The sequence below is a fragment of the Babylonia areolata genome, chromosome 33 (assembly GCF_041734735.1).
Source record: "Babylonia areolata isolate BAREFJ2019XMU chromosome 33, ASM4173473v1, whole genome shotgun sequence".
Lineage (NCBI taxonomy): Eukaryota > Metazoa > Mollusca > Gastropoda > Neogastropoda > Buccinidae > Babylonia > Babylonia areolata.
Window position 1 is genome coordinate 35,204 of NC_134908.1, and position 144,179 is coordinate 179,382.

Sequence of the window (144,179 nt, forward strand, 5' to 3'; positions counted from 1 at the left end):
TGACGGCCACAGTGACACATGACAATAACAAGATGACGGCCACAGAGAAACAGTGACACATGACAATAACAGGATGACGGCCACAGAGAAACAGTGACACATGACAATAACAGGATGACGGCCACAGAGGAACAGTGACACATGACAATAACAGGATGACGGCCACAGAGGAACAGTGACACATGACAATAACAGGGTGACGGCCACAGAGAAACAGGGAAACGTGACAATAACTGGATGACGGCCACAGAGGAACAGTGACACATGACAATAACAGGGTGACGGCCACAGAGAAACAGGGAAACGTGACAATAACAGGATGACGGCCACAGAGAAACAGTGACACATGGCAATAACAGGGTGACGGCCACAGAGAAACAGTGAAACGTGACAATAACAGAATGACGGACACAGAGAAACAGGGAAACGTGACAATAACAGGGTGACGGCCACAGAGAAACAGTGACACATGGCAATAACAGGGTGACGGCCACAGAGAAACAGTGAAACGTGACAATAACAGAATGACGGACACAGAGAAACAGGGAAACGTGACAATAACAGGGTGACGGCCACAGAGAAACAGTGAAACGTGACACTAATAGGATGACGGCCACAGAGAAACAGTGACACATGGCAATAACAGGGTGACGGCCACAGAGAAACAGTGACACATGGCAATAACAGGATGACGGCCACAGAGAAACAGTGACACATGGCAATAACAGGGTGACGGCCACAGAGAAACAGTGACACATGACAATAACAGGGTGACGGCCACAGAGAAACAGGGAAACGTGACACTAATAGGATGACGGCCACAGAGAAACAGGGAAACGTGACACTAATAGGATGACGGCCACAGAGGAAGAGCGAAGATATGCTAAACTGAAGAAACAAAGAGGGAGATAATACAAATGTGGAAAAAAATAAAATGAAATAAAATAAAATGCGAAATGTAATCATCAGTCTCATACAATGCAATAAGAATAGCGAAAGCAATATTCCATAGACAAATACACAGATCGCAACTTAGATTTACAATAATTGTGAGTGAAGCGACATGTTCGGCTCTGTATCTGACTAGTTGAGCCTGAACTGGGAACTGAGGGGTTAGCTGGAGCATAGCAATAGCAATGACATGGTGTAACAAAATAAAATACACAATAACTAGTTTGTCATTTTAGCACCCATTTGCCAGTAATACTGGAACTGGTTTTACAGGGAACAGATCTGTAAAGGGGAGGGGAGCTGGGTGGGAGAGAGGAAGGTTAGTGGGGGTGGGGGTGAATGCAGATTTGTAAAGGGTGAGGGAAGGGGGAAGGGAGGGAGGTTAGTGGGGGTGGGGGTGAATGCAGATTTGTAAAGGGGGAGGGAAGGGGGAAAGGGAGGGAGGTTAGTGGGGGTGAATGCAGATTTGTAAAGGGGAGGGAAGGGGGAAAGGGAGGGAGGTTAGTGGGGGTGGGGGTGAATGCAGATTTGTAAAGGGGAGGGAAGGAGGAAAGGGAGGGAGGTTAGTGGGGGTGAATGGTGCTGGCTCAGGGTGATGACTCGGATGATGTTCGTCCTTCGGAATCGAAGAGTCAGATGGAAGATCGGTTGTGGTTCCGTTGGTTGAGGTTTATCCGGGCCGTGGGGGCTCCGTCTCCGGCCCACAAGTGAGATGGGTACTGTTGTGGCAGTGAATGCTGCTCGGGCCTTGCGCACAGCACGCTCACCAAGGGGAGGGAAGGGAGGAGGGGAGGTAGGGGTAGGGTTGAATGGTGCTGGCTCAGAGTGGAACCCAGACTGGTTAAAAAAAAAAAAAAAAAGGGGGGGGGGTGAAGAAGGTGAGTGTTGGTTCTTTTTCTTTTTACACACCAAGGACTTCGACTCTTGCTTGTCACAACTTGTGAACAACCCGTTATATAATGATCACACACACACACACACACACACACACACACACACACACACACGATCCTCACGGGAGAAACAGGAGTGGTCCAGGGGAGACTATCCATATCATCCCGTGGATGCTAATGGTTCTCTCCCGTAGTCCACACAACATTTCCCAAGCCTGTGGCAAGCTCTCAAGGCCTGACAGTGCTTTGGGTCAACCATGTCCGCCTCATCTCCATTGCTTCTCTCTTTTTTCTTTTTCTTTTTTTTTCTTTTAGCAGATGTGCATTTTGTAAATGCACAGTCCACACGCTGTGAGACATCCTTGAAAGTGAAACTAGAACCGTGCGTTGCGTTATGTCAGTCTGCTGGTGCTGTTTACAGCTGTGATTTGCTTAGGTTGGTTCTGGATCTTGATCTGGTAGTGTACGTCGCAGACGCCACTTCTGGCGCCCTAGACGCGACGGAACTAGGAGGACGCATGTACCTTGCAGAAAAAATAGGCAGAGGCAGACCTGAAGAAAACTGTCTTCCCTGGGTTCAGACCATCAAGCCTCCCGAATCGGCCGGAAGGGTCCAGGCCCCACGTCCAGAAGCAAGACCCTATGTTGGTTTTCTTTGCTGGAACCCTTTTTAACAATGCCTTTCACAACATCTTGATACTGCAACTGAATAGTAATTCTTCAAGTCTAATAATAACATCATTGTCCATACGTGTAGCGTGGCCAAATTGCCACACCAAAACTTTGTTTACTTAGTGGCAGTTCTTTCCCCTGGATCTAAATTAAGCATTCGTCATGTGATTTTGTCTCAAGAGGGTCAGACGAGCAAGCGACATGGTGAGTTGAAACATGTTCCTGGCACTTATTTTGTGTTCACTGTCGACCAGTCATATTTAACCATCAAGGAAGATGATTGTGTGTGCTTTCGTTATCATATCTTTCTTTGTCGTCCAAGATTCAGTTTCACAGCGAGCTGCAACTAAACTGAGTGAAACTTGATTTCTTGTTTCGATTCCAGTCAGTTTCGTGTCGTGTAACTGTGGAAGCCGATGTTGGTCTATACATTAGTGTCTAAGGTCCGTATTAAGTTGACTAATTAATCAAAGAATCCTTGTCGTCGTTTTTAAGTAGCAAACTTATCAAGAGCGAATAAGACATGAGAATGCCACAAATGTTATGTAAACGACAGACTTGCGTCCAGACCGGAGTTTTCTTTTTTTCTTTTTCTTTTTAAAGCTGAGCCGGCTTGTTTTAAGTTCAAGTAGAAGCAGACGACACCAAAGCCGGGCAGTACATGTGCGACGTCCATAGCACGTTATCAGTTTGTTATCAGTGTCACGAGACGCATTAGGGAACCAGCATCTGTTATGAACAGATCACTGTTAGCTGAATTCAGAATTGCAGTCAAGATTAAGTACTCGTTCAATGCTAGGTCAAATATATGTCGGTACGCATGTAATTCGGTGCTTGTTGCGGATTGTTTGGATGTCCGAGTTGGAAGAAAGAGGTCAGATTGATAACTGTTGACTGACATTCTGTCCTGTATACTTTGCAGGCAGGAGTATAATGTTTACAGACTTGCATGCCGGACTTTAAACCCAGACCCCCCCTTCCCTCCTCCCACCCCCCAACCCACCCTCTCATATCCACTTCTCCTCAGAACGTGGTCTGATTCTACAACAAGTAGTTAAATAGATAAGTAAAAATGAATAAATTCAAAGTGCATTTGTTATGATCAATTCTGTTTTTGATATGTTTGTCTGTCCCCTAAAACTAACTCTCTCTCTGTCTCTGTGCCAGTCTCTCTGTCTCTGTGTTTCTCTCTCTCTATCTCTCTCTATCTGTCTCTGTGCATCTGTCTGCCTGTCTGTCTGTCTGTCTGTCTGTCTGTCTATCTGTCTCTCTCTCTCTCACACACACACACACACACACACACACACACACACACACACACACACACACACAAAGCACACACACATGTGCACACACACACATGTGCGCACACACACACACACACACACACACACACACACACACCACAAACTGTAAACAAAGCTCTCAGAAAAAAACATTTTTTTCTAGTAATAGTGTTAAAGCAGGTGGTATCACAACAGATGTTAACTCATATTGTGCTCCTGTTCTAAAGCAGGTGGTATCAAGATTAACAGATGTTAACTCATATCGAGGCTCCTGTTCTGAACTGTGCATGGATGAGTCACAACAGATGTGGGAAGTTGTATTGTGTTTTACACATGAATCCTGATACATGTACTCTCCTTGCTGAGGGGTAAAATAGTTGAATGAATTCAAACACTTGCTTCATTTAGAGCTGAGGCTTGTTCGTGTGATCAGATACCCTATCACATCTCTGGTGTAATAGATGCAGGAGCATGTGCATGTGTGTGGTGTGTGCAATGTGTGTGGCGTATGCAGGTGTGTGTCGTGTGCAAGTGTGTGGCGTGTGCAGGTGTGTGGCGTGTGCAAGTGTGTGGCGTGTGCAGGAGCATGTGCATGTGTGTGGTGTGTGCAATGTGTGTGGCATGTGCAGGTGTGTGGTGTGTGCAGGTGTGTGGAGTGTGCAGGCGTGTGGCGTGTGCAGGAGTGTGGCATGTGCAGGCGTGTGGCGTGTGCAGGAGTGTGGCATGTGCAGGTGTGTGATGTGTGCAGGTGTGTGGAGTGTGCAGGCGTGTGGTGTGTGCAATGTGTGTGGCATGTGCAGGCGTGTGGCGTGTGCAGGAGTGTGGCATGTGCAGGCGTGTGGCGTGTGCAGGAGTGTGGCATGTGCAGGTGTGTGATGTGTGCAGGTGTGTGGCATGTGCAGGTGTGTGGCATGTGCAGGAGTGTGGCATGTGCAGGTGTGTGGCGTGTGCAGGTGTGTGGCGTGTGCAGGTGTGTGGCATGTGCAGGCGTGTGGCATGTGCAGGAGTGTGGCATGTGCAGGTGTGTGGCATGTGCAGGAGTGTCTGACTGGTGCGTTCATATTTATCATGCTTGTAAACATATTGAGGTATTTTGTGTAAAGAGCATCTGATTTCGTATTTATCCTGCTGGTAAACATATTTAGGTATTTTGTGTAAAGAGCCTTGAGTTCATAGTTAATCCTGCTGGTAAAAAAATTGAGATATTTTGTGTAAAGAGCCTTCATATTTATTGGCTTGTAAACATATTGAGGTATTTTGTGTAAGAGCCTTGAGTAATATTAATTCAGCTGTAAACATGTAAACATATTTAGGTATTTTGTGAAAAGAGCCTTGACTTTATATTTATCCAGCTTGTAAACATATTGAGATATTTTGTGTAAAGAGCCCTGAGTTCATTTTAATTCAGCTGTAAACATATCAATTGACATATTTTACATCTCCCTTCTCTTCTTACTCAACTCTGGGAAGAGTCATTACTAAGAGAAACCATGAACCATTACAAGTCATTACTAAGAGAAATTATGAACCATTACAAATCATTGAACAGAAATACTATGAACCATTACAAGTCATTGAACAGAAATACTATGAACCATTACAAGTCATTGAACAGAAAAATAAAAAAAATTAAAAAAAACATTGCAGTCCATTGAACAGAGAAATTAAAAATCATTACAAGTCATTGAACAGAGCAATTATGAACCATTACAAATCATTGAACAGAGCAATTATGAACCATTACAAGTCATTGAACAGAGAAATTATGAACCATTACAGATCATTGAACAGAGAAATTATGAACCAGTACAAGTCATTGAACAGAGAAATTATGAACCAGTACAAATCATTGAACAGAGAAATTATGAACCATTACAAGTCATTGAACAGAGCAATTATGAACCATTACAAATCATTGAACAGAGAAATTATGAACCATTACAGATCATTGAACAGAGAAATTATGAACCAGTACAAGTCATTGAACAAAGAAATTATGAACCAGTACAAGTCATTGAACAGAGAAAGTATGAACCAGTACAAGTCATTGAACAGAGAAATTATGAACCAGTACAAGTCATTGAACAGAGAAATTATGAACCAGTACAAATCATTGAACAGAGAAATTATGAACCATTACAAGTCATTGAACAGAGCAATTATGAACCATTACAAATCATTGAACAGAGAAATTATGAACCATTACAGATCATTGAACAGAGAAATTATGAACCAGTACAAATCATTGAACAGAGAAATTATGAACCAGTACAAATCATTGAACAGAGCAGTTATGAACCATTACAAATCATTGAACAGAGAAATTATGAACCATTACAAGTCATTGAACAGAGAAATTATGAACCATTACAAGTCATTCAAGTTATTGAACAGAGAAATTAAAAACAGAATGAATCAGTGGAGAGTTGGCCAGGGCTAACACATTTACTTAGGAAGCCAGATAATCCGAGTGCTTTAGTTTGAACCCCACACTCGCCAAACTTTTCTCCCACTCCACTAGACCTTGAGTGGTGCTCTGAATGCTAGTCATTCAGATGAGATGATAAATGTTAGCATGTGTAAAAGACCCAAGGCCTGACTATGCGTGTTGGGTTACGCTGCTGGTCAGGCATCCACTTGGCAGATGTGGTGTAGTGTATATGGATTTGTCCAAACACAGTGACACCTCCTTGAGCTACTGAAACTGAAAAGAACCCATGGCAACAAAAGGGATCTCCCTTGCATTTAAAAAAAATAGGAAATCCACTTTCTTAGGAAAAATACTAAGTCACTTCCAGGCAGGGAAAATACAAGAAAAATAAAAGGTGATGCTTCACTCTAACAATGCGCTCTCCCAGGTGAGGGCAGCACATATTTCACAAAAAGAGATCTGTTGTGACGAAAGAGTCAGTACAATACAACACAACACAATACAACACAATACAATACAATCATTTAACCACCTGCCACATTAGAGCCCACAGGGGTTGTCACATGATTTTTAATCACAGGACAAAGGGTGATAAGCATTGTACAACATAACACAATACAACACAATACAATACAATCATTTAACCACCTGCCACATTAGAGCCTGCAGGGGTTGTCACATGATCTTTAATCACAGGACAAAGGGTGATAAGCAATCAGTGATTACTGAATCAGGGGTTAATTGCTGGAGGTGACAGCCCAGTTTCTGTCTTCCTGTGTCTGTGGGTGGAAGGTGTTGGTGTTTGTGTGGGAAATGTCTGTGTCTGATATGGATGTGTGTGTGTGTGTGTGCATGTGTGTGTGCACGTGTTTATGTGGTGTGAGTGTGTGTGTCTGTGGGTGGATGTAGTCAGTGGGTGTGTGGGAGATGTCTTTGTTTGATATGGATGTATGCATCTGTGTGTTTGTTTGTGTGTGTGTGCGTGCCCGCACGCGCGCGCGCGCGTGTGTGTGTGTGTGTGTGTTTGGTCTTACTTCTTTCCTTTCTCTCTCCTTTTCTCTGTCCCATAACTTGTCTACTCTCTCTCTCTCTCTCTCTCTCTCTCTCTCTCTCTCTCTGTGTATGTGTGTGTGTGTCCCTCTTTCTCTCTCGCGCTCATATTCTCAGTCTCTCTGTCTGTCTGCCTGTATGTCTCTGTCCCTCTCTTTCCCTCTCTGTGTTTGTATCTGTCTGTCTGTCTCTCCCTCCCTCTCCCTCCCTCCCTCTCTCTCTCTCTCCTCTCTCTCTGTCTCTTATCTCTGTCTCCTCTCTCTGTGTCTGTGTCTGTGTGTGTCTCTCTCTTCTTCTTTTTCTTCTTCTTCTTCTTCCGGATGATGCCCGGGGTCAACCAGTTGACCATTATCGGCATTTTGTGGTGGTGGGTTCCTGTTTTGTTTGTTTTTTTAAATCAAGTGGGGGTGAATCAGCGGATTGCCGCCGCCTTAACGAAGTTCTTAACGAAGGTGGCAAGAGTTGAGGCATCAACAGTCTCCTGGGGCAGGGCGTTCCAATAGCGGATTCTTTTTGGAAAGAAGGCATTCAGCCTGATGTCCGCTCTACGGGGGATTCTTCTTCTTCTTCTTCTGCTACTTCTTCTTCTTCTTCTTCTTCTTCTTCTGCTAGTTTTTCTTCTACTTTTTCTCCTTCTTCTTCCTCGTAAGCGACCACAGCAATCAATGTGATTATTCTGTCCCTTAATTGTAGAGGGGGACTCTGATCTAAAAAACAAAAAACAAACCAAAAAACAAAACCACAACCGTTAAGCACCCTCTCGCACTTTGACGGGTCTGCTTTGTGCTCGGCACTCTCTCAGTCACACACACACACACACACACACACACACACACACACACACACACACACACACACACACACACACACACACACACACACACACACACACACACACACTACTTCCGTATTGTGTGGATTTCCGTGTTTGTTTTTTTCCTCTCCAAAAGTCATTTTACTTTTTTCGAAATTCAGGCATGCATTTGACTGCGCGCGCGCGCGTGTGTGTGTGTGTGTGTGTGTGTGTTTTCCGTGTTTGTTTTTTTCTCTCCAAAAGTCATTTTACTTTTTTCGAAATTCAGGCATGCATTTGACTGCGCGCGCGCGCGCGCGCGCGTGTGTGTGTGTGCGCGCGCGCGCGCGCGCTATAGTGGCCAGTTTCTCAATCCTCCAAGCACCCAGGACAACGAACCACACCTTTCATCATCCGTCCTGTGTGTGGGTGTCTTTTTCAGCGTTCCTGGGCTGCTTCCACTTGACTGTACATGTACCTTGGTGCAGGAAGTTCACAGGCAGTGTACATATATATACACCTATACAATATCACCTTTTACATGTGGCACAGTTTTTACCCAGCCGTGTAGGCAGCCATACTCCGTTTTCAGGGGTGTCGGTTGTTTGAAGAGGCACGTCCTCCAAAAGAGATTGGGGGAGGCGGGGGAGGGGGAGAGACGTTTCAGACACTTTCACACTGACCAGTCTACAGCAAGGGGGTACAATTCTCATTGCAGGTGTCAAGAATAATGACTACATGAGGGAAGGAAACAAACTAAACAGTTGACAAAGCAACAATTGCCAATGAAACAATTCAAACACCAAGTTATTTAATGGTACACATGTGCCCGTCACGAGAGACAGACAGACCGACAGATAACGTGTGTCAGCGTTGACGATGAGTGGTGCAGTCTTGATCGTGGTTATCAGTGTTTGACAACTGCATCTGAGGTGATATTGTACAGGTGTACATAATTATATGTCCACTGCCTGTGAACTTCCTGCACCAAGGCGTGATCAGTGCTGTTGCCTGTATCTGAGGTGATATTGTGTGCATAATTTTATGTATGTACCCCGACATCTGAGGTGATATTGTGTGCATAATTTTATGTATGTACCCCGACATCTGAGGTGATATAGTGTGCATATATGTAGGTACCCCGACATCTGAGGTGATATTGTGTACATATATGTATGTAATCCGACATCTGAGGTGATATTGTGTACATATATGTATGTACCCCGACATCTGAGGTGATATTGTGTACATATATGTATGTACCCCGACATGTGAGGTGATATTGTGTACATATATGTGTGTAATCCGACATCTGAGGTGATATTGTGTGCATAATTTTATGTATGTACCCCGACATCTGAGGTGATATTGTGTACATATATGTATGTACCCCGACATGTGAGGTGATATTGTGTACATATATGTATGTACCCCGACATCTGAGGTGATATTGTGTACATATATGTATGTAATCCGACATCTGAGGTGATATTGTGTACATATATGTATGTACCCCGACATCTGAGGTGATATTGTGTACATATATGTATGTACCCCGACATCTGAGGTGATATTGTGTACATATATGTATGTAATCCGACATCTGAGGTGATATTGTGTACATATATGTATGTACCCCGACATGTGAGGTGATATTGTGTACATATATGTATGTACCCCGACATGTGAGGTGATATTGTGTACATATATGTATGTAATCCGACATCTGAGGTGATATTGTGTACATATATGTATGTACCCCCGACATCTGAGGTGATATTGTGTACATATATGTATGTACCCCGACATCTGAGGTGATATTGTGTACATATATGTATGTAATCCGACATCTGAGGTGATATTGTGTACATATATGTATGTACCCCGACATGTGAGGTGATATTGTGTACATATATGTATGTACCCCGACATCTGAGGTGATATAGTGTGCATATATGTAGGTACCCCGACATGTGAGGTGATATTGTGTACATATATGTATGTAATCCGACATCTGAGGTGATATTGTGTACATATATGTATGTACCCCGACATGTGAGGTGATATTGTGTACATATATGTATGTACCCCGACATGTGAGGTGATATTGTGTACATATATGTATGTACCCCGACATCTGAGGTGATATTGTGTACATATATGTATGTAATCCGACATCTGAGGTGATATTGTGTACATATATGTATGTACCCCGACATGTGAGGTGATATTGTGTACATATATGTATGTACCCCGACATGTGAGGTGATATTGTGTACATATATGTATGTAATCCGACATCTGAGGTGATATTGTGTACATATATGTATGTACCCCGACATCTGAGGTGATATTGTGTACATATATGTATGTACCCCGACATCTGAGGTGATATTGTGTACATATATGTATGTAATCCGACATCTGAGGTGATATTGTGTACATATATGTATGTACCCCGACATGTGAGGTGATATTGTGTACATATATGTATGTACCCCCGACATCTGAGGTGATATAGTGTGCATATATGTAGGTACCCCGACATGTGAGGTGATATTGTGTACATATATGTATGTAATCCGACATCTGAGGTGATATTGTGTACATATATGTATGTACCCCCGACATGTGAGGTGATATTGTGTACATATATGTATGTACCCCGACATGTGAGGTGATATTGTGTACATATATGTATGTACCCCGACATGTGAGGTGATATTGTGTACATATATGTATGTAATCCGACATCTGAGGTGATATTGTGTGCATATATGTATGTAATCCGACATCTGAGGTGATATTGTGTACATATATGTGTGTAATCCGACATGTGAGGTGATATTGTGTACATATATGTGTGTAATCCGACATGTGAGGTGATATTGTGTACATATATGTATGTACCCCGACATGTGAGGTGATATTGTGTACATATATGTATGTACCCCGACATGTGAGGTGATATTGTGTACATATATGTATGTACCCCGACATGTGAGGTGATATTGTGTACATATATGTATGTAATCCGACATCTGAGGTGATATTGTGTACATATATGTATGTAATCCGACATGTGAGGTGATATTGTGTACATATATGTATGTAATCCGACATCTGATGTTATAACATGTAGCCGAGGTGATATTATGTACACATATGTACCCCAATATCTGAGGTGATAATTATTATGTACATGTATGTACTCTGATAATTGTTATATACCTATGTATCTGAGGTGATATTGTATACTCGTACATATCTATATGTACGCCGATAACTGAGGTTATATGTATCTGAGGTGATATTATGTACATATCTATATGTGCTCCGATTGTAAACTTCCTGCAGCAAAACGTAATAAGCACTGATGCCTGTCGTCACCTTTGATACTCGCAGAAGGTGTTTCTCATTGGCTGACTGCATGGAATCCGCGCGCGGGCGTGCTAATGTGTTTGCGTATGTGTGTGCGCTTGGGTGCATGCATGTGATTGCGCAAGCGCGCGAGTACATTTACTGGGTAGCATTTGAGAAGTAGATGTATCTGTCTGTCCAGTATCAGTGATGTGTTGCCAGTGGCAACCTCTGGGACTGAATTCTGCACATTGCATGGCGTGGGGATTTTCTTCACTGTTTTTCTTCGTTGTTTAGACACCATTTTGAGACTGAAATAGCTGTGAGGATCAGTGAAAATCTAATACAAGTCGTTCAAAGTTCTGATGATGTAGGCTTACTGAAGTGATAACACCAGTCGTTGAAAGTTCTGATGATGTAGGCCTACTGAAAGATCTAACCAGTCGTTGAAAGTTTTGATGATGTAGGCCTTCTGAAAGATCTAACACCAGTCGTTGAAAGTTCTGATGATGTAGGCCTACTCAAGTGATACTCTATCCATGGTCAGCCATGACCGAAGGAGGCCTACTGAAGTGATAACACCAGTCGTTGAAAGTTCTGATGATGTAGGCCTTCTGAAAGATCTAACGCTAGTCGTTGAAAGTTCTGATGATGTAGGCCTTCTGAAAGATCTAACACCAGTAGTTGAAAGTTCTGATGATGCAGGCCTTCTGAAGTGATGACACCAGTCGTTGAAAGTTCTGATGATGCAGGCCTACTGAAGTGATAACACCAGTCGTTGAAAGTTCTGATGATGCAGGCCTACTGAAGTGATAACACCAGTCGTTGAAAGTTCTGATGATGTAGGCCTACTGAAGTGATGACACCAGTCGTTGAAAGTTCTGATGATGTAGGCCTACTGAAGTGATGACACCAGTCGTTGAAAGTTCTGATGATGTAGGCCTACTGAAAGATCTAACACCAGTCGTTGAAAGTTCTGATGATGTAGGCCTACTGAAGTGATGACACGCACCAAAAAACCTGCAGTCGTGGTTTGTTTTTTCTTTGTTTGTTTGTTTGTTTTTTGTTGTTTTTTGTCTTTGTTTTTGTTCCTTTGTTTTTATTGTTTTTTGATGGTGCAACATAAATAAAATGTGCTTGTGACTGAGTGTGTGTTTGTGTGTGTGTGTGTGTGTGTTTGAGAGTGTGTGTCTGTGTGATGGTGTGTGTGAGCATATGTGTATGTGTGCATGCGTGCCTACGTGTGTGTGTGTGTGTGTGTGTGTGTGTGTGTGTGTGTGTGTGTGTGTGTGTGTGTGTGTATTTGAAAGTGTGTGTCTGTGTGATGGTGTGTGTGAGCATATGTGTATGTGTGCATGCGTGCCTACGTGTGTGTGTGTGTGTGTGTTGTTGTTGTTGGTGGTGGTGGTGGTGGTGGTGGTGGTCACTTTAAATGGTATTATATGTTTGTTTGTGTGCATGCGTGTGCATATGTTTGAGTGTGAGAGAGAGAGGGGGGTGGGGTGGGGAGGGGAGAGAGAAAAGGAGACATGGATAAAAGCGAGTGAGCAGGAGGGTGATTAACATAGACAACGACATCTTGTGACTCACTGAAACTCTGTGTGTGTGAGAGAGAGAGAGAGAGAGATTTATTTTTTGGCGGGTGGGGGTGGGGGGTATATGTATGTTTGTATGTGTGTGTATCGGGGGAAATCCTTTGTTGTTCATCCATGTCTATGTATGCAGTAAAGAAACAAGTTTTGAATCAAGTCACATTAAAATCACCCGAGTTGTGAAAATGCTGATAATTAATGTCTGTCGGACACGTGATGTGCACTATAAAGACTTGTTTACTGCTGATGTTGATGTTGGCTGTTTGATTTTTTTCCTACGTACACACGCCAGCACGTGCAAGACAGAGAGAGAGAGAGAGAGAGAGAGAGAGCATATTCAGGCGTAGGTTCTCTGGAGTACATGGCATACATTACAAAATGGCTGATAACAATTAACTGATTGCTGGTTGGAAAAAAATGTCTTGTCTTGAAGTTGCCTTGGTTCAAGAGACAGGAAAGCGATTGCTTATGGGAAGAAAGTACGGCGAAATGACTGGTTTATGTACCGATGACCCGAGGGAAGAAAGTATGGCGTAATGACTGGTTTTGGTCTCAATACCTATGTACCGATGACCCGAGGGAAGAAAGTATGGCGGAATGACTGGTTCATGTACCGATGACCCGAGGGAAGAAAGTATGGCGTAATGACTGGTTTTGGTCTCAATACCTATGTACCGATGACCCGAGAGAAGAAAGTACGGCGAAATGACTGGTTTTGGTCTCAATACCTATGTACCGATGACCCGAGGGAAGAAAGTATGGCGAAATGACTGGTTTTGGTCTCAATACCTATGTACCGATGACCCGAGGGAAGAAAGTATGGCGAAATGACTGGTTTTGGTCTCAATACCTATGTACCGATGACCCGAAGGAAGAAAGTACGGCGAAATGACTGGTTTTGGTCTCAATACCTATGTACCGATGACCCGAGAGAAGAAAGTATGGCGGAATGACTGGTTTATGTACCGATTGCTTTTGGGAAGAAAGTATGGCGTAATGACTGGTTTTGGTCCAAATACCTGTGTACCGATGACCCAAGAGAAGAAAGTATGGTGGAATGACTGGTTTATGTACCGATTGCTTTTGGGAAGAAAGTATGGCGTAATGACTGGTTTTGGTCCAAATACCTGTGTACCGATGACCCAAGAGAAGAAAGTATGTCACAAAATGATCATGATTGGTTTTGGTCATAGTACCTCTGTACCAACGACACGAAGGAAGAAAGTATGTCACAAAATGATTGATTTGGGTCATAGTACCGACGACCCGAGGGAAGCTTCTGAAAGGAATTGTGAAATCTGGATGTGATTCACCCTGATTGTCTTTCTGAGTAACCATTGAATGTAACGTCAGCCAGGGATGGTGTATCAGTGTGACAGAGTAACCACTGACTGTAACGTCAGCCAGGGATGGTGTATCAGTGTGACAGAGTAACCACTGAATGTAACGTCAGCCAGGGATGGTATATCAGTGTGACAGGGTAACCCCTGAATGTAACGTCAGCCAGGGATGGTGTATCAGTGTGACAGAGTAACCACTGAATGTAACGTCAGCCAAGGATGGTATATCAGTGTGACAGAGTAACCACTGAATGTAACGTCAGCCAGGGATGGTGTATCAGTGTGACAGAGTAACCACTGAATGTAACGTCAGCCAGGGATGGTATATCAGTGTGACAGGGTAACCCCTGAATGTAACGTCAGCCAGGGATGGTGTATCAGTGTGACAGAGTAACCACTGACTGTAACATCAGCCGGGGATGGTGTATCAGTGTGACAGAGTAACCACTGAATGTAACGTCAGCCAGGGATGGTATATCAGTGTGACAGAGTAACCCCTGAATGTTACGTCAGCCAGGGATGGTGTATCAGTGTGATAGAGTGAGTTACGAATGCCTGTGACCAGAGAGGAGGAACGAGAAATATTATTTGTGTATTTAGAATACCTGTTATAACTGTAAAATTTAAAAAAAAAAGTGTGGGTGAATCGTGAGCTGTGCATGTTCGTGTGTGTGTGTGTGTGTGTGTATGCGCGCGCGCGCGCTATATGTATGTGCTGTAACTCCAGTCTGAATGTGCGATCCTCTGGATTGGATCAACCAAGAGCAACTGCATGGAGAGGATTATGATTTGTGACAGTCAAGACATTTATTCCTGGGTTTAAAAAACAAAATTTGAAATAACTTTTATCTGTGTGAAAAGAGTGTGCGTGAGTGGAGGAAAAACTTTTTTTTTCATTTTGTCTTAATAATTATAACTGGCTCAGGGGAAATTCCTTGTCTGTTTTCTGTTTGCTGAGAGAGTGAGAGACTGAAGACTGAAGTGAACTCGCTCTTTATTTCTTCCTTATCTTGTCTGTGTCATCACCCACTTAGTAACAATGAGACCCAGTTATCTTGTGGCTTTTTGATACAATTCTGTTTAGCCAAATTATCAACAGTTGCAACACAAAAAGTGTGTGAGACGCGAAATGTGGGTCACACGTTTTAACCCTGAGGATCTTTTTAGCCGACTGTTACTCCTTTTGGATGTGAGTGGTATGAAAACATAGTCAGGGCGAGCACTTGCAAGGTTTGGGGGGAAAGAGAATGAACGTGTTTACAGGTCACAGTGGACCAGTAATGTGTGGTCACAGAAAACGTCCAGAAGCCAAGGCCGCAGTGAGGAACACGTGCTTTTGGACAGACGTGAAAAGCAGACGTTTTTTGAGCAGGGACTGGAGAGGTGGGAGGGGGAGGAGAGTGGGGAAGACACAAAGCAATCCTTTAGCAGAATGAAAGAGAGAAAAAAAGAAGTAAAAAAACAACAAAAAACCACCAACACCCGACACCCTGGGCTTGTCATGTGATGCCTGAATGGACTGGGAGTCACGCGGTCCTCATTCACTGAGTTGAAAACCCCTTCCTCCCTCTCCCCCTCCCCACACACCACTTGTGTGTGCTGAACTTGGTGTGTGGACGAGCGTGGAGGAATTGGGTCCCATGATCTACCACACGTAATGCTGGGCAGGTGTCTGTCGCAGGGGATAGTCCAGGAAGAAAAGATGGGCATATTATTGGAGCAAACAGAAAGAAAGAGGAAACAGAAAAATTACACACAATAAAAGGACACGAGGTTTTCTTCATTCTCAGATACCTGTTTGGTTGTTCCACACGACTTTGTCACCTTTGTCAGCAACAACAGCAGTGGACGATATCACCTTTGCCAACAGCAGTGGACGATATCGCCTTTGTCAACAGCAGTGGACGATATCGCCTTTGTCAACAGTAGTGGACGGTATCACCTTTGTCAAACAGCAGTGGACGATATCACCTTTGTCAACAGCAGTGGACGATATCACCTTTGTCAACAGCAGTGGACGATATCGCCTTTGTCAACAAAAGCAGTGGACGATATCACCATTGTCAACAACGGCAGTGAATGATATCACCTATGTCAACAACAACAACAGTGGACGATATCACCTTTGTGTTCCACGAGCAGTTAAAGAGTGAAGCTGACAGCTGTCACAGTCATCTGAGGACCAGGACGATGTATTCCACGAGCGGAGGGATCTCGGAACCCGAGGTGGCCGTGCTGGCACGTGGTTATAACGCCGCTGTCGTGGTCACGGAACCCTGTATGGTGTGTAGTGTTCAGGGAACCCCGTGTAGTTGTCAAGGAACCCGTGTGGTGTGTGGTTGTCAGGGAACCCCATGTGGTGTGTGGTGGTCGGGGAACCCGTGTGGTGATCAGGGAACCCATTGTGGTGTGTGGTGGTCAGGGAACCCAGTGTGGTGGTCAGGGAACCCCATGTGGTGGTCAGGGAACCCCGTGTGGTGTGGTGTGTTCAGGGAACCCTGTGTGGTGGTCACGGAACCCCATGTGGTGGTCAGGGAACCCCGTGTGTTGTGTTGTGGTCAGGGAACCCTGTGTGGTGGTCAGGGAACCCGGTGTGGTGTGGTCAGGGAACCCTGTGTGGTGGTAAGGGAACCCCATGTGGTGGTCAGGGAACCCCGTGTGGTGTGTGGTGGTCAGGGAACCCAGTGTGGTGGTAAGGGAACCCTGTGTGGTGTGTGGTGGTCATGGAACCCAGTGTGGTGGTCAGGGAACCCCGTGTGGTGGTCAGGGAACCCCGTGTGGTGTGTGGTGGTCAGGGAACCCAGTGTGGTGGTCAGGGAACCCCATGTGGTGGTCAGGGAACCCCGTGTGGTGTGTGGTGGTCAAGGAACCCCGTGTGGTGGTCAGGGAACCCAGTATGGTGTGTGGTGGTCAGGGAACCCTGTGTGGTGTGTGGTTGTCAGGGAACCCAGGGTGGTGGCAAGGGAACCCTGTGTGGTGTGTGGTGGTCAGGGAACCCTGTGTGGTGTGTGGTTGTCAGGGAACCCAGTGTGGTGTATGGCAGTCAGGGAACCCATTGTGGTGGTCAGGGAACCCTGTATGGTGTGTGGTGGTCAGGGAACCCCGTGTGGTAGTCAGGGAACCCTGTGTGGTGTGTGGTTGTCAGGGAACCCAGTGTTGTGGTCAGGGAACCCTGTGTGGTGTGTGGTGGTCAGGGAACCCCGTGTGGTGATCAGGGAACCCTGTGTGGTGGTCAGGGAACCCCATGTGGTGTGGTGGTCAGGGAACCCCGTGTGGTGGTCAGGGAACCCAGTATGGTGTGTGGTGGTCAGGGAACCCTGTGTGGTGTATGGCAGTCAGGGAACCCCGTGTGGTGTGGGGAGGATGGATGGTGTGGTGTGGGGGGGAAGGATGGTGTGGTGTGGGGAGGATGGAGGAAGGATGGTGTGGTGTGGGGAGGATGGTGTGGTGTGGTGTGGTGTGGGGAGGATGGATGGTGTGGTGTGGGGAGGAAGGTGTGGTGTGGTGTGGGGAGGATGGAGGAAGGATGGTGTGGTGTGGTGTGGGGAGGAGGATGGTGTGGTGTGGGGAGGATGGAGGAAAGATGGTGTGGTGTGGGGGGGAAGGATGGTGTGAAGGATGGTGCGGTGTGGGGAGGATGGTGTGGTGTGGGGAGGAGGATGGTGTGGTGTGGGGAGGATGGAGGAAAGATGGTGTGGTGTGGGGGGGAAGGATGGTGTGAAGGATGGTGCGGTGTGGGGAGGATGGTGTGGTGTGGGGAGGAAGGATGGTGTGGTGTGGTGTGGTGTGGGGAGGATGGTGTGGTGTGGGGAGGAAGGATGGTGTGGTGTGGTGTGGGGAGGATGGATGGTGTGAAGGATGGTGTGGTGTGGTGTGGGGAGGATGGTGTGGTGTGGGGAGGAAGGATGGTGTGGTGTGGTGTGGGGAGGAAGGATGGTGTGGTGTGGGGGGGAAGGATGGTGTGGTGTGGGGGGGAAGGATGGTGTGGTGTGTTGTGGTGTGGGGAGGATGGAGGAAAGATGGTGTGGTGTGGGGAGGAAGGATGGTGTGAAGGATGGTGCGGTGTGGGGAGGATGGTGTGGTGTGGTGTGGGGAGGATGGATGGTGTGGTGTGGAGAGGAAGGTATGGTGTGGTGTGGGGAGGATGGAGGAAGGATGGTGTGGTGTGGTGTGGGGAGGAGGATGGTGTGGTGTGGTGTAGGGAGGAGGATGGTGTGGTGTGGGAAGGATTGTCCTAGAGAGGTGTACTGTTAACCATGTCGTCCATACATAGTATTGTCCTAGAGAGGTATATTGTTAGCCATGTTGTCCTTACATCGATGTTGCCCTAGAGAGGTGTACTGTCAGCCATGTTGTCCTAGAGAGGTGTACTGTTAGCCACGTTGTCCTAGAGAGGTGTACTGTTAGCCACTTTGTCCACACATCCATGTTGTCCTAGAGAGGTGTACTGTTAGCCACGTTGTCCACACATCCATGTTGTCCTAGAGAGGTGTACTGTTAGCCATGTTGTCCTAGAGAGGCGTACTGTTAGCCACGTTGTCCACACATCCATGTTGTCCTAGAGAGGTGTACTGTCAGCCATGTTGTCCACACATCCATGTTGTCCTAGAGAGGTGTACTGTTAGCCACGTTGTCCACACATCCATGTTGTCCTAGAGAGGTGTACTGTTAGCCACGTTGTCCACACATCCATGTTGTCCTAGAGGTGCGGGGAGGACGTGGGTCGTGGTCTAGTCAATGATCCAGGAGGGCGGAGCACCAGTCATGGAAATGATGGGATCGAACGCCGCTGTGACCGAGATAATTTCCCGCTCTGTGATGGGAATCAGTGTGGACAGATATGATTTCCCGCTCTGTGATGGGAATCAGTGTGGACAGAGATATTTCCCGCTCTGTGATGGGAATCAGTGTGGACAGATATGATTTCCCGCTCTGTGATGGGAATCAGTGTGGACAGAGATAATTCCCACTCTGTGATGGGAATCAGTGTGGACAGAGATAATTCCCACTCTGTGATGGGAATCAGTGTGGACAGAGATAATTTCCCGCTCTGTGATGGGAATCAGTGTGGACAGAGATAATTCCCACTCTGTGATGGGAATCAGTGTGGACAGAGATAATTTCCCACTCTGTGATGGGAATCGGTGTGGACAGGGGCTGATAGCAAACCAGTGGGAGGAGAGTGGGGGTGAGGAGGTGTCAGGGGTGTGGGTGAGGGGGGTTGCGGCAGGAGCGATAAGAGTGGTAGAGATACAGACGTTTCTTACATGCCAGTTTAATGGCGGTTGAAAGGGTGGTAGAGATACAGACGTTTCTTACATGCCAGTTTTATGACGGTTGAAAGAGTGGTAGAGATACAGACGTTTCTTACATGCCAGTTTAATGGCGGTTGAAAGGGCGTTTGGTCATGTGATTGTGGAGATGTCAGCTACCAATAAAATGTTTTAATGATGTGAATGGGGCGGGAGGGGGAGAGCGGGGACCGTGAGAGTTGTTCCAAGAGTTCACAGCGGTGTGGGAGTGTTCAGTTGTTCGTGTAGTTGGGGATGTGGTGGTGGTGTGGGGAGTGGTTCAAAACTCAAAACGGAGGATTTCGATTTTGTTGGTGGTGTTGGTGTCGTTGTTGGTGGTGTTGGTGATGTTGGTGTTGGTGGTGGTGGTGGTGTTGGTGATGTTGGTGGTGGTGGTGTTGGTGGCGGTGTTGGTGGTGTTGGTGGTGTTGGTGTCGTTGTTGGTGGTGTTGGTGATGTTGGTGGTGGTGGTGGTGTTGGTGGTGGTGGTGTTGGTGGCGGTGTTGGTGGTGTTGGTGATGTTGGTGATGTTGGTGGTGTTGGTGTTGTTGTTGGTGGTGGTGTTGGTGGCGGTGTTGCTGGTGCTGGTGCTGGTGGTGTTTTCACTGCTTGTCTTGTTTGCAGCACCAGTTGTTTTTTTGTTTAGTTTTGAAAATTTTGTTTTTACTGTCAGTGTTATTTTACCGTGACTGCTAGTGGTGTGTGTGTGTGTGTGGTGGGGGGTCTATACTTTGATGTCTGCTTTTTCCCGGCATCTACCGGCTCCGAGGAAAGAAATCTTACCGAGTCCAAAGTTAATAAAATATTGATAGTTGAACACCCCCATCCCAGTTCCCGCTCGCCCCCTTTAAAACAATTGTTGCGAGCCAGGAGCTTGTGTCAGAGGTGAAAGACAGAGCAGGCTTCTGTCCAGACTCCACACACGTGATATCGTGAGATCACTGATGACCCTGATTGATTGTCAAGGTCATGTATGTCAAGGTCAAGAGCATGACATGGCATAACGAAACCAACTTATGTTTGATAATGATGACAGGCGTAATAATCTTTGGGTCATGACATGACATAACAAAACCAACTTATGTTTGATAATGATGACAGGCGTAATAATCTTTGGGTCATGACATGACATAACAAAACCAACATATGTTTGATAATGATGACAGGCGTAATAATCTTGTATTGTAATGTATCATTTTGTATCATGTGATGTGGATGTGGAAGACGTACATGTTTTTTTCTGATGCAAAAGGTGTTCATTTATTGTTTGTGGTTGTGGTGGCTGTGGTGTGTGTGAAGACCATGTGACCATGTTGCTGATGATGATGTGGTCATGTGGTTGTTGTGGCTGTGGTGTGTGTGAAGACCATGTGACCATGTTGCTGATGATGATGTGGTCATGTGGTTGTTGTGGTGGCTGTGGTGTGTGTGAAGACCATGTGACCATGTTGCTGATGATGATGTGGTCATGTGGTTGTTGTGGTGGTGGCTGTGGTGTGTGTGAAGACCATGTGACCATGTTGCTGATGATGATGTGGTTGTTGTGGTGGTGGCTGTGGTGTGTGTGAAGACCATGTGACCATGTTGCTGATGATGATGTGGTTGTTGTGGTGGTGGCTGTGGTGTGTGTGAAGACCATGTGACCATGTTGCTGATGATGATGTGGTCATGTGGTTGTTGTGGTGGTGGCTGTGGTGTGTGTGAAGACCATGTGACCATGTTGCTGATGATGATGTGGTCATGTGGTTGTTGTGGCCGTGGTGACGATGTGGCTGATGATGAGGTGGTTGTGGTGGCCGTGGTGACGATGTGGTTGTGGTGGCCGTGGTGACGATGTGGCTGATGATGAGGTGGTTGTTGTGGTGACCGTGGTGACGATGTGGCTGATAATGTGGTTGTGGCTGTGGTGACGATGTGGCTGATGATGTTGTGGTGGTTGTGGTGACGATGTGGCTGATGATGTGGTTGTGGTGACGATGTGGCTGGTGATGTGGTTGTGGTGACGATGTGGCTGATGATGTGGTTGTGGTGGCCATGTTGACGATGTGGATGATGATGTGGTTGTGGTGGCCGTGGTGACGATGTGGATGATGATGTGGTTGTGGTGACCGTGGTGACGATGTGGCTGATGATGTGGTTGTGGTGACCGTGGTGACGATGTGGCTGATGATGTGGTTGTGGTGGCCGTAGTGACGATGTGGCTGATGATGTGGTTGTGGTGGCCGTGGTGATGATGTGGCTGATGATGATGTGGTTGTTGTGGTGACCGTGGTGACGATGTGGCTGATAATGTGGTTGTGGCTGTGGTGACGATGTGGCTGATGATGTTGTGGTTGTTGTGGTGGCCGTGGTGACGATGTGGCTGATGGTGTTGTGGTGACGATGTGGCTGATGATGATATGATTGTGGTGGCCGTGGTGACGATGTGGCTGATGATGTGGTTGTGGTGGCCGTGGTGACGATGTGGCTGATGATGTGGTTGTGGTGGCCGTAGTGACGATGTGGCTGATGATGTGGTTGTGGTGGCCGTGGTGATGATGTGGCTGATGATGATGTGGTTGTTGTGGTGACCGTGGTGACGATGTGGCTGATAATGTGGTTGTGGCTGTGGTGACGATGTGGCTGATGATGTTGTGGTTGTTGTGGTGGTTGTGGTGACGATGTGGCTGATGATGTGGTTGTGGTGACGATGTGGCTGGTGATGTGGTTGTGGTGACGATGTGGCTGATGATGTGGTTGTGGTGGCCATGTTGACGATGTGGATGATGATGTGGTTGTGGTGGCCGTGGTGACGATGTGGATGATGATGTGGTTGTGGTGACCGTGGTGACGATGTGGCTGATGATGTGGTTGTGGTGGCCGTGGTGACGATGTGGATGATAATGTAGTTGTGGTGGCCGTGGTGACGATGTGGATGATGATGTAGTTGTGGTGGCCGTGGTGTGTGAAGGACATGCCAGCTGGACACGGGCTGACCAAACCACCTCGCTCCCCTTCCTGGCTGAACCTTCCGGTACTGAGTGGAGTTGGGGTGGGGGAGGGGGGCATGAGTTGGGGATGGGGGGGGGGTGGCATTTGTGTCAAGGGGCGTGGGGGGTGTCTGTCTGGCTGGCTGAACCTTCCGGTACTGAGTGGTGTTGGGGGTGCAGGCATGTGTTGGGGAGGGGGGGGCGGGCATGTGTTGGGGGGTGGGGTCTGTCTGTCTGGCTGAACCTTCCGGTACTGAGTGGAGTTGGGGTGGGGGGAGGGGTGTGTGTGTGGGGGGGTTGTGTTGGGGGGGGGGGGTGTCTGTCTGTCTGGCTGAACCTTCCGGTACTCTATGGTGTTGGGGTGGGGGGGGGGGCTGGTTGGGGAGCATGTGTGTGGGGTTGGGGGGAAAGGGGGAGGGCATGTGTTGGCATGTTTGGGAGGGGGATGAGTTGGGGATGTGGGCGGGGGTATGGTATTTCTGTCTGTCTGGCTGAACCTCCAGAACTGACTGGTGTTGGGGTGTGGGGCACGAGTTGGGGATGTTGGGAGGGGGGGGGGGGTTGCGAGGGGGGGGGGTGATATGGGGGCTCTGTCTTGCTAAGCCTGACTGTACTGAACGGTGTTGGGGTGTGGGGCATGAAATAGGGATATAGGGGGGAGGGTGATATGGGGACTCTGTCTGTCTTGCTAAGCCTGACTGTACTGAATGGTGTTGGGGTGTGGGTTGTGAATTAGCGATATGGGGGGGGGGGGGGGTTCTGTCTGTCTGAACCTGCCGGCACTGGTGTTGTTGGGGTGTGGGGTGTCAGTTGGGGAAGGGGGGGGGGGTGTTATTGGGGTTTCTGTCTGTCTGGCTGGCTGAACCTGCCGGTACTGGTGTTGTTGGGGTGTGGGGCGTCAGTTGGGGAGGGGGGGGGGGTGTTATTGGGGTTTCTGTCTGTCTGTCTGGCTGAACCTGCCGGTAGTGGTGTTGTTGGGGTGTGGGGCGTCAGTTGGAGGGGGGGGATGTTATTGGGGTTTCCTCCTCCTCCTCTATGTCCCTCATTCTTTGCTTTACTGTTCCCCCTCCCTCCTCTCTCCCTCTGTTTATCTATCTGCCTCCATCTGTCTCTGTCTCTGTATATCTGTCTCTCTCCCTTCCCCCCTAACCCCTCTGTCTGTCTGTCTGTCTGTCTGTCTGTCTGTCTGCAGATCTATGCTTCTTTATATTTTCAGAACTGATTAAGTTTCCAAGGACGGTCAGGATTCATAGACATATTAGTCCCTTCTCCTCAGTGTCCACTTGTAGAAAGTCTGTCCCACTGCCAGATTGTCATGTGTGTTAGTGTGTTTGTTCACATCATATTCTTTGCAGGTATGTTCAGTGGTGTGTTTGTACACATTATTTAGCTTGCATGTGTGTTCAGTGGTGTGTTTGTACACATCATTTAGCTTGCATGTGTGTTCAGTGGTGTGTTTGTACACATGTGTTGGTGTTTGTACACATATATATTGTGTACATGTGTTGGTGTGTTTATACACACACACACATACACATACACATGCACACACACACACACACACACACACACACACACACACACACACACACACACACACAAAATAACGGAGTACAAGACAGCACAAGACAACACAACGCACAACAACGCAACACAGTGCAACACAGTGCAACATTTCAATTCAGTTCATTTCAGTACAACACAATACAATTCACAACATACATATACACCGCACCTCCTCCCCTTCCTCCACACACACACACACACACACACACACACACACACACACACACACGCACACACACACACGGAGTACTGGTTCTGTGTAAAGATGAAAATATAATGTCCAGGTGTGTGTTTTTGCAGGCAGGGGGAGGAGAGAAAAAAGAACACCTGTTCAAGATACTGGTGATCGGGGAGCTGGGGACAGGCAAGACCTCCATCATTAAACGTTACGTTCACCAGTTCTTTTCTCAGCACTACAGAGCCACTGTATCCTTTGTTGTGTGTGGGGGTGGGTTTTTTGGGGGGCGGGGGGAGTTGGTTGAGTGGTTCAGAGACTGACATGCCAACACAGTGTCCGTGAGGGTGAGGGTGTGGGCTGGATTGCTGCTCTGTGTCCGTGAGGGTGTGGGCTGGATTGTTGCTCTGTGTCCGTGAGGGTGTGGGCTGTGTGTCCGTGAGGGTGTGGGCTGTGTGTCGGCTGTGTGTCCGTGAGGGTGTGGGCTGTGTGTCGGCTGTGTGTCCGTGAGGGTGTGGGCTGTGTGTCCGTGAGGGTGTGGGCTGTGTGTCCGTGAGGGTGTGGGCTGGATTGCTGCTCTGTCCCTTCCTCCCATGCTAGACTGCAAAAATCAAACCGAGTGTCTTGTCATTGACACATGACTTGAAGTTGTGTACCTTGTGTAATGGAGAGAGTTACCACTCTTTACTATTTGAGTGTCTTGTCATTTGGATGAGACGATAAACCAAGGCCCCATTGGCATGCTGAAAGAGAACCCAAGGCAACATAAGTGTTATCCTCAGGTGAATCCACTCTGATAGGTACACAAATATATATGCTTGCACTCAAGGTCTGACTAAGCACATTGGGCTATGCTGTTGATCAGGCATCTGCATAGCAGATGTGATGTAGCATTTTCAGATTTATCTGAACGTATTGACATCTTCTTGAGAAACAGAAACTAAAAACAAGAACTCTTGTGTTGTGTGTGTCTGTGTGTGTGTGTCTGTGTGTGTGTGTGTCTGTGTGTGTGTGTGTCTGTGTGTGTGTCTGTGTGTGTGTGTGTCTGTGTTTGTGTGTGTGTGTGTCTGTGTGTGTGTGTGTGTGTGTCTGTGTGTGTCTGTGTCTGTCTGTGTGTGTGTGTCTGTGTGTGTCTGTGTGTGTGTCTGTGTCTGTGTGTGTGTGTGTGTTCAAGCCCCCATTTCAGCCAGGTGTGATGTCCATGGGAAAGGAACCTTAATCCTTTTTTTCACTGAACCCAGGTCTGAATGAGTACCTGACTTGGGTAGAGGAAGGTTAAAATGGCAGAAAGAGGTGACTGGGCCCGCCTTCCTTTACAAAACCCTAGACACAATATGTATGAATTCATTGCCCCAATGGTCATAAAAGGCTGGGTGGCCTTCAACCTTTCATTTGAATGCCTGCTAATCACTCCATGACGATGATTCCAAACTTCCCAGCCACACAAACCTCATGTGGACCTTGACCCCGCATTCAGATTGGAGTGGACTTTGCGCTGAAGGTCATCAACTGGGATGCCGACACTCTCATTCGTCTGCAGCTGTGGGACATTGCAGGTCAGTGAAGAGCAGGTCTTGTCTTGTTGTGTGGTGCAGTTCATGGTGCAGTTCATGTTGTGTGGTGCAGTTCATGTTGTGTGGTGCAGTTCATGTTGTGTGGTGCCAGGGCAGTTCATGTTGTGTGGTGCCAGGGCAGTTCATGTTGTGTGGTGCAGTTCATGTTGTGTGGTGCAGTTCATGTTGTGTGGTGCCAGGGCAGTTCATGTTGTGTGGTGCAGTTCATGTTGTGTGGTGCAGTTCATGTTGTGTGGTGCAGTTCAAGTTCATGTTGTGTGGTGCAGTTCATGTTGTGTGGTGCAGTTCTTGTGTGGTGCAGTTCATGTTGTGTGGTGCAGTTCATGTTGTGTGGTGCCAGGGCAGTTCATGTTGTGTGGTGCAGTTCATGTTGTGTGGTGCAGTTCATGTTGTGTGGTGCCAGGGCAGTTCATGTTGTGTGGTGCAGTTCATGTTGTGTGGTGCAGTTCATGTTGTGTGGTGCCAGGGCAGTTCATGTTGTGTGGTGCAGTTCATGTTGTGTGGTGCCAGGGCAGTTCATGTTGTGTGGTGCCAGGGCAGTTCATGTTGTGCCAGGGCAGTTCATGTTGTGCTGTGCCAGGGCAGTTCATGTTGTGCCATGTTGTGCCAGGGCAGTTCATGTTGCGTTGTGCCAGGGCAGTTCATGTTGTGTGGTGCCAGGGCAGTTCATGTTGTGTTGTGCCAGGGCAGTTCATGTTGCGTTGTGCCAGGGCAGTTCATGTTGCGTTGTGCCAGGGCAGTTCATGTTGTGTGGTGCCAGGGCAGTTTGTCACAACCTGAAAGGGGTTGCCCATGTACCCCCACCCTTTCCCAAACTAACTTCCTGACAACACAAACACACAGTCGCAGTAAATTTCAGCTGGGTTCTTTACTGTAATGAAACGAAATAAAGACATGATAAATCAAAGCACACAAAAGTTTCCCCCCATCTACCTACAGCACAATTAACTAATTCAGTTCCAATCCATGTCGCAAAGTCACTGCAGCACCAGTCCAGCACATCGACACTACCAGAGTTCACCTGACGCGAACTCCACCCAACAGCTGAAGATTGAAGTCACTTGTAGACTCTAGGGTTAAGGTAGGATGGGGAGAGGGGGACAATGGAAAAGGGTACGTTGGAAACGTGGAGGAGGGGGACAATGGAAAAGGGTACGTTGGGAACGTGGGAGAGGGGGACAATGGAAAAGGGTACGTTGGGAACGTGGAGGAGGGGGACAATGGAAAAGGGTACGTTGGGAACGTGGAGGAGGGGGACAATGGAAAAGGGTACGTTGGGAACGTGGAGGAGGGGGACAATGGAAAAGGGTACGTTGGGAACGTGGAGGAGGGGGACAATGGAAAAGGGTACATTGGGAATGTGGGAGAGGGGGACAGTGGAAAAGGGTACATTGGAAACGTGGAGGAGGGGGACAATGGAAAAGGGTACGTTGGAAACGTGGGAGAGGGGGACAATGGAAAAGGGTACGTTGGGAACGTGGAGGAGGGGGACAATGGAAAAGGGTACGTTGGGAACGTGGAGGAGGGGGACAATGGAAAAGGGTACATTGGGAACGTGGGAGAGGGGGACAATGGAAAAGGGTACGTTGGGAACGTGGAGGAGGGGGACAATGGAAAAGGGTACGTTGGGAACGTGGGAGAGGGGGACAATGGAAAAGGGTACGTTGGGAACGTGGAGGAGGGGGACAATGGAAAAGGGTACGTTGGGAACGTGGAGGAGGGGGACAATGGAAAAGGGTACGTTGGGAACGTGGAGGAGGGGGACAATGGAAAAGGGTACGTTGGGAACGTGGAGGAGGGGGACAATGGAAAAGGGTACGTTGGGAACGTGGAGGAGGGGGACAATGGAAAAGGGTACGTTGGGAACGTGGGAGAGGGGGACAATGGAAAAGGGTACGTTGGGAACGTGGAGGAGGGGGACAGTGGAAAAGGGTACGTTGGGAACGTGGGAGAGGGGGAGTGGGTGTGAGGAAACTGGGACAGGGAAACGAAGACTGTTCCAGCGTTGAACATGGGGCTCCGTTGAAGGCAGTGGCAGGAGGGAGGAAAGTCCCAGGAAGATCTGTCACCAGGTAGACACACAGGCACACCACTGGCCCAGAATGAAAACAGACCACACACAGAGGAAGAAGGGTGTGACAAGGAAAACGCCCCACTACTTCAGTCAGATGGCACCCAACAGCTCACACACTGGAACGGCGACCCGTCTCCTGAGAGAGCTTGGCATCATGTTGTGCCTGGGCAGTTCATGATGTGCCAGGGCAGTTCATGATGTGTTGTGCCAGGGCAGTTCATGATGTGCCAAGGCAGTTCATGATGTGCCAGGGCAGTTCATGTTGTGTTGTGCCAGGGCAGTTCATGATGTGCCAAGGCAGTTCATGATGTGTTGTGCCAAGGCAGTTCATGTTGTGCCAGGGCAGTTCATGCTGTGTTGTGCCAAGGCAGTTCATGTTGTGCCAGGGCAGTTCATGATGTGTTGTGCCAGGGCAGTTCATGATGTGCCATTTCTCAGTGAAGAACACGGGCAGTTCATGCTATGCTATTTCTCAGTGAAGAACACAGGCAGTTCATGCTATGCTATTTCTCAGTGAAGAACACGGGCAGTTCATGCTATGCTATTTCTCAGTGAAGAACACGGGCAGTTCATGCTATGCTATATGTCAGTGATTGAAGCCATCTTTCTGCAGTACTGTATTGTGTTGTGTTACTGTTGTCAGTGATTATGGCCCCTCTCTGTGTTGTATAACTGTTGTCAGTGATTATGGCCCCTCTCTGTGTTGTATAACTGTTGTCAGTGGTTATGGCCCCTCTCTGTGTTGTATAACTGTTGTCAGTGGTTATGGCCCCTCTCTGTGTTGTATAACTGTTGTCAGTGGTTATGGCCCCTCTCTGTGTTGTATAACTGTTGTCAGTGGTTATGGCCCCTCTCTGTGTTGTATAACTGTTGTCAGTGATTATGGCCCCTCTCTGTGTTGTATAACTGTTGTCAGTGATTATGGCCCCTCTCTGTGTTGTATAACTGTTGTCAGTGATTATGGCCCCTCTCTGTGTTGTATAACTGTTGTCAGTGATTATGGCCCCTCTCTGTGTTGTATAACTGTTGTCAGTGGTTATGGCCCCTCTCTGTATGAAATGTGGGCTGCTCTCTTCAGCATCCTCACTGACTGGCCCAATCTGATGAAGTGGTGTGTCACTGACTGACCCAATGTGTTGATAAAGTGGTGTGTCACTGACTGACCCAGTATGATAAAGTGGTGTGTCACTGACTGACCCAATGTGTTGATGAAGTGGTGTGTCACTGACTGACCCAATGTGTTCGATGAAGTGGTGTGTCACTGACTGACCCAATCTGATGAAGTGGTGTGTCACTGACTGACCCAATGTGTTGATGAAGTGGTGTGTCACTGACTGACCCAATCTGTTGATGAAGTGGTGTGTCACTTACCGACCCAGTCTGATGAAGTGGTGTGTCACTCACTGACCCAATGTGTTGAAGTGGTGTGTCACTGACTGACCCAATGTGTCGAAGTGGTGTGTCACTGACTGACCCAATGTGTTGAAATGGTGTGTCACTGACTGACCCAATCTGATGAAGTGGTGTGTCACTCACTGACCCAATCTGATGAAGTGGTGTGTCACTCACTGACCCAATCTGATGAAGTGGTGTGTCACTGACTGACCCAATCTGATGAAGTGGTGTGTCACTCACTGACCCAATCTGATGAAGTGGTGTGTCACTCACTGAACCAATCGGTTGATGAAGTGGTGTCTCACTGACTGACGAAATCTGTTGAAGTAGTGGTGTGTGACTGACCCAAACTGTTGACGTAGTGGTGTGTGACTGACCCAAACTGTTGACGTAGTGGTGTGTCACTGACCCAAACTGTTGACGTAGTGGTGTGTCACTGACCCAAACTGTTGACGTAGTGGTGTGTGACTGACCCAAACTGTTGACGTAGTGGTGTGTGACTGACCCAAACTGTTGACGTAGTGGTGTGTCACTGACCCAAACTGTTGACGTAGTGGTGTGTCACTGACCCAAACTGTTGACGTAGTGGTGTGTGACTCAGGTCAGGAGCGGTTCGGCAACATGACGCGTGTGTACTACAAGGAGGCGGTGGGGGCGTTCATTGTGTTTGACGTGACGCGGGCGTCGACCTTTGATGCAGTGACCAAGTGGAAAAACGACCTGGACAGCAAAGTGCAGCTGTCCGATGGGTCACCTGTGCCCTGTGTGCTGCTGGCTAACAAGGTGAGGGGGGGGAAGGAGGTGCAGGCTTAGGGGGGAGAGGAACAGGGATTGGAGGGGGGGGTCAGGGTTTGCTGGAGGGATTGGGGAGGGGGACAGTGATCAGGGGGTAAGGGGGGGACAGGGTTTGGTTGGGGGGTTACAGGGATTGGGGGAGGGGGGACAGGGATTGGGGGAGAGGGGGAAAGGGATTGGTTGGGGGGGGACGGTGTGTGGGGGGACAGGGTTTGGGGGGTGAGGGGGGACAAGGATTGGGGGAGGGGAACAGTGTGAGGGGGGACAGGGATTGGGGGAGGGGAACAGTGTGGGGGGGACAGGGATTGGGGGAGGGGAACAGTGTGGGGGGGACAGGGATTGGGGGAGGGGAACAGTGTGGGGGGGACAGGGATTGGGGGAGGGGAACAGTGTGAGGGGGGACAGAGATTGGGGGAGGGGAACAGTGTGAGGGGGGACAGGGATTGGGGGAGGGGAACAGTGTGGGGGGGGACAGGGATTGGGGGAGGGGGACAGGGATTGGGGGAGGGGAACAGTGTGAGGGAGGGGGGGACAAGGATTGGGGGAGGGGAACAGTGTGAGGGGGGACAAGGATTGGGGGAGGGGAACAGTGTGGGGGGGGACAGGGATTGGGGGAGGGGAACAGTGTGGGGGGACAGGGATTGGGGGGGAACAGTGTGGGGGGACAGGGATTGGGGGAGGGGAACAGTGTGATGGAGGACAGGGATTGGGGGAGGGGAACAGTGTGGGGGGGACAAGGATTGGGGGAGGGGAACAGTGTGGGGGGGGGACAGGGATTGGGGGAGGGGAACAGTGTGGGGGGGGGGACAGGGATTGGGGGAGGGGAACAGTGTGGGGGGACAGGGATTGGGGGAGGGGAACAGTGTGAGGGGGGTGGATAGGGTTTGGGGAGGGGGGAGTTTCATTGTTGTGTTGGTGTTGATGTGAGTAAAACATTAACATGAAGTGCTGGTGTTGATGTGTATAAAACATTAACATGAAGTGCTGGTGTTGATGTGTATAAAACATTAACATGAAGTGCTGGTGATTATGTGTGTAAAACATTAATGTGAAGTGTTGGTGTTGATGTGTGTAAAACATGAACATGAAGTGGATTTTTTCTGTTGGTTCATTGTTGTGTTGGTGATGTGTGTAGTGTGATCAGCCAAGGAGGGTTTGGTGAACAACTCTTGGATGAATTCTGTACGGAGAATTGTCCATTCTTACCTCTTGCTTCTTTCCTGTGTTCCTCCTCCTGTTGTTTATTCAGTGAAGTTTAACCTGGCTTCATTGTCGTGTTGGTGTGTGTTTAACCTGGCTTCATTGTCGTGTTGGTGATGGTGTGTGGAGTTTAACCTTGCTTCACTGTCATGTTGGTGATGGTGTGTGGAGTTTAACCTTGCTTCACTGTCGTGTTGGTGAAGGTGTGTGGAGTTTAACCTGGCTTCACTGTCGTGTTGGTGATGGTGTGTGGAGTTTAACCTTGCTTCATTGTCGTGTTGGTGATGGTGTGTGGAGTTTAACCTTTTTCACTGTCATGTTGGTGAAGGTGTGTGGAGTTTAACCTGGCTTCATTGTCGTGTTGGTGATGGTGTGTGGAGTTTAACCTTGCTTCACTGTCGTGTTGGTGATGGTGTGTGGAGTTTAACCTTGCTTCACTGTCGTGTTGGTGATGGTGTGTGGAGTTTAACCTTGCTTCATTGTCATGTTGGTGATGGTGTGTGGAGTTTAACCTGGCTTCATTGTCGTGTTGGTGATGGTGTGTGGAGTTTAACCTTGCTTCATTGTCGTGTTGGTGATGGTGTGTGGAGTTTAACCTTGCTTCACTGTCATGTTGGTGATGGTGTGTGGAGTTTAACCTTGCTTCACTGTCATGTTGGTGATGGTGTGTGGAGTTTAACCTTGCTTCATTGTCGTGTTGGTGATGGTGTGTGGAGTTTAACCTTGCTTCACTGTCGTGTTGGTGAAGGTGTGTGGAGTTTAACCTTGCTTCACTGTCGTGTTGGTGATGGTGTGTGGAGTTTAACCTGGCTTCACTGTCGTGTTGGTGATGGTGTGTGGAGTTTAACCTTGCTTCACTGTCATGTTGGTGATGGTGTGTGTTTAACCTTGCTTCACTGTCATGTTGGTGATGGTGTGTGGAGTTTAACCTTGCTTCATTGTCATGTTGGTGATGGTGTGTGGAGTTTAACCTTGCTTCATTGTCGTGTTGGTGATGGTGTGTGGAGTTTAACCTTGCTTCATTGTCGTGTTGGTGATGGTGTGTGGAGTTTAACCTTGCTTCATTGTCGTGTTGGTGAAGGTGTGTGGAGTTTAACCTTGCTTCACTGTCGTGTTGGTGATGGTGTGTGGAGTTTAACCTTGCTTCATTGTCATGTTGGTGATGGTGTGTGGAGTTTAACCTTGCTTCATTGTCGTGTTGGTGAAGGTGTGTGGAGTTTAACCTTGCTTCATTGTCGTGTTGGTGATGGTGTGTGGAGTTTAACCTTGCTTCATTGTCGTGTTGGTGATGGTGTGTGGAGTTTAACCTTGCTTCATTGTCGTGTTGGTGATGGTGTGTGGAGTTTAACCTTTTTCACTGTCGTGTTGGTGAAGGTGTGTGGAGTTTAACCTTGCTTCACTGTCGTGTTGGTGATGGTGTGTGGAGTTTAACCTTGCTTCATTGTCGTGTTGGTGAAGGTGTGTGGAGTTTAACCTGGCTTCACTGTCGTGTTGGTGATGGTGTGTGGAGTTTAACCTTGCTTCATTGTCGTGTCGTGTTGGTGATGGTGTGTGGAGTTTAACCTTGCTTCATTGTCATGTTGGTGATGGTGTGTGGAGTTTAACCTTGCTTCATTGTCGTGTTGGTGAAGGTGTGTGGAGTTTAACCTTGCTTCACTGTCGTGTTGGTGATGGTGTGTGGAGTTTAACCTGGCTTCACTGTCGTGTTGGTGATGGTGTGTGGAGTTTAACCTTGCTTCATTGTCGTGTTGGTGATGGTGTGTGGAGTTTAACCTTGCTTCATTGTCGTGTTGGTGATGGTGTGTGGAGTTTAACCTGGCTTCACTGTCGTGTCGTGTTGGTGATGGTGTGTGTTTAACCTTGCTTCATTGTCGTGTTGGTGATGGTGTGTGGAGTTTAACTTTGCTTCACTGTCATGTTGGTGATAGTGTGTGGAGTTTAACTTTGCTTCACTGTCATGTTGGTGTTGGTGTGTGTGTTTAACCTTGCTTCACTGTCATGTTGGTGATGGTGTGTGGAGTTTAACCTGGCTTCACTGTCATGTTGGTGATGGTGTGTGGAGTTTAACCTTGCTTCATTGTCGTGTTGGTGATGGTGTGTGGAGTTTAACCTTGCTTCATTGTCGTGTTGATGATGGTGTGTGGAGTTTAACCTTGCTTCACTGTCATGTTGGTGATGGTGTGTGGAGTTTAACCTTGCTTCACTGTCATGTTGGTGATGGTGTGTGGAGTTTAACCTTGCTTCATTGTCATGTTGGTGATGGTGTGTGGAGTTTAACCTTGCTTCATTGTCGTGTTGGTGATGGTGTGTGGAGTTTAACCTTGCTTCACTGTCGTGTTGGTGATGGTGTGTGGAGTTTAACCTTGCTTCATTGTCGTGTTGGTGAAGGTGTGTGGAGTTTAACCTTGCTTCACTGTCGTGTTGGTGATGGTGTGTGGAGTTTAACCTTGCTTCATTGTCATGTTGGTGATGGTGTGTGGAGTTTAACCTTGCTTCATTGTCGTGTTGGTGATGGTGTGTGGAGTTTAACCTTGCTTCATTGTCGTGTTGGTGATGGTGTGTGGAGTTTAACCTTTTTCACTGTCGTGTTGGTGAAGGTGTGTGGAGTTTAACCTTGCTTCATTGTCATGTTGGTGATGGTGTGTGGAGTTTAACCTTGCTTCACTGTCGTGTTGGTGAAGGTGTGTGGAGTTTAACCTGGCTTCACTGTCGTGTTGGTGATGGTGTGTGGAGTTTAACCTTGCTTCATTGTCGTGTCGTGTTGGTGATGGTGTGTGGAGTTTAACCTTGCTTCACTGTCGTGTTGGTGATGGTGTGTGGAGTTTAACCTTGCTTCATTGTCGTGTCGTGTTGGTGAAGGTGTGTGGAGTTTAACCTTGCTTCACTGTCGTGTTGGTGATGGTGTGTGTTTAACCTTGCTTCATTGTCGTGTTGGTGATGGTGTGTGGAGTTTAACCTTGCTTCACTGTCGTGTTGGTGATGGTGTGTGGAGTTTAACTTTGCTTCACTGTCATGTTGGTGATGGTGTGTGGAGTGTAACCTTGCTTCATTGTCATGTTGGTGATGGTGTGTGGAATTTAACCTTGCTTCACTGTCATGTTGGTGATGGTGTGTGGAGTGTAACCTTGCTTCACTGTCGTGTTGGTGATGGTGTGTGGAGTTTAACCTTGCTTCACTGTCATGTTGGTGATGGTGTGTGGAGTTTAACCTGGCTTCATTGTCGTGTTGGTGATGGTGTGTGGAGTTTAACATTGCTTCATTGTCGTGTTGGTGATGGTGTGTGGAGTTTAACCTTGCTTCACTGTCGTGTTGGTGATGGTGTGTGGAGTTTAACCTTGCTTCATTGTCATGTTGGTGATGGTGTGTGGAGTTTAACCTTGCTTCATTGTCATGTTGGTGAAGGTGTGTGGAGTTTAACCTTGCTTCACTGTCGTGTTGGTGATGGTGTGTGGAGTTTAACCTGGCTTCACTGTCGTGTTGGTGATGGTGTGTGGAGTTTAACCTTGCTTCATTGTCGTGTTGGTGATGGTGTGTGGAGTTTAACCTTGCTTCATTGTCGTGTTGGTGATGGTGTGTGGAGTTTAACCTGGCTTCACTGTCGTGTCGTGTTGGTGATGGTGTGTGTTTAACCTTGCTTCATTGTCGTGTTGGTGATGGTGTGTGGAGTTTAACTTTGCTTCACTGTCATGTTGGTGATAGTGTGTGGAGTTTAACTTTGCTTCACTGTCATGTTGGTGTTGGTGTGTGTTTAACCTTGCTTCACTGTCATGTTGGTGATGGTGTGTGGAGTTTAACCTGGCTTCACTGTCATGTTGGTGATGGTGTGTGGAGTTTAACCTTGCTTCATTGTCGTGTTGGTGATGGTGTGTGGAGTTTAACCTTGCTTCACTGTCGTGTTGATGATGGTGTGTGGAGTTTAACCTTGCTTCACTGTCATGTTGGTGATGGTGTGTGGAGTTTAACCTTGCTTCACTGTCATGTTGGTGATGGTGTGTGGAGTTTAACCTTGCTTCATTGTCATGTTGGTGATGGTGTGTGGAGTTTAACCTTGCTTCATTGTCGTGTTGGTGATGGTGTGTGGAGTTTAACCTTGCTTCACTGTCGTGTTGGTGATGGTGTGTGGAGTTTAACCTTGCTTCATTGTCGTGTTGGTGAAGGTGTGTGGAGTTTAACCTTGCTTCACTGTCGTGTTGGTGATGGTGTGTGGAGTTTAACCTTGCTTCATTGTCATGTTCGTGATGGTGTGTGGAGTTTAACCTTGCTTCATTGTCGTGTTGGTGATGGTGTGTGGAGTTTAACCTTGCTTCATTGTCGTGTTGGTGATGGTGTGTGGAGTTTAACCTTTTTCACTGTCGTGTTGGTGAAGGTGTGTGGAGTTTAACCTTGCTTCACTGTCGTGTTGGTGAAGGTGTGTGGAGTTTAACCTGGCTTCACTGTCGTGTTGGTGATGGTGTGTGGAGTTTAACCTTGCTTCATTGTCGTGTCGTGTTGGTGATGGTGTGTGGAGTTTAACCTTGCTTCACTGTCGTGTTGGTGATGGTGTGTGGAGTTTAACCTTGCTTCATTGTCGTGTCGTGTTGGTGAAGGTGTGTGGAGTTTAACCTTGCTTCACTGTCGTGTTGGTGATGGTGTGTGTTTAACCTTGCTTCATTGTCGTGTTGGTGATGGTGTGTGGAGTTTAACCTTGCTTCATTGTCGTGTTGATGATGGTGTGTGGAGTTTAACCTTGCTTCACTGTCATGTTGGTGATGGTGTGTGGAGTTTAACCTTGCTTCACTGTCATGTTGGTGATGGTGTGTGGAGTTTAACCTTGCTTCATTGTCATGTTGGTGATGGTGTGTGGAGTTTAACCTTGCTTCATTGTCGTGTTGGTGATGGTGTGTGGAGTTTAACCTTGCTTCACTGTCGTGTTGGTGATGGTGTGTGGAGTTTAACCTTGCTTCATTGTCGTGTTGGTGAAGGTGTGTGGAGTTTAACCTTGCTTCACTGTCGTGTTGGTGATGGTGTGTGGAGTTTAACCTTGCTTCATTGTCATGTTGGTGATGGTGTGTGGAGTTTAACCTTGCTTCATTGTCGTGTTGGTGATGGTGTGTGGAGTTTAACCTTGCTTCATTGTCGTGTTGGTGATGGTGTGTGGAGTTTAACCTTTTTCACTGTCGTGTTGGTGAAGGTGTGTGGAGTTTAACCTTGCTTCATTGTCATGTTGGTGATGGTGTGTGGAGTTTAACCTTGCTTCACTGTCGTGTTGGTGAAGGTGTGTGGAGTTTAACCTGGCTTCACTGTCGTGTTGGTGATGGTGTGTGGAGTTTAACCTTGCTTCATTGTCGTGTCGTGTTGGTGATGGTGTGTGGAGTTTAACCTTGCTTCACTGTCGTGTTGGTGATGGTGTGTGGAGTTTAACCTTGCTTCATTGTCGTGTCGTGTTGGTGAAGGTGTGTGGAGTTTAACCTTGCTTCACTGTCGTGTTGGTGATGGTGTGTGTTTAACCTTGCTTCATTGTCGTGTTGGTGATGGTGTGTGGAGTTTAACCTTGCTTCACTGTCGTGTTGGTGATGGTGTGTGGAGTTTAACTTTGCTTCACTGTCATGTTGGTGATGGTGTGTGGAGTGTAACCTTGCTTCATTGTCATGTTGGTGATGGTGTGTGGAATTTAACCTTGCTTCACTGTCATGTTGGTGATGGTGTGTGGAGTGTAACCTTGCTTCACTGTCGTGTTGGTGATGGTGTGTGGAGTTTAACCTTGCTTCACTGTCATGTTGGTGATGGTGTGTGGAGTTTAACCTGGCTTCATTGTCGTGTTGGTGATGGTGTGTGGAGTTTAACATTGCTTCATTGTCGTGTTGGTGATGGTGTGTGGAGTTTAACCTTGCTTCACTGTCGTGTTGGTGATGGTGTGTGGAGTTTAACCTTGCTTCATTGTCATGTTGGTGATGGTGTGTGGAGTTTAACCTTGCTTCATTGTCATGTTGGTGAAGGTGTGTGGAGTTTAACCTTGCTTCACTGTCGTGTTGGTGATGGTGTGTGGAGTTTAACCTGGCTTCACTGTCGTGTTGGTGATGGTGTGTGGAGTTTAACCTTGCTTCATTGTCGTGTTGGTGATGGTGTGTGGAGTTTAACCTTGCTTCATTGTCGTGTTGGTGATGGTGTGTGGAGTTTAACCTGGCTTCACTGTCGTGTCGTGTTGGTGATGGTGTGTGTTTAACCTTGCTTCATTGTCGTGTTGGTGATGGTGTGTGGAGTTTAACTTTGCTTCACTGTCATGTTGGTGATAGTGTGTGGAGTTTAACTTTGCTTCACTGTCATGTTGGTGTTGGTGTGTGTTTAACCTTGCTTCACTGTCATGTTGGTGATGGTGTGTGGAGTTTAACCTGGCTTCACTGTCATGTTGGTGATGGTGTGTGGAGTTTAACCTTGCTTCATTGTCGTGTTGGTGATGGTGTGTGGAGTTTAACCTTGCTTCACTGTCGTGTTGATGATGGTGTGTGGAGTTTAACCTTGCTTCACTGTCATGTTGGTGATGGTGTGTGGAGTTTAACCTTGCTTCACTGTCATGTTGGTGATGGTGTGTGGAGTTTAACCTTGCTTCATTGTCATGTTGGTGATGGTGTGTGGAGTTTAACCTTGCTTCATTGTCGTGTTGGTGATGGTGTGTGGAGTTTAACCTTGCTTCACTGTCGTGTTGGTGATGGTGTGTGGAGTTTAACCTTGCTTCATTGTCGTGTTGGTGAAGGTGTGTGGAGTTTAACCTTGCTTCACTGTCGTGTTGGTGATGGTGTGTGGAGTTTAACCTTGCTTCATTGTCATGTTCGTGATGGTGTGTGGAGTTTAACCTTGCTTCATTGTCGTGTTGGTGATGGTGTGTGGAGTTTAACCTTGCTTCATTGTCGTGTTGGTGATGGTGTGTGGAGTTTAACCTTTTTCACTGTCGTGTTGGTGAAGGTGTGTGGAGTTTAACCTTGCTTCACTGTCGTGTTGGTGAAGGTGTGTGGAGTTTAACCTGGCTTCACTGTCGTGTTGGTGATGGTGTGTGGAGTTTAACCTTGCTTCATTGTCGTGTCGTGTTGGTGATGGTGTGTGGAGTTTAACCTTGCTTCACTGTCGTGTTGGTGATGGTGTGTGGAGTTTAACCTTGCTTCATTGTCGTGTCGTGTTGGTGAAGGTGTGTGGAGTTTAACCTTGCTTCACTGTCGTGTTGGTGATGGTGTGTGTTTAACCTTGCTTCATTGTCGTGTTGGTGATGGTGTGTGGAGTTTAACCTTGCTTCACTGTCGTGTTGGTGATGGTGTGTGGAGTTTAACTTTGCTTCACTGTCATGTTGGTGATGGTGTGTGGAGTGTAACCTTGCTTCATTGTCATGTTGGTGATGGTGTGTGGAATTTAACCTTGCTTCACTGTCATGTTGGTGATGGTGTGTGGAGTGTAACCTTGCTTCACTGTCGTGTTGGTGATGGTGTGTGGAGTTTAACCTTGCTTCACTGTCATGTTGGTGATGGTGTGTGGAGTTTAACCTGGCTTCATTGTCGTGTTGGTGATGGTGTGTGGAGTTTAACCTTGCTTCATTGTCGTGTTGGTGATGGTGTGTGGAGTTTAACCTTGCTTCATTGTCATGTTGGTGATGGTGTGTGGAGTTTAACCTTGCTTCACTGTCGTGTTGGTGATGGTGTGTGGAGTTTAACCTTGCTTCATTGTCGTGTTGGTGATGGTGTGTGGAGTTTAACCTGGCTTCACTGTCGTGTTGGTGATGGTGTGTGAAGTTTAACCTTGCTTCACTGTCATGTTGGTGTTGGTGTGTGTTTAACCTTGCTTCACTGTCGTGTTGGTGATGGTGTGTGGAGTTTAACCTTGCTTCATTGTCGTGTTGGTGATGGTGTGTGGAGTTTAACCTTGCTTCATTGTCGTGTCGGTGATGGTGTGTGGAGTTTAACCTGGCTTCACTGTCGTGTCGTGTTGGTGATGGTGTGTGTTTAACCTTGCTTCATTGTCGTGTTGGTGATGGTGTGTGGAGTTTAACTTTGCTTCACTGTCATGTTGGTGATAGTGTGTGGAGTTTAACTTTGCTTCACTGTCATGTTGGTGTTGGTGTGTGTTTAACCTTGCTTCACTGTCATGTTGGTGATGGTGTGTGGAGTTTAACCTGGCTTCACTGTCATGTTGGTGATGGTGTGTGGAGTTTAACCTTGCTTCATTGTCGTGTTGGTGATGGTGTGTGGAGTTTAACCTTGCTTCACTGTCGTGTTGGTGATGGTGTGTGGAGTTTAACCTTGCTTCACTGTCGTGTTGGTGATGGTGTGTGGAGTTTAACCTTGCTTCACTGTCATGTTGGTGATGGTGTGTGGAGTTTAACCTTGCTTCATTGTCATGTTGGTGATGGTGTGTGGAGTTTAACCTTGCTTCATTGTCGTGTTGGTGATGGTGTGTGGAGTTTAACCTTGCTTCACTGTCGTGTTGGTGATGGTGTGTGGAGTTTAACCTTGCTTCATTGTCGTGTTGGTGAAGGTGTGTGGAGTTTAACCTTGCTTCACTGTCGTGTTGGTGATGGTGTGTGGAGTTTAACCTTGCTTCATTGTCATGTTGGTGATGGTGTGTGGAGTTTAACCTTGCTTCATTGTCGTGTTGGTGATGGTGTGTGGAGTTTAACCTTGCTTCATTGTCGTGTTGGTGATGGTGTGTGGAGTTTAACCTTTTTCACTGTCGTGTTGGTGAAGGTGTGTGGAGTTTAACCTTGCTTCATTGTCGTGTTGGTGAAGGTGTGTGGAGTTTAACCTGGCTTCACTGTCGTGTTGGTGATGGTGTGTGGAGTTTAACCTTGCTTCATTGTCGTGTCGTGTTGGTGAAGGTGTGTGGAGTTTAACCTTGCTTCACTGTCGTGTTGGTGAAGGTGTGTGGAGTTTAACCTTGCTTCACTGTCGTGTTGGTGATGGTGTGTGGAGTTTAACCTTGCTTCATTGTCGTGTCGTGTTGGTGAAGGTGTGTGGAGTTTAACCTTGCTTCACTGTCGTGTTGGTGATGGTGTGTGTTTAACCTTGCTTCATTGTCGTGTTGGTGAAGGTGTGTGTTTAACCTTGCTTCATTGTCGTGTTGGTGATGGTGTGTGGAGTTTAACCTTGCTTCACTGTCGTGTTGGTGATGGTGTGTGGAGTTTAACTTTGCTTCACTGTCATGTTGGTGATGGTGTGTGGAGTGTAACCTTGCTTCATTGTCATGTTGGTGATGGTGTGTGGAGTTTAACCTTGCTTCACTGTCATGTTGGTGATGGTGTGTGGAGTGTAACCTTGCTTCACTGTCGTGTTGGTGATGGTGTGTGGAGTTTAACCTTGCTTCACTGTCATGTTGGTGATGGTGTGTGGAGTTTAACCTGGCTTCATTGTCGTGTTGGTGATGGTGTGTGGAGTTTAACCTTGCTTCATTGTCGTGTTGGTGATGGTGTGTGGAGTTTAACCTTGCTTCATTGTCGTGTTGGTGATGGTGTGTGGAGTTTAACCTTGCTTCATTGTCATGTTGGTGATGGTGTGTGGAGTTTAACCTTGCTTCATTGTCATGTTGGTGATGGTGTGTGGAGTTTAACCTTGCTTCACTGTCGTGTTGGTGATGGTGTGTGGAGTTTAACCTGGCTTCACTGTCGTGTTGGTGATGGTGTGTGAAGTTTAACCTTGCTTCACTGTCATGTTGGTGTTGGTGTGTGTTTAACCTTGCTTCACTGTCATGTTGGTGATGGTGTGTGGAGTTTAACCTGGCTTCACTGTCATGTTGGTGATGGTGTGTGGAGTTTAACCTTGCTTCACTGTCATGTTGATGATGGTGTGTGGAGTTTAACCTTGCTTCACTGTCATGTTGGTGATGGTGTGTGGAGTTTAACCTTGCTTCATTGTCGTGTTGGTGATGGTGTGTGGAGTTTAACCTGGCTTCATTGTCGTGTTGGTGATGGTGTGTGGAGTTTAACCTTACTTCATTGTCGTGTTGGTGATGGTGTGTGGAGTTTAACCTTACTTCATTGTCATGTTGGTGATGGTGTGTGGAGTTTAACCTTGCTTCACTGTCGTGTTGGTGATGGTGTGTGCAGTGTGATCAGGCCAAAGAGGGCCTGGTCAACAACTCCTCTCAGATGGACGAGTTCTGCAAGGAGAAGGGCTTCATGGGATGGTACGAAACCTCTGCCAAAGAAAACATTCATATTGATGAGGCAGCCAGTTTCCTTGTCACAAAGGTCAGATGATTATGGGTGTGGGTGTGTGTGGAGGAGGGGAGGGTTGGTTGGAGGGGCAGGTGTGGTGTTTATCATGTGTGTGAGTGTGTGTGTGTGTGTGTGTGTGTGTGTGAACAAATCTGCCCCTTCCTATCTCTGTATCTTCACCTCTACACCCCATCTCACTCTCTTCAATCAGCTTCTGAACCATTCCTATTTCCGCACACCCAGGTTCAAACACTCCACATCTGTCCAGTCTGACCTTAAAACCTTCCACTTCAGAAAACAGGCCCCCCACCTCACCCCCTCGCCAACCCCCCCCCACACACACACACACACACATACAGACACACACCCCTCCCCTGCCTCTTCCTGGTTTACAGTTCCTCCAGCTTCTGGTTCTGTTTACATGTGTACATGTTTTATTTTTCATCTGTGTGAATTAGAGGGATGCATGCGTGTGAGTGGCTGGTGTGTGAGTACTTTGATTCTTCTCTGCACAAGATTCAGCTCTTCTTCTTTTCTTCTGATTCTTCTGCTTCTTCTTCTGCTTCTTCTGCTCCTCCTCCTCCTGTTTCTTCTTCTTCTTCTTCTTCTTCTTTTCTTCTTCTCTTCTTCCTCTTCCTCCTCCTGCTTCTTCTTCTTCTTCTTCTTCTCTTCTTCCTCCTCCTCCTCCTCTTCCTCCTCCTGCTTCTTCTTCTTTTTCTTCTTCTTCTTCTTCTTCTTCTTCTTCTTCTCTTCTTCCTCCTCCTCCTCCTCTTTCTTCTTCTTCTTCTTCTTCTTCTTCTTCTTCTTCTTCTTCTTCTTCTTCTTCTTCTCTTCTTCCTCCTCCTCCTCCTCCTCTTCCTCCTCCTGCTTCTTCTTCTTCTTCTTCTTCTTCTTCTTCTTCTTCTTCTTCTTCTCCTTCTCTTCTTCCTCCTCCTCCTCTTCCTCCTCCTCCTTCTTCTTCTTCTTCTTTTTCTTCTTCTTCTTCTTCTTCTTCTTCTTCTTCTTCTTCTCTTCTTCCTCCTCCTCCTCTTCCTCCTCCTCCTCTTCCTCCTCCTGCTTCTTCTTCTTCTTCTTCTTCTTCTTCTTCTTCTTCTTCTTCTCCTTCTCTTCTTCCTCCTGCTTCTTTTTCTTCTTCTTCTTCGTCATCCTCCTTCTTCTTCCTCATCCTCCTCCTGCTGCTGCTGCTCGTCCTCCTCCCTTTCTGTCCCTTTTCTCCTCCTCTCTCTCGCTGTCATCCTTGTCAGCGATGTTTTCCTGTTTGTGATCAGATATTGGAGAAGGATCGAACCATGATGCAGCAGAACAACAGTGATCCCGACATTGTACGCATTTCGGCCAACAGCAAGGGACCACCCAGCTCCACGGAACGCAAAATCAGCTGCTGCTGATACAGTGCAGTCCTGACCCCATCGTCTGCATAGTGACTGTTGTCCTGACCCCGTCATCTCCATAGTGACTGTTCTGATCCCATCATCTCCATAGTGACTGTTGTCCTGATCCCATCATCTCCATAGTGACTGTTGTCCTGACCCCGTCATCTCCATAGTGACTGTTGTCAACCACGAGTCCTGACCCCTGACATCTCCATAGTGACTGTTGTCCTGATCCCATCATCTCCATAGTGACTGTTGTCCTGACCCTGACATCTCCATAGTGACTGTTGTCAACCACGAGTCCTGACCCCTGACATCTCCATAGTGACTGTTGTCCTGATCCCGACTGTTGTCCTGACCCCGTCATCGCCATAGTGACTGTTGTCCTGACCCCGTCATCGCCATAGTGACTGTTGTCCTGATCCCGACTGTTGTCCTGATCCCGACATCTCCATAGTGACTGTCGTCCTGATCCCATCATCTCCATAGTGACTGTTGTCCTGATCCCGTCATCTCCATAGTGACTGTTGTCCTGATCCCGTCATCTCCATAGTGACAGTTGTCAACCACAAGTCCTGATCCCTGACATCTCCATAGTGACAGTTGTCAACCATCAGTCCTGACCCTGACATCTCCATAGTGACTGTTGTCAACCATCAGTCCTGACCCCATCATCTCCATAGTGACTGTTACCAACCACCAGTCCTGACCCTGACATCTCCATAGTGACTGTTACCAACCACCAGTCCTGACCCCATCATCTCCATAGTGACTGTTGTCAACCATCAGTCCTGACCCTGACATCTCCATAGTGACTGTTGTCAACCACCAGTCTTGACCCCAACATCTCCATAGTGACTGTTGTCAACCATCAGTCCTGACCCCGACATCTCCATAGTGACTGTTGTCAACCACCAGTCCTGACCCCGACATCTCCATAGTGACTGTTGTCAACCACCAGTCCTGACCCCAACATCTCCATAGTGACTGTTGTCAACCACCAGTCCTGACCCCGTCATTTTCCTGGTGACTGTTGTCCTGACCCCCTCATCTTCCTGGCGACTGTTGTCCTGACCCCGTCATCTTCCTGGTGACTGTTGTCCTGACCCCGTCATCTTCCTTCTGAATGTTGTCCTGACCCCGTCATCTTCCTGGTGACTGTTGTCCTGACCCCGTCATCTTCCTGGTGACTGTTGTCCTGACCCCGTCATCTTCCTGGTGACTGTTGTCCTGACCCTGTCATCTTCCTGGTGACTGTTGTCCTGACCCCGTCATCTTCCTGGTGACTGTTGTCCTGACCCTGTCATCTTCCTTCTGAATGTTGTCCTGACCCCGTCATCTTCCTGGTGACTGTTGTCCTGACCCCGTCATCTTCCTGGTGACTGTTGTCCTGACCCCGTCATCTTCCTGGTGACTGTTGTCCTGACCCCATCATCTTCCTGGTGACTGTTGTCCTGACCCCATCATCTTCCTGGTGACTGTTGTCCTGACCCCGTCATCTTCCTTGTGACTGTTGTCCTGACCCCGTCATCTTCCTGGTGAATGTTGTCCTGACCCCATCATCTTCCTGGTGACTGTTGTCCTGACCCCGTCATCTTCCTGGTGACTGTTGTCCTGACCCCGTCATCTTCCTGGTGACTGTTGTCCTGACCCCGTCATCTTCCTTCTGAATGTTGTCCTGACCCCGTCATCTTCCTGGTGACTATTGTCCTGACCCTGTCATCTTCCTGGTGACTGTTGTCCTGACCCTGTCATCTTCCTGGTGACTATTGTCCTGACCCTGTCATCTTCCTGGTGACTATTGTCCTGACCCCGTCATCTTCCTGGTGACTGTTGTCCTGACCCCGTCATCTTCCTGGTGACTGTTGTCCTGACCCCGTCATCTTCCTTCTGAATGTTGTCCTGACCCCGTCATCTTCCTGGTGACTGTTGTCCTGACCCCGTCATCTTCCTGGTGACTGTTGTCCTGACCCCATCATCTTCCTGGTGACTGTTGTCCTGACCCCGTCATCTTCCTGGTGACTGTTGTCCTGACCCCGTCATCTTCCTAGTGACTGTTGCCAACCGCCACCTGACTTTGAGGACATTTTGCTGACCAATCAGAACTCTAAACTACCTACCCGTCTGATTGTCCAGAACAAGGAAAACTGCATTGGAACAAGTGGAAATGCTCTGTCCACTTGGGTCAGGGAAAGGTTTACGGATCAGCCATCTTCAGTGCAGACTTCCCTCCTCCCCTTCTCTCTTCAAACTGTTTTCTTTTCCTGTTAAATGAGCCACTTGTGTTAGAAATAACATGTTTTCTTTTCCTGTAAAATGTGCCACTTGTGTCAGAAATAACATGTTTTCTTTTCCTGTAAAATGTGCCACTTGTGTCAGAAATAACATGTTTTCTTTTCCTGTAAAATGTGCCACTTGTGTCAGAAATAATATGTTTTCTTTTCCTGTAAAATGTGCCACTTGTGTCAGAAATAATATGTTTTCTTTTCCTGTAAAATGTGCCACTTGTGTCAGAAATAACATGTTTTCTTTTCCTGTAAAATGTGCCACTTGTGTCAGAAATAACATGTTTTCTTTTCCTGTAAAATGTGCCACTTGTGTCAGAAATAACATGTTTTCTTTTCCTGTAAAATGTGCCACTTGTGTCAGAAATAACATGTTTTCTTTTCCTGTAAAATGAGCCACTTGTGTCAGAAATAATATGTTTTCTTTTCCTGTAAAATGAGCCACTGTGTTAGAAATAACATGTTTTCTTTTCCTGTAAAATGTGCCACTTGTGTCAGAAATAATATGTTTTCTTTTCCTGTAAAATGTGCCACTTGTGTTAGAAATAACATGTTTTCTTTTCCTGTAAAATGTGCCACTTGTGTCAGAAATAACCTGTTTTCTTTTCCTGTAAAATGTACTACTTGTGTCAGAAATAACATGCTTCCTTTTCCTGTGATATATACTACTTATGTCAGGAATAACCTATTTTCTTTTCTTGTAAAATGTTCTGCTTGTGTCTTGTAAAATTTACCACTCCTGGCTTGTCACTGCACTACCAGTACTGTTATCAGTCTTACATTTCACCTGTCTTCACTGAGGGATGGCAGGTAGAAATTTGGGGAGTGGGGGTGGGGGGGTAGAACATTTTTCACCTGTCTTCACTGAGGGAAGGCATGTGGAAATTTGGGGGAACAGGTAGAGCACTTTTCACCTGTCTTTACTGAGGGACAGGTAGAAATTTGGGGGTACAGGTTGAGCACTTTTCACATGTCTTTACTGAGAGAAAGGTAGAAATTTGAGGGGACAGGTAGAGCACTTTTCACCTGTCTTTACTGAGGGAAGGCAGGTAGAAATTTGGGGGACAGGTAGAGCACTTTTCACCTGTCTTTACTGAGGGAAGGTTGATAGAAATTTGGGGGACAGGTAGAGCACTTTTCACCTGTCTTTACCGAGGGACAGGTAGAGCACTTTTCACCTGTCTTTACTGTGGGACAGGTAGAAATTTGGGGGTACAGGTTGAGCACTTTTCACCTGTCTTTACTGAGGGACAGGTAGAAATTTGGGGGGACAGGTAGAGCACTTTTCACCTGTCTTTACTGAGGGACAGGTAGAAATTTGGGGGGACAGGTAGAGCACTTTTCACCTGTCTTTACTGAGAGAAAGGTAGAAATTTGAGGGGACAGGTAGAGGCACTTTTCACCTGTCTTTACTGAGGGACAGGTAGAGGCACTTTTCACCTGTCTTTACTGTGGGACAGGTAGAGGCACTTTTCACCTTCTTTACTGAGGGACAGGTAGAGCACTTTTCACCTGTCTTTACTGTGGGACAGGTAGAGGCACTTTTCACCTGTCTTTACTGTGGGACAGGTAGAGGCACTTTTCACCTGTCTTTACTGTGGGACAGGTAGAGGCACTTTTCACCTGTCTTTACTGTGGGACAGGTAGAGCACTTTTCACCTGTCTTTACTGTGGGACAGGTAGAGCACTTTTCACCTGTCTTTACTGTGGGACAGGTAGAACACTTTTCACCTTCTTTACTGTGGGACAGGTAGAGGCACTTTTCACCTGTCTTTACTGAGGGACAGGCAGAGGCACTTTTCACCTGTCTTTACTGTGGGATAGGTAGAGTAGTTTTCACCTTCTTTACTGAGGGACAGGTAGAGCACTTTTCACCTTCTTTACTGTGGGACAGGTAGAACACTTTTCACCTTCTTTACTGAGGGACAGGTAGAGCACCTTTCACCTGTCTTTACTGTGGGACAGGTAAAGCACTTTTCACCTGTCTTTACTGTGGGACAGGTAAAGCACTTTTCACCTTCTTTACTGAGGGAAGGTAGGTAGAAATTAGGAGCACAAGTAGAGTACTTTTTGCCTGTCTTTACTGGGGAAGGACAGGTTGGTAAAAAATATGGGGGACAGGTAGAGCACTTTTCACCTGTCTTTACTGGGGGACAGGTAAAGCACTTTTCACCTTCTTTACTGAGGGAAGGTAGGTAGAAATTAGGAGCACAAGTAGAGTACTTTTTGCCTGTCTTTACTGGGGAAGGACAGGTTGGTAAAAAATATGGGGGACAGGTAGAGCACTTTTCACCTGTCTTTACTGAGTAAGGCAGGTAGAAACTTTGGGGGGTGGGGGTGGGGGGGGGGAGAAAGAATTCTCTGCTGTATAATCATCATTCTCGAGTTAGTTAGTTACAGAACATCTGCTGTATAATTCTGGTTGCTCTCTTGCCATAGAATTCTCTGCTATATAATTCTTATTGTTCTCCAGTCAAAGTATTCACTGCTGAAAAGCAATCATTATTCATTGTTCTCCAGTTGTATATATCAGTGCCGTGTCCAGCAATAACTTTTCTGAACTGTCTCCAGAAACTGGACACTATTCATAAGGCGTCTGTAGTGGAGGGTAGACATTGTCTGGGGTGACTGGTGGTGATGTTTGGGTGGTGTGTGTGTGTGCGTGTGTGTGTGTGTGCATGCGAGGCCTTGTTTTCTAGTTAGATCTCCAACTATTATAACATGCTGAATGGTGTGTGTGTGTGTGAGAGAGAGAGAGAGAGAGAGAGAGAGGCCATGTGTTCTTGTTACAGCATCTCCAACTATTATAACATGCTGAATGGTGTGTATGTGTGTGTGAGAGAGAGAGAGAGAGAGAGAGGCCATGTGTTCTTGTTACAGCATCTCCAACTATTATAACATGCTGAATGGTGTGTATGTGTGTGTGTGTGTTTGTGTGTGTGTGTATGTGTGTGTGTGTGTGTGTAGTCAGTACAACAAACAGTTAATCTGACAATAAATGGTTTCAGTGTGTGTGTGTGTGTGAGTGTGTGTGTGTGTGTGTGTGATGTTCTCAAACAATGGCTATAAAAGGCTATGGGATGGGGCCTTTCATCGTTTTTAATCCATCTCCATAAAGTGTGTTGGTCACTAAACTGTTTAAAACCAGGCCTTTCATCTTTTTTAATCCGTCTCCATAAAGTGTGTTGGTCACTAAACTGTTTAAAACCAGGCCTTTCATCTTTTTTAATCCGTCTCCATAAAGTGTGTTGGTCACTAAACTGTTTAAAACCAGGCCTTTCATCTTTTTTAATCCGTCTCCATAAAGTGTGTTGGTCACTAAACTGTTTAAAACCAGGCCTTTCATCGTTTTTAATCCATCTCCATAAAGTGTGTTGGTCACTAAACTGTTTAAAACCAGGCCTTTCATCGTTTTTAATCCGTCTCCATAAAGTGTGTTGGTCACTAAACTGTTTAAAACCAGGCCTTTCATCTTTTTTAATCCATCTCCATAAAGTGTGTTGGTCAATAAACTGTTTAAAACCAGGCCTTTCATTTTTTTTTTAATCCATCTCCATAAAGTGTGTTGGTCACTAAACTGTTTAAAACCAGGCCTTTCATCATTTTTAATCCGTCTCCATAAAGTGTGTTGGTCACTAAATTGTTTAAAACCAGGCCTTTCATCGTTTTTAATCCGTCTCCATAAAGTGTGTTGGTCACTAAACTGTTTAAAACCAGGCCTTTCATCTTTTTTAATCCATCTCCATAAAGTGTGTTGGTCACTAAACTGTTTAAAACCAGGCCTTTCATGTTTTTTTTAATCCATCTCCATAAAATGTGTAGGTAAAAACAATGTTAAACATCAGCATTTGTATTGGGTCATATCATCTTTAGTTTCATGTTATATACTGTTCAACATTTTGTTCCCATCATTGTTTTTCACTTCATGTAATATACTGCTCAAAATTTTGTCCCCACCAATCTCCAGTGTTGCAGACTGGTCAGTAGTTGTTGAAGATGAATGTTCCCAGCAGTCACCAGTGTTACAGACTGGTCAGTAGTTGTTGAAGATGAATGTTCCCAGCAGTCACCAGTGTTGCAGACTGGTCGGTAGTTGTTGAAGATGAATGTTCCCAGCAGTCACCAGTGTTGCAGACTGGTCAGTAGTTGTTGAAGATGAATGTTCCCAGCAGTCACCAGTGTTGCAGACTGGTCAGTAGTTGTTGAAGATGAATGTTCCCAGCAGTCACCAGTGTTGCAGACTGGTCGGTAGTTGTTGAAGATGAATGTTCCCAGCAGTCACCAGTGTTACAGACTGGTCAGTAGTTGTTGAAGAAGAACAGCACTGGTAGAAGGGACCACAATGTGTTCAGTTTTCTATCATATACTGCTCAGCATCTAACTCACACCTATGTCCCTGTTTTGTATGTTGTTCAATAGTTTTTAAACACCAACAGTACTGGCAGCATAGTATCTGATTGTCTCACATTTTATTCTGCTCAAAATGTATTATTCTAACCTGGTCCAGTATATCAATCTGACCTAGTTTCTGAATAGGAAGTGTTGATGGGATATATCACAGTCCTCTGTTTTATGATATATACTGACCACCTATGTGTGGACATTGACTGGTGATCAGTATAGCATGTAGTCTTCTGTTCTATGTTATAAACTGACCACCTGTGTGTAGATATTGGTGGTCAGTATAGCATGTAGTCTTCTGTTCTATGTTATAAACTGACCACCTGTGTGTGGACATTGACTGGTGGTCAGTATAGCATGTAGTCTTCTGTTCTATGTTATAAACTGACCTCTTGTGTGTGGACATTGACTGGTGGTCAGTAGAGCAGTTATTCTGTGTTATATATTGACCACCTGTGTGTGGACATTGACTGGTGGTCAGTAGAGCAGTTATTCTGTGTTATATATTGACCACCTGTGTGTGGACATTGACTGGTGGTCAGTAGAGCAGTTATTCTGTGTTATATATTGACCACCTGTGTGTGGACATTGACTGGTGGTCAGTAGAGCAGTTATTCTGTGTTATATATTGACCACCTGTGTGTGGACATTGACTGGTGGTCAGTAGAGCAGTTATTCTGTGTTATAAACTGACCACCTGTGTGTGGACATTGACTGGTGGTCAGTAGAGCAGTTATTCTGTGTTATATATTGACCACCTGTGTGTGGACATTGACTGGTGGTCAGTAGAGCAGTTAATCTGTGTTATATACTGACCACCTGTGTGTGGACATTGACTGGTGGTCAGTAGAGCAGTTATTCTGTGTTATAAACTGACCACCTGTGTGTGGACATTGACTGGTGGTCAGTACAGCAGTTAATCTGTGTTATAAACTGACCACCTGTGTGTGGACATTGACTGGTGGTCAGTAGAGCAGTTATTCTGTGTTATATATTGACCACCTGTGTGTGGACATTGACTGGTGGTCAGTAGAGCAGTTATTCTGTGTTATAAACTGACCACCTGTGTGTGGACATTGACTGGTGGTCAGTACAGCAGTTAATCTGTGTTATATACTGACCACCTGTGTGTGGACATTGACTGGTGGTCAGTACAGCAGTTAATCTGTGTTATATACTGACCACCTGTGTGTGGACATTGACTGGTGGTCAGTAGAGCAGTTATTCTGTGTTATAAACTGACCACCTGTGTGTGGACATTGACTGGTGGTCAGTATAGCAGTTATTCTGTTATATACTGACCACCTGTCTGACAGAAGTTGAATAGTTACTTGTATTACTGCTGCATTCATATGTTGTCATGGTTGTCAAAGCACATGTGTGCTATGTGCATTGGTGTACATGAGCAATGCTACTCCATCATGTGTGTGCTGTGTTGTGTACATGAGTAATATTACTCCATCATAATGTGTGTATGCACTAGTGTTCATGAGCAATATTACTCCATCATAATGTGTGTAAGCACTAGTGTTCATGAGCAATATTACTCCATCAGAATGTATGTATGCACTAGTGTTCATGAGCAATATTACTCCATCATAATGTGTGTAAGCACTGGTGCTCATGAGCAATATTACTCCATCATAATGTGTGTAAGCACTAGTGTTCATGGGCAATATTACTCCATCAGAATGTGTGTAAGCACTAGTGTGCATGAGCAATATTACTCCATCATAATGTGCATATGCACTAGTGCACATGAGCAATATTACTCCATCCCAGTAATTATGTGTAAGCTTGCTTGATTCTATTTCTGTGTAATTGTACATAGCAGTTTGCAACTGCAGGTTGTTGCTGTTTTGGTTGTGTGTGTATTTTGGTGTATACAGCATGAAGGTGTGTTGACATGAGTACACAAGCAATTGGAAGATAATATAAAAACAATTATTTTATTATCACACATGACACCATCACCTGATTGGTTAGAATTGTCAGATACCCTGATGGGGACCACATGGGTTCTTTCAGGATAAATAGTATCTCCACCTTCTGGAAAATCTGTGCAAGAAATTTCCATGTCTCTTTCTTTCCAGCTTTTCCATTTTCTTTCTGCCCTTTCTTCCTTTCTGTGAGTATGAGTGAATGTTTTTGGTTTGTTGTTGTTGTTTTTTTGGGAGGATTCCTTCAGATTTTACAGGATGGGTATTGACAAAGGTTCTGCCCAGATGTGGCCCTGTTTGGTCAGCTGAGCTAAAATTAACCATGAAAAATATATGACAGTAAAATAATTAGTTAAAATTGCAAGGTAAAGTCCAAGTATGATTTGTCAGATGGTCTCAATGGTGTGATGTGATATATGTATAATTTTTGCAGGCTTTCATGCCAAAATATGATTGGTTGAAATTTTCACATGATCAGCATAGTGTGATTGATTGGTGAAAATTAACAACCTCTTGTCTGCCCAAGTAATGGATGCTTGACTGGTCCATCAACAATATTGAGTCAGGTGGCTAAAGGGGATTTTCAACAATATTGGGTCAGGTGGCTGACTGGTGTGTCAACACTATTTGATCAGATGGCTGATTGGTGTGTCAACACTATTGGGTCAGATGGTTGGTGTTTCAACACTATTGGGTCAGATGGCTGACTGGTGTGTCAACACTATTGGATCAGATGGCTGATTGGTATGTCAACACTATTGGGTCAGATGGCTGATTGGTGTGCCAACACTATTGGGTCAGATGGCTGACTGGTGTGTCAACACTATTGGATCAGATGGCTGATTGGTATGTCAACACTATTGGGTCAGATGGCTGATTGGTGTGTCAACACTATTGGGTCAGATGGCTGATTGGTGTGTCAACACTATTGGGTCAGATGGCTGACTGGTGTGTCAACACTATTGGGTCAGATGGCTGACTGGTGTGTCAACACTATTGGGTCAGATGGTTGACTGGTGTGTCAACACTATTGGGTCATATGGCTGACTGGTGTGTCAACACTATTGGGTCAGATGGCTGATTGGTGTGTCAACACTATTGGGTCAGATGGCTGACTGGTGTGTCAACAATATTGGGTCAGATGGCTGACTGGTGTGTCAACACTATTGGATCAGATGGCTGATTGGTATGTCAACACTATTGGGTCAGATGGCTGATTGGTGTGTCAACACTATTGGGTCAGATGGCTGATTGGTGTGTCAACACTATTGGGTCAGATGGCTGACTGGTGTGTCAACACTATTGGGTCAGATGGCTGACTGGTGTGTCAACAATATTGGGTCAGATGGTTGACTGGTGTGTCAACACTATTGGGTCATATGGCTGACTGGTGTGTCAACACTATTGGGTCAGATGGCTGATTGGTGTGTCAACACTATTGGGTCAGATGGCTGACTGGTGTGTCAACAATATTGGGTCAGATGGTTGACTGGTGTGTCAACACTATTGGGTCATATGGCTGACTGGTGTGTCAACACTATTGGGTCAGATGGCTGATTGGTGTGTCAACACTATTGGGTCAGATGGCTGATTGGTGTGTCAACAATATTGGGTCGGATGGCTGACTGGTGTGTCAACAGTATTGGGTCAGATGGCTGACTGGTGTGTCAACAGTATTGGGTCAGATGGCTGACTGGTGTGTCAACAGTATTGGGTCAGATGGTTGGTGTGTCAACAATATTGGGTCAGGGGGCTGATTGGTGTGTCAACAATATTAGGTCAGATGGTTGGTGTGTCAACAATATTGGGTCAGGTGGTTGGTTGGTGTGTTAACAGTATTGGGTCAGATGGTTGGTGTGTCAACAATATTGGGTCAGGTGGTTGGTTGGTGTGTTAACAATATTGGGTCAGGGGGCTGATTGGTGTGTCAACAGTATTGGGTCAGATGGTTGGTTGGTGTGTCAACAATATTGGGTCAGATGGTTGGTTGGTGTGTTAACAATATTTATTGGGTCAGATGGCTGGTTGGTGTGTTAGCAATATTTATTGGGTCAGATGGTTGGTTGGTTTGTTAACAATATTGGGTCAGATGGTTAGTTGGTGTGTTAACAATAGTGGGTCAGATGGTTGGTGTGTCAACAGTATTGGGTCAGATGGTTAGTTGGTGTGTTAACAATATTGGGTCAGGTGGGTGATTGATGTGTCAACAGTATTGGGTCAGATTTTTGGTTGGTGTCGACGATATTGGGTCAGGTGTTTGGTTGGTGTCAATGATATTGGGTCAGATGGATGGTTGGTGTTAATGATATTGGGTCAGGGGGCTGATTGGTGTGTCGACAGTATTGGGTCAGGTGGTTGATTAGTGACATGATTTTCGGTTCTTTGATTTTTAACCTTGAATCTTTGAAATGATTGGTTTGTGAGCTTGCAGATAACCACCATGATCGTGCCTTGTTTTAGATGTGTGCTTGTATGTGCTTATGTGTTTTTACGCATGCATGAATGTGCATATAAAAAAAATATGTGTGTGTGTGTATGCTTGGCACATGCATGCATGAACGCCAGTGAGCATTGGAATGAAAGTGTGAAACTTATAAATTACTTGTGTGCATAAATTTGCTGCATGCTGTTTTTTTGTTTTGTTTTTTGTTGTTTGTTTTTTGTGTTTTTTCATTTTTTAATAATCAAGATGTGTTCATTTCCTATGTGTACTTAACTGTTAGAATGAAGCCACATGAATTACAACTTTTTGATATAAAATTGTAAAGGTATACAAATACAAATGAATAAAGCAGTTACGCATCTTGATCGCTTTGCAATTTTTGTTTTCAAAATGTGCTGTGCTTGTATTTTATTTTAACTTTGCAAATTTGAGGTTGTGTCACACAGAATCTAACCATGGTTGATACTTTCAGAGTTATATTTTGTCATTTTTATTGCCAATCAAAATGTGTGGTGAATGTAGCAGATGTTGGTATCATGTTATGCAGCGTTGTATTGCTCATAACTTTATAATAAACAATTTGGGTTTTGTGGACTTTGGGCAGTTGTTTTGTTGTTTATTTTGTTAGAGCATGTTGTTGTCTCGTTTGTTATTTATCAGATGGATTCCCCCGTCTCCTTGACAAAGGCGGCAGTACGTTGCAGGTCTTCCAGACCTCCGTAGATCTTCCGGGCCTCTGGGATTGGGTCGGGCCAGCTTTTCTCTCGGAGCGCTTGGTGGAGCGGGCAGGACTGCAGCAGATGTTCTGTTGTCTGGCTGCCTGTTCTGCAGGGGCACTGCTCTGTGTCACCGATACGGAGTTTCGTGTATATGTGGTGTTTCAGGCGGTTGTGGCCTGTCCTGAGCCTGAAAATGGCTACCTGCTCTCGACGAGTCAGCAGGTAGTATGGGTCTGCTCTGTTGTGACATGGATGCTGCTGCTTCCACTTGTTCTGCAGCTTGGCCTTAATGATGGTCCTGGATTCAGAGTAGTTGGTAGACCTGTCCATCTGCTCTTTCGTAGTGCCTTCCTTTGCAAGGGAGTCAGCAGTCTCGTTGCCAAGCACGTTGCAGTGGGAGGGAATCCACTGCAGGGTGACTGTGTGACTTGTGTGGAGGGAGGCGAGAGAGGAGGACAGATCGTTGAGTTCTGGATCTCTGTTGGACCAAAGGGCCTGAAAGATGGACAGGGCGTCGGTCAGGAAGGCAACGTTGTGGCTGGCGTAGGGGCTGATCTCGATGTGGGCTGCTGCTGTTTTCAAGGCTTTTGCTGTGGCTCTGTAATTGGTGAAGTACAGGCCGGTAGCAGAGACGTCAGTGTAGACATGAGTCCAGAACTCTTTGGGGAACTGGGTGTGGAGGTGTTCAAGGGTGAGGGACTTTCTTTCAGGGCCGCTTTGGGAATCTTTGGGGCCAACACCAGGGATGCTGTACTGGATGAGGGGAGGGGTTCCTTCGCTCCAGGCAGGGACGGCAAGACACCGGGGTATCACTTTGGGGGCATAGTCAAGGATATCCTGATGTTGCCATTCTAGGATCCTGCTCTGGTGTATGAAGCTCCCTCTCTTCAGCTGTCCCTTTGTTGGCTGGGACAGTCTGTCCTTCATGGGGTGGCCTTGCAACCTCTTGAACTTAGCGGCCTGGGTCAGGAATCTGGCGTCTCTGCGGTCCTCAAGGGGCTGGAGCTCTGTGATGGTTTCAAGCTCCTGAATTGGCTGTAGACCTCATGGCCCCTGTGATGATACGGATAGTTTGATTCTGAACCTTGCTGATCCGTTCAAAGTTGGACTTGGCCGTAGTGCCCCATGTAGTCATGCCATACTCCAGCACTGGCCTGACTCTACCAGTGTACAGCCTCCTGAAGGTCGTGTTGTCTGCGCCCCATGTTGTTCCTGCCAGCTTCTACATGAGGGCAATTCGTACTTTTGCTCTTGATTCTGCTTTCTCTGCTTGCTTCTTCTACGTCAGGCGTTTGTTAAAAGTGACTCCCAGGTACGTGGGGTTGTTCTCAGCAAGCAGAGTTTGTCCACTGATGCGCAGGTTGGCCTTCCGTTCTTTTGGGTGAGAGGCTGAAAACAGTGTAAGTGGTCTTTTTGGCATTAATTGTCACCCTCCACTGTTTTGTCCAGCTTTCGAGAACATTCAGCGCCTGCTGTAGTCTGTAGTTGGCAGTTGTGAGGTGTTCTTCCGAGCACCACAGGACAAGATCGTCTGCATAGATGGCTTCCTGGACTTTGCGTGGCATATCTTTGACACGATGCACACACATGCATACACACATGCACACACTGACACACATGCATACACAAACACACGTGCGCACACACACACACACACACACACATGCACACACGCACGCACACACACATGCACACACACCTTCTCACAAAGGGATTGTGGGAAATGAGCGAGTGGATCGCTGTGCGAAAAAATACGCAATGAACATCTACAGTGCCATCGAAATTTGTATTCCATATTCATTACAAGAAGGTTATTCTCTACTGGAGAAAACTTGCTGGAACCATGTCAATAAACTAAAACAGGAGTCTGACCCTGACAGAGAAAATACTGACGATAACTCGTGCAAAACTGCATGTTTTCTTTTAAAACAAAAGGACATCAGTGGCAGAAGGTTCACCAGTCTGGTATACAGACTACGACTAGATGCCATAAAAACAAAATATACTTCTATTGTGATTTGCATTTGCGGCAATAAAATAACTCCCGCGCATATCATCCTTGAATGTAAACAGTTAAAACCATTTACCTATGTCATTTACAAAATCTGCAGTTCCATTTGCTTCCATTAGAAATGTCTTATATGATCATCAACATGTATCTGAAATAGTTCAGAGTTTAATTTGGAGTCTAATTGGCACTTTGTTTTAATTCTACTGGTTGACTAGTTATTTTGTTTTATTTATATCCCTCTTTTTTTTTTTTTTTTAATGCTAATTGAGGAAAGAGGAACAGGGAAAGTTGTGATGATTTAAGGCATGGGTGGGGTGGGGAAGATGGTAGATTTTTGTCTAAAATCACAAATGTGGATAGACGTTAAGCAAAGGAACGAACGAACACACATTACACCTTCTTTCTTTCTTTCTCTCTCTCTGTGTGTGTGTGTGTGTGTGTGTGTGTACACTACACATCACTGAGTACATGTGTTGAAAAAAAACAACCTATGTATATATGTCAGTGTGGTGCAATTCAGTATACTGGAGGGAGGGGGCGAGGGAGCCAGGAGGGAGTGTGAGGGGGGTGGGAGATATGACACAATGTGTGCGTGTGTGTGTGTGTGTGTGTCACAGTGTGTGTGTAGTGTGTTTAGTGTGTGTGTGTGTGTCAGTGTGGGTGTGTGTGAGTGTGTGTGTCAGTGTGTGTGTGTGCCAGTGTGTGTGTGTGTGTGTGTGTGTGTGTGTGTGTGTGTGTGTGTTTCACAGAACATTCAGGGTAAGTGTGTGTGTGTGTGTGTGAGTGTGTGCCGGTGTGTGTGTGTTTCACAGAACATTGTTTGTGTGTGTGTGTGTGTGTGTGTGTGTTTCACAAAACATTGTTTGTGTCTGTGTGAGTGTCGCTGAGTACAGTGCATCTCTTGTTCTCTGTTTCTCTCCGGGGTCTGTGTGTGTGTATGTGTTCGTTCATTGTTTAGTTTAAAATCGTTCCACTCTATGTGTCACGCAATGTGTGTGTGTGTGTGTGTGTGTGTGTGTGTGTGTGTGTGTGTGTGTTCGTTCATTGTTTAGTTTAAAATCGTTCCACTCTATGTGTCACGCAATGTGTGTGTGTGTGTGTGTGTGTGTGTGTCAGTGTGTGTGTGTGTGTGTGTGTGTGTGCGTGCGCGCGCGTGCGCGTTATATGTGGGTGCACATGCTCAAGCACGTGTATTTATGCTGGCTAAATTAAGTCGGTATAAGCAAATGTGTGAAATCACATTCTTGGCAAAGTCTCTACCCCGTACACGTAACAGATTCTATTGTGTCTTTTATGTAAAGCTGGGTTTACGTAAAAAGAGTATACACATGCGCGTATTTTAACTTCCGGTGTACTGGAACTGGAGCAGACAAACCCTTCGACCTGTTAGTGTCGACACCATGGCTTCTCTTGTGAATATCTCGGCCAAAGTGGCCCAGAAAGCAGGCCTGCAAAAACTGGTGAGTTGTGAATGGACACCGTCAGACAAGACTGCACTATACACTCATTATCTGATGTTAACCTTTGCACGAAAAGCTGTCGCGCATGTGAAGAAATCAGACGAATGCATGAGGTCAAACCGGAATTTATTTTTTCGGTGTCGTCTGCAACCTTGTGTTGAAAGTATCGAGACTCGGACTGAAGTCTAAGAATTCCAGCATATGAGAGATTGACTGATACATGTAATACTTGAATTAAATGCAGTGTTTGTGATGATTTTCTGTTTGTTTTTTTTTGACAGGGTTGGTCATATTGCACAAACGACCTTGCCCTCTCTTGTCATTGGATAACGGTCAAGATCGTTTGAGGGGAGCGATTACAAAACCCATGGTGTGCTTGAATAAAACGGAACTATTGAAGTTTATTCTGTAATGAACTTAATATTCCAGTGTATTTGCATACAATCTGTGTTTTCTTTTCGTTCTGTTTTGTGGGTTGTGTGGCCTGTTGGGCAGTATTCTATTGGAAGAACTGAAGACGTATAACTATAAGTCACAGACAGCGAAAGCGAAACTCATATGAATTGTATCAACATACATAAGATTTCAAATCAGTATACTATAAACTAATCAAACATTGAAAAGCATAGCTCAAATGCACATGTATGCATGATGATGATGCAACCACACACACACACACACACACACACACACATAGTGACACACACACACACACACACACACACACACACACACACACACACACACAGGTATGCACTCACAGACATCCACATGTACATGCATACATACATGCACTGATGCAGACAGTTGTTTGCACACATACTTAAACATTCATGTGCATGACATCGGTGGCACATGTTGTGTTTCATTTTGAATGTGTGTCTGTCATTGTTTATAATTTCCAGTCTGAACCTGTTAAAATTGAACATGGAGTCCCACAGGGATCTGTTTTAGGCCCAGTGCTCTTCACACTGTACACTGCTCCTCTCGCTGAAATTATCAACCGCCATAATGTCAGTCATCATTCTTATGCTGATGACAGTCAACTCCAGAAGAGTGATACACCTGAAAAACTGTTGTCACTCTTGCAAGAAACATCCCACTGCTTCCTGGATATTCAAAATTGGATGACTCTAAATAAGTTACAATTGAACGCGGACAAAACTGAAGCAATGATTTTAGGAACTAAACAAAAACTCTCTTCCATTACAACTGACACAATCAAACTTGGCAGTACATCCATCCCTTTTTCCAGTTCAGTCAGGAACCTTTGCGTTGTCCTTGACAACACACTGTCCATGCAAAAATTGATCAATCAGACACGTCAATCCTGCTACTGTCAACTGCGGCGCATCAGTTCCATCCAGAAATATCTGTCTATTGACGCAACATCTAGACTTGTCGTTTCTCTCATTCTCTCTCGCCTTGACAACTGTAACTCTCTATTGTCTGATTTGCCTGCTTCATCCATTCAGTCCCTTCAGCGCATACAAAACACTGCTGCCCGACTCGTCCTCAGAAAGAAAAGATCTGAGCACATCACTCCTCTTTTGCAACATCTCCACTGGCTCCCTGTATCACACCGAATAAAGTACAAGATCAGCACTCTATGCTACAAATGTATTCACAAATCAGCCCCTTCCTATCTCTGTGGCTGCCTTCTGCTCTACACTCCATCTCGCTCATTACGATCAGCTTCGGATCCATTCCATTTACACATACCCAGATTCAAACTCTCGACTGCTGGCCGCCGTTCTTTCTCTGTCTCTGGACCTTGCAGTTGGAATGAACTTCCTCTTTCGCTTCGTCAAGTCTCCGCACTCAGCTCTTTCAAGTCTGGCCTTCCCAAAATAGCCTCCCTTCCATGCCTCTTCCTTGTCTTCAGTTTCTCCAGTTTAAGAGTTATGCGTGTGTGAGAATGACTGGTGCGAAAGCGCTTAGATTTGTCAATGCACAAGATTCAGCGCTATATAAATACCATTATTATTATTATTATTATTATTATTATTAATGTGTTTGTTTTGTCAATATCTGGTGCATTTTGATTTTATGAGAGAGGGTTTGATTTTGTTCTGATGATGCAGCTGTTGTTATACTGAATGATATCTATTGATAAGAGAAGGTTTGTGATTGTTCTGAAGACTCAGTTATTGGTATTCTGAATTAATCAGTTGATAAGAGAGGGTTTGATCTTCTGAAGGCTCAGTTTATAAGAGAGAGTTTGATATTGTTCTGATGACGCAGCTGTTGTTATACTGAATCATATCATTTGATAAGAGAGGGTTTAATCTTGTTCTGTAGACTCAATTATTGTCAATTATTGTTGCACTGAATCATATCAACTGATTAGAGAGGGTTTGATCTTGTTCTGAAGGCCCAGTTATTGGTAGACTAAATCATATCAGTTGATAAAAGAGGGTTTGTTCTTGTTCTGGTGATGCAGCTGTTGTTATACTCAATCATATCAATTTTTTTTGCTTTCTTGGTGATACAGAATTTAGGTAGTGTAGGTCAGGTCAGGTCATTAGATCTGCTACTGGTAACCTGTAATCCAGTACAACCTGTTCAGGGTCGGGTTGCCGGCGACTAAATCGGCACTCCCACCGCTCCCTTCCGGGACTGGTGAGGCGGGTGGCTAGACACCCTTATGGAGATCCATAAAAGGGCGTTGGCTCAGGAGAGCCACCGATGGCCATCTAGCTCCACCGTGCTGTGTGCATGCCACACGCAGTTGGCCCCCGGGGTGTGTCTACCCATGCATGCGAAGTCTGGATCCAGCAGAATCTGCGGAAGAAACCTATCGGTTCAACGGAGAGGAAGGCGGTTACAGCAACGCACTGTGGAGTGCAGAGAGCAAGATGAGACACCGAAAGGATATCTTGGTCATCCACTGCATCCGTGCTCATCCTCCAGTCGTCTCGACTTAGTCTTGCCACTGGAAATTGGTGGACCCGGACGAGAGAGTGAGGTCGACGTTGCGCAACTCCTCTTCACTTTAAACAAACTGATCGCGCAAGTCATCAGTCATCCAAAATGACCTTTCATCCTTCATCCTTTTTGTCATCCCCAAGTCCTGTGGTGACAGGCAAGCGACGAAACGACAGGTGTGGGTACACTGGCAGTCGCAGCCGCAGACCTGCACGCAGGCGGCTCAGGCCATAGGGTCGTTCTTCGTCGACAGGAGCAGCGATGGAGCTCGGCAGCCGTCTGAGCGTCTGAGCAGCCCTCTTTAGGAATGCACTGCTCACCTCCCTGGCATGAGGAAGGGGCTAGAAAAGGTGCCCTAAAAATTGCCTGCTCCATATCACCCTGGCCAGCATACCGCGGCTGGCGGGGACCCTACATCAGCGGTCAAAACAAGAAAGAAAAGAAAAAAACAAGGATCGTTCCTCTCACCATTGGTGCTTGGAACATAAGGACTCTCCTGGACAGAGATAACGCGGACAGACCCCAAAGGAGAACGGCACTAGTTGCATCCGAACTCGCCAGATACAACATTGACATTGCGGCCTTGAGTGAGACTCGGCTTGCAGGCGAAGGCGAGCTCTGTGAACAGGGATCTGGTTACACCTTCTTCTGGAGTGGACGAGGAAGCGAAGAGTGACGTGAGGCTGGCGTTGGTTTTGCAGTAAAAACAGCACTTGTCAGCAAGCTAGCTGGAATCCCAAAGGGAGTCAACGATAGGCTTATGACCATGAAACTCCCACTGGCATCTGGCCAGAAGCACCTCACCATTCTCAGTGCCTACGCCCCAACCATGACCAACCTGGATGAAGTGAAGGCGAAGTTCTATGAGGACCTTCACTCTGTCATTGCTGCTATCCCTAAAGCAGATAAGCTCATCATTCTTGGGGACTTCAATGCTAGAGTTGGCTCTGACTACATCTCCTGGGATGGAGTGATTGGAAAGCACGGTGTGGGCCACTGCAACCCAAATGGATTGCTTTTGCTTCAGACCTGTGCAGAGCACGAACTGCTGATAACCAACACAAGTTTTCTGCCTCCCTACCTGTAACAGGACGTCATGGATGCACCCTCGCTCAAAGCATTGGCATCTCATCGATTATGTCATCGTCAGGAAAAGGGATAGGCAAGATGTATGTGTAACAAAGACCATGTGCGGCGCCGAGTGTTGGACAGACCATCGCCTTGTAGTCTCGAAGCTGAATATTCGAATCCAGCCCAAGAGACGCCCCCAAGGCCAGAAGGCTCCAAAACGGCTCAACATCGCTAAGCTGAAAAACATCACCATCAAACAGTCCTTTGTTGAGCTGCTGGAAGATCGTCTGGAATCCGCCTCTCTGGACAACCAGAATGTGGAGTCTGACTGGAGGACCCTGCGTGAGCTGATCTATAGTACAGCTTCAGAGACCCTGGGACCCATGACCAGAAAGCACAAAGACTGGTTTGATGAAAACTGTGATGAAATCAAGCAGCTTCTGGATGAGAAACGCCGTCTGCATCAAGCCTACCTGAGCAACCCAAAGTCCACATCAAAAAAGGATGCGTACGATGCCATCCGCAGGACTGTTCAGCAAAAGTTACGCCAGATGCAGGATAAGTGGCTGAGTGACAAAGCTGATGAGATCCAGGGATATGCTGACAGGCACGATATGAAGAGGTTCTATGATGCCTTAAAAGAAGTCTACGGCCCCACATCCTCAGGATCATCCCCCCTCCTCAGTGCAGATGGGAATACCTTGATCACCGAGAAGGAGAAAATTCTCGAACGCTGGGCTGAGCACTTCAACAGTGTCTTAAATCGCCCTTCCTTCATAAATGATGAAGCCATAGACCGTCTCCCACAAGTCCCCATCAACGAAGCACTGGACGATCCGCCAACACCTCTTGAGACCCAGAAAGCAATCCGTCTGCTATCCAGTGGCAAAGCACCTGGCTCAGACTCCATACCAGCAGAGGTCTACAAGGATGGAGGCACTGTGCTGACTGAGAAGCTCCATCAGCTGTACTCACTCATGTGGAAAGAAGAGACGATCCCCCAGGATTTCAAAGATGCATCTATCATTCACTTGCACAAGCGAAAGGGGAACCGGCAAGCCTGTGATAACCATCGGGGCATTTCCTTGCTCTCCATCGCAGGCAAGATACTTGCCAGGATCCTACTAAACCGCCTCACAGCACACCTTGACCAAGGTCATTTGCCTGAGAGCCAATGTGGATTCCGGAAAGAGCGCGGAACCACCGACATGGTGTTTGCTGCAAGGCAGCTGCAAGAGAAATGTCAGGAGCAAAATGCTGATCTGTTCTCCACCTATGTCAACCTCACTAAGGCCTTCGACACCGTGAGTAGAGAGGGACTGTGGAAGATCATGGCCAAGTACGGATGCCCTCGGAAATTTATTTCCTTGGTCAGCCAATTCCATGAAGGCATGCAGGCTCGAGTCCAGGACAATGGCGAAACATCTGCTCCTTTTGCTGTCACAAATGGTGTCAAGCAAGGCTGCATCCTGGCTCCAACGCTGTTCAGCCTCATGTTCTCTGCAATGCTTACTGATGCCTTCAGAGATGGCGATGTTGGAATCGGCCTAAAGTACCGAACAGATGGCAAGCTGTTTAACCTCAGAAGGCTTCAAGCAAAAACGAAGGTCATGACAGACATCATCAGAGACTTTTTGTTTGCTGATGATTGTGCCCTCAACGCTGGATCTGAAGCTGACATGCAACTCAGCGTCGACAAGTTTGCCACTGCCAGCAGGAGCTTCGGCCTTACCATCAGCACGAGGAAAACTGAAGTTCTCCATCAGCCAGCCCCAGGGAAACCCTACGTTGAGCCCAACATCACAGTCAACGGTCAGAGACTCAGTGCGGTGGAGTGGTTCACATACCTTGGCAGCACACTGTCACGAAATGTGACAATCGACGATGAAGTGAACGTCAGGATTGCAAGAGCAAGCGCAACTTTTGGTAGACTCAATGCAAATGTCTGGAACAGAAGGGGCATTAGTCTTGAGACCAAGCTAAAGGTCTACAGAGCAGTAGTTCTCCCCACACTACTGTACGGCTGCGAAACTTGGACAGTGTACCAACGACATGCCAAGAAGCTGAACCACTTCCACACAACATGCCTCAGGAAGCTACTGAACATCAAGTGGCAAGACAGGACCCCAGACACAGAGGTGCTCGCAAAAGCCACCCTTCCCAGCATCTTCACCATCCTGATGAAGTCCCAGCTTCGCTGGGCTGGACACGTGGTGCGCATGCCAGACCATCGGCTGCCCAAAAGGCTCCTCTATGGCGAGCTGCAACAAGGGAAGAGATCACATGGAGGTCAGAAGAAGCGCTTCAGAGATACTCTGAAAGTCTCTCTGAAAGCGTTTGATATCAACCCTGACTCCTGGGAGGAATCTGCAGTGGACCGTGACAAATGGCGCGCTGCTGTGCACAAAGGCGCCAAGTTGTGCGAGGCCAACAGGACTGCTGCAGCTGTTCAGAAGAGGCAGGCCAGAAAGTCACGGGCAAACAAGCTCCCTGACAATGGTATGCCTGTCTTTGTCTGCCCCAACTGTCAGTGAACATTTCGTGCGCAGATTGGACTATTCAGCCATCTGCGCATTCACAGATAGATTCATGAGCATCCTCCCCCCCACCCCACCACCACCCTCCCCCCATCCCCCAGCTGGATGACAACGATGGTCATCATCGATCTCGATGGACACACCACCACCAGTGTAGCATGGAGCCAACACTGGTGAATTTCCTGTTGTGTTTCTTTGATAACAGTATTGTAGAGGTGGTGTAACATGGAGCCAACACAGGTGATGTTCCTATTGTACAATGGTTTCCTGGTAGACAGACAGTATTGTAGAGGTGGTGTAACATGGAGCCAACACAGGTGATGTTCCTATTGTACAATGGTTTCCTGGTAGACAGACAGTATTGTAGAGGTGGTGTAACATGGAGCCAACACAGGTGATGTTCCTATTGTACAATGGTTTCCTGGTAGACAGACAGTATTGTAGAGGTGGTGTAACATGGAGCCAACACAGGTGATGTTCCTATTGTACAATGGTTTCCTGGTAGACAGACAGTATTGTAGAGGTGGTGTAGCATGAAGACAAACACAGTTATGCATGCTTTTTTGTTCTCTATATTCTACTCCTCTTCTTTTTTTCTTTTTATCTGTCTGTCAACAGTTGGGCACTGCACCAAAATGTATTGCCACAAACCGAGATTTCCACTTTCGTATCCATGGACGCAACACAGACTCCAAAGTTTGTCATTCTCAGGTAAGTGTTTCCAGCCAGGGAAATATGTTAGATGTTTGAACTGGGGCTTGACCAGTCTTCACTGCATTCATTTTCCCCGTCTGTTTGATTGTTTGTGTTAGGAGGTTTGTGTGCCTGTCTGCTTGTATATATGTTTACTTTGAACTGTTTTCATGCAAATTATCTGTTTTCATACAAATTATCAGTTTAAAGCATATATGTTGAACAGGATTTAATATAACATCTTTTACTTAAGTAAAGTGATGTGCAAAGCACTGTTGTGCAGGTGTCAGGTGACACTGAGTGATGTGTAAAGCAGTGTGGTGCAGGTGACATTGAGTGATGTGTAAAGCACTGTGGTGCAGGTGTCATGCGACATTGAGTGATGTGTAAAGCATTGTGGTGCTTGTGTCAGGTGACATTGAGCGATGTGTAAAGCATTGTGGTGCTTGTGTCAGGTGACATTGAGTGATATGTAAAGCACTATGGTGCAGGTGTCAGCTGACATTGAGTGATGTACAAAGCATTGTGGTGCAGCTGTCATGCGACATTGAGTGATGTGTAAAGCATTATGGTGCTTGTGTCAGATGACATGGTGCAGGTGTCATGTGACATAGAGTGATGTGCAATGCATTGTGGTGCAGGTGTCAAGTGACATTGAGTGATGTGTAAAACATTGTGGTGCAGGTGTCAGGTGACATTGAGTGATGTGTAAAGCATTGTGGCGCAGGTGTCAGGTGACATAGAGTGATGTGTAAAGCATTGTGGTGCAGGTGTCAGGTGACATAGAGTGATGTGTAAAGCATTGTGGTGCAGGTGTCAGGTGACATTGAGTGATATGTAAAGCATTGTGGTGCAGGTGTCAGGTGACATTGAGTGATGTGCAATGCATTGTGGTGCAGGTGTCAGGTGACATTGAGTGATGTGTAAAGCATTGTGGTGCAGGTGTCATGCAACATTGAGTGATGTGTAAAGCATTGAGGTGCTTGTGTCAGGTGACATGGTGCAGGTGTCATGTGACATAGAGTGATGTGCACTGCATTGTGGTGCAGGTTTCCCGTGATTACCCAGTGGTGGACCACACGTACGATGCTGTGGTGGTGGGGGCAGGAGGAGCTGGGCTGCGAGCTGCCTTTGGTCTGGCGGAGGTTGGGTTCAAAACCGCCTGTATCACCAAGCTGTTCCCCACTCGCTCACACACTGTGGCAGCTCAGGTCAGTGTCACTGTTATTATGTGGGTGTGGAGGAGTGGGGATTGTGTGTGCTTACATGTCAGTGTGGTGTGGGTGTGGGTGACAGTATACTATATGTGTATTGTGTGTGTCAGTGTAGGTGTGGGTTTGTGAGTAAAATAAGTGTCACAGTGTTTATATGGGTGTGAGAGTGTCAGTGTGCGCATGTGTGTGTGTCACAGTATGTGTGTTGCAATATATGCATATATATGTGTATGTACAGGGCAGTATCAGTGCTGGTGTGGGTTACAGATATTAGGTGTCTGTTAATGTCTGTTCCCTGTTAGGGCAGTATCAGTGCTGTGTGGGTTACAGATATTAGATGTCTGTTAATGGCTGTTCCCTGTCAGGGCGGTATCAGTGCTGGTGTGGTTTATAGATATTAGATGTCTGTTAATGTCTGTTCCCTGTCAGGGCTGTATCAGTGCTGTGTGGGTTACAGATATTAGATGTCTGTTAATGTCTGTTCCCTGTCAGTGTGGTATCAGTGCTGTGTGGGTTACAGATATTAGATGTCTGTTAATGTCTGTTCCCTGTCAGGGCTGTATCAGTGCTGTGTGGGTTACAGATATTAGATGTCTGTTAATGTCTGTTCCCTGTCAGTGTGGTATCAGTGCTGTGTGGGTTACAGATATTAGATGTCTGTTAATGTCTGTTCCCTGTCAGGGCTGTATCAGTGCTGTGTGGGTTACAGATATTAGATGTCTGTTAATGTCTGTTCCCTGTCAGTGTGATATCAGTGCTGTGTGGGTTACAGATATTAGATGTCTGTTAATGTCTGTTCCCTGTCAGGGCAGTGTCAGTGCTGTGTGGGTTACAGATATTAGATGTCTGTTAATGTCTGTTCCCTGTCAGGGCAGTGTCAGTGCTGTGTGGGTTACAGATATTAGATGTCTGTTAATGTCTGTTCCCTGTCAGTGTGGTATCAGTGCTGTGTGGGTTACAGATATTAGATGTCTGTTCTATGTCAGGGCAGTGTCAGTGCTGTGTGGGTTACAGATATTAGATGTCTGTTAATTTCTTTCTGTGTCAGGGCAGCATCAACACTGCCCAGGGCTACAGATGTTAGATGTCTGTTAATGTTTGTTCCCTGTCAGGGCTGTATCAGTGCTGGTGTGCATTACCGATATTAGATGTCTGTTAATTTGTATTGTATTTTTCTTTTTGTCACAACAGATTTCTCTGTGTGAATTTCAGGCTGCTCTCCCCTGGGAGAGCACATCACTTCAATGCAGCGCCACCCATTTTGGGTATTTTTCCTGCGTGCAGTTTTATTTGTTTTTCCTATCGAAGTGGATTTTTCTACAGAATTTTGCCAGGAACAACCCTTTTGTTGCCGTGGGTTCATTTACATGTGCTGAGTGCATACTGCACATGGGACCTCAGTTTATTGTCTTATCTGAATGACTAGCATCCAGATCACCACTCAAGGTCAAGTGGAGGGGGAGAAAATATCGGTGGCTGAGCCGTGATTCAAACTAGAGTGCTCAGATTCTCTCGTTTCCTAGGCGGATGTGTTGCCTCTAGGCCATCAGTTTACATTTCTGTTCCATTTCAGGGCAGCATCAACACTGCCCAGGGTTACAGTTGTTAAATATCTGTTAATATCTGTTCCACATCAGGGTGGTGTCAGTGCTGCAGTATGTTACAGTTAGATGTCTGTTAATGTCTGTTCCACATCAGGGTGGTGTCAGTGTTGCAGTATGTTACAGATGTTAGGTGTCTGTTAATATCTGTTCCACATCAGGGTGGTGTCAGTGTTGCAGTATGTTACAGATGTTAGGTGTCTGTTAATATCTGTTCCACATCAGGGTGGTGTCAGTGTTGCAGTATGTTACAGATGTTAGGTGTCTGTTAATGTCTGTTCCACATCAGGGTGGTGTCAGTGTTGCAGTATGTTACAGTTAGATGTCTGTTAATATCTGTTCCACATCAGGGTGGTGTCAGTGTTGCAGTATGTTACAGATGTTAGGTGTCTGTTAATGTCTGTTCCACATCAGGGTGGTGTCAGTGCTGCAGTATGTTACAGATGTTAGATGTCTGTTAATGTCTGTTCCACATCAGGGTGGTGTCAGTGCTGCAGTATGTTACAGATGTTAGGTGTCTGTTAATGTCTGTTCCACATCAGGGTGGTGTCAGTGCTGCAGTATGTTACAGATGTTAGATGTCTGTTAATGTCTGTTCCACATCAGGGTGGTGTCAGTGCTGCAGTATGTTACAGTTGTTAAATATCTGTTAATATCTGTTCCACATCAGGGTGGTGTCAGTGCTGCAGTATGTTACAGTTAGATGTCTGTTAATGTCTGTTCCACATCAGGGTGGTGTCAGTGTTGCAGTATGTTACAGATGTTAGGTGTCTGTTAATGTCTGTTCCACATCAGGGTGGTGTCAGTGCTGCAGTATGTTACAGATGTTAGATGTCTGTTAATATCTGTTCCACATCAGGGTGGTGTCAGTGCTGCAGTATGTTACAGTTAGATGTCTGTTAATGTCTGTTCCACATCAGGGTGGTGTCAGTGCTGCAGTATGTTACAGATGTTAAATATCTGTTAATATCTGTTCCACATCAGGGTGGTGTCAGTGCTGCAGTATGTTACAGATGTTAGATGTCTGTTAATGTCTGTTCAACATCAGGGTGGTGTCAGTGCTGCAGTATGTTACAGTTAGATGTCTGTTAATGTCTGTTCCACATCATGGTGGTGTCATTGCTGCAGTATGTTACAGTTAGATGTCTGTTAATGTCTGTTCCACATCAGGGTGGTGTCAGTGCTGCAGTATGTTACAGTTAGATGTGTGTTAATGTCTGTTCCACATCAGGGTGGTGTCATTGCTGCAGTATAGTACAGATGTTAGATGTCTGTTAATGTCTGTTCCACATCAGGGTGGTGTCATTGCTGCAGTATGTTACAGACATTAGATGTCTGTTAATATCTGTTCAACATCAGGGTGGTGTCAGTGCTGCAGTATGTTACAGATGTTAGATGTCTGTTAATGTCTGTTCAACATCAGGGTGGTGTCAGTGCTGCAGTATGTTACAGATGTTAGATGTCTGTCAATGTCTGTTCCACATCAGGGTGGTGTCAGTGCTGCAGTATGTTACAGATGTTAGATGTCTGTTAATGTCTGTTCCACATCATGGTGGCATCAGTGTTGCAGTATGTGTATGTTACAGATGTTAGATGTCTGTTAATATCTCTTCCACATCAGGGCAGCATCAATGCTGCAGTATGTTACAGATGTTAGATGTCTGTTAATGTCTGTTCCACATCATGGTGGCATCAGTGTTGCAGTATGTGTATGTTACAGATGTCTGTTAATATCTGATTCCACATCAGGGCAGCATCAATGCTGCAGTATGTTACATATGTTAGATGTCTGTTAATATCTGTTCCACATCAGGGCAGCATCAATGCTGCAGTATGTTACAGATGTTAGATGTCTGTTAATGTCTGTTCCACATCAGGGTGGTGTCAGTGCTGCAGTATGTTACAGATGTTAGATGTCTGTTAATGTCTGTTCCACATCAGGGCAGCATCAGTACTGCAGTATGTTACAGACATTAGATGTCTGTTAATATCTGTTCCACATCAGGGCAGCGTCAGTGTTGCAGTATGTTACAGACATTAGATGTCTGTTAATGTGTTCCACATCAGGGCGGCATCAATGCTGCAGTACGTTACATATATTAGATGTCTGTTCAACATCAGGGCGGCATCAGTGCTGCAATATGTTACACTACAGACATTAGATGTCTGTTCCACATCAGGGCGGCATCAGTGTTGCAGTATGTTACAGATATTACATGTCTGTTAATGTCTGTTCCACATCAGGGTGGCATCAGTGTTGCAGTATGTTACAGATATTACATGTCTGTTAATGTCTGTTCCACATCAGGGTGGCATTAGTGTTGCAGTATGTTACAGATATTACATGTCTGTTAATGTCTGTTCCACATCAGGGTGGCATCAGTGTTGCAGTATGTTACAGATATTAGGTGTCTGTTAATGTCTGTTCCACATCAGGGTGGCATCAGTGTTGCAGTATGTTACAGATATTACATGTCTGTTAATGTCTGTTCCACATCAGGGTGGCATCAGTGTTACAGTATGTTACAGATATTACATGTCTGTTAATGTCTGTTCCACATCAGGGTGGCATCAGTGTTGCAGTATGTTACAGATATTTCATGTCTGTTAATGTCTGTTCCACATCAGGGCGGCATCAGTGTTGCAGCATGTTACAGATATTACATGTCTGTTAATGTCTGTTCCACATCAGGGTGGCATCAGTGTTGCAGTATGTTACAGATATTACATGTCTGTTAATGTCTGTTCCACATCAGGGCGGCATCAATGTTGCAGTATGTTACAGATATTACATGTCTGTTAATGTCTGTTCCACATCAGGGCGGCATCAGTGTTGCAGTATGTTACAGACATTATATGTCTGTTAATGTCTGTTCCACATCAGGGTGGCATCAACGCTGCCCTGGGTCACATGGAGGAGGATGACTGGCGCTGGCATTTCTACGACACAGTGAAGGGTTCTGATTGGCTGGGAGATCAGGATGCCATCCATTACATGTGTGAGGAGGCCCCCAAAGCTGTCATTGAGGTGAGGTCTCTGCTGTCTTGTCCTTGCTTGATGTGAATGGTCGTGACTGACTTTAGTTAGCATGTCAGCCTTCAGGTGATATGTAGATATAATCATATTTTACTTTAGATAGCTTTCATTCAGGTGATGTGCATGGTTGTGTGCGGCTTTAGTTAGCGTGTTAGCTTTCAGGTGATGTGTGTTGTCATGTCTGGCTTTTGATAGCTTTCAGGTGATGTGTATGTTTATGTCTGGCTTTAGACAGCTTTCAGGTGATGTGTGTTGTCATGTCTGGCTTTAGACAGCTTTCAGGTGATGTGTATGTTTATGTCTGGCTTTAGACAGCTTTCAGGTGATGTGTATGTTTATGTCTGGCTTTAGACAGCTTTCAGGTGATGTGTGGTGTCATGTCTGGCTTTAGACAGCTTTCAGGTGATGTGTGTTGTCATGTCTGGCTTTAGACAGCTTTCAGGTGATGTGTGTTGTCATGTCTGGCTTTAGACAGCTTTCAGGTGATGTGTGTTGTCATGTCTGGCTTTAGACAGCTTTCAGGTGATGTGTGTTGTCATGTTTGGCTTTTGATAGCTTTCAGGTGATGTGTATGTTCATGTCTGGCTTTTGACAGCTTTCAGGTGATGTGTATGTTCGTGTCTGGCTTTTGACAGCTTTCAGGTGATGTGTGTGTTCATGTCTGGCTTTAGACAGCTTTCAGGTGATGTGTATGTTCGTGTCTGGCTTTAGATAGCTTTCAGGTGATGTGTATGTTCATGTCTGGCTTTAGATAGCTTTCAGGTGATGTGTGTTGTCATGTCTGGCTTTTGTTAGCTTTCAGGTGATGTGTATGTTCATGTCTGGCTTTAGATAGCTTTCAGGTGATGTGTATGTTCGTGTCTGGCTTTAGACAGCTTTCAGGTGATGTGTATGTTCGCATCTGGCTTTAGACAGCTTTCAGGTGATGTGTATGTTCGCATCTGGCTTTAGACAGCTTTCAGGTGATGTGTATGTTTGTGTCTGGCTTTCGATAGCTTTCAGGTGATGTGTATGTTCATGTCTGGCTTTAGACAGCTTTCGAAAAGGTGATGTGTATGTTCGCATCTGGCTTTAGACAGCTTTCAGGTGATGTGTATGTTCGTGTCTGGCTTTAGACAGCTTTCGAAAAGGACATGTTTATGTTCGCATCTGGCTTTAGACAGCTTTCAGGTGATGTGTATGTTCATGTCTGGCTTTAGACAGCTTTCAGGTGATGTGTATGTTCATGTCTGGCTTTAGATAGCTTTCAGGTGATGTGTATATTCGTGTCTGGCTTTAGACAGCTTTCAGGTGATGTGTATGTTCATGTCTGGCTTTAGATAGCTTTCAGGTGATGTGTATGTTCGTGTCTGGCTTTAGATAGCTTTCAGGTGATGTGTATGTTCGCATCTGGCTTTAGACAGCTTTCAGGTGATGTGTATGTTCGCATCTGGCTTTAGACAGCTTTCAGGTGATGTGTATGTTCGCATCTGGCTTTAGACAGCTTTCAGGTGATGTGTATGTTCATGTCTGGCTTTCGATAGCTTTCAGGTGATGTGTATGTTCGCATCTGGTTTTAGACAGCTTTCAGGTGATGTGTATGTTCGCATCTGGCTTTGGACAACTTTCAGGTGATGTGTATGTTCGTGTCTGGCTTTAGACAGCTTTCAGGTGATGTGTATGTTTGTGTCTGGCTTTAGACAGCTTTCAGGTGATGTGTATGTTCGTGTCTAACTTAAGATAGTTTTCAGGTGATGTGTATGTTCATGTCTGGCTTTAGATAGCTTTCAGGTGATGTGTATGTTCGTGTCTAACTTTAGATAGCTTTCAGGTGATGTGTATGTTCGTGTCTAACTTTCAATAGCTTTCAGGTGATGTGTATGTTCGTGTCTGGCTTTAGATAGCTTTCAGGTGATGTGTATGTTCGTGTCTGGCTTTAGATAGCTTTCAGGTGATGTGTATGTTCGTGTCTGGCTTTAGATAGCTTTCAGGTGATGTGTATGTTCGTGTCTGGCTTTAGATAGCTTTCAGGTGATGTGTATGTTCGTGTCTGGCTTTAGATAGCTTTCAGGTGATGTGTATGTTCGTGTCTAACTTAAGATAGTTTTCAGGTGATGTGTATGTTCGTGTCTGGCTTTAGATAGCTTTCAGGTGATGTGTATGTTTGTGTCTGGCTTTAGATAGCTTTCAGGTGATGTGTATGTTCGTGTCTAACTTAAGGTAGCTTTCAGGTGATGTGTATATTCGTGTCTGGCTTTAGATAGAAAGCTTTTGGGTGATGTGTATTGTAGTGTGTAGCTTTAGATATCATGTTAGCTTTCAGGTGATGTTTATTGTTGTGTGTGGTTTTAGGTAGCTTGTTAGCTTTCAGGTGATGTGTATTGTCATGTGTGACTTTAGTTTAGATAGTTTGTTAGCTTTTAGGTGATGTGTATTGTCATATGTGACTTTGGTTTAGATAGCTTGTTAGCTTTCAGGTGATGTATATTGTGGTGTGTGGTTGTAGATAGCTTGTTAGCCTTCAGGGTAATGTTCAAACTGTGAAAGAGGCGTGTAGCTGTCATAGTTGTAGTTTAATAAGTTAATTTTAATTAGGAAGTTTAATAAAATGGTCACTCTTCACCAATATGTAAAGTCATTGGTTTGCCTGTGGCTTTAAGACTTAATCAGAAAAAAACACCCAAAAACCTGTTCAGATGAAATATGAAAGGGATTACTGTTGTGCCTTTTGGTTAAAAAGTCAAAATGAAAGAAAACAAACATCCATGCATCCTGTGCACCACATTCCACCATCATGTTTGTGCACAGCTTTAAGATCAAGCCACACACAGATAAAGCATGATTGTGATGAATGCTGAAAGTGATCACTGAGGCAGTAGAGAAAATTCCTTCTGTTTTTCATTGAAGCAACATGGTATTTGATGGGGAAAATAAAAACCCAGGAAATGTTTTCAGAAGTGGCATTGTGTGGCCAACACCTAATGTGGGTAATGTGTAGTGATGTAACAGAGGGATCAAACCGTCTTTTCTCAGGTTATTTTTTTTGTTTTGTTTTCACTTCAGTTGCATAAAAGCATCCCAGACTTGTTTTTAAAAAAACTGTAATTGAAGATTCCCTGAATCTTCTCTCACCAAACAGTCACTGTGGTGATGTGATAATATGTTGACTAATACGCAGTTGTGTACATGTGTATGGGAGAGATATTGATCACAACAAAGAAACTGGTCAGGTATTTTATGCAGCACTGGAAGTTGGGAGAAACAGATGTGTTGGGTGCAGTTCGGTTATCATTGTCTTCCATGTTGGATGTGTGTGTGACAGCTGGAGAATTATGGCATGCCATTCAGTCGTCTGGAGAACGGCAAGATCTACCAGCGGGCCTTCGGAGGCCAGAGTTTGAATCGAGGCAAGGGAGGTCAGGCCCATCGCTGTTGTGCTGTGGCTGACCGCACCGGTCACTCTCTGCTGCACACCCTCTATGGCCGGGTCAGTTATGTGTGTGTGTGTGTGAACATCTGAACATGAATACATGTAATATGTACATACCTGTACACTCTATAACATGCATACATGTACATACCTGCACACCCTTTATGACTGGGTCAGTTACTGCTGGTCTGCTGTGTGTGTGTGTGAACATCTTAACATGCATGTACATACCTGCACACCCTTTATGACTGGGTCAGTTATGGCAGGTCTGCTGTGTGTGTGTGTGAACATCTTAACATGCATACATGAACATACCTGCACACCCTTTATGACTGGGTCAGTTATGGCTGGTCTGCTGTGTGTGTGTGTGAACATCTTGTACATACCTGCGCACCCTTTATGATTGGTCATTTATGGCTGGTCTGCTGTGTGTGTGAACATCTTAACATACATGTACATAGCTGCACACCCTTTTTGACTGGGTCAGTTATAGCAGGTCTGCTGCGTGTGTGTGTGTTTGTGTGTGTGTGTGTGTGTGTGAACATCTTAACATACATGTACATACCTGCACACCCTTTATGATTAGTCATTTATGGCTGGTCTGCTGTGTGTGTGAACATCTTAACATACATGTACATAGCTGCACACCCTTTTTGACTGGGTCAGTTATAGCAGGTCTGCTGCATGTGTGTGTGTTTGTGTGTGTGTGTGTGTGTGTGAACATCTTAACATACATGTACATACCTGCACACCCTTTATGACTGGGTCAGTTATGGCTGGTCTGCTGTGTGTGTGTGTGAACATCTTAACATACATGTACATAGCTGCACACCCTTTTTGACTGGGTCAGTTATAGCAGGTCTGCTGCGTGTGTGTGTGTTTGTGTGTGTGTGTGTGTGTGAACATCTTAACATACATGTACATACCTGCACACCCTTTATGACTGGGTCAGTTATAGCAGGTCTGCTGCGTGTGTGTGTGTTTGTGTGTGTGTGTGTGTGTGTGAACATCTTAACATACATGTACATACCTGCACACCCTTTATGACTGGGTCAGTTATGGCTGGTCTGCTGTATGTATGTGTGTGTGTGTGAACATCTTAACATGCATACATGAACGTACCTGCACACCCTTTATGACTGGGTCACTTATGGCTGGTCTGCTGTATGTATGTGTGTGTGTGTGAACATCTTAACATGCATACATGAACGTACCTGCACACCCTTTATGACTGGGTCAGTTATGGCTGGTCTGCTGTATGTATGTGTGTGTGTGTGAACATCTTAACATGCATACATGAACGTACCTGCACACCCTTTATGACTGGGTCACTTATGGCTGGTGTGCTGTGTGTGTGTTGGTGTGTGAACTTTTGAACATGCATACACATACATACCTGCACATCCTCTATGACTGGGTCAGTTACCTGGCTGGTGTGTGTGTGTGTGTGAACAACTTCACATGCATAAATGGACATACCTGCACAGCATCACCTTGGTAACATTATATATATAATGTGTTATTGAACATTCTTCAGCATTTCATTTTGTGTCTGTCACCATCATCTGTTCCTGATATAAAGATTCTGGGGTTGGCAGGTGATTTGTACAAACAGGTTTTTTTTTTGTTTCTATGTTAGTTGTTGCAGGTGTGTTATTCCCTGAAGCATGACATGAGTTACATCATTGAATACTTTGCCTAGTCCCTGAAGTATGACATGAGTTATGTCATTGAATACTTTGCCTATCCTTGAAGTATGACATGAGTTACTTCATTGAATACTTTGCCTAGTCCCTGAAGCATGACATGAGTTACGTCATTGAATACTTTGCCTATCCCTGAAGTATGACATGAGTTACGTCATTTAATACTTTGCCTAGTCCCTGAAGTGTGACATGAGTTACGTCATTGAATACTTTGCCTATCCCTGAGGTATGACATGAGTTACATCATTGAATACTTTGCCTAGTCCCAGAAGTATGACATGAGTTACTTCATTGAATACTTTGCCTAGTCCTAGAAGTATGACATGAGTTACTTCATTGAATACTTTGCCTAGTCCCAGAAGTATGACATGAGTTACGTCATTGAATACTTTGCCTAGTCCCTGAAGTATGACATGAGTTACTTCACTGAATACTTTGCCTATCCCTGAAGTATGACATGAGTTACTTCACTGAATACTTTGCCTATCCCTGAAGTATGACATAAGTTACGTCATTGAATACTTTGCCAAGTCCCTGAAGTATGACATGAGTTACTTCACTGAATACTTTGCCTATCCCTGAAGTGTGACATGAGTTACGTCATTGAATACTTTGCCTATCCCTGAAGTATGACATGAGTTACGTCATTGAATACTTTGCCTAGTCCCTTAAGTATGACATAAGTTACTTCACTGAATACTTTGCCAAGTCCCCGAAGTATGACATGAGTTACATCATTGAATACTTTGCCTATCCCTGAAGTATAACATGAGTTATGTCATTGAATACTTTGCCTATTACTGAAGTATGACATGAGTTACATCATTGAATACTTTGCCTAGTCCCTGAAGTATGACATGAGTTACGTCATTGAATACTTTGCCTATCCCTGAAGTATGACATGAGTTACTTCACTGAATAGTTTGCCTATCCCTGAAGTATGACATGAGTTACTTCATTGAATACTTTGCCTAGTCCCTGAAGTATGACATGAGTTACTTCACTGAATACTTTGCCAAGTCCCTGAAGTATGACATGAGTTACTTCACTGAATAGTTTGCCTATCCCTGAAGTATGACATGAGTTACTTCATTGAATACTTTGCCTAGTCCCTGAAGTATGACATGAGTTACTTCACTGAATACTTTGCCTAGTCCCTGAAGTATGATATGAACTACTTCACTGAATACTTTGCCTTGGAAATTTTGCTTCTATATTTATTTATGTATTTGTTTGTTTATTTATTTATTTGTTGTTATGTGAGTCCCATAAGTGTAACACAAAGTACTTCATCAAGTACTTTGACTTGGACATCTTTGTTGTAATATTTCATCAAGTACTTTACCCTGGACAGTTTTGTTTATTTATTTCTTGATATATTTATTGGTGTTGGTGTGGCAGTCCCTGAAGTATGACACCAATTACTTCATTGAGTACTTTGCCCTGGACAGTTTTGTTTATTTATTTATTTATTGGTGTTGGTGTGGCAGTCCCTGAATATGACACCAGTTACTTCATTGAATACTTTGCCCTGGACAGTTTTGTTTATTTATTGGTGTTGGTGTGGCAGTCCCTGAAGTATGACACCAGTTACTTCATTGAGTACTTTGTCCTAGACAGTTTTGTTTATTTATTTATTTAGTTATTTATTTATTTATTTATGTATTTATTGGTATTGGTGTGGCAGTCCCTGAAGTATGACACCAGTTACTTCATTGAGTACTTTGTCCTAGACAGTTTTGTTTATTTATTTATTTAGTTATTTATTATGTATTTATTGGTATTGGTGTGGCAGTCCCTGAAGTATGACACCAGTTACTTCATTGAGTACTTTGCCCTGGACCTGATCATGGAGGACGGGGAGTGTCGCGGAGTGATCGCCCTTTGCCTGGAGGATGGCTCCATCCATCGTTTCCATTCCAAGAACACCATCCTGGCCACTGGGTAGGTCAACATCAGGGGTCATCCACATACATTGGGGGGTCACCGCAAACATTTTGTTTTTTGGTTTTTTTCCACTTGTGAAGGCAGTTGTGTGTGTGTATTTGTGGGTTTCTTGTTTTCTGTTTTTCTTCCTTTGTATGCAGGCTGCAACTCCCATGTTCTTTAATATCAACAACCGGGATTTTACATGTGTGACTGTTGTCATCCTGTCAAGTAGGCCTCCATACTCTTGAGGAGTACACTTTTTTTTTTTTTTCACAAGGATACACGAAATACAAATGAAGGTATACAGGCCTACTGTAATTAACTTTTGGGATGAGATGGTGAATAGTGGACCTTGGTTTGTATATCTGTATGACCTGTGTGTAACAGGGGTTATGGGCATGCATATTACTGTATGAACTGTATGTGTGTAACAGGGGTTACGGGCATGCATATTACTGTATGAACTGTATGTGTGTAACAGGGGTTATGGGCATGCATATTACTGTATGAACTGTATGTGTGTAACAGGGGTTACGGGCATGCATATTACTGTATGAACTGTATGTGTGTAACAGGGGTTACGGGCATGCATATTACTGTATGAACTGTATGTGTGTAACAGGAGTTATGGGCATGCATATTACTGTATGAACTGTATGTGTGTAACAGGCGTTACGGGCATGCATATTACTGTATGAACTGTATGTGTGCAACAGGGTTATGGGCATGCCTATTACTGTATGAACTGTAAGTGTGTAAAAGGGGTTAAGGGCGTGCCTATTACTGTCTGAACTGTATGTGTGTAACAGGGTTACGGGCATGCCTGTTACTGTATGAACTGTATGTAACAGTTGTTACAGGCATGCCTATGACTGTATGAACTGTATGTGTTTAACAGTTGTTACGGGCGTGATTATTACTGTATGAACTGTATGTGGGTAACAGGCGTTACGGGCGTGCCTGTTACTGTATGAACTGTATGTAACAGTTGTTACGGGCATGCCTATGACTGTATGAACTGTATGTGTTTAACAGTTGTTACGGGCGTGCCTATTACTGTATGAACTGTATGTGTGTAACAGGCGTTACAGGCGTGCCTATTACTGTATGACCAGTGTGTGTGTAACAGGGTTACGGGCGTGCCTATTACTGTATAACCTGTGTGTGTAACTGGTTACAGTTGTGCCTATTACTGTATGACCAGTGTATGCGTAACAGGGGTTACAGGCATGCCTGTTACTGTATGAACTATATGTGTGTAACAGGGTTACAGGCGTGCCTATTACTGTATGAACTTTGTGTGTGTAACAGGGGTTACGGGCGTGCCTATTACTGTATGAACTTTGTGTGTAACAGGGGTTACAGGTGTGCTTATTACATGCTTTGTGTTTGGTGTTACACATCTTGCACCCTCTCTGTGTTTTCCTGGTCTGCTGCTCCTTGGTGGGTGAAATGTTAGCAGGCCAGTGACTGCCTGGCCTGTCTCCCCATGTCTGCTCCTGTGTCTGGCAGATCTCCTCCTCATGTGTGTAAAGTGTTTTGAATTTCTGTAACAGACAGTGCTGTCATAAGAAAAATAGAAGAAAAGGTTTTGCATGTATTGCAAAAAAGGGGGGGGTGGAACAAAACAAAAAAAAACAAATGCAAAATAAACATCAATAATATCACACAGCACATAGACATGCATAAATAATTCAGGAGTGACAGAATAAATAACACACATGCACAGACATGCCCATACATAATACACTGATACACCCATTGCACAGACACACACCCACACATTTAAGAAGTGCACACACACAAAATGATAATTTTACATTAATCTGTACAAATTATTCATTAAAAATTGTAAAAATCAACATCATTTACACAAGAAATAAATTAGCAAAGTATCAAATTGTAAACACACTCACCTCAACAGGAGTGGGCGTGTCTGGAAAGTCAGTGAGAGTCCTGGGGTCCCAGTGAAAGGTGCAGCCAGTGGGAAGTTTGTCAGCTCTTTTACCCACTCATACAAGTACTCTTGTTCCTAATCGTTAATATCTACAGTCATAAAGTCCATCTTGTCTTGCAGTATGGCCGTCACTAGTGTCACTGTCGATTTCTGTCTCAGCGTCGTAGGGGTCAGTCAGCAAAGTTTCGTCGTCACTTTCAAAATCATCATCTGGTACTAAGTGAATGTCATCATCATCAGAAAAATCATCAGAGAATTCGTCACCAGTGTCAAGGAGGTCACGTTCAGTGTTTGATCCTTCTTCTGTCACAATTTCAACAGCCTCACGCAGGGAGTACGTTAGCCTCGCCGCCATTTTGGTTATGTAAAGGTTGGCCTCTGACCCAGTCCAGAAAAGTCTAGAAAAAAGCCTTTCACACGGTTAACGGTCAAGGGGAAATAACTCAGTTTTTCCTAGACTGATCCCTCCAGACAGCCTGATTAGTTTCCCTTTAATTGAACACTGCTGAGTGTATGAAAAAATTTGGAGATCCATCAGATCTCACGCTTCGGCACATCGTCCTGGGTGGGCTGAGCGCCGGTGCTGAAGCTCTGGCTCATCTCCAATGAGTTAAGGGCGTGCCTATTACTGTATGACCTGTGTGTGTGTGTAACAGGGGTTACGGGCATGCCTATTACTGTATAACTTGTGCATGTGTAACAGGGGTTATGGGTGTGCCTATTACTGAATGAACTGTGTGTGTGTAACTGGGGTTACAGGTGTGCCTATTACTGTATGAACTGTATGTGTGTAACTGGGGTTACAGGTGTGCCTGTTACTGTATGACCTGTGCATGTGTAACAGGGGTTATGGGTGTGCCTATTACTGTATGAACTTTGTGTGTAACAGGGATTATGGGCGTGCCTATTACTGTATGAACTGTGTGGAGCTGGGGTTACGGGTGTGCCTATTACTGTACGAACTGTATCTGTGTAACAGGGGTTACGGGCGTGCCTACTTCTCGTGCACATCGGCCCACACCTGCACTGGTGACGGGACGGCCATGGTGAACAGGGCGGGTCTGGCCAATGAGGACATGGAGTTCGTGCAGTTCCACCCCACTGGTGGGTGTGGTGTCAGTGTGGGGTGTGGGGTGGGTGGGTGTAGTGTGTCTGTGATAGTGGTATCTGTGTTGGGTGTGGGGTGGATGGTTGTAGTGTGGTGTGTGTGTGTGGTGTCTATGTTGGGTGTGGGGTGGATGGTTGTAGTGTGGTGTGTGTGTGTGTGTGGTGTCTATGTTGGGTGTGGGGTGGGTGGGTGTAGTGTGTCTGTGATAGTGGTATCTGTGTTGGCTGTGGCGTGGATGGTTGTAGTGTGGTGTGTGTGTGTGGTGTCTATGTTGGGTGTGGGGTGGATGGTTGTTGTGTGGTGTGTGTTTGTGGTGTCTGTGTTGGGTGTGGGGTGGATGGTTGTAGTGTGGTGTGTGTGTGTGGTGTCTATGTTGGGTGTGGGGTGGATGGTTGTTGTGTGGTGTGTGTTTGTGGTGTCTGTGTTGGGTGTGGGGTGGATGGTTGTAGTGTGGTGTGTGTGTGTGGTGTCTATGTTGGGTGTGGGGTGGATGGTTGTAGTGTGGTGTGTGTTTGTGGTGTCTGTGTTGGGTGTGGGGTGGATGGTTGTAGTGTGGTGTGTGTGTGTGGTGTCTATGTTGGGTGTGGGGTGGATGGTTGTAGTGTGGTGTGTGTTTGTGGTGTCTGTGTTGGGTGTGGGGTGGATGGTTGTAGTGTGGTGTGTGTGTGTGGTGTCTATGTTGGGTGTGGGGTGGATGGTTCTGGTGTGGTGTGTGTGTGTGGTGTCTATGTTGGGTGTGGGGTGGATGGTTGTAGTGTGGTGTGTGTGTGGTGTCTATGTTGGGTGTGGGGTGGGTGGGTGTAGTGTGGTGTGTGTGTGTGGTGTCTGTGTTGGGTGTGGGGTGGATGGTTGTAGTGTGGTGTGTGTGTGTGTGGTGTCTGTGTTGGGTGTGGGGTGGATGGTTGTAGTGTGGTGTGTGTGTGTGGTGTCTGTGTTGGGTGTGGGGTGGATGGTTGTAGTGTGGTGTGTGTGTGTGGTGTCTATGTTGGGTGTGGGGTGAATGGTTGTAGTGTGGTGTGTGTTTGTGGTGTCTGTGTTGGGTGTGGGGTGGATGGTTGTAGTGTGGTGTGTGTTTGTGGTGTCTGTGTTGGGTGTGGGGTGGATGGTTGTAGTGTGGTGTGTGTGTGTGGTGTCTATGTTGGGTGTGGGGTGAATGGTTGTTGTGTGGTGTGTGTTTGTGGTGTCTGTGTTGGGTGTGGGGTGGATGGTTGTAGTGTGGTGTGTGTGTGTGGTGTCTATGTTGGGTGTGGGGTGGATGGTTGTAGTGTGGTGTGTGTTTGTGGTGTCTGTGTTGGGTGTGGGGTGGATCGTTGTAGTGTGGTGTGTGTGTGTGGTGTCTATGTTGGGTGTGGGGTGGATGGTTGTTGTGTGGTGTGTGTGTGTGGTGTCTGTGGTGGGTGTGGGGAAGGTGAGTGTAGTTTGTTTGTGATGTCTGTGTTGGGTGTGGGGAAGGTTGGTGTAGTGTGTTTGTGATGTCTGTGTTGGGTGTGGGGAAGGTTGGTGTAGTGTGTTTGTGATGTCTGTGTTGGGTGTGAGGAAGGTTGGTGTAGTGTGTTTGTGATGTCTGCATTGGGTGTGGGGAAGGTTGGTGTAGTGTGTTTGTGGTGTCTGTGTTGGGTGTGGGGTAGGTTGGTGTAGTGTGTTTGTGATGTCTGTGTTGGGTGTGGGGAAGGTTGGTGTAGTGTGTTTGTGGTGTCTGTGTTGGGTGTGGGGTAGGTTGGTGTAGTGTGTTTGTGGTGTCTGTGTTGGGTGTGGGGAAGGTTGGTGTAGTGTGTTTGTGGTGTCTGTGTTGGGTGTGGGGTAGGTTGGTGTAGTGTGTTTGTGGTGTCTGTGTTGGGTGTGGGGAAGGTTGGTGTAGTGTGTTTGTGATGTCTGTGTTGGGTGTGGGGAAGGTGGGTGTAGTGTGTTTGTGGTGTCTGTGTTGGGTGTGGGGTAGGTTGGTGTAGTGTGTTTGTGATGTCTGTGTTGGGTGTGGGGAAGGTTGGTGTAGTGTGTTTGTGATGTCTGTGTTGGGTGTGGGGAAGGTTGGTGTAGTGTGTTTGTGATGTCTGTGTTGGGTGTGGGGTAGGTTGGTGTAGTGTGTTTGTGATGTCTGTGTTCGGTGTGTGGTGTAGGTGGGTGTAGTGTGTTTGTGGTGACTGTGTTGGGTATGGGGTGGATGGATGTCTGGTGTGTGTGTGGTGTCTGTGTTGGTTGTGGGGTGTGTGGGTGTAGTGTTTTTGTGGTGTCTGTGTTGGGTGTGGGGTAAGTGGGTGTCCGTGTGGTGTGTGTGGGTGTGATGTCTGTGTTGGGTGTGTGGTGGGTGGGTGTCTGTGTGGGGTGGATGGGTGTCAGTGTGGTGTTTGTTTGTGGTGTCAGTGTTGGGTGTGGGGTGGGTGGGTGTCAGTGTGATGTGCGTTTGTGGTGTCAGTGTTGGGTGGATGGGTGTCAGTGTTGGGTGTGGGGTGGATGGGTGTCAGTGTGGTGTGTGTTTGTGGTGTCAGTGTTCGGTGTGGGGTGCGTGGGTGTCAGTGTTGGGCGTGGGGTGGATGGATGTCTGGTGTGTTTGTGGTGTCAGTGTTGGGCGTGGGGTGGATGGATGTCTGGTGTGTTTGTGGTGTCAATGTTGGGTTTGGGGTGGATGGATGTCTGGTGTGTTTGTGGTGTCAGTGTTGGGTGTGGGGTGGATGGATGTCTGGTGTGTTTGTGGTGTCAGTGTTGGGTGTGGGGTGGATGGATGTCTGGTGTGTTTGTGGTGTCAATGTTGGGTGTGGGGTGGATGGATGTCTGGTGTGTTTGTGGTGTCAATGTTGGGTGTGGGGTGGATGGATGTCTGGTGTGTTTGTGGTGTCAGTGTTGGGTGTGGGGTGGATGGATGTCTGGTGTGTTTGTGGTGTCAATGTTGGGTGTGGGGTGGATGGATGTCTGGTGTGTTTGTGGTGTCAGTGTTGGGTGTGGGGTGGATGGATGTCTGGTGTGTTTGTGGTGTCAATGTTGGGTGTGGGGTGGATGGATGTCTGGTGTGTTTGTGGTGTCAGTGTTGGGTGTGGGGTGGATGGATGTCTGGTGTGTTTGTGGTGTCAATGTTGGGTGTGGGGTGGATGGATGTCTGGTGTGTTTGTGGTGTCAGTGTTGGGTGTGGGGTGGGTGGATGTCGGTGTGGTGTGTATGTCTGAGTGTGTGTCTGTAGTATCTGTGGGGGTGACAGTGTCGTTGGTTGGTTTGTGGTGTGTTTGTTTTGTGTGTGGTGTGTTTTTATTGTGTGTGTTTTTGGTGTCTGTGTATGGGTCGTGGTTGTGTTTGTCAGTGTGGGGTGTGTGTGTGGTGTTAGGTGTGTGTGTGTGTTTTTGGTGTGGTGTGTGTGCATGGTGTGTGTGTGTGTTTGAGGGTGTGGTGTATGTGCATGGTATGTGTGTATTTGTGTGGTATGTCGGAAAGAGGACATCGAAGATGACCCCCCACTACATCATCCCCACACACACTCACACAACCCACTTTTTCTTCCAGGTATTTACGGTACACACACACACACACACACACACACACACACACACACACACACACACACACACACACATCCACCCCACCCCACCCCCCACCCCCACACACACACACACCAGTCTACCCATTTTTCCCTTCATCCTCCAGGAATCTATGGGGCTGGCTGCCTGATTACACACACACACATCCACACACACACACACACACACACACACACACACACACACACACACACACACACACACACACACACACCAGTCTACCCATTTTTCCCTTCATCCTCCAGGAAGCTATGGGGCTGGCTGCCTGATTACACACACACACACACACACACACACACACACACCAGTCTACCCATTTTTCCCTTCATCCTCCAGGAATCTATGGGGCTGGCTGCCTGATTACACACACACACATCCACACACACACACACACACACACACACACACACACACACACACACCAGTCTACCCATTTTTCCCTTCATCCTCCAGGAATCTATGGGGCTGGCTGCCTGATTACACACACACACACACACACACACACACACACACACACACACACACACACACACCAGTCTACCCATTCTTCCCTTCATCCTCCAGGAATCTATGGGGCTGGCTGCCTGATTACACACACACACATCCACACACACACACACACACACACACACACACACACACACACACACACACACACACACACACACCAGTCTACCCATTTTTCCCTTCATCCTCCAGGAATCTATGGGGCTGGCTGCCTGATTACACACACACACACACACACACACACACACACACACACACACACACACACACACACACACCAGTCTACCCATTTTTCCCTTCATCCTCCAGGAATCTATGGGGCTGGCTGCTTGATCACTGAGGGGTCACGAGGAGAGGGAGGGTTTTTGGTGAACAGTGAGGGGGAGCGTTTCATGGAGCGCTATGCTCCCAATGCCAAGGACCTGGCCTCCCGGGACGTTGTGTCTCGTTCCATGACCATTGAGATCCGCGAGGGACGGTGAGTGTGTCTGTGTGATTGTGTATTGTGTGTGTGTGTCTGTGTGTGTGACATGTATTGTGCCATGACCATTGAGATCTGGGAGGGACAATGAGTGTGTATGTGTGATTGTGTATTGTGTGTGTGTCTGTGTGTGTGACATGTATTGTGCCATGACCATTGAGATCTGGGAGGGACGGTGAGTGTGTCTGTGTGATTGTGTATTGTGTGTGTGTGTCTGTGTGTGTGACATGTATTGTGCCATGACCATTGAGATCTGGGAGGGACGGTGAGTGTGTCTGTGTGATTGTATATTGTGTGTGTGTCTGTGTGTGTGACATGTGTTGTGCCATGACCATTGAGATCTGGGAGGGACGATGAGTGTGTCTGTGTGATTGTGTATTGTGTGTGTGATTGTGTATTTTTTGTGTGTCTGTGTGTGATGTGTCTCATTCCATGACTGTTGAGATCCTTGAGAGATGGTGAGTGTGTCTGTCTATGTGATTGTGTATTATCTGTGTTTCTGTGTGACTGTGTATTGTCTGTGTGATTATACATAGTGTGCGTGTCTGTATGATTGTGTATTATGTGTGTGTCTGTGTGATTGTGTATCATGTGTGTGTCTGTGTGGGTTATTGTCATTACAGGTATGTGTGGCCAGAGGTATTATTGATATCATCATATCATGACTCAGGTTTGGGGTCAGTGGTATTATTGATATCATCATCGTGATGACAGGGTGTGTGGGGCCAAAGATATCATCATTATCATCATCAGTATCATCATCAATATCACCATCAATATTATGATGACAGGGGGGTATGGGGCCAGAGATATCATTATCGTCATTATCATCATCAGTATCATCATGATGACAGGGGTGTGGGTCCAGAGATATCATCATCATTATCATCATCAATATCATCATGATGACAGGGGTGTGGGTCCAGAGATATCATCATCATTATCATCATCAATATCATCATGATGACAGGGGTGTGGGTCCAGAGATATCATCATCATTATCATCATCAATATCATCATGATGACAGGGGTGTGGGTCCAGAGATATCATCATCATCATCATTATCAATATCATCATGATGACAGGGGTGTGGGTCCAGAGATACCATCATCAGTATCATCATCAATATCATCATGATGACAGGGGTGTGGGTCCAGAGATATCATCATCATTATCATCATCAATATCATCATGATGACAGGGGTGTGGGTCCAGAGATACCATCATCATTATCATCATCAATATCATCATGATGACAGGGGTGTGGGTCCAGATATATCATCATCATCATTATCATCATCAATATTATCATAATGACAGGGGTGTGGGGCCAGAGGTACCATCATCATTGTCATCATCATTAACATCATAATGACAGGGGTGTGAGGCCAGAGATATCATCATCATTGTAATCATCATTATTAATATTATCATAATGACAGGGGTGTGAGGCCAGAGATATCATCATCATTATAATCATAATGACAGGGGTGTGGGGCCAGAGATATCATCATCATTATCATCATCATTATTATCATAATGACATGGGTGTGGGACCAGAGATATCATCATAGTCATCATCATTAATATCATCATGATGACAGGGGTGTGATATATCATTATCATCATCATTATCATCATAATGACAGGGGTGTGAGGCCAGAGATATCATCATCATTATAATCATCATTATTAATATTATCATAATGACAGGGGTGTGAGGCCAGAGATATCATCATCATTATCATCATCAGTATTATCATAATGACAGGGGTGTGAGGCCAGAGATCATCATCATTATAATCATCATTATTATCATAATGATGACAGGGGTGTGGGGCCAGAGATATCATCATCATTATAATCATCATTATTATCATAATAATGACAGGGGTGTGGGGCCAGAGATATCATCATCATTATAATCATCATTATTATCATAATGACAGGGGTGTGAGGCCAGAGATATCATCATCATTATTATCATAATGACATGGGTGTGAGGCCAGAGATATCATCATCATTATCATCATCATTATCATCATAATGACAGGGGTGTGAGGCCAGAGATATCATCATCATTATCATCATCATTATTATCAAAATGACAGGGGTGTGGGGCCAGAGATATCATCATAGTCATCATCATCATCATCAATATCATCATGATGACAGGGGTGAAGGGCCAGAGATATCATTATTATCATCATCAGTATCATCATGATGACAGACTGTGGGGCCAGAGATACCATCATCATTATCATCATTATCATCATCAATATCATCATGATGACAGGGGTGTGCGCCAGACAAGGACCACGTGTTCCTCCAGCTACACCACCTCCCCCCAGAGGTGTTGTCGTCATCATCATCATCATTATCATCATCATTATCATCATCAGTATCATCATGATGACAGGGGTGTGGGGCCAGACAAGGACCACGTGTTCCTCCAGCTGCACCACCTCCCTCCAGAGGTGCTCAAGACACGACTGCCCGGTATCTCGGAGACAGCTCACATCTTTGCTGGAGTGGATGTGACCCGTGACCCTATCCCCGTCCTGCCTACCGTCCACTACAACATGGGGGGTGTGCCCACCAACTACAAGGGACAGGTCAGTCAGTGTCACTGTTGTTTTCTCTTGCAACCAGAGCACCTTTATTCTACACCCGCCTCCTTGGTCTTGCTTTAAGACCTGCATCTTTTCCAATGATCTCCTTCCCCTCCCTTTGTACACGCACTATCTTTGTGTTTTGTGTCTTCATTGTAACTGCTCCCTCCCCTCCCTCTGTACCCACAGTTTCTGTCTTCTGTCATTGGCCCCGCCTTCTCCTCCCTCTGTACCTGAGTTTATTTCTGTCTTCTGTCTTCTCCATTGTAACTGCTCCCTCCCCTCCCTCTGTACCCACAGTTTCTGTCTTCTGTCTTCTCCATTGTAACTGCTCCCTCCCCTCCCTCTGTACCCACAGTTTCTGTCTTCTGTCTTCTCCATTGTAACTGCTCCCTCCCCTCCCTCTGTACCTGAGTTTATTTCTGTCTTCTATCTTCTCCATTTAACTCCTCCCTCCCCTCCCTCTGTACCTGAGTTTATTTCTGTCTTCTGTCTTCTCCATTGTAACTGCTCCCTCCCCTCCCTCTGTACCCACAGTTTCTGTCTTCTATCTTCTCCATTTAACTCCTCCCTCCCCTCCCTCTGTACCTGCAGTTTATTTCTGTCCTCTGTCTCTTCCATTGTAACTCCTCCCTCCCCTCCCTCTGTACCCACAGTTTCTGTCTTCTGTCATTGGCCCCTCCTCCTCCTCCCTCTTTACCTGAGTTTATTTCTGTCTTCTATCTTCTCCATTGTAACTCCTCCCTCCCCTCCCTCTGTACCCACAGTTTCTGTCTTCTGTCTTCTCCATTTAACTCCTCCCTCCCCTCCCTCTGTACCCACAGTTTCTGTCTTCTGTCTTCTCCATTTAACTCCTCCCTCCCTCTGTACCCACAGTTTCTGTCTTCTGCCATTGGCCCCGCCTTCTCCTCCCTCTGTACCTGAGTTTATTTCTGTCTTCTATCTTCTCCATTGTAACTGCTCCCTCCCCTCCCTCTGTACCCACAGTTTCTGTCTTCTGTCTTCTCCATTTAACTCCTCCCTCCCTCTGTACCCACAGTTTCTGTCTTCTGTCTTCTCCATTTAACTCCTCCCTCCCTCTGTACCCACAGTTTCTGTCTTCTGCCATTGGCCCCGCCTTCTCCTCCCTCTGTACCTGAGTTTATTTCTGTCTTCTGTCTTCTCCATTTAACTCCTCCCTCCCCTCCCTCTGTACCCACAGTTTCTGTCTTCTGTCATTGGCCCCTCCTTCTCCTCCCTCTGTACCTGAGTTTATTTCTGTCTTCTGTCTTCTCCATTGTAACTCCTCCCTCCCCTCCCCCTGTACCTGAGTTTATTTCTGTCTTCTGTCTTCTCCATTTAACTCCTCCCTCCCCTCCCTCTGTACCCACAGTTTATTTCTGTCCTCTGTCTTCTCCATTTAACTCCTCCCTCCCCTCCCTCTGTACCTGAGTTTATTTCTGTCTTCTGTCTTCTCCATTGTAACTCCTCCCTCCCCTCCCTCTGTACCTGAGTTTATTTCTGTCTTCTGTCTTCTCCATTGTAACTGCTCCCTCCCCTCCCTCTGTACCTGAGTTTATTTCTGTCTTCTGTCTTCTCCATTGTAACTGCTCCCTCCCCTCCCTCTGTACCTGAGTTTATTTCTGTCTTCTGTCTTCTCCATTGTAACTCCTCCCTCCCCTCCCTCTGTACCTGAGTTTATTTCTGTCTTCTGTCTTCTCCATTGTAACTCCTCCCTCCCCTCCCCCTGTACCTGCAGTTTCTGTCTTCTGTCATTGGCCCCGCCTTCTCCTCCCTCTGTACCCACAGTTTATTTCTGTCTTCTGTCTTCTCCATGTAACTCCTCCCTCCCCTCCCTCTGTACCTGAGTTTATTTCTGTCTTCTGTCTTCTCCATTGTAACTGCTCCCTCCCCTCCCTCTGTACCTGAGTTTATTTCTGTCTTCTGTCTTCTCCCTTCTCCATTTAACTCCTCCCTCCCCTCCCTCTGTACCTGAGTTTATTTCTGTCTTCTGTCTTCTCCATTTAACTCCTCCCTCCCCTCCCTCTGTACCCACAGTTTCTGTCTTCTGTCATTGGCCCCTCCTTCTCCTCCCTCTGTACCTGAGTTTATTTCTGTCTTCTATCTTCTCCATTTAACTCCTCCCTCCCCTCCCTCTGTACCTGAGTTTATTTCTGTCTTCTATCTTCTCCATTTAACTCCTCCCTCCCTCTGTACCCACAGTTTCTGTCTTCTGCCATTGGCCCCGCCTTCTCCTCCCTCTGTACCTGAGTTTATTTCTGTCTTCTGTCTTCTCCATTGTAACTCCTCCCTCCCCTCCCTCTGTACCTGAGTTTATTTCTGTCTTCTGTCTTCTCCATTGTAACTGCTCCCTCCCCTCCCTCTGTACCTGAGTTTATTTCTGTCTTCTGTCTTCTCCGCGTGGAGTGATGGCCCAGAGGTAACGTGTCCGTCTAGGAAGCGAGAGAATCTGAGCGTGCTGGTTTGAATCACGGCTCAGCCGCCGATATTGTCTCCCCCTCCACTAGACCTTGAGTGGTGGTAGTCTGGACGCTAGTCATTCAGATGAGAACATAAAACCGAGGTCTAGTGTGCAGCATGCACCTAGCACACGTCAAAGAATTCACTGCAACAAAAGGGTTGTTCCTGGCAAAATTCTGTAGAAAAATCCACCTTGATAGGAAAAACAAATCAAACTGCACGCAGGAAAAGATACAAAAAAAAAAAAAGGTGGCGCTGTAGTGTACTGTGTAGCGACATGCTCTCCCTGGGGAGAGCAGCCTGAATTTCACACAGAGAAATCTGTTGTGATAAAAAGAGAAATACAAATACAAATAAAACTCTTCCCTCCCTCTCCTCCCTCTGTACCTGCAGTTTATTTGTGTCTTCTGTCCTGTCCAGTATAACCCCTCCCTCCCTCTCCTCCCTCTGTACCTGCAGTTTATTTGTGTCTTCTGTCCTGTCCAGTATAACCCCTCCCTCCCTCTCCTCCCTCTGTACCTGCAGTTTATTTGTGTCTTCTGCCCTGTCCAGTATAACCCCTCCCTCCCTCTCCTCCCTCTGTACCTGCAGTTTATTTGTGTCTTCTGCCCTGTCCAGTATAACCCCTCCCTCCCTCTCCTCCCTCTGTACCTGCAGTTTATTTGTGTCTTCTGTCCTGTCCAGTATAACCCCTCCCTCCCTCTCCTCCCTCTGTACCTGCAGTTTATTTGTGTCTTCTGTCCTGTCCAGTATAACCCCTCCCTCCCTCTCCCCCCTCTGTACCTGCAGTTTATTTGTGTCTTCTGCCCTGTCCAGTATAACCCCTCCCTCCCTCTCCTCCCTCTGTACCTGCAGTTTATTTGTGTCTTCTGTCCTGTCCAGTATAACCCCTCCCTCCCTCCTCCCAGCCTGTTGTCTTCAGCACTCTATGAACCCAATATTTTTATTATTGCAATCATTGTTATCAATATCATCATTGTTGATGTCATTATTGTGATTTGAGGTTATATCAACCCAGGATAGCACACTATCACCACTTAGTACTGTTTTTACTAACTTCCTTTGTTCAAGTCTTATTTATATCACTGTGTGGATGTGTATGGCTGATAGAGTACAGTGTTATATCACTGACTGTTACCTTGTGGATGTGTACAGGTGATAGAGTACAGTGTTATATCACTGACAGTCACTGTGTGGCTGTGTACAGATGATAGAGTACAGTGTTATATCAGTGACGGTCACCGTGTGGCTGTGTGCAGGTGATAGAGTACAGTGTTATATCACTGACAGTCACCGTGTGGCTGTGTGCAGGTGATAGAGTACAGTGTTATATCACTGACAGTCACCGTGTGGCTGTGTACAGATGATAGAGTACAGTGTTATATCACTGTCACTGTGTGGCTGTGTGCAGGTGATAGAGTACAGTGTTATATCACTGACAGTCATCAAGTACAGTGTTATATCACAGACAGTCACTGTGTGGATGTGTACAGGTGATAGAGTACTGTGTTATATCACTGACAGTCACCGTTTGGATATGTACAGGTGATAGAGTACAGTGTTATATCACTGACAGTCACCGTGTGGCTGTGTGCAGGTGATAGAGTACAGTGTTATATCACTGACTGTCACTGTGTGGCTGTGTACAGGTGATAGAGTACAGTGTTATATCACTGACAGCCATCAAGTACAGTGTTATATCACTGACAGTCACTGTGTGGATGTGTGCAGGTGATAGAGTACAGTGTTATATCACTGACAGTCACTGTGTGGATGTGTGCAGATGATAGAGTACAGTGTTATATCACTGACAGTCATCAAGTACAGTGTTATATCACTGACAGTCACTGTGTGGCTGTGTGCAGATGATAGAGTACAGTGTTATATCACTGACTGTCACCGTGTGGCTGTGTACAGATGATAGAGTACAGTGTTATATCACTGACTGTCACCGTGTGGCTGTGTGCAGATGATAGAGTACAGTGTTATATCACTGACTGTCGCTGTGTGGCTGTGTACAGGTGATAGAGTACAGTGTTATATCACTGACAGTCACCGTGTGGCTGTGTACACATGATAGAGTACAGTGTTATATCAGTGACGGTCACCGTGTGGCTGTTTACAGATGATACAGTACAGTGTTATATCACTGACTGTCGCTGTGTGGCTGTGTACAGATGATACAGTACAGTGTTATATCACTGACTGTCGCTGTGTGGCTGTGTACAGGTGATCAAGTACAGTGTTATATCACTGACAGTCACCGTGTGGCTGTTTACAGATGATACAGTACAGTGTTATATCACTGACTGTCGCTGTGTGGCTGTGTACAGATGATACAGTACAGTGTTATATCACTGACTGTCACTGTGTGCTGTGTACAGGTGATCAAGTACAGTGCAGACAAGGGGGATGAGGTGGTGGGAGGGCTGTACGCAGCAGGGGAGGTGGCCTGTGCCTCAGTGCATGGCGCCAACAGACTGGGTGCCAACTCCCTGCTGGACCTGGTTGTCTTTGGCCGTGCCTGCGCCAACACCATCATCGAGGAGAACAAGCCAGGGGAGGCCATCGGACCCATCAAGCAGGTCAGTGATGATGGCTTAGCTCCCTTGCCTGATGATTGAGATACTTAGTGACCACATTGATGATGAAAGGGTTTGCGGCTTCTTTGTCTAAGGTAGACCCTCTGTAACTCCCTTGCCTACCCAGTTGTCATGGCCTGGCTTCGCTGACGAAGATCTAGGAAGGGCGTTGTCCACGTCTGATGCAGGCACGCTCATGGCTGACAAGGCCAATGCGGGAAAAGCAGAGTCGGCCGCAGCGGTTGCAAGGGAAAGTCTGGTCTGGGTTCGCGGCTGCAGCGTCGTGGTTCTTCCTCCTTCTGCGTTTGTCCTCAAGGCTGGCCCTGCGGTTGTTTTCGAAGGAGGAGACAGCTTGGTGGATGGTGCGTCGCCAGGTCTCTCGATCAGCGGCTACTGCGGACCACTGGCGATGGTCAATGTGACAGGCACCGAGAGCTTTCTTCAAGGAGTCTTTGTATCTCTTCTTGGGTGCTCCTCTGTCACGGTGGCCAGTGGACAGTTCGCCATACAGCGCGATCTTGGGCAGGCGGTGGTCCTCCATCCTGGACACGTGCCCTGCCCAACGTAGCTGGGTCTTTAGCAGCACTGCCTCGATGCTGATAGTCTTTGCCTGCTCCAGGACCTCGACATTTGTGATGTAGTCACTCCAGTGGATGCTGAGGATGGTGCGAAGGCAGCGCTGGTGGAAGCGATCAAGCAGTCGTATGTGGTGCCGGTAGGTGACCCAGGTTTCGGAGCCATACAACAAGGTGGGCAGTACAACAGCTCTGTACACGCTGATCTTTGTGTCTTTCTTCAGGTGTTTGTTGTTCCACACTCTCTTGTACAGCCTGCCGAATGCGCTGTTTGCCTTTGCAAGTCTGTTGTCGATCTCCTTGTCGATCTTGGCGTCAGACGAGATGGTGCAGCCTAGGTAGCTGAACTGGTGGACCGACTTCAGCTCTGTCTCACCGATGTTGATGTGAGGAGCGTGGAATTCTTCCTGTGGGGCAGGCTGGTGGAGAACTTCCGTCTTTTTCAGACTGACTTCTAGGCCGAAGAGCTGCGCAGCCTCTGTGAAGCAGGACGTTATACGCTGCAGGGCCGCTTCTGTATGGGCGACGAGGGCAGCATCGTCGGCAAACAGAAGCTCTCTGATGAGTTGCTCCAGTGTCTTGGTGTGGGCCTGTAGCCGCCTCAGGTTGAATAGGCTGCCATCAGTGCGGTATCTGATGAAGATACCGTCGTCGTCGCCAAGATCTTCAGTGGCCTGTTGGAGCATCATGCTGAAGAAGATCGTGAAGAGGGTCGGCGCGAGGACACAACCTTGTTTCACTCCATTTCCAATTGGGAAGGGCTCCGAAAGGTCGTTGCTGTGTCTGACCTGTCCACGCTGTTCCTCATGTAGTTGGATGACCATGCTGAGGAATTTTGGGGGGCATCCTAGACGTTTCATGATCTCCCACAGACCTTTTCTGCTCACGGTGTCGAAAGCTTTCGTGAGATCGACGAATGTCGCATACAGTCCTTTGTTCTGTTCCCGACATTGTTCTTGTAGCTGTCTGAGAACGAAGACCATGTCAGTGGTGCCTCTGTTGGCTCTAAAGCCACACTGACTCTCTGGGAGATGTTCTTCGGCGATAGTAGGCACCAGCCGATTTAGGAGGACTCTGGCGAGGATCTTGCCTGCGATGGAGAGCAGAGTTATCCCCCTGTAGTTGGAGCAGTCCGACTTTTCTCCCTTGTTTTTATACAGGGTGATGATGACTGCGTCACGGAGGTCCTGTGGTAGTTTGCCTTGCTCCCAGCAGCAGACAAAGAGGTTGTGGAGTTTGGAGTGTAGTGCTGGGCCTCCATTCTTCCACGCCTCCGGCGGAATTCCGTCAACCCCTGCTGCCTTGCCACATTTCAGCTGTTCAATGCCCTCTTCTAGGGTTGGTAGCTCGTCCAGTTGTAATTTCACTGGCTGTTGTGGGATGCGGAGAATTGCCGAGTCTTGAACCGTGCGGTTGGCGCTGAAGAGGGCCTGGAAATGTTCCGACCACCTGTTCAGGATCGACGTCTTGTCTGTGAAGAGCGCCTGGCCGTCTGCGCTGCGCAAAGGACTCTGGACCTGGTATGAGGGACCGTACACCGCCTTCAAGGCTTCGTATAAGCCCCGGTAGTCACCAGTGTCTGCACAAAGCTGAGCCCTCTCTGCCAGGTTGGTCCACCACCCATTTTGAATCTCACGAAGCTTGCGCTGGAGGTTGCTGCATATGAGCCGGAAGGTTGCTTTCTTCACCGGACAAGACGGTTGTGCAAGGTGAGCCTGTGGGCTGATCTCTTCTTCGCCAGCAATTCTTGGATCTCCTGGTTGTTTTCGTCAAACCAGTCCTTGTTCTTTTTCGACGAGAACCCTAGGACTTCTTCAGAGGACTGCAGGATGGCTGATTTCAGCTGTGCCCATAGTGCTTCTGGAGAGGGGTCTGTGGGGCAACTGGGGTCTTCAAGTTTGTCCTGAAGCTTCGCCTGGAATTCAGCTTTCACTTCAGCTGACTGAAAGTTGCCGACCTGGAATTTCTTCCTAGGAGCTCCTCCTTTCTTTGGTTTGGGCTTGAAGTGGAGCCTGAGCTTGCTGCGGACGAGGCGGTGGTCAGTATGACACTCCGCGCTGGGCATCACTCGGGTGTGTAGGACGTCTCGTACGTCTCTCTGGCGCATCAGGATGTAATCAATGAGGTGCCAATGTTTGGACCGAGGATGCATCCACGTTGTCTTCAGGCTGTCCTTCTGCTGGAAAATGGTGTTGGTGATGGTAAACTGCTGCTCTGCACAGAACTCGAGAAGAAGGCGCCCATTGTCGTTGCAATTACCAACGCCATGCTTGCCAAGGACTCCTTTCCAGGCTTCTGAATCTTGGCCAACTCTGGCATTGAAGTCGCCAAGGATGATGACCTTGTCGTCAGCAGGGGTGTTCTGAACGAGGTTGCGCAGATCAGTGTAAAACTTGACCTTTTCTGTGGGGTCCGCTTGGAGGGTTGGAGCGTACACGCTGAACAGAGTGGCATGCTGTTTGTTCCGTAGTGGGAGGCGCATGGACATAATTCGGTCTGAGTGTCCTGTTGGCAGGTTTTCAAGCTTGGAGGCAATGGTGCTCCTGACCATAAAGCCTACGCCATAAAGGCGTCTCTCGGTCTCTGGCTTGCCTGACCAGTAGAGGGTGTACCCAGCGCCATGTTCCTGGAGGCTGCCTTTCCCTGCAAAGCGGACTTCGCTGACGGCAGCAATGTCAATGTTCAGTCTCTGAAGTTCGTGTGCGACTAGAGCGGAACGCCTTTCTGGGTGGTTGCTGTCTGCAGAGTCACGCATGGTTCGGATGTTCCAGCATGCTACCTGTAGTCCTTTTGCACCTAATTGTGAGGCAGGTGCCGGCCTTTTCTTCTCTATTGTTGTTCGACCGCGTTTGGAGATGCCCGTTGACCGCGGCTAGCCAACTGGGGGGTATGGAGATGAGCATTTGTTTGGACCACCTTTTCTAGGCCCCTCTCCGTGTGGAGCAAGCAGTGCTGTCCCTAGAAAAGGCTGCTTGGTCGTTCAGGGTGCTGCCGAGTGATGCTGTCACCTCCGGGTCAACAATCAGGCGACCAATATCCTGAACCGCCTGCATGCAGGATTGGAACTGCGGCTTCCAGTGACATCTTCCACCTGCCGTTTTCGCCCCTTTCCCATCGCTACAGGGCTTGGAATTGAGATACTTAGTGACCACATTGATGATGAAAGGGTTTGCGGCTTCTTTGTCTAAGGTAGACCCTCTGTAACTCCCTTGCCTACCCAGTTGTACACTTACTAGAAACAGTCAGTTGCAGGGTTTGCAGCTTTTTGTCTGACCATGATGTCTCAAAGTTGTTTTCTGTTAGACAATGATGTCTTGAAGTTGTTTCCTGTCTGACCATGATGTCTTGAAGTTGTTTCCTGTCTGACCATGATGTCTCTAAGTTGTTTCCTGTCTGACCATGATGTCTTTAAGTTGTTTCCTGTCTGACCATGATGTCTCTAAGTTGTTTCCTGTCTGACCATGATGTCTTTAAGTTGTTTCCTGTCTGACCATGATGTCTCTGAGTTGTTTCCTGTCTGACCATGATGTCTTTAAGTTGTTTCCTGTCTGACCATGATGTCCCTAAGTTGTTTCCTGTCTGACCATGATGTCTTTAAGTTGTTTCCTGTCTGACCATGATGTCCCTAAGTTGTTTCCTGTCTGACCATGATGTCCCTAAGTTGTTTCCTGTCTGACCATGATGTCTTTAAGTTGTTTCCTGTCTGACCATGATGTCTCTAAGTTGTTTCCTGTCTGACCATGATGTCTCTGAGTTGTTTCCTGTCTGACCATGATGTCTTTAAGTTGTTTCCTGTCTGAACACGATGTCCCTAAGTTGTTTCCTGTCTGACCATGATGTCCCTAAGTTGTTTCCTGTCTGACCATGATGTCTTTAAGTTGTTTCCTGTCTGAACACGATGTCCCTAAGTTGTTTCCTGTCTGACCATGATGTCCCTAAGTTGTTTCCTGTCTGACCATGATGTCTTTAAGTTGTTTCCTGTCTGACCATGATGTCTCTAAGTTGTTTCCTTTCCTGTCTGACCATGATGTCCCTAAGTTGTTTCCTGTCTGACCATGATGTCTTTAAGTTGTTTCCTGTCTGACCATGATGTCCCTAAGTTGTTTCCTGTCTGACCATGATGTCTCTAAGTTGTTTCCTGTCTGAACACGATGTCTCTGAGTTGCGTCCTGTCTGACCATGATGTCTCTAAGTTGTTTCCTGTCTGAACACGATGTCTCTGAGTTGCTTCCTGTGTTATTGGGCAGTGTCAGTTTCAGAGAGGTGTCACACCATGTGGACTGATCCATGTGTGTTATTGGGCAGTGTCAGTTTCAGAGAGGTGTCACACCATGTGGACTGATCCATGTGTGTTATTGGGCAGTGTCAGTTTCAGAGAGGTGTCACACCATGTGGCCTGATCCATGTGTGTTATTGGGCAGTGTCAGTTTCAGAGAGGTGTCACACCATGTGGCCTGATCCATGTGTGTTATTGGGCAGTGTCAGTTTCAGACAGGTGTCACACCATGTGGACTGATCCATGTGTGTTATTGGGCAGTGTCAGTTTCAGAGAGGTGTCACACCATGTGGCCTGATCCATGTGTTATTGGGCAGTGTCAGTTTCAGAGAGGTGTCACACCATGTGGCCTGATCCATGTGTTATTGGGCAGTGTCAGTTTCAGAGAGGTGTCACACCATGTGGACTGATCCATGTGTTATTGGGCAGTGTCAGTTTCAGAGAGGTGTTACACCATGTGGACTGATCCATGTGTGTTATTGGGCAGTGTCAGTTTCAGACAGGTGTCACACCATGTGGACTGATCCATGTGTGTTATTGGGCAGTGTCAGTTTCAGAGAGGTGTCACACCATGTGGACTGATCCATGTGTGTTATTGGGCAGTGTCAGTTTCAGACAGGTGTCACACCATGTGGACTGATCCATGTGTTATTGGGCAGTGTCAGTTTCAGAGAGGTGTCACACCATGTGGCCTGATCCATGTGTTATTGGGCAGTGTCAGTTTCAGAGAGGTGTCACACCATGTGGCCTGATCCATGTGTTATTGGGCAGTGTCAGTTTCAGAGAGGTGTCACACCATGTGGCCTGATCCATGTGTGTTATTGGGCAGTGTCAGTTTCAGAGAGGTGTCACACCATGTGGCCTGATCCATGTGTTATTGGGCAGTGTCAGTTTCAGAGAGGTGTCACACCATGTGGACTGATCTATGTGTGTTATTGGGCAGTGTCAGTTTCAGAGAGGTGTCACACCATGTGGACTGATCCATGTGTGTTGCGCCACATCTGGTGACAGCCTTAACACTTTCGCTGCCAGGATAATAAGATTCAAGTGAAATCTATTTGCTAGGTTTAAAAAAATTTAAAAAACGGGTATAAATTTTCAAAAAATTTTCTGCTCTTTGTTATTGGAGAAAGACCCATAAAGTACATATTTTCTAAAAGGTATTTAAATGAATAAAGAATACAAAACGCATTATGTTTTCCTGTTTTATGTATTTTCAGTGACATGCTTTTGTTTTGAAATCAGTGTTGTTGTTGTTTTTTTGTCACATTTTCAACTTGTTCATTACGAACATCAGTCAGGTAATTTGCACTAAAATTTCATATTTTCTGGACAAATGGATATCTGCACGCACAAAATCATAATAGAACAACCACAATAAAAAAAATATTTAAAAAAATTTAAAAGAGAGAGATACACAGTGCATTGTGACTTCTCCAAGTGATAATATGGATGTGAGGCCACGCCCCCTCAGTCTCCACCCCCCCTCCTTTTCACCCCTCTCACATGGTCACTTTATCCAGTTCTCATTAGACTGCGTTGGCTGAGTGCCAAGAAAATCACTCACACTGTGTCCTGCTGATAAATCGGTCACTTACTGTCGTCTGCTACAGCTGTACAGCCAGCATCACTTACTGATAGTCGTATCTTGGCCTCTCTCTTGATTGCTCCCTTTATTTTCTATCAAATTGTCCTATAAATGTTCATCACTGTCTTCTCCTTCGAATTTAGGCTTCAATTCTTTCTGAGCAGCAGCTAAAGAAAGCAATCTTAGTTGATTTAGTTCGCGATGATCACATGTCTTGAGCACAGCATCAGTCCGACGTTTGTTGAGCGAGCGAGGAGAGGAGTCAGGCAAACATTGCAGCCAGTAACCCAACCAAAATGCTCAAATAAAGGACTGCCTCATGATGTAGATGGTGTTTCTAGCTATGAATAGAATCTAGAAAGATTCCCCAACCTTAAGCTACCAGTATTTTTGTCGACGAACTGAATGCAAACCAGGGAAAAGTCAGAATATTTTGATGACGAGTTATCTCGTCATTGTGGCAGCGAAGCGAACATGCTTGCACTGACGAGTTATCTCATCATACAGGCAGCCAAGGGGTCAAGAGCATTACCTTAGCTAGGTTTCAAATATTAGCCAAAGTCATTGAGATGATTTATAACTTCTTTTGAATGTCAGTCCTCAAAGTCAGTTTCTGTGGGGATCATTCAGTATGTGATACCTACTTTTGTTTTGAAATGTCTGAGTGGTAGAGTCGTGGAAAAGGAATAGATGACTAAATTGACAGATGTTAATGTATAGGTTGTTTGGATATTAGAGAAAGGCAACTGGGCATGACCAAGATGTCTGGCACAAACCAGCTCAGTGTTTCAGTAGATGCACAAAATTTTGCTTTTCTGATGGTGAACAAAAAATATTTTTTCAGTCTGTTTATGCAGTTTACACATCTAATTGTAGTAGTTCACTATTCAGTTGTTGATTTGACTCATGTTTATGCAATTGACACATCATTTGATTGTAGTAGTGCAGTTGTTGATCTAACTCATGTTTATGCAGTTAACACATCATCTAATTGTAGTAGTTCAGTTGTTGATTTTGTTGTGACTGCAGAATACAGGAGAGGCATCAGTGCCTCAGTTGTAAAATGATCTTTTTGTTATGACTGCAGAATACAGGAGAGGCATCAGTGCCTCAGTTGTAAAATGATCTTTTTATTGTGACTGCAGAATGCGGGCGAGGCATCAGTGCCTCAGTTGTAAAATGATCTTTTTGTTGTGACTGCAGAATACAGGAGAGGCATCAGTGCCTCAGTTGTAAAATGATCTTTTTGTTGTGACTGCAGAATGCGGGCGAGGCATCAGTGGCGAATCTGGACCGTCTGCGTCATGCCAATGGTTCAATCCCCACCGCTGAGCTGAGACTGGACATGCAGAAGGTCAGTTCTTGTACAGGGTGGGGGTGGGATACAGAAAACAAAATGCTTTTATTATCATGAAAAAGTGATATTGATCTATGGTGTAAAATTCTTGAACAGTACATGGGAATCACATGTCATTCAGTATGTGTACATGAAAGGCAATAAATGCTGATTGTGTCAAAGTAACCTCCACACACAATAATCCCAGTTACACACATATAGCAATCACAGCAGACAGAAGGACAATAGGGGAGGGGTGGGGGGTAGATAAGGGAATGGCCGATGCACAGTCACCTGTATCTGACAAAGAATGTGTGTTCTATGTACAGACCTCAGCCTGCTATAAGTGACACGTTGTGATGTGTGTTCTATGTATAGACCTTACAGTGTACCCCAAGTGATATAGATGATGTGTGTGCTATACACAGTCCTGACAGTGTACTTTAAGTGACGCATTGTGATGTGTGTTCTGTCTACAGACCTTTCAGTCTGTTATTAGTGACAGAATGTGATGTGTGTTTAATAAACGGGCCTCACACTGTGATAGGAGGTTGTGATATGTGTTCTTTGTACAGCTGATGTATGTTCTTTGTGCAGGACCATGTGGTCTGTGTACAATGTGTGTGTTCTTTGCAGATGATGCAGAACCATATGTTCTATGTAAAGACAATATATGTTCAGTGTACAGACTAACACTGAACCATGTCACATATGCACAGACTATGTGTGTTCTATATACAGACAATGCATGACATTGTGTTCTATATACAGATGATGTATATTCAATTCACAATGCAGAACCACATGTTCAACGTACAGATGTTTCAGAACCATGTGTTGTACTATTTTCAGACAGTGTGTTCTATGTACAGACGATTCAGAACCATGTGGTCTATGTACAGACGATGCAGAATCACGTGGTCTATATTTAGACAGCATGTTCAATGTGCAGATGATGCAGAATCATGTGGTCTATATTTAGACAGTGTGTTCAATGTGCAGATGATGCAGAATCACGTGGTCTATATTTAGACAGTGTGTTCAATGTGCAGATGATGCAGAATCACGTGGTCTATATGTAGACAGTGTGTTCAATATGCAGATGATGCAGAATCACGTGGTCTATATTTAGACAGCATGTTCAATGTACAGATGATGCAGAATCACGTGGTCTATATTTAGACAGTGTGTTCAATGTGCAGATGATGCAGAATCACGTGGTCTATATTTAGACTGTGTTCAATGTGCAGATGATGCAGAATCACGTGGTCTATATTTAGACAGCATGTTCAATGTGCAGATGATGCAGAATCACGTGGTCTATATTTAGACAGCATGTTCAATGTGCAGATGATGCAGAATCACGTGGTCTATATTTAGACTGTTCAATGTGCAGATGATGCAGAATCATGTGGTCTATATTTAGACAGTGTGTTCAATGTGCAGATGATGCAGAATCATGTGGTCTATATTTAGACAGCATGTTCAATGTGCAGATGATGCAGAATCATGTGGTCTATATTTAGACAGTGTGTTCAATGTGCAGATGATGCAGAATCATGTGGTCTATATTTAGACAGTGTGTTCAATGTGCAGATGATGCAGAATCATGTGGTCTATATATAATGTGTGCTATATGTACAATGCTGAATCGTGTTTTATACAGATATTGTGTGTTTAATGAAAAGACAATGCAGAACCATGTGGTCTATATACAGACAGTATGTTCTATCTACAGATGCTGTAGAATCATGTCTTTATACAGTGTGTTCTATGTGCAAATGATGTAGAACCATGTGGTCTATATACAGACAGTGTGTTCTATGTTTAGACGTTGGAGAACCATGTGCTCTATGTACGGTGTGTTCTGTGTACTCATGAAGCAGTCATGTTTTCTATGTAAAGAGCGTGTGTGTTCTATGTACAGAAGATGCAGAAGCATGTGGTCTATATACAGATAATGTGTTCTAGACAGTGTGTTCTGTGTACAGATGATGTAGAATCATGTGGTCTATATACCGTGTGTGTTCTGTGTACAGATGATGCAGAACAATGTAGTATGTAAATACATGTTCCGTACTACAGACAGTGTGTGTTCTGTGTACAGGTGATACAGAACCATGTGATCTATGTAAATACAGTATGTGTGTTGTGTACAGACTAACACTGAATCATGTGCTGTATATACAGACAATGTGTGTACTGTGTACAGATGATGCAGAATCATGTGGTCAATATACAAAGTGTGTTCTGTGTACAGATGATGCAGAACCATGTGGTCAATATTCAGACAATGTGTGTTCTTTGTACATATGATGCAGAATCATGCGGTCTATGTACAGGGTGTTCTATGTTCAGACAATGCAGAATCATGTGGGCTCTACAGACGTGTGTTCTATGTACAGACAATGCAGAATCATGTGGGCTCTACAGACGTGTGTTCTATGTACAGACAATGCAGAATCATGCGGGCTCTATAGACGTGTGTTCTATGTACAGACATTGCAGAATCATGTGGGTTCTACACACATGTTCTATGTACAGACAATGCAGAATCATGTGGGCTCTACAGTCGTGTGTTCTATGTACAGACGATGCAGAATCATGCGGGAGTGTTCAGGGATGGACCCACCATGTTGGCTGGATGTGCCAAGATGGCTGATATCTACAAGGCCATGGACGACCTCAAGGTGTGTGGGTTTGTGTGTCTGTGTCTGTGCGTGGGTCTATTTTGTCTGTTTGTGTGTGTCTGTAGTCTGTTGTGTCTCTGTGTGTGTTTGTAGTGTGTTGTGTTAGTGTGTTGAGTTAGTGTGTGTCTGTAGTGTGTTGTGTTAGTGTGTGTCTGTAGTGTTTTGTGTTAGATTGTGTCTGTAGTGTGTTGTGTTAGTGTGTGTCTGTAGTGTATTGTGTCTGTGTGTGTTGTAGTATGTTGTGTCTGTGTGTGTATTGGTGGTCTGTTGTGTCTGTGTGTGTGTGTGTGGTCTGTTGTGTTAATGTGTGTCTGTAGTCTGTTGTGTCTGCGTGTGTCTGTGTTCTGTTGTGTCTGTGTGTGTCTGTGAACTGTTGTGCCTTTGTGTGGGTGGGTGTCAGTAATGTTGTGGGTGCCATATCAAAATGAATCAAATTAAAGCTCTCATCAAACAGTAATGTTGGGGGTGCCATATCAGAATGAATCAAATTAAAGCTCTGATCAAACATTAATGTCGGGGGTGCCATATCAGAATGAATCACATTAAAGCTCTCATCAAACAATAATGTTGGGGTGTGCCATATCAGAATGAATCAGAGGAAAGCTCTCCTCAAACAATGCAATGGTAGGGGTGCCATATCAGAATGAATCACATTAAAGCTCTCATCAAACAATGTTGGGGGGTACCATATCAGAATCAGTCAGATTAAAGCTCTCATCAAACAATAATTTTTGGGGGTGCCATATCAGAATCAGTCAGATTAAAGCTCTCATCAAACAATAATTTTGGGGGGTGCCATATCAGAATCAATCAGATTAAAGCTCTCATCAAACAATGTTAGGGGGTGCCATATCAGAATGAATCAGATTAAAGCTCTCATCAAATAATGTTGTTGGTGGTGCCATATTAGAATAACTCACATTAAAGCTCTCATCAAACAATAATGTTGGGGGTGCCATATCAGAATAACTCACATTAAAGCTCTCATCAAACAATGCAATGGTAGGAGGTGCCACATCAGAATGAATCAGGTTAAAGCTCTCATCAAACAATAATGTTGGGGGTGCCATATTGGAATGAATCAGGTTAAAGGTCTCATCAAACAATAACGTTGGGGGTGCTATATCACAGTGAATCAGATTAAAGCTCTCATCAAGCAACGTTTGGGGGTGCCATATCAGAATCAATCAGATTAAAGCTCTCATCAAACAATAATTTTTGGGGGTGCCATATCAGAATCAGTCAGATTAAAGCTCTCATCAAACAATAATTTTTGGGGGTGCCGTATCAGAATCAATCAGATTAAAGCTCTCATCAAACAATGTTAGGGGGTGCCATATCAGAATGAATCACATTAAAGCTCTCATCAAACAATAATGTTGGGGGTGCCATATCAGAATGAATCAGATTAAAGCTCTCATCAAACAATATTGTTGGTGGTGCCATATCAGAATGAATCACATTAAAGCTCTCATCAAATAATAATGTTGGGGGTGCCATATCAGAATGAATTAAATTAAAGCTCTCATCAAACAGTAATGTTGGGGGTGCCATATCAGAATGAATTAAATTAAAGCTCTCATCAAACAATAATGTTGGGGGTGCCATATCAGAATTAATTAAATTAAAGCTCTCATCAAACAATATTGTTGGGGGTGCCATATCCAAATGAATCAGGTTAAAGCTCTCATTAAACAATAATGTTGTGGGTGCCATATCAGAATGAATTAAATTAAAGCTGTCATCAAACAATAATGTTGGGGGGTGCCATATCCGAATGAATCAGGTTAAAGCTCTCATCAAACAATGTTAGGGGGTGCCATATCAGAATCAGTCAGATTAAAGCTCTCATCAGACAATGATCTTGGGGGGTGCCATATCAAAATGAATCAGATTAAAGCAGATTCAGTCAGTTTGAAGCCCTCATCAAACAATGCTGGGGGGTGCCATAGCAGAATCAATCAGATTAAAGCTCTCATCAAACAATGATATTGGGGATGCCATAGTAGAATTAATCAGATTAAAGCTCTCATCAAACAATAATGTCAGAAGAATCAGTTAGATTAAAGCTATTATCAAACATTGTAATGGTAGGGGGGTGTCATAGGAGAATGAGTCGGGTTAAAGCTATCATCAAATAATATAATGGTAGGGGTGTGCCCTAGCAGAATCAGTCAGGTTAAAGCTATCATCAAACAATATAATGGTAGGGGGGTGCCATAGGAGAATGAGTCAGGTTAAAGTTACCTTTAAACAGTATGTTAAGGGGTGCCATAGCAGAATCAGACAGGTTAAAGCTATTATCAAACAACATAATGTTCTGGGGGTGCCATAGCAGAATCAGGTTAAAGCTATCATCAAACAGTATAATGTTCTGGGGGCACTATAGTAGAATCAGTCAGGTTAAAGCTGTCATCAAACAGTATAACGTTCTGGGGGTGCCATAGCAGAATCAGTTCAGGTTAAAGTTATCATCAAACAATATAATGTTCTGGGGGTGCCATAGCAGAATCAGGTTAAAGTTATCATCAAACAGTATAATGTTCTGGGGGTGCCATAGCAGAATCAGGTTAAAGCTATCATCAAACAATATAATGTTCTGGGGGTGCCATAGCAGAATCAGGTTAAAGCTATCATCAAACAGTATAACGTTCTGGGGGTGCCATAGCAGAATCAGTTCAGATTAAAGTTATCCTCAAATGATGTAATGTTGGGTGGGTGCCGTAGCAAAATGAATCAGGTTAAAGCTATCATCAGACAATATAATGTCCTGGGGGTGTCATATCAGAATCATTCAGGTGAAAACTATCATCAGACAATATAATGTCCTGGGGGTGTCATATCAGAATCATTCAGGTTAAAACTATCATCAAACAATATAATGTTCTGGGGGTGCCATAGCAGAATCAGGTTAAAGCTTCCTTTAAACAGTGTAATGTTAGGGGGCTACCACAGATGAATCATTCAGGTTAAAGCTATGATCAAACAGTGCAATTTTAGGGGGGTGCCATAGCAGAATCAGACAGGTGAAAGCTATCATCAAATAATATAAGGGGGGTGCCATAGCAGAATCAGACAGGTTAAAGCTATCATCAAACAATGTAATATTAGGGGGGTGCCATAGCAGAATCAGTTCAGGTTAAAGCTATCATTAAACAATATAATATTAGGGGGGTGCTGTAGCAGAATCAGTTCAGGTTAAAGCTATATCATTAAACAATATAATATTAGGGGGGTGCCATAGCAGAATCAGTTCAGGTTAGAGCTATCATTAAACAATATAATATTTGGGGGGTGCCATAGCAGAATCAGTTCAGGTTAAAGCTCTATCATTAAACAATGTAATATTAGGGGGGTGCCATAGCAGAATCAGTTCAGGTTAAAGCTCTATCATTAAACAATATAATATTAGGGGGATGCCATAGCAGAATCAGTTCAGGCTAAAGCTATATCATTAAATAATATAATATTAGGGGGGTGCCATAGCAGAATCAGTTCAGGTTAGAGCTATCATTAAACAATATAATATTTGGGGGGTGCCATAGCAGAATCAGTTCAGGTTAGAGCTATCATTAAACAATATAATAATAGGGGGATGCCATAGCAGAATCAGTTCAGGTTAGAGCTATCATTAAACAATATAATATTAGGGGGTGCCATAGCAGAATCAGTTCAGGTTAGAGCTATCATTAAACAATATAATATTAGGGGGGTGCCATAGCAGAATCAGTTCAGGTTAGAGCTATCATTAAACAATATAATATTAGGGGGGTGCCATAGCAGAATCAGTTCAGGTTAGAGCTATCATTAAACAATATAATATTAGGGGGATGCCATAGCAGAATCAGTTCAGGTTAGAGCTATCATTAAACAATATTAGGGGGTGCCATAGCAGAATCAGTTCAGGTTAGAGCTATCATTAAACAATATAATATTAGGGGGTGCCATAGCAGAATCAGTTCAGGTTAGAGCTATCATTAAACAATATAATATTAGGGGGATGCCATATCAGAATGAGTTCAGGTTAGAGCTATCATTAAACAATATAATATTAGGGGGGTGCCATAGAAGAATCAGTTCAGGTTAGAGCTATCATTAAACAAATGTAACGGAATCAGTCAGGCGTTGGACATTGATCCAGTGTTCTCCAGTGATCATGATTCGATGCTCCTTTCAGCATGGTGTTGTGACCATGGGATTTTCCTCACTGCATCCAGGTGTGAATTAGCAGCTGACCATGTGGGGGAGGTTAGAATGGCAGGAGATGATTGGGCCCCTCTTTCTAATGCTGAGCCCTAAACAGTGGGTGTGAATTCACTGCCGTGATAGCCACAAAAGGCTGTAGGACCTTCAACTTAAACCTTGGTTTTGGGGGGATTTTAAGTAATGTTCAGTCCACCCAGCCTCTGTATTTTGCAGGTGACAGATCGGGGTCTGATCTGGAACACAGACCTGGTTGAGACGCTGGAGTTACAGAACCTGATGATCAACGCTGTGCAGACCATCGTCGGTGCCGAGCAGCGCAAGGAGAGTCGGGGGGCCCACGCCCGCGAAGACTTCACAGTAGGTGGACACTGGATTGTTGCATGAACACTGTGTAATGCTGTTTGTTTAAGGAGAGTCTGGGGGGCCATGCCCGGGAAGACTTCACAGTACGTGGACACTGGATTGTTGCATGAACACTATGTAATGCTGTTTGTTTAAGGAGAGTCTGGGGGGCCATGCCCGGGAAGACTTCACAGTACGTGGACACTGGGTTGTAGTATGAACACTGATGTGTGGGTGTTTGTTTCCATGATCACTGGATTGTAGTTTGAACACTGATGTGTGGGTGTTTGTTTCCATGATCACTGGATTGTAGTACGGACACTGATGTGTTGGTGTTTGTTTCCATGATCACTGGATTGTTGCATGAACACTGATGTGTGGGTGTTTGTTTCCATGATCACTGGATTGTAGTACGAACACTGATGTGTGGGTGTTTCCATGAACACTGGATTGTAGTACAAACACTGATGTGTGGGTGTTTGTTTCCATGAACACTGCATTGTAGTACGAACACTGATGTGTGGGTGTTTGTTTCCATGAACACTGGATTGTAGTTTGAACACTGATGTGTGGGTGTTTGTTTCCATGAACACTGGATTGTAGTACGAACATTGATGTGTGGGTGTTTGTTTCCATGAACACTGGATTGTAGTACGAACACTGATGTGTGGGTGTTTGTTTCCATGATCACTGGATTGTAGTACGAACACTGATGTGTGGGTGTTTGTTTCCATGAACACTGGATTGTAGTACAAACACTGATGTGTGGGTGTTTGTTTCCATGAACACTGGATTGTAGTATGAACACTGATGTGTGGGTGTTTGTTTCCATGATCACTGGATTGTAGTACGAACACTGATGTGTTGGTGTTTGTTTCCATGATCATCAAATGCTGTGGATGTACATTGTAGAGGATGTTCTCATACAAGTTTCATTTTCTTCATGTTTCTGCACATATACTTCGGGCATTTGTTGCAGGCAGAGAAGTCTGTTGTGAGAGTACAGTGTGATACAATACAATGAGTACAATGTGATACAATACAATGTGATACCATGTAACATTCTTGTGTCAAAAAGTAATACAATACAATGTGATACAACACAATGTAACATTCTTGTGACAAAAAGTAATACAATACCATGTGATACAACACAATGTAATGTTGTGACGAAAAGTAATACAATACCATGTGATACAACACAATGTAACATTCTTGTGACAAAAAGTAATACAATACCATGTGATACAACACAATGTAATGTTGTGACGAAAAGTAATACAATACCATGTGATACAACACAATGTAATGTTGTGACAAAAAGTAATACAATACCATGTGATACAACACAATGTAATGTTGTGACAAAAAGTAATACAATACCATGTGATACAACACAATGTAATGTTGTGACAAAAAGTAATACAATACCATGTGATAAACACAATGTAATGTTGTGACAAAAAGTAATACAAAACCATGTGATAAACACAATGTAATGTTGTGACAAAAAGTAATACAATACCATGTGATACAACACAATGTAACATTCTTGTGACAAAAAGTAATACAATACCATGTGATAAACACAATGTAATGTTGTGACAAAAAGTAATACAATACCATGTGATACAACACAATGTAACATTCTTGTGACAAAAAGTAATACAATACCATGTGATACAACACAATGTAATGTTGTGACAAAAAGTAATACAATACCATGTGATAAACACAATGTAATGTTGTGACAAAAAGTAATACAATACCATGTGATACAACACAATGTAACATTCTTGTGACAAAAAGTAATACAATACCATGTGATACAACACAATGTAACATTCTTGTGACAAAAAGTAATACAATACCATGTGATACAACACAATGTAATGTTGTGACAAAAAGTAATACAATACCATGTGATACAACACAATGTAATGTTGTTGTGACGAAAAGTAATACAATACCATGTGATACAACACAATGTAATGTTGTTACAAAAAGTAATACAAAACCATGTGATGCAACACAATGTAACATTCTTGTGACGAAAAGTAATACAATACCATGTGATAAACACAATGCAATGTTGTTAAAAAAAGTAATACAATACCATGTGATGCAACACAATGTAACATTCTTGTGACGAAAAGTAATACAATACCATGTGATAAACACAATGCAACATTGTTGTGATAAAAATGATACAATACAATACAGTGTGATACAACACAATGAACATGGTTGTGACAAATAGTAAAGTAATTGAGTGCAAAGCAATGCAGTCCAACACAATACTTTTTTGTGACAAAGGTGTTTTTATGCTTGTGCAGAAATGTGTGGATGTATTCATATGTTTATGTGTGTGCAGAAACGTGTGGATGAATACATTTATGAGTGTGCAGAAACACATGGATGAATACATTTATGTGTTTGCTAAAGATGTGAATGTATGCAGTTGTTTGTACAGGTACATGCCTACAATCATGTGTGTGCAGAAACATGTGGATGTTTACATTCATGTTTGTGCAGAAAAATGTTGATGTCTACATTCATGTGTGTGCAGAAACATGGATGAATACGTTTATGTGTGTGCAGAAACATGGATGAATATGTTTATGTGTGTGCAGAAACATGGATGAATACGTTTATGTGTGTGCAGAAACGCGTGGATGAATACGTTTTATGTGTGTGCAGAAACATGGATGAATACGTTTATGTGTGTGCAGAAACATGGATGAATATGTTTATGTGTGTGCAGAAACATGGATGAATATGTTTATGTGTGTGCAGAAACGCGTGGATGAATACGTTTATGTGTGTGCAGAAACATGGATGAATATGTTTATGTGTGTGCAGAAACATGGATGAATATGTTTATGTGTGTGCAGAAACGCGTGGATGAATACGTTTATGTGTGTGCAGAAATATGGATGAATATGTTTATGTGTGTGCAGAAACATGGATGAATATGTTTATGTGTGTGCAGAAACGCGTGGATGAATACGACTACAGCAAACCCATCAAGGGCCAGAAGAAGCTGCCCCTGAGTCAGCACTGGAGGAAACACACTCTGGCCTACGTGGATGAGGACTCCGGAAAGGTCAGTCAGGTTGGGGAGGGTGGGGGGAAGGGGGGGGGGGGTAGTAGTCATTCTTTCCTCTTGGAGGGGTGGGTGGTGGGACTGGGGGAGGGAGGGGCAGAGAAAGATGTGAAGGAATTACAAAGGTTTGTGTGTGTGTGTGTGTTTGGCAGCACACCACTTTAATCATGTCAGTGGTATGACTTCTACACTGCTCATTCCATAGGTGGCTGTGTTTTTGTATAAAACAAATTTTTCAGTATTTGCAGTTTCAGGTGTTTTTTTAAACTTGGTTTTAATTTTACATGGACATGGATGATTTTCAGTGTTTTTAACTTGGTTTTAATTTTACATGGACTGGAACAGACGTGGGTGATTTTCAAGGCTTTTTTAAAACTGGTTTTAATTTTACATGGACTTGAACAGACATGGGTGATTTTCAAGGCTTTTTTAAAACTGGTTTTAATTTTACATGGACTGGAACAGATGTGGATGATTTTCAAGGCTTTTTTTAAAACTGGTTTTAATTTTACATGGACTGGAACAGACATGTGTGATTTTCAAGGCTTTTTTAAAACTGGTTTTGATTTTACATGGACTGGAACAGACGTGGATGATTTTCAAGGCTTTTTTAAAACTTGATTTGAATTTTACAGACGTGGGTGATTTTCAAGGCTTTTTTAAAACTTGATTTGAATTTTATATGGACTGAAACAGACATGGGTGCTTTTCAGTGTTTTAAGTGGTTTTAGTTTTACATGGACTGAAACAGACATGGGTGCTTTTCAGTGTTTTAAGTGGTTTTAGTTTTACATGGACTGAAACAGACATGGGTACTTTTCAGTGTTTTAAGTGGTTTTAGTTTTACATGGACTGAAACAGGCATGGGTTATTATTAGTGTTTATTAACTTGGTTTTAAGTTTACATGGACTGAGCGAGAGGATTAGGCTGACCTTTTGACATTATTTTGGGTTTTCATCAACTGGTTTCAAGACCTGACAGAAAGTCAGCCCTTCTTCAACATATATGGAATGATTTTTATGTGACTGGAATACCAGCCTGTTATTGGTTGAACAACATGATAGATTTGTAGGTGACAGGACTACCATCCTATTGACAGAACAACATGATTGATTTTTAGGTGACAGGACTGCTGACCTGTTATTGGTGGAACAACATAATTGGACTGATTTGTAGGTGACTTGTCTACTGACCTGTTATTGATGGAACAACATGATTGGATTGATTTGTAGGTGACTGGACTACCAACCCGTTATTGATGGAACATGATTGATTTGTAGGTGACTGGTCTACCTGTTATTGATGGAACAACATGATTGATTTGTAGTTGACTGGTCTATCAACCTATTATTGATGGAACAACATGATTGATTTGTAGGTGACTGGACTACCAACCCGTTATTGATGGAACATGATTGATTTGTAGATGACTGGTCTACCTGTTATTGATGGAACAACATGATTGATTTGTAGTTGACTGGTCTATCAACCTATTATTGATGGAACAACATGATTGATTTGTAGGTGACTGGACTACCAACCCGTTATTGACGGAACAACATGATTGATTTGTAGGTGACTGGTCTACCAACCCGTTATTGACGGAACAACATGATTGATCTGTAGGTGACTGGTCTACCAACCTGTTATTGACAGAACAACATGATTGATTTGTAGGTCACTGGTCTACCAACCTATTATTGACGGAACAACATGATTGATTTGTAGTTGACTGGTCTATCAACCTGTTATTGACAGAACAACATGATTGATCTGTAGGTGACTGGTCTACCAACCTGTTATTGACAGAACAACATGATTGATTTGTAGGTGACTGGTCTACCTGTTATTGACAGAACAACATAATTGATTTACAGGTGACTGTTATTGACAGAACAACATAATTGATTTATAGGTGACTGGACCACCAACCTATTATTGATGGAACAACATGATTGGATTGATTTGTAGGTGACTGGTCTACCAATCTGTTATTGACGGAACAACATGATTGGATTGATTTGTAGGTGACAGGACTACCTGTTATTGACGGAACAACATGATTGATTTGTAGGTGACTGGTCTACCTGTTATTGACGGAACAACATGATTGATCTGTAGGTGACTGGTCTACCTGTTATTGACGGAACAACATGATTGATTTGTAGGTGACTGGTCTGCCTGTTATTGACAGAACAACATGATCTGATTGATCTGTAGGTGACTGGTCTACCTGTTATTGATGGAACAACATGATTGATCTGTAGGTGACCCTGGAGTACCGACCTGTTATTGATGGAACAACATGATTGATTTGTAGGTGACTGGTCTACCTGTTATTGACAGAACAACATGATCTGATTTATCTGTAGGTGACCCTGGAGTACCGACCTGTTATTGATGGAACACTGGATGAACAGGACTGTCCCAATGTGGAACCTGCAATCAGATCCTACTGAGACCAGTACATGCCATCACCACCTTTCTTTGTTATCAGGTATGGGGAACATGTATTTGTTATTAGGTATGGGGAACATGTGTTTTAGCTATTAGGTATGGGGAACGTGTGTGTTAGCTATTAGGTATGGGGAACATGTGTGTTAGCTATTAGGTATGGGGAACGTGTGTGTTAGCTATTAGGTATGGGGAACGTGTGTGTTTGTTATTAGGTATGGGGAACGTGTGTGTTAGCTATTAGGTATGGGGAACATGTGTGTTTGTTATTAGGTATGGGGAACATGTGTGTTTGTTATTAGGTATGGGGAACATGTGTGTTAGCTATTAGGTATGGGGAACGTGTGTGTTAGCTATTAGGTATGGGGAACATGTGTGTTTGTTATTAGGTATGGGGAACATGTATTTGTTATTAGGTATGGGGAACATGTGTTAGCTATTAGGTATGGGGAACGTGTGTGTTAGCTATTAGGTATGGGGAACAAGTGTGTTATCTATTAGGTATGGGGAACATGTGTGTTTGTTATTAGGTATGGGGAACATGTATTTGTTATTAGGTATGGGGAACATGTGTGTTAGCTATTAGGTATGGGGAACATGTGTGTTAGCTATTAGGTATGGGGAACAGAACGTGTGTTAGCTATTAGGTATGGGGAACAAGTGTGTTAGCTATTAGGTATGGGAACAGAACGTGTGTTAGCTATTAGGTATGGGAAACATGTGTGTTAGCTATTAGGTATGGGGAACAGAATGTGTGTTAGCTATTAGGTATGGGGAACATGTGTGTTTGTTATTAGGTATGGGGAACATGTGTGTTAGTTATTAGGTATGGGGAACATGTGTGTTAGTTATTAGGTATGGGGAACAGAACGTGTGTTAGCTATTAGGTATGGGGAACATGTGTGTTTGTTATTAGGTATGGGGAATGTGTGTGTTTGTTATTAGGTATGGGGGATGTGTGTGTTTGTTATTAGGTATGGGGAACATGTGTGTTAGGTATTAGGTATGGGGAACATGTGTGTTTGTTATTAGGTATGGGGAATGTGTGTGTTAGCTATTAGGTATGGGGAATATGTGTGTTTGTTTTAAGGTATTGGGGAACATATTTGTTTGTTATTTGGTATGGGCAACATGTGTGTTTGTTATCGGGTCGATTATTAAGTTGATATCCTTTTCCTGCTCTCACAGCTTTCCCTTCACTACTGTTGTGTTGGTCAGTTAATATTTGTTTCTTTACTTGTTCAGGATCACTGAGGACATGGAGTGTGGCATACCAGTTTTCCCACTCTTGGTGATTGAAGTCTTCACTGGGATTTCTTGATGGATTTCTATCTGACCCTCGTCAAGAACAAAATCAGCATTTGGGGAATGGATGACAGGACCCATAGTATTGACAGTGTCCTGAAAAATGAGCTTTTGTTAGGGTAGCTTGGATGGCATGATGTACATTGGTGGAAGCATTACATACCAGTGTGCTGAGTGGTACTTTTCAGACATTGGTGGAATAGTTTTCACCTCAAAGAATGCTTCATAACTGGTGTGTTAATTAAGTAAAAGAGGTAACTGTCCAGTGCATGTGATGGTTGGAATGACTGGAGTGAATGGGTTATGGCAATTTTTTGGTTAGTTTGTTGACCAAATGAGAGTGATGTCCCTGTGTTGTCAGACCTTGTGGTTTCTGTGGACAAGAGGTTTGATGTTGATGTTCGTCTTCGCATCACTTTGATTCATTATATATTGTATTTTTGTTAACTATTCCTCATTAAAGAAAGACAGAGAAGAGATGCAATGGTGGCAGTGCGATAGAGTATGCTGAAAAATATTGGTTTCTGTATTTTTGATGCAAAGTGTGGCCATACCGCTGTGTCCTGGACAGTGTGAAAGTGAAGAGAAAGGAGTGTGGGTTGTTGTCGTCCCTTTCTCCTTGGTCAGCTGGTTATTATTCCCAATCAGAATTGTTCACTGTGAAGTTTTCTTGGTCGCTTATTGGCGCTGCATCTTTTAAGGGGTTTTTTGTTGTTGGTTGGTTGGTTTATTGTACAAATGTTACTCTTTATTATGTATGTTAAATCAGTTGTATGTATTTTCCTTTATTTCTCAACTTTCAGTCGATGCCTGCAGCTTTGTTGTTTCTGTTTCGTTCCCAGTTTACTGCCTCCAGTCCCACCCCCCTGCACCCGTCCCCCCACCCCATTCAGCTGACAGACACACTGCATCATATTTGACTCACCTTGTGTGATTTGTGTGTCAGGGCCAATGTTCACAGCTCAAAGTTGTTTCCTTTGGTTTTTTGTGTTATTGTAGTGACATGTTGAACATAGTAAAATTGAAGGACTCAGCATGGAAAAAAAATATGATATGCTTAAGTTGTAAGTTTTTCATGCAAAATGAAATAAATTGGAAAAATGAAACGCCTGATGGTTTCAATGTGTGATGAGAGCAAACGCAGGTGGATACAAAACAGTGCAGTACAATGCAATGCAATACAATGCAATGCAATACAATGCAGTTCAATCCAGTCCAGTACGCTATTGCATTTTACAGGTGGTACTGCCCCTCATCACTCTCAGTTGCTGCACACAAGCCTACTGTTAACCCTGGGCTATGTTCCCTCTTAATTACTTCATGAGAAAAACAGCTGTTGCTTGCTCTGCCGTACATGCTGGCCTCCCTTTGGAGGACCTTCGTCTTGCAGAGTTGTCACGGAATCACTGTTTCGTCGTGCCTCCACCTTCTGTTCCCCTCCCCACCTGCCCCCCCACACTCTCTCTCCTATCTTCCCCTCTTGCTTCAAGTCAGCCTGTGAAAGTTGAACAAACAGGAGACAGATTTTTGACACTCCCTCCTCTCTCTGACCACCCTCATTAATTGCTGTTCTGTGAACGATGAGCATTAAATCAAGACAGATTTTTGACACTCCCTCCTCTCTCTGACCACCCTCATTAATTGCTGTTCTGTGAACGATGAGCATTAAATCAAGACAGATTTTTGACACTCCCTCCTCTCTCTGACCACCCTCATTAATTGCTGTTCTGTGAACGATGAGCATTAAATCAAGACAGATTTTTGACACTCCCTCCTCTCTCTGACCACCCTCATTAATTGCTGTTCTGTGAACGATGAGCATTAAATCAAGACAGATTTTTGACACTCCCTCCTCTCTCTGACCACCTTCATTAATTGCTGTTCTGTGAACGATGAGCATTAAATCAAGACAGATTTTTGACACTCCCTCCTCTCTCTGACCACCCTCATTAATTGCTGTTCTGTGAACGATGAGCATTAAATCAAGACAGATTTTTGACACTCCCTCCTCTCTCTGACCACCCTCATTAATTGCTGTTCTGTGAACGATGAGCATTAAATCAAGACAGATTTTTGACACTCCCTCCTCTCTCTGACCACCTTCATTAATTGCTGTTCTGTGAACGATGAGCATTAAATCAAGACAGATTTTTGACACTCCCTCCTCTCTCTGACCACCCTCATTAATTGCTGTTCTGTGAACGATGAGCATTAAATCAAGACAGATTTTTGACACTCCCTCCTCTCTCTGACCACCTTCATTAATTGCGGTCTTCCCCTTATGCTCCAAGTCAGTCTGTGAACGATGAACATTGAACAAGACATTTTGACACCCCCTCCTCTCTCTGTGACCACCTTCATTAATTGCTGTTCAGTGAACGATGAACATTGAATCAAGACATTTTGACACCCCCTCTCTCTGACCACCCTCATTAATTGCTGTTTAGTGAACGATGAACATTGAATCAAGACAGATTTTTGATATCCCCTCCTCTCTCTGACCACCTTCATTGCTGTTCAGTGAACGATGAACATTGAATCAAGACAGATGTGTGAGAGGGAGGGAGGGGGAAGGGTGGGGGGGTTGTACCTCATCCTATGTCCTTTATGATGTGTGAGGGGAAGGGTGGGGGGGTTGTTCCTCATCCTATGTCCTTTATGATGTGTGAGGGGAGGGGTGGGGGGGTTGTACCTCATCCTCTGTCCTTTATGTTGTGTGAGACGGGGGGGGGGGGGGTTGTTCCTCATCCTCTGTCCTTTATGTTGTGTGAGAGGGAGGGAGGGGGAAGGGTGGGGGGTTGTTCCTGATCCTATGTCCTTTATGATGTGTGAGGGGAAGGGTGGGGGGGTTGTACCTCATCCTCTGTCCTTTATGTTGTGTGAGAGGGGGGGGGAGGGGTTGTTCCTCATCCTCTGTCCTTTATGATGTGTGAGAGTGAGGGAGGGGGAAGGGTGGGGGGTTGTTCCTCATCCTCTGTCCTTTATGTTGTGTGAGAGGGGGGGGGGGAGGGGTTGTTCCTCATCCTCTGTCCTTTATGATGTGTGAGAGGGAGGGAGGGGGAAGGGTGGGGGGTTGTTCCTCATCCTCTGTCCTTTATGATGTGTGAGAGGGAGGGAGGGGGAAGGGTGGGGGCTTGTTCCTCATCCTCTGTCCTTTATGATGTGTGAGAGGGGGGGGGGGAAGGGGGGGGGTTGTTCCTCATCCTCTGTCCTTTATGATGTGTGAAAGGGGGGGGGGGGGAGTGGTTGTTCCTCATCCTCTGTCCTTTATGATGTGTGAGAGGGGTGGGGAGGAAGGGTGGGGGGTTGTTCCTCATCCTCTGTCCTTTATGATGTGTGAGGGGGGGGAAGGGGGGGGGGTTGTTCCTCATCCTCTGTCCTTTATGATGTGTGAGGGGGGGGGAGGAAGGGGGGGTTGTTCCTCATCCTCTGTCCTTTATGATGTGTGAGAGGGGGGGGAAGGGTGGGGGTTGTTCCTCATCCTCTGTCCTTTATGATGTGTGAGGGGGGGGAGGAAGGGGGGGGTTGTTCCTCATCCTCTGTCCTTTATGATGTGTGAGAGGGGGGGGAAGGGGGGGGTGTTCCTCATCCTCTGTCCTTTATGATGTGTGAGAGGGGGGGGGAGGAAGGGGGGGGTTGTTCCTCATCCTCTGTCCTTTATGATGTGTGAGAGGGGGGGGAAGGGGGGGGTTGTTCCTCATCCTCTGTCCTTTATGATGTGTGAGGGGGGGGGTTGTTCCTCATCCTCTGTCTTTTATGTTGTGTGAGAGGGAGGGAGGGGGAAGGGTGGGGGGTTGTTCCTGATCCTATGTCCTTTATGATGTGTGAGGGGAAGGGTGGGGGGGTTGTACCTCATCCTCTGTCCTTTATGTTGTGTGAGAGGGGGGGGGGAGGGGTTGTTCCTCATCCTCTGTCCTTTATGATGTGTGAGAGTGAGGGAGGGGGAAGGGTGGGGGGTTGTTCCTCATCCTCTGTCCTTTATGTTGTGTGAGAGGGGGGGGGGGGGGGAGGGGTTGTTCCTCATCCTCTGTCCTTTATGATGTGTGAGAGGGAGGGAGGGGGAAGGGTGGGGGGTTGTTCCTCATCCTCTGTCCTTTATGATGTGTGAGTGGGAGGGAGGGGGAAGGGTGGGGGCTTGTTCCTCATCCTCTGTCCTTTATGATGTGTGAGAGGGGGGGGGGGGGAAGGGGGGGGGTTGTTCCTCATCCTCTGTCCTTTATGATGTGTGAAAGGGGGGGGGGGGGGGAGTGGTTGTTCCTCATCCTCTGTCCTTTATGATGTGTGAGAGGGGTGGGGAGGAAGGGTGGGGGGTTGTTCCTCATCCTCTGTCCTTTATGATGTGTGAGGGGGGGGAAGGGGGGGGGGTTGTTCCTCATCCTCTGTCCTTTATGATGTGTGAGGGGGGGGGAGGAAGGGGGGGTTGTTCCTCATCCTCTGTCCTTTATGATGTGTGAGAGGGGGGGGAAGGGTGGGGGTTGTTCCTCATCCTCTGTCCTTTATGATGTGTGAGGGGGGGGAGGAAGGGGGGGGTTGTTCCTCATCCTCTGTCCTTTATGATGTGTGAGAGGGGGGGGAAGGGGGGGGGTGTTCCTCATCCTCTGTCCTTTATGATGTGTGAGAGGGGGGGGGAGGAAGGGGGGGGTTGTTCCTCATCCTCTGTCCTTTATGATGTGTGAGAGGGGGGGGAAGGGGGGGGGTGTTCCTCATCCTCTGTCCTTTATGATGTGTGAGAGGGGGGGGGGAGGAAGGGGGGGGTTGTTCCTCATCCTCTGTCCTTTATGATGTGTGAGAGGGGGGGAAGGGGGGGGTTGTTCCTCATCCTCTGTCCTTTATGATGTGTGAGGGGGGGGGGTTGTTCCTCATCCTCTGTCCTTTATGATGTGTGAGAGGGGGGGAAGGGTGGGGGGTTGTTCCTCATCCTCTGTCCTTTATGATGTGTGAGAGGGGGGGATGGGTGGGGGGTTGTTCCTCATCCTCTGTCCTTTATGATGTGTGAGAGGGGGGGATGGGTGGGGGGTTGTTCCTCATGCTCTGTCCTTTATGGTGTGTGAGAGGGAGGGATGGGGAAGGGTCAGTTCTAGCTGTCTTCAGGACCGATCATTTTCCATCAGGCTGCAGGGTCAGTTCAGTACTGTTGTACTCACTATTCACACATGACTGTGCAACTCGTAATGAATGTAACACGTACCATGGTCAAGTTTGCTGACGATACTACTTTAGAAGGGCTGATTATGAACAGTGATGAGTCAAAATATAGGGAAGAAGTACCATAACCTGTCAGCTGGTGTGATCAAAACAACTTAGAACTCAATGTATCAAAAACAAAAGAATTAATTTCAGGAAGACCAGATCTGATCCCTCACCACTTTTCATTAAAGACAAGCATGTAGAGATCATCAGCGAATTCAGATTTCTCGGACTGATCATTTCCAACGATTTGAAATGGGAGAAAAATGTGGAAAAAGTTCCCCTAGTCGTTGGTACAGAAGTATAAGGACGAAAACCAATCGCTTTGCCAATCACTTGTTCCCCAAATCAGTCAATGTCCTGTCTCTCGAACAAATCCAGTATGATTAAAGAGAGTTGTGCAATCAACAACCTGAATATCTAGTCATCAGCCCCAAACACATGTGATATGCAGCTTATGTTTAAATGTGTGTGTGTGTGTGTGTGTGCGCGCACACACACATACAAGTTCTGATATTGATATGCACATGTATGTGTCCTAAATTCTACTGTATCTGTGTTTGTGTATGATTTTCGATTTATGTTTGTACGTTTTTATGTACTATGGGTTAGAGATGGGGAGGGGCAATGGTCAAGGGGAGACGATCCATACTATCTTGCGGATGTACATGCTTGGATTGCCTCCTGTATATCGCTGGGAGACAGGCTCCCAGAGTTATTTTTAGATGGCTCAAACCGATCAGACGTCGTCAGCGTGTCCACATGGGAGCACTTTTGAGTGAAACTGCGAACAGAATCAATTTCCTCAACGTTGCGTGATTGTTGTGAAAATCCTGCATGATTACATCTCAGACAGCATGCAAACGTTTTAAAAACGTCTATGGAGGACATTTTTTAAACGAAGTTTTGTTCATTTCGGTTAAACGTTTTAATTTTTTGGCTTTAAGACGTCTTAAACGTTTTTAAAACGTTTTGTAAACGAAAAATGAAATGTTTTAAAATCGTTCGCACGCTTTTCCCGAAGGCAAACCCCTCATTACGCGGTAAATCCCTTCTAGTCTTTAACCTCGTGGGTGAAGAAAAAGCTTAATTGGACACTGATCCCTGTTTCAGTTTCAAGGTGGCCAGTGTCAAAACACATGTACAATAAGAAAAAAGGAGCATGCAGATGTTTGACCAACGCAGACGGAAACCCAATGCGGTGGTCCGCAGACCTTGAGAGCAATCCATTCGATGTTTGTACTGAACAACACACACACACACACACCACGGATTTATCAGGATCAGGATCAGGATTTGATGATGGAGTCTCCCGTCAGTCCGACGGATGAGTTGGCAGGCAGGCTTATCTGTCGGTGTGTGTCCTCATATGGTAGATCGAAGAGGCCGATTCTGGATGCGCAGCACTTCCCACAGGTGTTGCAAGGAAAAACGTCTCCAGAAGTTGAGCCCTGCTTCCTTCGCTCATACTTCTCCTTAATGGCCAGCGTTCTCTTGTTTTCAAACATCTTTATACAACTAGAGCACAGCATCCTCCAGCGAGAGCGGTCAAGGGCATCAGTTTCCCAGGAAGTGATGTCTATGTCACAGGCTTTGAGGTTTGTCTTCAAGGTGTCCTTGAAGCGCTTGCAGGGTCTTCCAAGTTCGCGGTGGCCTTCCTTCAGGATTTGGGGCGTTGTTATATATACAACTTTTTGGCTTTTTATGCCCCTTCAGATTTTACTCCTTTTTGTTGTTGGTCAGGTCATTGACTAGCTCAGTCATTTCATCCATCAAAGTCGTATTTCGTTTTTGTCAATAACTCATGTTTATCTGGACATTCAAAACTGGATGACTCGAAATAAGTTACAATTGAACGCGGACAAAACTGAAGCAATGATCATAGGAACTAAACAAAAACTGTCTTCCATCACAATTGGCACAATCAAACTTGGCAGTACATCCATCCCTCTTTCCACGTCAGTCAGGAACCTCGGTGTTGTCCTTGACAATACACTGTCCATGCAAAAATTTATCAGTCAGACATGTCAGTCCTGCTACTGTCAACTGCGACGCATCAGTGCCGTCCGGAAATATCTGTCCACTGACGCAACATCTAGACTTGTCGTTTCTCTCATTCTCTCTCGCCTTGACTACTGTAACTCTCTATTGTCTGGTCTGCCTGCTTCATCCATTCAGTCCCTTCAGCGGATACAAAACTCTGCTGCCCGACTCGTCCTCAGAAAGAAAAGATCTGAGCACATCACTCCTCTTTTGCAACATCTCCACTGGCTCCCTGTCTCACACCGAATAAAGTACAAGATCAGCACTCTATGTTATAGATGCATTCACAAAACTGCCCCTTCCTATTTCTGCGGCTGCCTTCACCTCTACACTCCATCTCGCTCACTACGATCGGCCTCGGATCCACTCTGTTTACGCATACCCAGATTCAAACACTCGACTGTTGGCCGCCGTTCTTTCTCTGTTTCTGGACATTGCGATTGGAATGAACTTCCTTTTTCGCTTCGTCAAGTCTCCACACTCAGCTCTTTAAAGTCTGGCCTTAAAACCCACCTCTTCCCAAAATAGCCTCCCTTGCCTGCCCTTCCTTGTCTTTAGTTTCTACAGTTTTAGAGTTATGCATGTGTGTGAATGACTGGTGCGAAAGCGCTTTGATTTGTCTCTGCACAGGATCCAGCGCTATATAAATGCCATTATTATTATTATTTATCTATGAGGTTCTTAAAAGTATTTATACTAGGTGCACGTTTAATATTGTTCGTTAGTCAATAATTTGTTACTCTGTTAACTGAATGTAAACTTTCTTAAATTTGTTGTAGAATATTGTTTAAATATTTTGTAGTGTCTACCTTTGGAGTACAAAAAAGCATGCTTTGTTTACATCGTCAAACCCATTAAATTTTGTACGTCCGTGTATCAAGTCCCTCCTTACTCTTCTTGCTTTAAGTGATGGTAGTTGTAAGTACTTTAATCTTTCTTGATATGAATAACCTTTTATGCTATAGACCAGCTTTGCATCTCTTCTTCAGTTGAACCCGTTCTATGGCTTGTGACTGCTTTATTTGCGTTGGGTATCATCATACAGTGTTTCCATATTCAAGGACAGGTCTAACTATGGCTTGTGACTGCTTTATCTGCGTTGGGTATCATCATACGGTGTTTCCATATTGAAGGACAGGTCTAACTAATGTTTTATATAACCGTAAAAAAAGTAACATTATCTCCAAATGTAAATGCTCTTTTTATTATTCCAATCATTCTGTTCGCTTTGTTTGTACTATTTATTACATGTTTGTCTAATGATAAATTTTTGTCAAATGTTATACCTAAGTCTTTTTCCTCATCACATTTTGATATTTTTACTTCTTTGTCTCCAATTTTCATTATGTATTGACTCTTTCTCTGGGTTTAATTTTCCAGTATGAAGTACTTAGCATTTTTGAGCATTAAAATATAGATTCCATGTGTCTGACCATTTTACTAATACGTTTTAACATGATATCTTTTTGTAAATCCTGATAGAATTTTGGAGAGTTGTATAATTTTGTGTCATCTGGAAAAAATTTACATGCACTCTAGTTCACAAGGGAGATCATTTATGAATAAAGTAAATAGTATAGGCCCTAATATACTACCTTGTGATATGCCACTTATAACATAGGCTTTTCCAGAGAAGGAACTACCAATCCTAACCCTTTGAGTTCTTTTTGCTAGAGAATATATATCCGTCACACACACACACACACACACACGCACGCACGCACGCACGCACACACACACACACACACACTCACACACACACACACACAGAGAGAGAGAGAGAGAGAGAGAGAGAGAGAGAGAGAGAGAGAGAGAGAGAAATTCTTTATTATCGAGGATAACAGATAAGCACTGGCGCTTTTTTTTCATCCAGTCCCCGCTCTGAAATAGGGTCTACACTTCACCAAACTACATTATATAATTATGTCATTGCATGCACTACTCAATGCTACTTAAAGTCATTGAATGCGAATACTACACTACGTAAAGGCATAAGCATGGTAAAAATAACACACACACACTGACACACACACTCTTCGTGTCCTGGGCACCGCTCCTTGCAGAAAGCACTGAGGTAAATACCAAGACCAGTAAAATATAAAAATATAAACAACAGTAGACATCAGTATATCTATATATATGTGTGTGTGTGTGTGTGTGTGTGTGTGTGTGTGTGTCGATAAACAGCGTGCGCACTGAGCATAAATAAAACGATCAGAAGCTTCCCGGATCTATTTCAGCCGCATCACTGGTGCAGGATTTACATTCTCGGAAAACGTTTCTGCTGTGTCATGTCCGCTGTGTTGTTCTGTAGTTTGTGATTGGACGAAAACGCTGTATGCTAATTAGTTCCTGCCGGATGTTGACATTATAACCGCGCGGCGAAAAGCTTTGAAGCAGGCGACAGACTTCATTTGCAGACCTGGGAAGTCAAAGCTTTGTGGTTTCCAGTCCTTAAACTGAGCTGTCGTCTTGATTTTCTTGTCTCGTTGGTACGTATTGCTGTTTGAACGCATAGTCAAGTGCATACGATGTGTATAAAACTCATTCATCCTGCATTTCCTTTCATTTGTTTGGGTGTCGGGCAATACTAACGACAGGTAACCATTGTCGGGTGATAACTTGCTGGCAGCTCCACATGGTCCTGTTCCCAGTTATTAGGAAAAATGTGTTAGGTAATTAAGCTGTGTTTTTGTTTGTTTGTTTTCCACCACCAAGTGAAAACCAAGCTGCTGCCTCAGACAGCCGGGAGGCGAATACTGCTGACACCTTCCGTTTGTGTCTAGGTGTCACAGTGGCTGTCAGATGCTAACAATTATTGACTGACTCTTACTTTTTTCAGTTGCTAGAACCATTCAAGAGAAGAGGAGTTAAGAATATATTCTAAATTCTTTGCACAGGGATCATGGATCAAAGTAGTGGTAGCTGGAGTTGAGCTAGTTGGGGTTTAAACCTGGGGAACGCTTCGCTACCCACAGTGGTCTAGCCTAGATAGTGCGAACCAAAGTTGTTGTTTTGTTTGTTTTTTTGGAGAGGGATTGAATTAGTGCTTCTTCCTGCAGCTCCCCCATTAGTGACAGAATAATCAGCAACTGATTGTGGTTACTCCGTGAAGGAAGCCTCCTACCCATTAGTGACAGAATAATCAGCAACTGATTGTGATTACTCTGTGAAGGAAGCCTCCTTCCAAGTAGCAGAAATATCAGCATGTTGATAGCGGCTGCTCAACTTAAAGAAGAAAGATGGCTTGTAAGTGATTACTTTCTGTTTTAGCTGTGGTGCATGTCGTGGCTGGAATAGTGGAAACACAAGACAGGATGTCTGAGGATGTTCTGCGCCTTCCACACGATCCTCTTCCAACTGGTGCTGTGCTGCGTCTCTACAGCATGAGGATGTGTCCTTATGCACAGGTGTGGGGGTGTTGGTGTGGGGGTGTTGGGAATGGAATGTTGGTGTGGGGGTGTTTGTGTGGGGAACGGAATGTTGGTGTGGGGAACGGAATGTTGGTGGACGGAATGTTGGTGTGGGGAACGGAATGTTGGTGTGGGGAATGGAATGTTGGTGTGGTGGTGTTTGTGTGGGGAACGGAATGTTGGTGTGGGGAACGGAATGTTGGTGTGGGGAACTCTGATGACAGCATGTGTTCTTATGCACAGGTGTGGGGGTCTTGGTGTGGGGGTCTTGGTGTGGGGGTGTTGGTGTGGGGAATGGAATGTTGGTGTGGGGAACTGTGATGACAGGATGTGTCCTTAGGCACAGGTGTGGGAGGTTTGGTGTGGGGAACTGTGATGGTATACAGGTTGGGAATGTTGGTGTGGGGAACTGTGATGGGATACAGGGTTGGGAATGTTGGTGTGGGGAACTGTGATGGGATATGAGGTTGGGAATGTTGGTGTGGGGAACTGTGATGGGATATGAGGTTGGGAATGTTGGTGTGGGGAACTGTGATGGGATATGAAGTTGGGAATGTTGGTGTGGGGAACTGTGATGGGATATGAGGTTGGGAATGTTGGTGTGGGGAACTGTGATGGGATATGAGGTTGGGAATGTTGGTGTGGGGAACTGTGATGGGATATGAGGTTGGGAATGTTGGTGTGGGGAACTGTGATGGGATACAGGTGTGGGAATGTTGGTGTGGGGAACTGTGATGGGATACAGGTGTGGGAATGTTGGTGTGGGGAACTGTGATGGGATACAGGTTGGGAATGTTGGTGTGGGGAACTGTGATGGTATACAGGGTTGGGAATGTTGGTGTGGGGAACTGTGATGGGATATGAGGTTGGGAATGTTGGTGTGGGGAACTGTGATGGGATACAGGTTGGGAATGTTGGTGTGGGGAACTGTGATGGGATACAGGTTGGGAATGTTGGTGTGGGGAACTGTGATGGGATATGAGGTTGGGAATGTTGGTGTGGGGAACTGTGATGGGATATGAGGTTGGGAATGTTGGTGTGGGGAACTGTAATGGGATACAGGTGTGGGAATGTTGGTGTGGGGAACTGTGATGGGATACAGGTGTGGGAATGTTAGTGTGGGGAACTGTGATGGGATACAGGTTGGGAATGTTGGTGTGGGGAACTGTGATGGGATACAGGGTTGGGAATGTTGGTGTGGGGAACTGTGATGGGATACAGGTGTGGGAATGTTGGTGTGGGGAACTGTGATGGGATATGAGGTTGGGAATGTTGGTGTGGGGAACTGTGATGGGATACAGGTGTGGGAATGTTGGTGAGGGGAACTGTGATGGGATACAGGTGTGGGAATGTTGGTGTGGGGAATTGTGATGGGATATGAGGTTGGGAATGTTGGTGTGGGGAACTGTGATGGGATATGAGGTTGGGAATGTTGGTGTGGGGAACTGTGATGGGATACAGGGGTGGGAATGTTGGTGTGGGGAACTGTGATGGGATACAGGTTGGGAATGTTGGTGTGGGGAACTGTGATGGGATATGAGGTTGGGAATGTTGGTGTGGGGAACTGTGATGGGATATGAGGTTGGGAATGGTGGTGTGGGGAACTGTGATGGGATATGAGGTTGGGAATGTTAGTGTGGGGAACTGTGATGGGATACAGGTTGGGAATGTTAGTGTGGGGAACTGTGATGGGATACAGGGTTGGGAATGTTGGTGTGGGGAACTGTGATGGGATACAGGTGTGGGAATGTTGGTGTGCGGAACTGTGATGGGATATGAGGTTGGGAATGTTGTAGTGGGGAACTGTGATGGGATACAGGTGTGGGAATGTTAGTGTGGGGAACTGTGATGGGATACAGGGCTGGGAATGTTGGTGTGGGGAACTGTGATAGGATACAGGTGTGGGAATGTTGGTGTGGGAAACTGTGATGGGATACAGGTGTGGGAATGTTGGTGTGGGGAACTGTGATGGGATATGAAATTGGGAATGTTGGTGTGGGGAACTGTGATGGGATACAGGTGTGGGAATGTTGGTGTGGGGAACTGTGATGGGATACAGGTGTGGGAATGTTGGTGTGGGGAACTGTGATGGGATATGAGGTTGGGAATATTGGTGTGGGGAACTGTGATGGGATATGAGGTTGGGAATGTTGGTGTGGGGAACTGTGATGGGATATGAGGTTGGGAATGTTGGTGTGGGGAACTGTGATGGGATATGCGGTTGGGAATGTTGGTGTGGGGAACTGTGATGGGATATGCGGTTGGGAATGTTGGTGTGGGGAACTGTGATGGTATACAGGTGTGGGAATGTTGGTGTGGGGAACTGTGATGGGATATGAGGTTGGGAATGTTGGTGTGGGGAACTGTGATGGGATACAGGGTTGGGAATGTTGGTGTGGGGAACTGTGATGGGATACAGGTTGGGAATGTTGGTGTGGGGAACTGTGATGGGATACAGGGTTGGGAATGTTGGTGTGGGGAACTTTGATGGGATACAGGTGTGGGAATGTTAGTGTGGGGAACTGTGATGGGATACAGGTGTGGGAATGTTGGTGTGGGGAACTGTGATGGGATATGAGGTTGGGAATGTTGGTGTGGGGAACTGTGATGGGATACAGGGTTGGGAATGTTGGTGTGGGGAACTGTGATGGGATACAGGTGTGGGAATGTTAGTGTGGGGAACTGTGATGGGATACAGGTGTGGGAATGTTGGTGTGGGGAACTGTGATGGGATATAGGGTTGGGAATGTTGGTGTGGGGAACTGTGATGGGATACAGGTGTGGGAATGTTGGTGTGGGGAATTATCTGTGTGTTTGTGTTCTTGTGTGTGTTTCTGACTGACATTTCATTGTAAAGCGATCTGAGATGTAACAAACTTCTATATACAAATACTACTGCTTCTGCTTGCTTAAGTATTAATTTTATTATTATTATTACCATCTTATTTCCATTACTATCATCATTATTACTTCTGCAATTATTATTATTGTTGTTGTGGTGGTGGTGGTGTTGCTGTTGTTGGTCATGTTACTATTTCTATTATTATTATTATTATCATTATTGATGTTGCAGAGAGCTCGCCTGATGCTGGCAGCGAAGAAGGTAAAGTATGACCTGGTCAACGTAGATCTGAACAACAAACCTGACTGGTTCTTCGACATCAACTTCTATGGCGAGGTGCCAGTCATCATCAGAAATGGCAAAAATGTGTTTGAGTCACTCATCTGCTGTGGTAAGTGATCAGTTTGAGTCGCTCATCTGTGATCAGATTGAGTCGCTCATCTGTGATCAGATTGAGTCGCTCATCTGCTGTGGTAATTGATCAGTTTGAGTCGCTCATCTGCTGTGGTAAGTGATCAGATTGAGTCGCTCATCTGCTGTGGTAATTGATCAGTTTGAGTCGCTTATCTGCTGTGGTAAGTGATCAGTTTGAGTCGCTCATCTGCTGTGGTAAGTAATCAGTTTGAATCGCTCATCTGCTTTGATAAGTGTTCAGTTTGAGTCGCTCATCTGCTTTGGTAAGTGATCAGTTTGACTCGCTCATCTGTGATCAGTTTGAGTCACTTTTCCTATTTTTATGCCAAATTTGGTGTCAACTGACAAAGTATTTGCAGAAAAAATGTCAATGTTAAAGTTTACCATGGACACACAGACACACGGACACACACACACACACACACAGAGACAACCGAACACCGGGTTAAAACATAGACTCACTTTGTTTACACAAGTGAGTCAAAAATTCAGTTCTTTCCAGTCATCATGTTTAAAACAATATTGCACCTCTGGGATGGGCACAAAAAAAAAGAAAAAGAAAAAAAAAAGAAGTCTAATTATATGCAAACTGCATTTACTGTTATATTTATATTTTTTGTATTCTCTAAACTTGGCACTTTGACCTCTTATTATGACACAACAACAAGAGGAGTCATTATTATAATTTTTGGTTCAAACAGGAACTTCTTTTGTTAAGCATGGAATTTTTATTTATTTTGCAAACATTTTGGTGCAGATAGTAAAAAAGGGAAATTACTCTGTACTTAATGCTAGGGGACTTAATTTATCACAAGTGAGTCTTGAAGGCCTTGTCTCTCTTGTTTCTTTTTTTTTTTGTGGAGGTGGATTTGAGTAGGGAAGAGAGTATAGAATATCTGAAAGTGTTACACAAGTGAATTTTTTCTTTTAATATGCTAATAATTATGTGGGTTTTATGGGATGCTTCCCAAAGGCCAACTAGCCCCCAAAGCTGCAGCACTAAGAGTCAGTGCAATCCTGCCTCCTGGTTTGAAAGTCCTTCACAAAAAGACTAATCTGTGATAGAATTCACACTGCAGTGGAGAAACCATTGATCCTACAGTTCTCACTCTGCTGTAGGCCCAACTGTAAGCTTATGTCAATCTGTGATGTAGGCCCAACTGTAAGCTTATGTCAATCTGTGATATAGGCCCAACTGTAAGCTTATGTCAATCTGTGATGTAGGCCCAACTGTAAGCTTATGTCAGTCTGTGATGTAGGCCCAACTAGCTTATGTCAGTCTGTGATGTAAGCCCAACTGTAAACTAGATGTAGGCCCAACTGTAAGCTTATGTCAATCTGTGATGTAAGCCCAACTGTAAACTAGATGTAGGCCCAACTGTAAGCTTATGTCAATCTGTGATATAGGCCCAACTAGCTTATGTCAGTCTGTGATGTAAGCCCAACTGTAAACTAGATGTAGGCCCAACTGTAAGCTTATGTCAATCTGTGATGTAAGCCCAACTGTAAACTAGATGTAGGCCCAACTGTAAGCTTATGTCAGTCTGTGATGTAGGCCCAACTGTAAGCTTATGTCAATCTGTGATGTAAGCCCAACTGTAAACTAGATGTAGGCCCAACTGTAAGCTTATGTCAATCTGTGATGTAGGCCCAACTGTAAGCTTATGTCAATCTGTGATGTAGGCCCAACTGTAAGCTTATGTCAGTCTGTGATGTAGGCCCAGCATTAAGACTATACTGTTCTTGCATGTTATGATGATGTATATTTCTATACACTATGATACATGTTGTTATGATGTACTTGCACCTCAACGTGTGTGAAGAGAACCTCAACGTGTGTGAAGAGAACCTCAAGGAGGTGTGCCCACTCCACTGACGACACAAATGTGTAACGTAATGATGATATATATTTCTGTACACATTGACACACATGTTGCTATGATGATATATATTTCTTTACACTATGATACATGTTGCTATGATGATATATATTTCTATACATTATGATACATGGTATGATCTACATGTAGCTCAACGTGTGCAGAATACCTGGAGGAGGTGTTTCCATATGATGTACATGTAGCTCAACGTGTGCAGAATACCTGGAGGAGGTGTGTCCATATGATGTACATGTAGCTCAACGTGTGCAGAATACCTGGAGGAGGTGTTTCCATATGATGTACATGTAGCTCAACGTGTGCAGAATACCTGGAGGAGGTGTTTCCATATGATGTACATGTAGCTCAACGTATGCAGAATACCTGGAGGAGGTGTTTCCATATGATGTACATGTAGCTCAACGTGTGCAGAATACCTGGAGGAGGTGTTTCCATATGATGTACATGTAGCTCAACGTGTGCAGAATACCTGGAGGAGGTGTTTCCATATGATGTACATGTAGCTCAGCGTGTGCAGAATACCTGGAGGAGGTGTTTCCATATGATGTACATGTAGCTCAACGTGTGCAGAATACCTGGAGGAGGTGTTTCCATATGATGTACATGTAGCTCAACGTGTGCAGAATACCTGGAGGAGGTGTTTCCATATGATGTACATGTAGCTCAACGTGTGCAGAATACCTGGAGGAGGTGTTTCCAGACCCTAGGCTCTACTCCCCTGATCCTCACCAACGGGCGATGGAGCGCATCTACTTCAACCACTGGACCAAAAAGGTCAGAAACCTGTTTGAAATGATGCTGGTAACTTTACATATGTGTCATCAGTGGTATTGAAATGATGCTGGTAACTTTATATATGTCATCAGTTGTATTGAAATGATGCTGGTAACTTTACATATGTGTCATCAGTGGTATTGAAATGATGCTGGTAACTTTACACATGTGTCATCAGTTTTTTGTGCAGTCTGTGTGACTTAGTTCAGATGGGGGGTGGGGGGGGGGCATAGTGTTTTGCATGTTTATGTTTTTGTGTGTATGAGTGTGTGTGTGGTGTGTTTGTATATCTGTGTGAATGTGTGTATGAGTGTGTGTGTGTGGTGTGTATGAGTGTTTATTTATTCATATATATATATATGTGTGTGTGTGTGTGTAAGTGTGTGTGTAAGTGTGTGTGTGGTGTGTTTGTGTGTATGAGTGTTTGTATATGTGTGTTTGTGGGTATCAGTGTGTGTGTTTATCCTATTTTTCCCTCACATAATGAACCTGAGAGTCAACATTCGCACACGCACACACACACACACACACACACACACACATATATATATATATATATACTCATACACACCACACACACACATATATACAAACACTCATACACACCACACACACACACTCGGTCTTTGTCAGTGTCTCTGTGTTTGTCTGTGTGTCCGTCTGTCTGTCTGTGTGTATGTGTGTCTGTGTGTGTGTGTGTGTGTATGTCTGTGTGTCCGTCTGTGTGTGTGTGTGTGTGTGTCTGTCTGTATGTGTGTCCGTGTGTGTGTCTGTCTGTGTGTCACACTGCTGGGTATTCCAGCCTTCTACAGTCTGTTAAAAGCTGTCTGTCTGTCTGTGTGTCGCACTGCAGGGTATTCCAGCCTTCTACAGTCTGTTAAAAGCTGTCTGTCTGTCTGTGTGTCGCACTGCAGGGTATTCCAGCCTTCTACAGTCTGTTAAAAGCTGTCTGTCTGTCTGTGTGTCGCACTGCAGGGTATTCCAGCCTTCTACAGTCTGTTAAAAGCTGTCTGTCTGTCTGTGTGTCGCACTGCAGGGTATTCCAGCCTTCTACAGCCTGTTAAAAGCTGGCTGTCTGGACACGGACCAGGCAGACAGACTGGACCTGAATGTTGGCAAGATGGAGGAGTTCCTTGTTGCCCTCCACAAACCTTACTACAGCGGTGACCAGCCGGGCTTTGCTGACTACATGATCTGGCCCTGGTTTGAACGCATGCACATGTTGGAGCAGATTACAGGTCAGTGCAGGTCACAGCTTGTCATTGTCTGGATCTGACTACATGACTTGTGTCAGTGCAGGTCACAGCTTGTCATTGTCTGGATCTGACTACATGACTTGGGTAGTGCAGGTCACAGCTTGTCATTGTCTGGATCTGACTACATGACTTGTGTCAGTGCAGGTCACAGCTTGTCATTGTAGGTCACAGCTTGTCATTGTCTGGATCTGACTACATGACTTGGATCAGTGCAGGTCACAGCTTGTCATTGTCTGGATCTGACTACATGACTTGTGTCAGTGCAGGTCACAGCTTGTCATTGTCTGGATCTGACTACATGACTTGTGTCAGTGCAGGTCACAGCTTGTCATTGTCTGGATCTGACTACATGACTTGGGTAGTGCAGGTCACAGCTTGTCATTGTCTGGATCTGACTACATGACTTGTGTCAGTGCAGGTCACAGCTTGTCATTGTAGGTCACAGCTTGTCATTGTCTGGATCTGACTACATGACTTGGATCAGTGCAGGTCACAGCTTGTCTTTGTCTGGATCTGACTACATGACTTGGATCAGTGCAGGTCACAGCTTGTCTTTGTCTGGATCTGACTACATGACTTGGATAGTGCAGGTCACAGCTTGTCATTGTCTGGATCTGACTACATGACTTGGGTCAGTGCAGGTCACAGCTTGTCATTGTCTGGATCTGACTACATGACTTGTGTCAGTGCAGGTCACAGCTTGTCATTGTTTGGATCTGACTACATGACTTGGGTCAGTGCAGGTCACAGCTTGTCTTTGGATTTGATGACATGACCTGCCCTGGTTCACATGACAGGTCGCTACATGACCTAGCTCACATGACCGGTCACTACTTGGCTCACACAACAGGTCAGTACATTACTTTCACATTACAGGCCACTAATGACCTGGCCCTGATTCACATTACAGGTCACTACATGACCTGGCTCTGGTTCACATTACAGATCACTACATGACCTGGCCCTAGTTTATATTACGGGTCACTGCATGACTCAGCCCTGGTTCACATTATGAGTCACTACGTGACCTGGCCCTGGTTCACATTACAGGTCACTATATGACCTTCACATTACAGGTCAGTGCATGACCTTCATATCACAAGGTACTACATGACCTTCACATCACAGGTCACTACATGACCTGGCCCTGGTTTACATTACAGGTCACTACATGACCTTCACATCACAGGTCACTACATGACCTGGCCCTGGTTCACATCACAGGTCACTACATGACCTGGCCCTGGTTTACATTACAGGTCACTACATGACCTGGCCCTGGTTCGCATCACAGGTCACTACATGACATGGCCCTGGTTCACACTACATGACCTTCACATCTCAGGTCACTACATGACCTGGCCCTGGTTTACATTACAGGTCACTACATGACCTTCACATCACAGGTCACTACATGACCTGGCCCTGGTTCACATTACAGGTCACTACATGACCTTCACATCACAGGTCACTACATGACCTGGTTTACATTACAGGTCACTACATGACCTTCACATTACAGGTCACTACATGACTTGGCCCTGGTTCACATTACAGGTCACTACATGACCTCCATATCACAGGTCACTACATGACCTGGCCTTGGTTCACATTACAGGTCACTACATGACCTGGCCTTGGTTCACATTACAGGTCACTACTTGACCTTCACATTACAGGTCACTACATGACCTAGCCCTGGTTTTACATTTCAGGTCACTACATGAACTGGCCCTGGTTAACATTACAGGTCACTACATGACCTTCACATCACAGGTCACTACATGACCTGGCCTTGGTTCACATCACAGGTCACTACATGACCTGGCCTTGTTTCACATTACAGGTCACTACATGACCTGGCCCTGGTTTACATTACAGGTCACTACATGACCTTCACATCACAGGTCACTAATTACCTTCACATTGCAGGTCACTACATGACCTGGCCCTGCTTTACATTTCAGGTCACTACATGACCTGGCCTTGGTTCACATCACAGGTCACTACATGACCTTGTCTTGGTTCACATTACAGGTCACTACATGACCTGGCCCTGCTTTACATTTCAGGTCAGTGCAGGTTCACAGCTGCCTGTCTGGATCTGACGGGAGCGGTGGTCAGATGCTATGAGCGCTGGTTTCTTACCCGAGTTTCTTGAGTTCAGTCCATGTCGCACCTGGTGGGTTAAGGGGGGAGTTTTTTCCGATCTCCCAGGTCAACAACATATGTGCATACCTGCTTTTGCCTGACCCCCTTTCATGTGCACATGCACTCACAAGATCAGAAACGCATGTCAAGAATACTGTAATCCATGTCGGCGTTTGGTGTGTTATAACAACAAGAACATACCCAGCATGCACACCCCGGAAAACAGAGTATGGCTGCATACATGGTGGGATAGATAAACAAAACAGTCATACACATCAAATGTTACATGTCTGTGTGAGTGTGTGTGAGTGTGTGTGGCCGAGTGTGCATGCCTGAAACCTGACAGAATGACACAGCAAACGGATGATGAGTTCCCAAAGGCAGCAGTCACTTGGCTCAAGCCTGGTAGGCAGCATCTTTTGCAAATGACTCCATGTTTGTAAAGCACTTAGCGCTTGGTGTCTGACTGAGGATAGGTGCTGTGTCTCCCTGTTTTGCTGCGTCAAACTTCTGCACTCGGCTCTTTCAGGTCAGCCTTGAAACCCACTTCTTTATCTCTCCCTGTTTTGCTCTGTCAAACTTCTGCACTCAGCTCTTTCAGGTCAGCCTTGAAACCCACCTCTTTATATCTCCCTGTTTTGCTGCGTCAAACTTCTGCAGTCAGCTCTTTCAGGTCAGCCTTGAAACCCACTTCTTTATATCTCGCTGTTTTGCTGCGTCAAACTTCTGCACTCGGCTCTTTCAGGTCAGCCTTGAAACCCACTTCTTTATATCTCCCTGTTTTGCTGCGTCAAACTTTTGCACTCAGCTCTTTCAGGTCAGCCTTGAAATCCACCTCTTTATATCTCCCTGTTTTGCTCTGTCAAACTTTTGCACTCAGCTCTTTCAGGTCAGCCTTGAAACCCACCTCTTTATATCTCCCTGTTTTGCTGCGTCAAACTTCTGCACTCAGCTCTTTCAGGTCAGCCTTGAAACCCACTTTATATCTCCCTGTTTTGCTGCGTCAAACTTTTGCACTCGGCTCTTTCAGGTCAGCCCTGAAACCCACTTCTTTATATCTCCCTGTTTTGCTGCGTCAAACTTCTGCACTCGGCTCTTTCAGGTCAGCCCTGAAACCCACTTCTTTATATCTCCCTGTTTTGCTGCGTCAAACTTCTGCACTCGGCTCTTTCAGGTCAGCCCTGAAACCCACTTCTTTATCTCTCCCTGTTTTGCTCTGTCAAACTTCTGCACTCGGCTCTTTCAGGTCAGCCCTGAAACCCACTTCTTTATATCTCCCTGTTTTGCTGCGTCAAACTTCTGCACTCGGCTCTTTCAGGTCAGCCCTGAAACCCACTTCTTTATATCTCCCTGTTTTGCTGCGTCAAACTTCTGCACTCAGCTCTTTCAGGTCAGCCTTGAAACCCACCTCTTTGCAAAACAGCACCTTCCCTCTTCCTTGTACTGTAGTCTTGTATCTTGAAGCACTAATAATTTTTGATTTTCCTGTGTTTAGATTTATGCATGCAAGTGCAAGTTGTGAGTGAAAGTACTTTGATCTGTCTATGAACAAAATTCAGCACAATAAAGCTGCATTATTTATGATTCTATCAAACTGAGAGTAGCTCTGTGGTGGCCTGGAGGTAAAGTGCCCAGCAGTGAAAGGAATGTCCACCACTTTGAGTTCCATATAAGGACCAGGAGAAATTTCCCAACATGACAGCCAGCCATCAAATGAATGTCCACCACTTTGAGTTCCATATAAGGTCCAGGAGAAATTTCCCAACATGACAGCCAGCCATCAAATGAATGTCCACCACTTTGAGTTCCATATAAGGTCCAGGAGAAATTTCCCAACATGACAGCCAGCCATCAAATGAATGTCCACCACTTTGAGTTCCATATAAGGTCCAGGAGAAATTTCCCAACATGACAGCCAGCCATCAAATGAATGTCCACCACTTTGAGTTCCATATAAGGACCAGGAGAAATTTCCCAACATGACAGCAAGGGTCTGAATTTTTGTTGACAAGTTCTGCAGACTGCTTGCTTGACTGCATAATTACTCACACCTCTGGTGGCAGTTTATTTATTTTCTGTCCAGGATACAAAATGTCTGTGGAGAAGTTTCCCAAAGTGACAGCCTGAGTTTGAAGTTTTATTGACATGTTCTGTGGACTGCTTTCAGGATTTCACACCTCAGGTGCCAATTCATTTATTTTCTGTCCAGGGTACAAAATGTCTGGGGAGAAGTTTCCCAAAGTGACAGCCTGGGTGGAGTGGATGTGGCAGGATCCAGTTGTGCAGGAGTGTAGGATCGATCCCCAGCTCTTCCTCACACACTACAGCAAGTATCGCACGGGGAAACCCGACTTCACCATCAGAGCCAGCAATGAAACGTCAGAGCCTGTCCAAGAGGCCCTGGAAAACTTGGACGGTCTGAGGGACCCTAGTACAAGGGACAGGCAGGGGGAAAGTCTGGGGGGTGGGGGGGAGAGGGGTGGAGGGGGGGACACTGAAGGTCTGAAGGATCCTAGTACAAGGGACAGGTGGGGGGGAAAGTAGGGGGGAAGGTGGGGGGGGGGTGAGGGGGGGACACTGAAGGTCTGAGGGATCCTAGTACAAGGGACAGGTGGGGGGGAGGGGGGGGAGAGGGGTGGAGGGGGGGACACTGAAGGTCTGAGGGATCCTAGTACAAGGGACAGGTGGGGGGGGAAGGTGGGGGGGGAGGGGGGGGACACTGAAGGTCTGAGGGATCCTAGTACAAGGGACAGGTGGGGGGGATGGGGGACAGGTGGGGGGGAGGGGGGACAGGTGGGGGGGAGAGGGGGGACACTGAAGGTCTGAGGGATCCTAGTACAAGGGACAGGTGGGGGGAGGGGGGGCAGGTGGGGGGGGAGAGGGGGGACACTGAAGGTCTGAGGGATCCTAGTACAAGGGACAGGTGGGGGGGGGGAGAGGGGGCGAGGGGGGGACACTGAAGGTCTGAGGGATCCTAGTACAAGGGACAGGTGGGGGGTAGGTGGGGGGGAGGGGGTAGAACACTTGGAAGGTCTCGGAGATCAGCATCAGCGCTTCTTTTGATGAGCCGTTGTGCTGATCTTTTGATGAGCCGTTGTGCTGATCTTTGAGAAGGAGAGAGGCATGATTATCGCATTGCCATTTTTCTTGCTTCTTTTATTTATATATATATATATAAATTTTTATTCTGTACAGGAAATTTGCCTGATGATGTACATGTAATGTTCAGTGACTGCCATATTGTTATGTTTCCACTGCTAGTCTGATGTACAGCAGCTGTGTTAGAAGAACTGTTTACTGGATCTGTGACACATGCACTGTGTAAGAAATGGTTAACCCTGTGCCTGCTGAACCTTGCTGCAAGGAGACGAGTGTGGCCTGGGTTTGATGCAGTGTGAGTGCTCACCAGTGGTGTGGGGGAGTTTGCTGAACACAAGTAATGCAGTCCCTTAGGAGGAATTCAACTGAAAAACGGTAACCGACAGCTTTACCTTTGAACTCTGTCTTTCCACAGTTTTTTTTTTTTTTTTTTTTTTTTTTAATGGGAATCTGACTTGAAGAGGATATCATGTACACGTTCATTGACATGCAGATTTCATTTATTTTTGTTGCTTTTCTTTACACTGTATTTGGTGACACATGAAGAGCGAGCTTCTTTTTGTTTGTTTTCGATCAGAATGTTTTCTTTGTTTTTATCCTGTTGGGTTTACATTGAATGTAATTCAGTAATCATTCTGAAAAATGTGTATAACAAGCAGGGTTAGGAAACACATTGCTGATTGCTTGTGAGAGTACATACCCTCTTCTCAACTGATAACCCCCACCCCCCACATACCCCCTACCCCCAACACTCCCTCCTAGATCAACATTACTGATAAACCCCACCCCACCCCCCACATACCCCTCCCCCAACACTCCCTCCTAGATCAACATTACTGATAACCCCACCCCCATACCCCTCCCCCAACACTCCCTCCTAGATCAACATTACTGATAACCCCACCCCCACCCCCACCCCCATATACCCCCTTCCCCCAGCACTCCCTCCTAGATCAACATTACTGATAACCCCACCCCCATCACCCACATACCCCTCCCCCAGCACTCCCTCCTAGATCAACATTACTGATAACCCCACCCCCCACATACCCCCTTCCCCCAGCACTCCCTCCTAGATCAACATTACTGATAACCCCACCCCCACCCCCCACATACCCCTCCCCCAGCACTCCCTCCTAGATCAACATTACTGATAACCCCACCCCCACCCCCCACATACCCCCTTCCCCCAGCACTCCCTCCTAGATCAACATTACTGATAACCCCACCCCCCACATACCCCCTTCCCCCAGCACTCCCTCCTAGATCAACATTACTGATAACCCCACCCCCACCCCCATCACCCACATACCCCTCCCCCAACACTCCCTCCTAGATCAACATTACTGATAACCCCACCCCCACCCCTATCACCCACATACCCCCTTCCCCCAGCACTCCCTCCTAGATCAACATTACTGATAAACCCCACTCCCACCCCTATCACCCACATACCCCTCCCCCAACACTCCCTCCCAGATCAACATTACTGATAACCCCACCCCCACCCTCCACATACCCCCTCCCCCCAACACTGTCTCCTAGATCAACATTACTGATAACCCCACCCCTACCTCCACCCCCCACATACCCCCTCCCCCAACACTGCCTCCCAGATCAACATTACTGAGCAGTAAACAGAGAGGTGCTGTGGCAGAATGACCCAGTGTTGACCAGTGATCAGGGTTCCAGGCCCCATTTCAGCATGGTGTTGTGTCCATGGGAAAGGCACTGTACTCCGATTTCCCTCACTCCACCTAATTCTGAATGGCTTCCTGACTTGATGGGTTCCTGACTTGATGATGGCTTCCTGACGTGATGGCTTCCTGACTTGATGATGGCTTCCTGACTTGATGGGTTCCTGACTTGATGATGGCTTCCTGACTTGATGATGGGTTCCTGACTTGATGGGTACCTGACTTGATCAGGGGAGTTAACATGGTGGAGGGAGAGGTCAGGGGCATACCTTCCTATGCCCAGCCCTGGACACTGTTGATGTGAATCCACTGCCTTCCTATGCCCAGCCCTGGACACTGTTGATGTGAATCCACTGCCTTCCTATGCCCAGCCTTGGACACTGTTGATGTGAATCCACTGCCTTCCTATGCCCAGCCCTGGACACTGTTGATGTGAATCCACTGCCTTCCTATGCCCAGCCCTGGACACTGTTGATGTGAATCCACTGCCCTGGTGACCTTAAAAGGTTATAAGCCCTTTAACCTTTTCAAACGGAGGAGGAACATGAGCATATAAAAACTATATATGTGCTCATGTTACACGAAGTATTATAATCCCATTCGTAGGCTGGTTAGTTTTTTTGTTTGTTTGCAGTCATTTTGTGTTTTGTGCTGTTGCTGTTTTTGTTTTTTTCAACTGTGATAGTAAGGTTGGTGCGGAGTTTGTGCAGTGTGGGTTTTCTGTTTCATTTGTAATCATACATATTGAATCAGTTTACAGATATACATATTAAATCAAATATATAGATATACACATTAAAACAAATATTCTTGCAAGCAGTGTGTTTGTGTATGTGTAAATCAAAGATATACATATTAAATCAAATAAATATTGTTACAAAATTTGTATGTGATACGTGTGTGTGTGTGTGTAAATCAAAGATATACATATTAAATCAAATAAATATTGTTACAAATTTTGTGTGTGTGTGTTTGAATAAAAAATATACACATCAAATAAATATTGTTACAAATTTTGTGTGTGTCAATGTATGTCTTTGTGTGTGTTTGTGAATGTCTATTGTAAACCTATCAATTTCCAAGCCAGGATAAAAAAAAATTGTTTGATGCACACAAACTTAACATACACATCAGCAATAAATCAGACAAACTTTTCATTTCATTGAACTATTCAGAAAGAAGTGACAATGCTATACATCAGACAAACTTTTCATTTCATTGAACTATTCAGAAAGAAGTGACAATGCTATACATACACATGGTGTTCTGTTGAAACTCTTTTCAACATATAAAACAGAAAGGTTTGTCTTTAATGTGGTGTTCAAGTGTACAATGTTTTCATATTCTTAGGTCCTGAAACCTCAATGGAGGAAATAAAGATTTATTTTAAAAAAACACACCTTTTTACTCAATCAAGAGTATAATCTCCATTATATCACAGTCGGTCATTAAGTATATGGCCATTTGCATACTATTTGCATATCATGATATTTTTGGCACTGAAGACAACAAGCTGGATTACAATGCTTTTTGTTTGAAACAACAGTTGACTGAAACAGGCATGATAAACTTTTGTTTTTATGTTGCAGGATAGTTTGCCAATTAAACACATACAAAATGAAGAAACAATTACATAAATAAATAGTAATTTTACTACTTTGAACAAAAACTTTAGAACTAAATCGTCAACAGAAAGTATGTCTTTACACAAACAGACCAGCTAAGAATATAATAAATAAAACAAAGTACTTGGTAAACAAATCAACTGTTAAGAACAGACTGTCATCAATGCTTTCCTAGTCATAGAGAAATGTTTTTATCACAGAAAAACACACAAAAATCAGAGAGCTAAAAATGTTGGGATTATTCTTCTATTTCATTATCAATCTTTGCCAAATCATTATGACGGAACTACCAATTGTTGTGAAGAAAGGTTCAGTTTTTCTCTCCCACATTTCTCCTGGCCTGTAACATGTGAGAACTAATAGAAATTAAAGTGGAAAGACACTAAATTGAAGACTACTACAATGTGAGAACTGTATAGGGCTCACAAAATGTTAAGGGCCACTTTGGAATGTGCACAGTTTTCATTTTTTGGGGCATGGTGGAATAATGCTGGATTTCGGCAGACAGCGGTGTGTGCAGCAAGTGTTCATAGCTTCACCAATACCAGGTGGAATAATGCTGGATTTCGGCAGACCGGTGTGTGCAGCCAGTGTTCACACTTCACTAATAACATGAAGTGCTTTCTTGCATGTGCACTTCCATTTTCTACAATGAAAACACATGGCTGGTTTATAAACCACTGAAGAACTGTGAACAATGTTTCTCCACATCTGAGTAAGACCGCAGACATCTGGGAAGATGATGACAAACAGTATGTCGACATATCTGAGTCAGAAAGCTGACATCCAGGAAGATGATGACAAACAGTATGTCGACATATCTGAGTCAGAAAGCCGACATCCAGGAAGATGATGACAAACAGTATGTCGACATATCTGAGTCAGAAAGCTGACATCCAGGAAGATGATGACAAACAGTATGTCGACATATCTGAGTCAGAAAGCTGACATCCAGGAAGATGATGACAAACAGTATGTCGACATATCTGAGTCAGAAAGCTGACATCCAGTAAGATGATGACAAACAGTGTGTCGACATATCTTGAGTCAGAAAGCTGACATCCAGGAAGATGATGACAAACAGTATGTCGACATATCTGAGTCAGAAAGCTGACATCCAGGAAGATGATGACAAACAGTGTGTATCTGAGTCAGAAAGCTGACATCCAGGAAGATGATGACAAACAGTATGTCGATATATCTGAGTCAGAAAGCTGACATCCAGGAAGATGATGACAAACAGTGTGTATCTGAGTCAGAAAGCTGACATCCAGGAAGATGATGACAAACAGTATGTCGACATATTTGAGTCAGACAGCAGAGATCTGGGAAGATGATGGCAAACAGTATGTCGAAATATCTGAGTCAGGAAGCTGACACCTGGGAAGGTGATGACAAACACTATGTCGATATATCTGAGTCAGACAGCAGACATCTGTGAAGATGATGGCAAACAGTATGTATCTGAGTCAGAAAGCTGACATCTGGGAAGATGATGACAAACAGTGTGTCGACATATCTGAGTCAGAAAGCTGACATCCAGGAAGATGATGACAAACAACACCCCCCCCCCCCCCCAAAAAACAAAAACAAACAAAAAAAAAATTAACCAGACTTTCCTGTGACATTTTACAACAAGCACTATCTAAAACATACTCCCATCCACTTCAACTATACAACTCTCCACCCCCCCCCCCCCCACTCTTCCACCTTCCCCCAGCCCCCCCCCCCCCCCCCCAAAAAAAAAGGAGAAAAAGAAAACCCACAAAAGTGTGCTCAGGTCCAAACATTCACTTCTAATTAACATGAAATATGCATATGAAAAAGTGAATAAACAAAATGCTGACAAGCATATCTGTTGACATATAATACATGTACCGACAGCCTCGCTTTAAAAAAATGACATATGGTTAACTATGACAGGGAAACAATCTATAAACACACACACACACAGAAAAAAAAGAAGAAAAAATTCAATATATAAAATGTGACACATTCCAGTGAACAATATAAACCTCTGAAAATGGTGAATTCACACAAATATACATATAAATAACACTGACTTAGAGGTTTCTAGGTTGAAAAAAAAGGTAACACCATCTAACAGATGATATTGTAAAGACCTGATAACAACATGTTGTGGTTTATTAGTCTAGCATGCACACTATTGGCAGTACAGTGTTCATGAGAAATAACTTCCCACAAATGAAAGAACAAAGTCAAAACTTAACACACACTGAATTATAACAAAAACACTATATGGCTTGAGGTTGGATTTTTTTCTTATTTTTTTTTATGTCATGGTTTGAGTTCTTGGAGTGTGCATTTTGTGACTCT

General features: G+C 45.3%; 3 protein-coding genes across 5 annotated transcripts; all 3 read left to right on the plus strand.

Moving 5' to 3' along the window:
* The first annotated feature begins 2,686 nt into the window (after positions 1-2,686).
* LOC143277133 (ras-related protein Rab-38-like) lies at positions 2,687-54,619 on the plus strand. 2 transcript variants are annotated; one of them, XM_076581874.1, is made up of 8 exons: positions 16,105-16,651; positions 24,495-24,620; positions 25,847-25,925; positions 30,014-30,195; positions 41,468-41,611; positions 42,847-46,915; positions 46,987-47,165; positions 47,514-54,619. In XM_076581874.1, the coding sequence occupies exons 1-6, from the start codon at positions 16,448-16,450 to the stop codon at positions 42,964-42,966; spliced, it is 855 nt and encodes a 284-aa protein (XP_076437989.1). In that variant the 5' UTR covers positions 16,105-16,447; the 3' UTR covers positions 42,967-46,915; positions 46,987-47,165; positions 47,514-54,619. The 2 variants fall into 2 exon arrangements, with proteins under 2 accessions (XP_076437990.1, XP_076437989.1); XM_076581875.1 differs by lacking the exon at positions 16,105-16,651 and adding an exon at positions 2,687-2,720 and having other exon boundaries at positions 42,847-47,165.
* Positions 54,620-58,082: 3,463 nt separating this feature from the next.
* LOC143276799 (succinate dehydrogenase [ubiquinone] flavoprotein subunit, mitochondrial-like) lies at positions 58,083-116,553 on the plus strand. Of its 2 annotated transcripts, XM_076581445.1 has the most exons (16): positions 58,083-58,210; positions 65,365-65,457; positions 66,489-66,650; positions 71,139-71,282; positions 74,593-74,757; positions 78,202-78,350; positions 81,272-81,396; positions 85,738-85,906; positions 88,330-88,525; positions 93,367-93,567; positions 101,265-101,357; positions 103,931-104,029; positions 108,449-108,592; positions 111,570-111,683; positions 114,057-114,181; positions 115,384-116,553. In XM_076581445.1, the coding sequence occupies exons 1-15, from the start codon at positions 58,151-58,153 to the stop codon at positions 114,141-114,143; spliced, it is 2,001 nt and encodes a 666-aa protein (XP_076437560.1). In that variant the 5' UTR covers positions 58,083-58,150; the 3' UTR covers positions 114,144-114,181; positions 115,384-116,553. The 2 variants fall into 2 exon arrangements, with proteins under 2 accessions (XP_076437560.1, XP_076437562.1); XM_076581447.1 differs by lacking the exons at positions 111,570-111,683; positions 114,057-114,181; positions 115,384-116,553 and adding an exon at positions 111,243-111,368.
* Positions 116,554-125,027: 8,474 nt separating this feature from the next.
* On the plus strand, positions 125,028-137,980 carry LOC143277051 (glutathione S-transferase omega-1-like). The gene is made up of 6 exons (XM_076581784.1): positions 125,028-125,165; positions 125,947-126,083; positions 129,160-129,319; positions 131,917-132,014; positions 133,051-133,252; positions 137,631-137,980. Exons 2-6 carry the CDS (start codon positions 125,991-125,993, stop codon positions 137,963-137,965), a joined length of 888 nt encoding a protein of 295 aa, XP_076437899.1. The 5' UTR covers positions 125,028-125,165; positions 125,947-125,990; the 3' UTR covers positions 137,966-137,980.
* Positions 137,981-144,179: the final 6,199 nt, after the last annotated feature.

Excerpts from the sequence above, each read along its gene's own strand:
- LOC143277133 (XM_076581874.1), top strand. The coding sequence starts at position 16,448 with ATGATATCACCTATGTCAACAACAACAACAGTGGACGATATCACCTTT. Across the intron at positions 16,652-24,494 it reads TGGTCACGGAACCCTGTATG|GCAGGGGGAGGAGAGAAAAA; the intron begins GTGTGTAGTGTT and ends GTGTTTTTGCAG. Across the intron at positions 25,926-30,013 it reads GCAGCTGTGGGACATTGCAG|GTCAGGAGCGGTTCGGCAAC; the intron begins GTCAGTGAAGAG and ends TGTGTGACTCAG.
- LOC143276799 (XM_076581445.1), top strand. The coding sequence starts at position 58,151 with ATGGCTTCTCTTGTGAATATCTCGGCCAAAGTGGCCCAGAAAGCAGGC. Across the intron at positions 66,651-71,138 it reads CACACACTGTGGCAGCTCAG|GGTGGCATCAACGCTGCCCT; the intron begins GTCAGTGTCACT and ends GTTCCACATCAG. Across the intron at positions 104,030-108,448 it reads AGGCCATGGACGACCTCAAG|GTGACAGATCGGGGTCTGAT; the intron begins GTGTGTGGGTTT and ends TGTATTTTGCAG.
- LOC143277051 (XM_076581784.1), top strand. The coding sequence starts at position 125,991 with ATGTCTGAGGATGTTCTGCGCCTTCCACACGATCCTCTTCCAACTGGT. Across the intron at positions 126,084-129,159 it reads GGATGTGTCCTTATGCACAG|AGAGCTCGCCTGATGCTGGC; the intron begins GTGTGGGGGTGT and ends TTGATGTTGCAG. Across the intron at positions 132,015-133,050 it reads TCAACCACTGGACCAAAAAG|GGTATTCCAGCCTTCTACAG; the intron begins GTCAGAAACCTG and ends GTCGCACTGCAG.